General features: G+C 38.0%; 7 protein-coding genes and 1 long non-coding RNA gene across 9 annotated transcripts; 7 read left to right on the top strand and 1 right to left on the bottom strand.

Moving 5' to 3' along the window:
• Positions 1-46,198: 46,198 nt before the first annotated feature.
• LOC141638535 (phragmoplastin DRP1E-like) lies at positions 46,199-54,672 on the top strand. Of its 2 annotated transcripts, XM_074447946.1 has the most exons (18): positions 46,236-46,447; positions 46,751-46,814; positions 47,747-47,854; positions 48,320-48,421; positions 48,704-48,754; positions 48,867-48,928; positions 49,032-49,122; positions 49,198-49,262; positions 49,448-49,642; positions 49,728-49,847; positions 50,089-50,159; positions 50,271-50,496; positions 50,666-50,716; positions 50,868-51,236; positions 51,910-52,016; positions 53,182-53,292; positions 53,802-54,137; positions 54,232-54,672. In XM_074447946.1, the coding sequence occupies exons 1-16, from the start codon at positions 46,313-46,315 to the stop codon at positions 53,183-53,185; spliced, it is 1,821 nt and encodes a 606-aa protein (XP_074304047.1). In that variant the 5' UTR covers positions 46,236-46,312; the 3' UTR covers positions 53,186-53,292; positions 53,802-54,137; positions 54,232-54,672. The 2 variants fall into 2 exon arrangements, with proteins under 2 accessions (XP_074304046.1, XP_074304047.1); XM_074447945.1 differs by lacking the exons at positions 53,182-53,292; positions 53,802-54,137; positions 54,232-54,672 and having other exon boundaries at positions 46,199-46,447; positions 51,910-52,226.
• LOC141638461 (B3 domain-containing protein REM14-like) lies at positions 53,191-54,483 on the top strand. The gene is made up of 3 exons (XM_074447875.1): positions 53,191-53,292; positions 53,802-54,137; positions 54,232-54,483. Exons 1-3 carry the CDS (start codon positions 53,191-53,193, stop codon positions 54,481-54,483), a joined length of 690 nt encoding a protein of 229 aa, XP_074303976.1.
• A 32,782-nt stretch (positions 54,673-87,454) lies between the features above and the next one.
• On the top strand, positions 87,455-91,324 carry LOC141638351 (uncharacterized). Its single transcript, XR_012542067.1, has 3 exons — positions 87,455-87,525; positions 88,597-88,683; positions 91,137-91,324. It is a non-coding gene; the product is annotated as an uncharacterized LOC141638351 (long non-coding RNA).
• Positions 91,325-100,210: 8,886 nt separating this feature from the next.
• On the top strand, positions 100,211-107,932 carry LOC141638460 (uncharacterized). Its single transcript, XM_074447874.1, has 2 exons — positions 100,211-100,643; positions 106,503-107,932. Exons 1-2 carry the CDS (start codon positions 100,211-100,213, stop codon positions 107,930-107,932), a joined length of 1,863 nt encoding a protein of 620 aa, XP_074303975.1.
• A 1,164-nt stretch (positions 107,933-109,096) lies between these two features.
• LOC141638459 (uncharacterized) lies at positions 109,097-110,239 on the top strand. Its single transcript, XM_074447873.1, has one exon. It carries the CDS (start codon positions 109,097-109,099, stop codon positions 110,237-110,239), a length of 1,143 nt encoding a protein of 380 aa, XP_074303974.1.
• Positions 110,240-110,954: 715 nt separating this feature from the next.
• LOC141638467 (haloacid dehalogenase-like hydrolase domain-containing protein Sgpp) lies at positions 110,955-114,040 on the bottom strand. The gene is made up of 5 exons (XM_074447881.1): positions 113,751-114,040; positions 112,485-112,599; positions 111,858-112,009; positions 111,510-111,771; positions 110,955-111,359 (listed from the first exon to the last, which is right to left on the bottom strand). Exons 1-5 carry the CDS (start codon positions 113,786-113,788, stop codon positions 111,171-111,173), a joined length of 756 nt encoding a protein of 251 aa, XP_074303982.1. The 5' UTR covers positions 113,789-114,040; the 3' UTR covers positions 110,955-111,170.
• A 10,588-nt stretch (positions 114,041-124,628) lies between these two features.
• LOC141638254 (transcription factor bHLH18-like) lies at positions 124,629-137,055 on the top strand. The gene is made up of 5 exons (XM_074447661.1): positions 124,629-124,696; positions 125,548-125,610; positions 125,754-126,293; positions 135,493-135,852; positions 136,663-137,055. Exons 2-5 carry the CDS (start codon positions 125,575-125,577, stop codon positions 136,753-136,755), a joined length of 1,029 nt encoding a protein of 342 aa, XP_074303762.1. The 5' UTR covers positions 124,629-124,696; positions 125,548-125,574; the 3' UTR covers positions 136,756-137,055.
• Positions 137,056-138,163: 1,108 nt separating this feature from the next.
• Positions 138,164-138,571, top strand: LOC141638458 (uncharacterized). Its single transcript, XM_074447872.1, has one exon. It carries the CDS (start codon positions 138,164-138,166, stop codon positions 138,569-138,571), a length of 408 nt encoding a protein of 135 aa, XP_074303973.1.
• Positions 138,572-144,179: the final 5,608 nt, after the last annotated feature.

The following is a 144,179-nucleotide window of genomic DNA, read 5'->3' as shown; positions in this document are numbered from 1 at the left end:
CAAAGGGTTCTCATGTCCTTTAAACTTAGGGATATCCGTCATGCTAAAGTTAGTGGGCAATTTGGAATTGACAGCTTCATACTTGCGATTGTTCTCCCTATAAATGTCATCCCCCTTTAGGTACATCAATTGCTCCTCTAGGTATTGGAGTCTTTTCTCAGCTACGGTTGTTCCTAGGACAGGATTCTCATCTTTAGACTCGTCATCGGAAAATTGTAGCACTCCACCTTTAGGGGGGAGGTAGCTTCCCTCTACATCAAAGATACGGCCTTCGATAAGCTCAAGGCGGTCATAGGTTTGTTCTTGAGTGATTTGCATTTGGGTTATCGCGGCCAGGATTCGATCATTACTTTCTTGAATTTGCTGGAGGTTCGTTTCATCACTTGACCCAGGCATCTTGGAAACTGGATAAGAGATCGGCGACGAATCAAAACACGATCGACCATTCTATCACACTAGCTAAAAGAGGAAAGGATTTGACTCGTGAAGTGGGTGTGTGCCACTTATGTTGAGTGAGTTTTGAAGAAAGACAAGGTCTTTTGAAAATGTGTGTCCTAGTCAACTGTAGTGTAGTTGTAGGAGTGGACTCTAAGTGAGGTTTTGAAATGGGCTTGTGGCCCGAATTTTGACTTGACAAACGGACAGAGTTTTGACCGGATTTTGCGCTAATTAAAGGCCTAATTTTTTCGAAATTTTTGTTTGAAAATGAGGATTTTGAATTTTTGAAAATTCGTCATGGTTTTGTTTAGAAATGGTGATCACGTAAGGTTTACATATTTATACAAGCATTACAACGGGATGCTGAGTACATTTAAAAGGGTTTTGGTTTAAAGGGTGGGTTGCCATACCGAACCATCAAACCCGAAGTCTGTGGAGAGGCTCGTGCCAAACAAGAGTAAGGCCGATTCCTAGTCCATTTCCTCAAGTAGTGAAGGCCCTTGATACAAACAAGAGTAAGCATCATGGTATGGATGACGTCAATCGCTATCCATCCTTAGGCCCAAATAAGAATTAGGACCGTTTAGACGGGACGATTGGTCGAATGGGTTGGGTTGGGCCTAGGAAGGCCGAATAAAACGGTCTAGGAAGACCGAGTTATGAAAACCGACAATTGTCTTGTACAAACTTATTCCCTAACCTTGTTCAAGTTTCACCCTTGCTACACGTAAGTGTATTATCCCCAGCGGAGTCGCCAAACTGTGGACAGCGGGCCGCCCACGGGGGCGCTTGGTGAGAAACGAGGGACAAGCGTTTGCATTTTTGTAAGGAGTCGCCACCAATTTTTATGGGAAATTGGAACCGTTCGAGTACCTCGTGTCATGTCAAGAGACAAAGTAGTGACATGAACACTAAGCAATCGTTACCCTTAGCATTCTATGTCTAGAATGACTCTCGTGGATGCCAATGAACACGGGTGCTCACGGAGATCTGGAGTAAGGCGTGAGGGTACGTATTAGGAAGCTCTTTTGATCGAACACCTAATCCCGCCCGCCTCGATAGCGGCCTCTACTAATGATTAGGGAAGTTATTCGTACTCGATATATCGTCGGTTATATGCATGCAATGCAACATCCAAAGATTAATCCTAGCATGTGAGAATTAGGCTAAGTCGGTTGACACGTAATTTAGCATACAATTGAGTCGAAGTAGGATTTAATGTTGATTTACATGTGAAAACATTCAAGCAATAAAAGAAATACAATGACATAAATTACAATAAAGGAAAAAATTACAATAATTACATTGTATTAGGCGATTTGTGTCGAAAATACCTTTAAAACGGATAATTTGGGAAAAAGGAATAAAAGAATAAAAATTAAGAAATTAACGAACAGAAATTAGGGCGATAATACGATTAATAGTAGAGTAATACGTAAACTAAGCAAACTAGGTCAAGGCGAAACGGAGTTCGGGGGATTGAACTCATCCTCGAACAGCAGCAGCAAAATCGCGCCCTCGGAAGAGGCGCAGCAGTTGCTGCGTCTGTTCTAAGGGTGAGTTCTGGCTGTGAAGCCGGAACTGCAAATCGTTAATGTCGATTGGTAATTTTAAGGATTGATTTGATAATTGGACTCGGATGAAAGTGATTTAATGTATTAATTACATGTGAATGGGTCATAAAACAGTAAACATGGATAAGACGGAATTAAAACGGATAAATTATGTGAAGGGACGATGTTAATGAATGATTAATTAGTGACATCGGTGAATGGAACAAACTAAACAATTAATTAGACTAAACATGATGAATGATGACGAACATGGATGCAAATATATCAATGACGAATCTCAGAAACCCAATATGAACAGATTGAACTTCTAAAATCCGGGTTTGAATATTAAAGACGAAAACCCGTAAATATTGATTATTTAGGATTTAAGTCGGAACAATGATGAATTAAACATGTTAATGAGGAATGAATAATATACATATGAAATTATTAATGATGATGTGAACGAATCAACGGAAAACAATTGAAAGCAAATATAAACGAAAAAAGAATTACAGAGGACGAAGAAGAAGAAAAGAAGCAGGAACTGCGGCAGACTCACGAAGAGGCGCAGCAGGAACTGCGCTCCTTCGAAGAGGCGCAGCAGTTGCTGCGTCTTTTCTCGACGTCTGTCTACTGGAAATCCGTAAAAACAGGTTTTTAAAGACGGTTTTAGAAATCGGTTTTAATTGTGTTTTCGACATAAATCTTACAATGGTGATACGATAAATAAAAGTACAATAAATAAAAGAGAATATACACCCTCAGACTTACATGTTGATGGAACGAGATGAACTAAGAAAAATCGACTAGTGAATGCTCGACGCGTATGCAAGGAAAGAGTGCCCTCGTAAGAGGAAAACGATTAATTAATTAAATTGATTGATTGTTGTGTAGTTGGTCAAATTGGTCGGTCATGCAACGGAGAGGCTGGTACCCGGAAAGATCCGAGCTTACGTGGTCGGAAGTCCAAGCACGTAGGCGCCAATTAGTAAGAACGAAGTCTAGAATGCAAAGGGAGAAGAGAAGGGCGGACACTCGCGTGAGAAATATGAGGAACGAAAGCTCCTTTTTATACTAATCACACGGAGGAATAGGGTTTCGGAGACCCTTTGGAAGTGAATCTCGGAAAGATATAAAAAAGATACGTAAATCATGCAAAGAAGGGCTCGGGAAAAGGCGCGGCATCGTCCCTTGGAAGAGGCGCAAAGACTGGCCGTTGTCTGTTCCCAGGAGGTTTCCTCCTGCTGAAGAAAGATTTCCGTGTTTGAGTTATGGTAGGACGGAAATAATTCGGTTATCTTTTGAATATTACGGGATATTATTTGCTAAAAGATAAAATTTGTGAAATATGGAATAGAAATATCCGGAACATTCCAGAACATTCGACTCGGGATTTAACAAATGATCGAAAAAATGGAGACGGTTTTTGACCCGGACTCCGAATATACTCTAATTACTGCCAAAACGACCGTATCAGGACGTAGATGACAACTAAGAGGTTGACATTAATATTTGAGCAAACACTTGACAATAATCTTACGAACTGTCACAAATCGTTCCGCGAATCAAACATGCGGCCCAATCATCACCGGGTGGTTTGCGGGAGGTGCAGAAACGAGGTGTCTACAGTACCAAACCATCCTCAACTACAAAACCAAAAACGAATTCCCTCCCAACTCTGACCCAAGAGGACAAAGAGCCATCCGTTTACTTGCATCACAATTCGTGATAAACCAAAATCAACTATACAAAAGAACACCCTAAGGGATTCTCCTCTTTTGCATTGACCATCACAAAGCCAAAAAAGTCATGGGGGAGGTCCACAACAGAGAATGTGGCCCTCACATGAGCGCAATGATGCTTACCCGAAAAATCATGCGGCTAGGTTACTACTGGAGCACCATGGAAGCTGATTGCCGTAACTACGTCAAACATTGCCACAATTGCCAAATCTTCGCCAACATACAACATATACCACCATCCCTTTTATACACAATGACCTCACCCTGGCCTTTCTCAACCTGGGGCATCGACATCATCGGGAAAGTCAACCCGGTGGGCACCAAGGGGCATTGTTTCGTCCTCGTCACCATTGACTACTTCACCAAATGGGTGGAAGCGCAGTCATATGCAATCTTGACCGCCAAGCAAGCGGCCAAATTCATCCAGAACAACATCATCTGCCGATATGGGGTACCCAATGAAATCATCAGCGATCAAGGCTCTCACTGCCGGGCGGAAACTCAGGCCTTGTTGGACAAGTACAAGATCAAACGACATCGATCATCCCCCTACCGTCCCCAAACCAACGGAGCGGTCGAGGCAAATAACAAAACCCTTGTCACCATTATCAAGAAAATGTAAGGCAGCTACCGCGATTGGCCGAGCAAGCTCCCATTCGCACTCTGGGGATACCGAACCTCCATCCGAACACCGACATGCGCCTCATGCTTCTACCTAGCATATGGCATGGAGGCGGTTCAACCGGTAGAGTTAGAGGTCCCTTTCTCTACGCATTCTACTGGAGAGTCAAGTCTCTAAGGCGGAATGGACCCGTCGAAGGTACGAGCAACTCACTCTTCTAGATGAACAGCGACTCAACGCCTTGCACAACGTCCAGCTATACCAACGACGTATACAACGGGCATTCAACAAGAGCGTCAAACCCAGGAACATCCAAGAAGGCGACTTGGTCCTCAAGTCAGTTCGAGCACCATTACCCGTCGATCCGAGGGGAAAATTCAAACCCAACTGGGCCGGGCCATACCTGGTCAAGAATGTAATCCCCTATAAAATCTAGTGCAAAACAGTGGCGGAAACACTGTCGAACGGGATTAAATACACAAAGATAAATGTTCTAACTGTTATAAATTGAGAATGTATAAAATTCTCAAGGATAAAATTAAATGGTTAAGTCTAAATAAATGCCACTTTTATAAAAGGGTGAAAATAAAGAAAACCTCCAAAAGTGTTCAAGACTAAAACCATAAAAGAAAGCAGAAAGAACAGAGTAGGATCTGAAAACTACTCGCTAGCTCACACAGAAATCCCCAGCAAAGCTAACACCTGTCATGTTATAAACATAACATGACCACAATCGATGGGGAGTAACTCGACGTTCTCCCAGCCATATCACATGATATAAATGTTACAGATGCAAATAATATATCAAAGTAAATTGAAATGTTATAAAACATAAGTAATAAAATATGATTACCAAATCACGTTAACCAACGTGCTGCATGCTTAAAAGCAAAATATTCAAAAGACAGAATGGAAATAATTTAGTTCAGGCTAGATATCAACTTTAGCTATACTTTTGACACCGCAGCATCTTTACTAGTTTCGGGAACCCAGTGTCACGCTAAGATGACCAACTCCAAGCTCACTAACTAGACAACAAACTATAATAGGACATGACTTACCACGCAGTGCGAAGTCCTAGTCTAAGTACATGTACATGACTCTATGACGATCTGTAACGCCCGCAGGATACCCAACCATATAGCTGTTTTAGTAAAACCGTATGCCTTAGTTTATTATTCTTTGCCATTACTTTCATTATTCCAAACTTAAAAGTATTCCAAGTGATATAGTATATTATTCAAATGGTTCGTAAGTGAACTACACTTTTATTTTCCTTGAATTAGAAAACTTAAACTTAAATCCAAAAGTATAAAATTTATTCAAGGACTTTAAAATAGACAAGTTACTGTAAATAAACTTTAAAGACCATCCCTTGACATAAGGTACTTTAGTAAAGACTTATTACTTAGGCTTTAATGAGACGGAGTTCTACACTAGTTTGTAAAACTGAACAGCAGTATTGTAAAATTCATAATTAATTATAGAAAAATCGAAATGACGCAAGGCCAATTTTCATTGTTTCCTGTAGCGTTTATCCACAACTTTCATTTTTTGACAAACTTTAAATTACGAAAGTATCAGGGGTCTAAAAATTCATTTCTAAAAACTGTCAGAAAACGTCACCCATAATGTTTCAGTTCATAAATCCACTTTTAGAAAACATTTTAAGGCAAGGCATAATTTTAAACCTAAGTAAACATTATAAAGCTTCTTTGAGAAAAAGATTAGCTACTGTATCAAAAGCAAAATATCTTTTAAAAATGAGTCTTTGAGAGAAGTCAGAAACGCGTTTTACAGGCGAGCTGTTCACAAATAATTTATTCTGACCAAACCGTAAGTCTAAATATTATAAAAACTTTTATGCAGACTCCACACTTTAAAATAACAGGAGTTTATTCTTTACACTTTTGCAAATTCGAAATAGAAACAGGTGATATGATTTTTACAAACAGACGAACATATTTGATAGATTTAATAACGGTTTTCATCAAACTTGTAAAATACACCATAAATCGAAAATAATGATTGAAGACCTACAAATTTATACACAACCTAATACTCCATGTCTCTGCCATATACAAAAATATTGTAAATTTACAATTTTATTTAGTATTTTTAACATAATTAAAACCGAACAGAAACGCTATAATCGCAGAAACTGCGTCAATACTTTAAATTACGAAATAAATATTAAAACTCCAAATTAATTACCACGAAAATTCATGGTATCTTAAAATCTATCATTTAACCCAGAAAAATAATTTAAACCTCCTGGAAATCATAAAAACGAATTCAACCTATCTTTATATCATAATAATCGATTTGATAATAAAACTTGTAAATCAACCAAAATAAATACCCTATTGACAAAATAAAATTATACCTAGTCAAAATAAATTATGGATATCAAAAGATCAGAAATTAAAGGTTTTCAAAAATCATATGTATCAATAAATCATCATAAAACATTAAAAATCCAATAATACATACAACTACAACAATTAAATCGATGTAATACCGAGTAACGTCGAAGTTACCTTGTTACGAATCCGAATCCACATATGCTAGCCTTTAATATCTCTTCTACAAACCCTTAGAAACATAAATTACATATGTGTAAAACATATGAATCATTAATCTAGATAAAAACTAGGATAAGAAAGATAAGAGTAATCAATTTACCCTTAGAATAGGATGAACGGATGATGAGAGAAGGTCGATCGAAATAAAAAGCAAAAAGGCAAGCACGTACGTAGAATAATTGTGAAACGAAAATAAAGAAGCAAGAAGGCAAGCATGTACGTAAATTTTGTTTTTGGAAGAAGAGAACGGTGCCGTTAGAAGCAGGTTACGTTCCACTTTTTTTTGATAGATATGTGAATGATAAGATATTATGTGACCAATTAAAAATAAAAAGATGTTAAACACCTTTTAAAATATCTTGGAAAAGGCTTGGGTGTTGATCTTAAAATGATCATTTGAATAAAACTCGGTCCATTTGAAAAATTGGACTATAAATCAACTAAGAACGGATTTAATTAAATAAATAAATCAAAACCGTGAATTAAAAGATAAAAAGTTTAAATCTCATAGATAAGAATTAAAATATATGAGATTAGAAATGAATAAGAATAAAAATAGGGTTCAATAGAAATAATTTCCGAAGTCCAACGAATTAACTCGGAGTAGAATTAAAATACGAATTAAATGAATAAATAAGACGAAGCTGAAATAGTTAGAAATAACAATAATTCTTGAAAACAAGGAAATATTCGAGACATAAGAGAACTTAAGAATTCAAAGGAAGGAAAGAAATGGCTCACAGATAAATTCCGAGTCATTCAAATCAAATCGTAATCGTAAATAAAATACGGTTACGAAAATAGATTACAAAAATGGCGGGTGTTACAACCTCCCCCACTAAGAAAATGTTTCGTCCTCGAAACTTAAAAATAGAAAACAAACTTTAAAGAACAAGATTTTTTTTTTGTTTTTTTTTTTTCTAAATCATTTCAGTTGACACTTAAATTCGAGAAATCATCGTTGAGGTCATACAATTTTTAAGCCAGTTTTCAAAATTGAACTATTAAAAATCACTTGTCTCATCTCATGGAACGAGGGAATACTGTCGCGAACCAGGATTCTGTCGTCCAAGATAAGGGTAAGTCAACATTGGAAAAATCAAATCTTACACCCATGCATCAGCAAGTACTAAACCGGTCATTAGACGTCTTTAATGACAAGTCCTAGCATCCACCAATGTCGAAATTCAAAAGTAAATGTGCCAATTTAACATAAAACCTTTGAGCAAATCAATTTTGAAAATACACCACCACGTTTGAAAGTTTCTCAAGGCATCAAAGTATTTGAAAAATAAAATTCGGAAGTATTTTAAACGAATTTCAAGTCGTTTCGAAACCAAACCAATTTAAATGATAGCTCAAAACTAAAAGAGAAGAGAAGTTCAAAACTTTGAAGCTAGTTTATAATTCAAAATTTCCAAGATAATCAAAATATCTTTATAAAAGTCAAAATATTTTGTGTAAGATGAAATTTCTCAAAGAAAAAGGTTCACGAGAAATCAAATTCGTATATACAACATAACATTTGAATGGTTTTTTTTTTATGCATTAAATAACTTTATTTGAAACAATTCCTGTATATTTCCAAACGAGTTTTAAGACATTTTGAAACAAAACCAAGTTTAGACACTAATCCAGAGTAACACTAAATATGAAATGTTTTTAAATCATAACTCAAAATTAAAATTTTCGAGAACCAAACTTGGTAAAAGCCGAAACTCTTGTATAAAATGGAAATATCCGAGGAAAAAGGTCAACGGTAAATCAAGACCAAAGTTTTGAAACTAAAGCAAGGGAGAGAAAGATTTAAGAGTCATATATAACTCTCTCAAGGATTATGAAAGGGGATAAACATCTCGAGATTCAAAAGAAGGAGTGCAAATTTTACTTAAAACCTTTGTACAAATCGAATTTGTAAATACAACATAACTCTTGAAAGTTTTAGAAGCATCCAAACAAAAAAAATTCGAAACAATTCCGAAATATTTTCAAACGAGTTTTAAAAACATTTCAAGACAAGACAAAATTTAGATACTAACCAAGAGTAAAACGAAAATAGAAGTTTAACACTTTGAAATCATAAATTTTCAAGATAATCAAAACTTTGGAGTCAAACCTTGTATAAAACAGAAATATTCGAGGAAAAAGGCTAAAGGTAAAAGTTTTCAAACTTAAGCCAAGGTTAAGGTAGTAACAGATGCTCAGGTGAAGAAGTGAGAATGAGAGATTCAAGAGCTATACAAAGCTCTCTCAAGGATTACAAAAGAGGTTAAAGATCTCAAGATTCTTGATACGACTCCTCCATGGAACCCAAGCTTTTGCTATTTCCATCGAAAACAACACCAAGGTTATAAAACTCAGGCAACTAAGTTGTCAAGTTCAAAGTTTCCAAACTTCATAATCTACATCCTCCAAAATTATCGATTAACACAACTTCCATCTCAAATCCTAACATGACTGATCATCCTCTCAAAACATCATGGTAAAAATCCATCAAGTTCTTCAACATCCAACCGACTAACTAAATTCCTCAAGTTATCAAATCCATAAGACTCCTCGAAACACCAAACAGAAAACAACGTCTAACAAAGCTCTGATGAGAATTCCTTTGAACTGAAAGCAACAATGCCTCTAACATCCACAAGTACAATCTAAAGAAAATAAAGCTCTCATAGAAGTCCATCAAAGTCTTTTAGAAGTTCATTAAATTCCCAATCATATTATAACACTGCAACAGCTAGGGGGTTAAGAACTCAACCAAGCAACAATTTCGATCATATAAGGTCATCAAACAACAATTTCCTTTAAGGTAATTAATACCAAAATATTCCTCCGATAAATACCAGTACTAAGGTTAAGACATTAAGATATGATAGGTATGCATAATTCCCAACTCCGGGTTCATAATTCTTCAAATCAATATAATCAATCCAAACTGCAGTTGGGCTAAGACACTCCTTATTCTCGAGGTTAACACTAAACAACCCAAATAAAGTTAAGTCACACAACCAAAAGTTCCAAGGTTACAACCTTACATCAGAACTCAACAATCTAAATCCATAAGAATAGAAACTGAGATTAATCTAGGTCAACCAAAAATGATACATGGTTACTATAAAAAACCTTAATCACATCTAGACCAAAATATGTAAATTACCTATAATCCGAAACCATTAACTACGCCAAAATTCTAACTCCATAATCCACTACTCACCATTCAAGTTAATCCTCAAGAAATAACAGTTCTTACCAAATAGACATTAAGGGTAAAACTCACTATCCTCAAACCATAAGTAACAGTGCTTCACTAGACCTCAAACCTACTTAACTTCCATCACATTTCTCCAAGAAAGAGTCAGTTTAACCAACGAATCTCAAGAGAATAGATACCAATGCGGAGGAATCACAAAGAAGGATTAATTCATCAGAATAGGAGATGAAAATTTATAATAAGGATATAGGAAGCAGCTAAGACTGAAAAAGATTGAAGGAATAAGAATGATGATCGCAGACTAATAAATTCTGAGACCAGAGAAGGAATCTTCAGGCATCCAGAGTGCGGAATATGGCTCGTTGGATCACTCCATCACCTTGTAGAGAAAACAAACACACCATTCTTGGGTCGCTCCATCTGACGGATCCACAATGTAATTACTCTGGGTCTACTGCACCATTATGGAACTTGAGTCCTCTCTTGGCCAACTGGTCTGTAGCTTGAGCAAAATCAATCTGGGTGGAACAACCATTGTCTCTTCCTTGTGGCATCAAGTTCTCCAAGCGGTTAGCTAGGTTGTTGAGCGAGTTCAATATCACCATAATGATCGCGTTCTGGTCCGGAAAAACACAACATCCATGTCCACCATCGTTCATCTTCTTCATCGGAGAAATAAAACATAGATCAATGCTAGTCATTGATTTTGCAGGAACACATAGTCTAACATCCAAGTCCTTATTGATTTCTACCCATCTCTCACTAAATCATTTATTTAGTCAAATCATTTATTAGGCATTTTCCTAAAGATCAATGTGTGAGCGTCGGGAGCAGTAATGCTATGATACCAACTCTAATCCCCTATAAAATCTAGTGCAAAATAGTGGCGGAAACACTGTCGAACGGGATTAAATACACAAAGATAAATGTTCTAACTGTTATAAATTGAGAATGTATAAAATTCTCAAGGATAAAATTAAATGGTTAAGTCTAAACAAATGCCACTTTTATAAAAGGGCGAAAATAAAGAAAACCTCCAAAAGTGTTCAAGACTAAAACCATAAAAGAAAGCGGAAAGAACAGTAGGATCTCGCAAACTACTCGCTAGCTCACACAAAATCCCAAAAAAGCTAACACCGTCATGTTATAAACATAACAGACCACAATCAGTGGGGAGTAACTCGACGTTCTCCCAGCCATATCACATGATATAAATGTTACAGATGCAAATAATATATCAAAGTAAATTGAAATGTTATAAAACATAAGTAACAAAATATGATTACCAAATCACGTTAACCAACGTGCTGCATGCTTAAAAGCAAAATATTCAAAAGACAGAATGGAAATAATTTAGTTCAGGCTAGATATCAACTTTAGCTATACTTTTGACACCGCAGCATCTTTACTAGTTTCGGGAACCCAGTGTCACGCTAAGATGACCAACTCCAAGCTCACTAACTAGACAACAAACTATAATAAGACACGACTTACCACGCAGTGCGAAGTCCTAGTCTAAGTACATGTACATGACTCTACGACGATCTGTACCGCCCGCAGGATACCCAACCATATAGCTGTTTTAGTAAAACCGTATGCCTTAGTTTATTATTCTTTGCCATTACTTTCATTATTCCAAACTTAAAAGTATTCCAAGTGATATAGTATATTATTCAAATGGTTCGTAAGTGAACTACACTTTTATTTTCCTTGAATTATAAAACTTAAACTTAAATCCAAAAGTATAAAATTTATTCAAGGACTTTAAAATAGATAAGTTACTGTAAATAAACTTTAAAGACCATCCCTTGACATAAGGTACTTTAGTAAAGACTTATTACTTAGACTTTAATGAGACGGAGTTCTACACTAGTTTGTAAAACTGAACAGCAGTATTGTAAAATTCATAATTAATTATAGAAAAATCGAAATGACGCAAGGCCAATTTTCATGGTTTCCTGTAGCGTTTATCCACAACTTTCATTTTTTGACAAACTTTAAATTACGAAGGTATTAGGGGTCTAAAAATTCATTTCTAAAAACTGTCAGAAAACGTCACCCATAATGTTTCAGTTCATAAATCCACTTTTAGAAAACATTTTAAGGCAAGGCATAATTTTAAACCTAAGTAAACATTATAAAGCTTCTTTGAGAAAAATATTAGCTACTGTATCAAAAGAAAAATATCTTTTAAAAATGAGTCTTTAAGAGAAGTCAGAAACGCGTTTTACAGGCGAGCTGTTCACAAATAATTTATTATGACCAAAATGTAAGTCTAAATATTATGAATTTTTTTATGCAGACTCCACACTTTAAAATAACAGGAGTTTATTCTTTACACTTTTGCAAATTCGAAATAGAAACAGGTGATATGATTTTTACAAACAGGCGAACATATTTGACAGATTTAACAACGGTTTTCATCAAACTTGTAAAATACACCATAAATCGAAAATAATGATTGAAGACCTACAAATTTATACACAACCTAATACTCCATGTCTCTGTCATATACTAAAATATTGTAAATTTACAATTTTATTTAGTATTTTTAACATAATTAAAACCGAACAGAAACGCTATAATCGCAGAAACTGCGTCAATACTTTAAATTACGAAGTAAATATTAAAACTCCAAATTAATTACCACGAAAATTCATGGTATCTTAAAATCTATCATTTAACCCAGAAAAATAATTTAAACCTCCTGGAAATCATAAAAACGAATTCAACCTATCTTTATATCATAATAATCGATTTGATAATAAAACTTGTAAATCAACCAAAATAAATACCCTATTGACAAAATAAAATTATACCTAGTCAAAATAAATTATGGATATCAAAAGATCAGAAATTAAAGGTTTTCAAAAATCATATGTATCAATAAATCATCATAAAACATTAAAAATCCAATAATACATACAACTACAACAATTAAATCGATGTAATACCGAGTAACGTTGAAGTTACCTTGTTACGAATCCGAATCCACATATGCTAGCCTTTAATATCTCCTCTACAAACCCTTAGAAACATAAATTACATATGTGTAAAACATATGAATCATTAATCTAGATAAAAACTAGGATAAGAAAGATAAGAGTAATCAATTTACCCTTAGAATAGGATGAACGGATGATGAGAGAAGGTCGATCGAAATAAAAAGCAAGAAGGCAAGCACGTACGTAGAATAATTGTGAAACTAAAATAAAGAAGCAAGAAGGCAAGCATGTACGTAAATTTTGTTTTTGGAAGAAGAGAACGGCGGAGGAAGAAGCAGGCTACGTTCCACTTTTTTTTTTATAGATATGTGAATGATAAGATATTATGTGACCAATTAAAAATAAAAAGATGTTAAACACCTTTTAAAATATCTTGGAAAAGGCTTGGGTTTTGATCTTAAAATGATCACTAGTATTGGTGCCCGACTTCGCCCGGGCTACCTCTACTTACCATTAATTTTTTTTTTCATTAAATAAAATTACTTAAAGTTGCATAACCTATAAATTTATCATTAATATATTTTTCTATGACATATCCTAAAATTACGATAAAATAAATTTTGAGACAAATTTACTACTCCCGCTATTAATATTTGTACTCTTATTAACGAAATAATAGTAATAACATTTCACTACTTGCCCGTAATCATTGTTACTTTCACTACTCCCGCCGTAATTATTGTTACTGTCACTACTGCCGCATTAATATGATAATTTCACTACTCCCTCCGTAATTATTCTTGTTACTACTCATGTTGTTGTTTCTACCACTTTCACTAATCTCGCTGATAATATTGTTACTTTTACTATTCAAATGAGTGATTACTATCATATTACTGACGAAATTACTTTTACTACTTAGGCATGCAATTTTAAGAGGATTATATATTTATATAAATATATTACATATATATATGCATTAAATCAAATCGAAAGAATTATGCAATATTATATATTATGAAATCTAACTTGAATTATTTATAACCGACTTATATTATATACTCTCTCCCATTCACAATAAACCTCCCTATTTCCTTTTTTGGTTATTCACAATAACCTCCCTATTTCCTTTTTTGGTAAGTGTTTGTGTGGTCCAAATTTAATTGTATGGTGGGGTAGTGTGTTTGTGTGGTCCAAATTTAATTATATGGTGGGGTAGTGTGTTTCCTTAATTTTTGTGCCAAAATGAAATGGGAGGTTTATTGTGAATGGGAGGGAGTATTTTTTATGTTAAATAATTAATACATCTGATAAACTATAAAGTTTAATAAAATTGCATAAATTTTAAATTTAATATATAATTTTATGATGATAATAATTAATACCATAAGTGTGCATGTTTATACTAATTAATTATTTTATTTTAAGGAAATTGATCATCTTCTAGTCTTCTATAAATATTTAGGAAAATTACCAAGCATCTTATTTCTTTTAGTCTCCTTGAAATTGACCATCTTAATTAATTATTTTATTTTAAGGAAATTGACCAAATTAATTAATTATTTTATTTTAAGGAAATTGACCATGTTTTAGTCTCTTACAAATGTTTAGGAAAATTACCAAGCTTAAATATAATTTAATTTTAACACAAACTATATAATATTTGCATTGAGATCCCTTAATCGGGTCCATCACACGGTGCTAGTGATTTAAAACTATATAGTATAATTAATTTGTATAACTTTCTTTAATTACATTGAAGTCCATTGGTTTCTGGATTTAATATATAGTATTGATTTGAATTAAACTCGGTCCATTTGAAAAATTGGACTGCAAATCAACTAAGAACGAATTTAATTAAATAAATAAATCAAAACCGTGAATTAAAAGATAAAAAGTTTAAATCTCATAAATAAGAATTAAAATATATGAGATTAGAAATGAATAAGAATAAAAATAGGGTTCAATAGAAATAATTTCCGAAGTCCAACGAATTAACTCGGAGTAGAATTAAAATACGAATTAAATGAATAAATAAGACGAAGCTGAAATAGTTAGAAATAACAATAATTCTCGAAAACAAGGAAATATTCGAGACATAAGAGAACTTAAGAATTCAAAGGAAGGAAAGAAATGGCTCACAGATAAATTCCGAGTCATTCAAATCAAATCGTAATTGTAAATAAAATACGGTTACGAAAATAGATTACAAAAATGGCGGGTGTTACAAAGAAAATACTTTCGGGGGGCTCAGTGAGACTGAGTGACCTAGATGGGGAGGATTTTACAAACCCAACCAACCTAGACCAACTCAAGAAATACTACCCTTGAACCATAGCAACCAACAACCTAGCCTAGTTTTACAACTACCATTCACCTCGACCCTTTTCAAGTCAAGTTCCTCAACACGTTCTGATTTTATATTGCATATTTTATCGAGTCTAAGTTGCGGCACCTTGCCCATTTCGAAGGTCCTTTGATCTGTCAAAGGCAACATCCATTTGCACTAAAACAAAAAAATCTCTGAACTACGAGCATGGTTTGATTTCACCTCTTCAGGTGGATACGTAGGCAGTCCCTCTTATACATGAGGGATACAACCACAAAACCCAATCAAATTTACAAAATATTTCGAACTACGATCATGGTTTGATTTCACCTCTTCAGGTGAATACGTAGGCAGTCCTTTCATACACAAGAAGGATACAACCATCCCCATAATAAAAAAAACATCATCCCCATCAAAAAAAATAAAGGGAAAAGCATTCCCCTTCCCCACAAAAAATACAAAAAGAGCCTTTCTCCCTTCCTACAAAAATCCCACTTTCCCGAGTGCAAATGTTTAGGACGATTCAAATCGAATTGCTTTTACAAAATGGATGGAAGAAACAAGCGTTCACAATTTTTGACACAAGCAATCCTCTTATTTAATTAATAATGGGAGGGATTACAATTTCAACAACAAATAAAGCTCGATGAGTCTACAACTTGTCAAAGCTAAGGTGTCGACTAAAACACCTCACATAATAAAACTAGCACAAAACACACAATAACTAGCTAGTACAACATAATAAAAACTCACAACACTAATACAACATAATAATAAAGTGGGTAATGGAGGTCTTCACTCTTCCATTTTACCCTTGCCTTTCCCCTCGGGGTACATCTTCCCCTTGTTCTTCTTGTTGGGCCGCCTAACATGGATTTCCCCCACGGGACGGATCCTCAACGGATCTAAGATGGCGACGGCCTCCGGTCTAGCACAAGACCCCATGTTCTACCCATAACGAGCCAATGCACGGCCCACCATGTTCTTGGGACCCGAGCTTCTCCTCTTTGGTGGTCTTATCACATCGGGGCTAGCCCCATCAACATACTCCTCAAAGAAGGCACTGTTGGCCTTGCAAACCTCTCGATACTTCAAGTCGACAACCACGTCCTTACGGAATTTGGACCTCTCTTCCAAGGACGGAGCTCGTGACCACTTGACATAAGCGGGAGTCATCCATGACGTGGCAACGGGGTCCAGCACCTCCCAAAGCGGCCGAGTGGCCCACCATCTTTCGAAGACCTCCACAAGCTCGGAGTTCCGGAAAACATTCTCTTGGACGAGGGTATCTTGAGCGGGCACCTTTTGTTGACGCCCCATTTGCCTCATGAGCCTCTCGGGATAGATGATGGAAGCAACCTTCAAACCCACCACCATCAAAGAACGAGGACTAGCACCCGAAGCGGGCAACCCCGTGAAGGACCTCAAGTGCCACCATGTCACCACCCAACGGATGTGAGGACCACCCTCTTCCGCCAATCTTGCGGCCCAATAAGCCTCGGTAGAAGCAAAGCTATCCGGGTACAACTTCTTCCTCATGGTGAGTTGACGGAAGGAATAAGAAGAAGAATCAACCGGAGGCTCTACATACCTTAGCCTCTCCAATAGCCACACTTGGAGGATCCTTGGGGATCCGAACGATGGAGCTTCTCCACAAGAGCCTTCCTTGTCCAAGGCTTGGATGATCTCGCCAAGCACCAACCACGATGGATCTCTACTATGCTTCATTTCGGCCCCTCCTTCTTCAAAAAGGGTCATGCTACCATAACATTTCAGCCCCTCCTTCTTCAAAACATCAACAAAGAGGTACACATGGATAAGGCAAAAGGCAAGAGCCCTTCTCCTAGCCACCTCCGAAACATTGACATCTAATCGGTTTGAAAAGATGTTGATAAGAGCCAACATATCCACACCATGAGGAGCAAGGAGGAAGTTGACTTGACTCGTCGACAAACCCAACATGGAATGGAATTTCTCCTTATTGCACAACCGAGTAGGAGGAAGCACCGGAACACAACCCGGCAACCCACCAATGGCTCCAACTTCTTCGGCAAGAGGACATATTTCACCCTTCGGGAAAACGAAAACATGGTGTTTTGAATCCCAAAACCGAGAACATGCTTCGAGAAATGAGGGTTGCACCTTGACTTGACGGAGCACCAACAATTGACCAACTCTCATGCAAACGAGTTGATACTTTTCGGGAGGCGACAAATCTCGGCACCATTGTCGCAACGCATTCTCAAAGGCATCCATGAAATATTTTTGTGGAAGAAGAAGAAGTTTTATAGAAATGTTTTTGTGTTTCGGATGATGAAACAATGAAGCGCAAACATCACTATTTATACAAAAATGATCAGCGCGTTTTTCAGAAAAAGGGGAGAGCTGGCTTCCATCGCCAGGCAGCTCACGCCTCTTTAGGCCTTCCCCAGGATTCCCGCTTTTGACTTGTCTCTTTCAAGATGTGTTTTCTCCTGACACCTCAAACCTCCCGCCAGGACGCTCGCGCCTCTTCGGGATGATCCAGGACATTTTGTGTTTCCTCACACTCATATTTCCTTGTTTTCGTGTTTTACGAAATCCGACACGGTTTTCATGACGCAGCTTCAAACATACGGATTTTTCTTTCTTTTTTTAAAGGGGGAAGGGCTAGTCGCCCCGATCCGCGACGGATCGTTTCCATGTCAGTCAAAATTCCGAAAATTTTTCGTTTTTTCACGATTTTCCATCAAAATAAAAATCGAAAATTGATAACAAAACATCAGTTTTCCTCCAAAATTCAAGCACTCACAAATTCGAGTCTTGACCTCAAAGATCAAATATGCTCGTAAAAATATTTTATAAAAATTCATCCCTGACGGTTTGAGTTTGAATTTTTCGAGTCACAAATCAATTTCAACATTTCGATGCAATTTAATTCACGACACGAGTTAATTGCTCAACCTTCAGTGACGACTTGTCGCGGAATTTTCAAATTTCATATCATTTCAAATTTCAAATTTTAACTCCAAGTCATCTTGGTTAATTTTTGTTTTTCAATCAGTTGCTTGTTACGTGTTTGCATTTATGTATATGTGCTATCTGTTGCCTGTTTTCTACACTAACGATGCAGGAACTGGTGCAAAGCAAAAGGAGAATCGCCAGCCGACAGCGCTCCTCCGAAACACAAAAGCCAAAATCACAAATGAACCACAATCCAAAAACACATATATACAAACCGCCTCACGCAAAATACATTGACACACGTTTGATACGGACATCTGACCGTACAAACAGGATCCAGTACATACATCTATCATACAGACACTGGCCTAAAACAACCATCTATCATACAGACACTGGCCTAAGACAACGAACTGGGGGCTATCCGCCACCTACCGAACTAAGCACTCTCTATCCTCTCAAACGAAAAAGAAAGGGAGCAACACAAGAAACAGAGGAGCAACAACGGAAGCAGAGGTGGTTACCATGAGGGTAATACCTCGTTCCTGCTCCACAACAAAAATGAAGACAGTGTCTGGCAGACTTCGGATGATAAGGAGGCCAAGGACCATGATGCGACGCACCACCCTGGTGCTGACCCCCAATCATCAGCCATCCTGTCTATGAGCCACAATGAAAAGGACAAGCCGGCCACGTCAGCCGCCTCTCCTCCTCTACGGAAGCATCCTCCACCACCGCCTCAGCTCCGGCAGCCTTCCCGGTCACTGCAGCTTCTCCGGGATCATCTTCCTCCTCCAAGGCCTCCACGACGGACCCCGTAGGTCCGAAATGGTACCCTGCAATCAAAAGAGTAAACAAAAAACGTCAGTCGAAATTTCGGCATTATGACGGCGTAAATCGGACAAACCCGGAACAAACAAACAACCTGCAAAGCAAAGCAAGGGCAACCCCGCCCAAATCCAACCAAACAAAACAAAAACAATTCACAAAAACTCACAAAAAAAACAACAACTCGCCCTTCTTTTCAAGCAAAAGACGAGTCAAAACAACCACAGCAAACAAAAATGGCATCTCAAGACCCACACAAAATCCGCCAACAACCCAAAATACATTCCCAATGCAATGAGGAATTTTTCTACGGCTCAAAATGGCAATTTATACGCCAATTTGAGCACAAACCGGTCGAAAATTCAAAAACGCAAAGAGGCAAACGTGATTTTATCACGCCTCAAGGTGACCTAAACTACAAATAAGGTCCATTTCAAGGCAAACTGACTCAGTTCAAGCTCAAACAGGCGCTTATTTTGTCAGACATAAGACCGTCACAAAAGGCAAAAATTCCAATTTTGCCCACAATACCCAACAAAGGTCCACAATGGCAAATACGATCTTTCCCGACTACAATGCAACCTAGTGGGACCCATTATCCAAGCAAATAAACTTGCCATTTTGAGATGAGACGGTTTCTCACCTCACTCACGTTTTTCGAGCATAGGGAGCGAGAACGGGGACCAAAATGTAAACTAAAAGCACCCCTATACTCCTAAACAGGTTTCTAACCTAATGCAATCATCAATTTCACTTGAAATGGGCTCAATCAAAAACGCCCAAATCAATTTTCTAGGGTAAAACTTTCACCCTAATTCAATCTATCAAATGACCAACAAATTTAAATGGATTCAAGAGGAAATACATACCTTGAGATGACATTGATGATATCGGCACAAATGAAAGCAAGCTAAAGGACCAACAACGGCGTTTTTTTGGGTTTTCTTGTGTCGAAAGGTTGAAGATGAGTGAGGATGATATGCAGCGAAACCTCGCGTCTTTTACAGAAAAATAGGGAAGCCCCCTTGGTTCGCCAGGTGGCTCACGCCTAAACCAGGCCTCCCCTTGCTCTATTCAGCGAATTTTGGGCTTTGGCCCAATTTCCACATAACAAACTTCAAATTTCATCGACGACCTTAACGACCGTCATTTTCCCAAATAACAAAAAACAAATAGTGAAAATATAAATTCACTATTTTCCTTCAAAAATTTCAAACGAACGGTGATCAAAACCGCCATTTTCCTCTAAAAAAACAAAATAATGGTGAAAATTTAAATTCACTATTTTCTTCAAATTTCAACGGCGGCACATAAACCGTCACTTCAAAAATAATAGTGAAAATATAAATTCACTATTTTCTTCAAATTTCAACGGCGGCACATAAACCGTCACTTCAAAAATAATAGTGAAGATTTCAAATTCACTATTTCCTTCAAAAGTCAACGGCGGCACATAAACCGTCACTTCAAAAATAATAGTGAAGATTCCAAATTCACTATTTCCTTCAAAATTCAACGGCGGCACATAAACCGTCACTTCAAAAATAATAGTGAAGATTGCAAATTCACTATTTCCTTCAAAAGTCAACGGCGGCACATAAACCGTCACTTCAAAAATAATAGTGAAGATTCAAAAATCACTATTTCCTTCAAATGTCAACGGCGGCACATAAACCGTCACTCCAAACGCGATAGCAAAATTCAAAATTTGCTATTTCCTTCAAAATTCGAACAAACGGCGATTAAAACCGCCACTTCAAATTCAAACAAACGAGTAGTGGAAGTTCAAATTCACTATTCCTTCAAATGTCAACAGGGGACTTCCTCGCGGAACCCGCTCTTGTCAAAAAACAGTAATAGTGAAAATTCAAATTCACTATTTCCATGGCGGCATCACGAGTTCACTACTTTCAAAACAAGCCCACTTGACGCGGCTGTTCTCACGGTCCATTAACCGACCGCCCCATGGCTGGCGAGCCTTACTACGCATCGCGGCTGGCGAGCCCTCCTCAGATACGCCCCATGGCTGGCGAGCCTTACTACGCGTCGCGGCTGGCGAGCCCTCCTCATATACGCACCATGGCTGGCGAGCCTTACAACGCATCGCGGCTGGCGAGCCCTCCTCACATACGCACCACAGCTGGCGAGCCTTTATCCGTGAACATGCAAGGACGTATCCGAAGATGCCTCAGATATAACTCCTTCTTATGGCTGGCGAGCTTTTGTACGTAGTCTAACGGACTTTAAACGACCCGCACGGATATTCGACAGACTCTAAACTGTTCCCGATGACAGGTCCTTGGCTCGTACCCTCGAGTCGCCTTGGCGTCGCCCTTTCCCGACGGCAAGTCCTTGGCCCGAATCCTTTCTAGCCGCCTCGACGTCACTTGGGTCTCCAGGTTGTAATCTTCGATTGACCTGGGGGCTCTACTTTGACTTTTGCCCTGTCCAAGCCTCCGTCAAAGTGGGGGCTCTGTAGATACCCAGTATCTGCTGAGACTCCAACAAATACCCGATGATTATCAGACTATAACATGCTTTGGAATCGCAGCGTTTGATCGACAGTTTGTGTACAACTTTACGTCGGAAAACTTAAAACGATTTCGAAAATAAAACATTTCAAAACATTTCAAAAATACCTGGAGTGTTTAATGCACGACGACGGGGTCGCAATGACACTAACTAGAGTTAAAACCGACACCGGACCAAAAACCGACTCAAAAATTCAAATTCTGACTCCAACAACGAGTCAAACCGAGTCAACCACAAAAAACAAACATTCAAAGCCTTCTATGCTATGATTTCCCGGATTTATGAATGGTCAAGTACCAAACATATGACTACAAATCCTAGGATAGAAAAAATCATGATTGCTCTTGTGTGAAAGCAACAAGACAACTCGAAGAACCGCGACGTGGCTCGCGCCTCTTTGAGCAGCCCAGGTGGCCACGTCGCTCAAAACTCACACAACCACTCATTTTCCTATAAATACCCCTCAAATGCCCCCATTTGAGAGGTTACGCGAGTGTCCGCCCCCTCTTTTCTCCCTTAAAATTATCGACTCGACTTCTTAAGTCACAATCCGACGCGTATTTACGACCTACCGATCGTAAATACAAGCCTTACACATTGTTTGGTACCGTCATCGTGCATTAAATCACTTGACCGACCACTTCGACCACTACACCGTCACTAATCTTAAAACACTCTTTTTACTTACCAAAACGGTTTTAAACCGAGTCTTTTCCGACCAAACGAGTTGTTACACTTACGTCGGTCACTCGCCATAACCAAGCATGTAAGTATGATGGTGTAAAAACCCTTCTTTTATCATGTTTTTATTTGTTTCATGACTATATATAACATGCTAAAACATGCATAACATGAACCAAAACATGGAATAAACGAGCCAAAACTGATTTTTGGCCTGAGACAGAAGCCCCTTGGTTCGCCGGTTTGCCCGCGCCTCAATGGGGTGTCCAGGTCAGAACTCAACCGTGTTTGTTCTCGTCATTTCCCTTTAATTCATTTTCATATTTGCAATCGACTTTTACCATTTCAAATATTTTCAAACCTTTTTTATTTTATTTCATTTGTTTTTAACCATAAAACATTTTTCACCCTTGGTTCTTTATACCATGACGGTTAAATCTGTGTTTCGGTGATAATATTTGGTTAATAACATTTAAAAGGTATTTTTAAGCCTTTTATTTCATTTTTGGGAGGTATTTTAAAGCCTTTCATCATTTCTTTACATCTTCAAAACAAGCATATTAGTCACCAACACAAAGTCATTATTGGTTCTACATACCATGTCGGATTTTAACCCGGGTACGATGATGAGTATCGACTAATTACATTCAAATGAACTTAAAACAATTAGTTCATAATTATTTTCAAAATTATTCATGTCAAGTTCGTCAAAGTCGAACCCGACACCGAATATCATCAAATAATGATGATTATTCGAGTCTCGTTCCTCAAATCAACAAATGCGGTCTAAACGACCCCCTCAAACCAAATCGGGTCAAATACCAATTTTTCAATACGTTTTACAAACGTTTTTCAAAAGGTCAGAACACGGCATATCACCGTAGGTTGACCCGCGCCTAAAACAGGCCTTTCCTTCTTTTTTTTAAAACCAGGGGAGACCCCCTTGCATCGCCAACAGGCTCGCGCCTAATGTGGCTGCCTGGTGCAGGGTCTGTTCCCCTTCCAGCAATAGTCTAGGACGATCCCGACTCCGGTTAGCCCGGATGTAGGACGGATCAGACGACTATTTGCTGATTCAAAATCATATTTGCAAAATGCTTTACTAAGACAAATGGATCACGTTATGCACCATAAACCTAATACGGTAAATGGATGTTTAATTCCCGTCTTGCATGCAAATCAACCATAAATCCAACTCGACATCTTATACTTGATACTTGGATTAAAATCAACCGACTTAGAAAGCTCTCACATGTTAGGTTTAAATTATTGGATGCGCATTCATGCATTTAAACCGTTTTATCAAATTTTGCATTCAACCAATCAAGATCGATCAATAGAGGCCGCTACCACGGGCGAGATTGGGTGTCTGATTAAAGGGCTTCCCAATACGTACCTTCACCTCTTACTCAGAAACTTTGGATAGTGGACGACCTTATCCAGGGCGTACGAGAGTCATTCTAGAGATAGGATGCTAAAGAGGGACGATTCCTTATCTTTAGTACCTATGTCAAACCCTGCTTTGTGCTTCGTTTGACCGAGTTATAAAGTGGATTCGAACGGGTTCCTAGCATCCCACAAATGATTTGTGGCGACTCCGAACATCTCTAATCATTTCGAGACCCTTACCGAGATGAAACCGACCGATCTAAAACGATCCGGTCGAAAGCATTTTTACGCCGCCGAGCGTGGCTTTCAAAAAGACCGTTGTATGTCCATAGTGTTGGAGCCTGTGTCCTCCACAAATTAGTGTGATAACAATTGTAAATCTCTTACAGGTTCACAAGGGTATACTTCGTATTTTAATCAGTTGATTAACGATTACCTAATAACGGTTGGTTTGTTAGAAAGTTTGACGTTATTATCATACAGATGGCGGTGATCAACTGGTCCCTAAAGGTCACACCTATAGGATGTGTTTGAAAGATGTGGTTATAGAAATATAATCACATTGATGCCTTATATGACTAAACAGTTAGTCAATGTGTTGATGAGACAATTATATAATGAAGATTAAATAATATTAGTTGAGACGCAATTAATCACAATTCGTAAATTGAATATAATAAGTTATATTTAATTAAATGTATGTAATGTTAGCTTGGACGAATTAATCTGTTAATTCATAATTAAATATAATCGGTTATATTTAATATCAACAAGATGAATGTGTCATAGTGGTAATAGTGAGGGTACTCAAACCAAGAGGTCATGGGTTCGATCCTCACTAGATGACAATTTACACATTTTATACATTTTTGGAATAACCGAAAAAAGAGAAATTAACTCTCCTAATTTCGGTAAATGGGCCGACCTCATACACGGTTAAAGGGGAAGGGGAGTGAATTTTTCTTAACCTAATTTTTTCACTGATTCTCTTGCCTCTTATCTCTACGAAAAATACAAAAAAACCTAAAAATTAATTAGTTAATTTTTGGATCGATTCTAGCATAATCAAAGGGCATTTCTCATATCGTCTTGGGTGCAACTGATAGGCGAATGTCTACTTTGATATTGTTCTTAGGCCGTATTTTCTAGGACCGAAGGTTATTTCTTAATCCTTTACAATTTTGTTTATGCAATTTATTTTTATGACTAGTTTCATCATTATAATTCGTTATAGTCCTTAAAATTAAAGGGATGCATACAGATAAATCCCACAAGTGGTATCAGAGCCAAGGCCACGAATTTTAATTTTGATGATTTTCATAAAATTGTTTGTAAACAATAATTAGGGGTTGCGAGAAAAAAAAAAAAGTAATCGGCTGGATTTTTTTTTGAGCCGTGGAATTTTTTTTTTTTCTCGCTTCCGTTACTGTTCACGGATGAACAGTATTATTAAAAACCAAAAAAAAATATTTTCTGTTTTTTCTTTCGGTTTCTCCTGAAAAACCGATTAAAGTTTTTTTACGGCTGTTTTTGTTTATGCCGATTTGAAAAACATCCGAGAAAAGAAAAAAAAAAATTTCCTGTTACTGTTCACAGAGGACAGATTTAAAAAAAAAAATTTGTCTTGTTTCGGTTTTTTCAGATAAAACCGTGTACAATATAAGAAACGGACTGTTTTTATTGTTTTTTGCTGTTTTTGCCGAAAAAAAAAAGCTTGTTTTGTTTTTTTTCTTGGTTTAGCCGAGACTAATAAAAAAAAGATTTTGTTTTTTTTGTTTGTTTTGGCCAATTAGTTATTGTGAAACGGTTCACAATTTAAAGATACCATATTATTTTAAAGCAGTTTAAAATTTGATGGATTAAATTCACATTACAAGTTTAATATGAATTAAGATTAAATTTAATGTGATTAATTGAGGAATTGTCACTTAATTTGATTTAAATAAGTGGTTTGGATAAAATTAATCAACATAATTAAGGAATTGTGTCATGTATGTTTAATTTATTTTTAGTTGATGCATTTTATTTTTGTTGAATGAATCGTTGAATGAATTTATTTACGTATTTTTTGCAATCGGTTGTAATTTGTAATACTTAGTGTGGCCTTAGTCAAATTATGTTTTCGTAATGAAGGAAACATAATTTTTTATGTAATTATGAGATCTCGAATCTCCTTTATTTTTCCTTTAGTTTTGGGTTTTGAAATTAGAATGTAATAAATAGGTTTATTATGTAAATTTATTTATTGTAATTTTCGAAGAAGACTAAAGATGGAGATTGGAGCTCACTCCCGCTACATGGATCAAGATGGAACATCGAGACAAGCTTCTCGGGTCCAAGGATGGATTCCAAACTTGTATTTAATGTTCATTTTGATAGGATAGGCCACACTAGGACTTTATTATTGCTTTTACGTTTTTCATTCCTATTGCTTTTCATTCACATAATAGTTTATGCATCATATTCCGCCTAAAACCAAACCACCTACTACTAAAATGCATGAAAATTGACTCATATAGGTTGTATGTTAGTTTTCATGGACATACAGATGTCACAGACTTATTAAGCCATCACCTTAGTTTATTCATTCTCGCATGCTAGATGATAGTTCACTTAAAATGAATTAAAATAAAGTTGATGGAATCTTCCTCTAAAACGGAAATTGAGACTAGTCTTTATAAGGGCAAACAACTATGAATCCCTTCTTCGTCGGTAGGCATAATATGACCCCTTCTACGTTGGGTAAGTAGTTGTGTTGACTTAGTTTACCTCAACATCATAGTCCAAAGAGTTTCTCGTGATTATGATGGACTAAAGATAGTATTTACAGAAATTTATCGACCAAGAATTCTAACGGTAGAATTAGCTAAAAGGTTAGCTTATCCATTTGCAGATAATTGAGTCTTGGGATCATTTATATAATTCTTGAGGGAGGTCAATTGTATAAATGTTTTGAGTCTTCGCGTTATGACATTAGATCATTAGACTTAAATTAAAATCGATGCACATGCTTATTATTTATTCTTCTTTTCGCAGTGTAGAACAAGTTTATTTTACTGTTACAACAAAAATGTCTGGAAATAACGCAATCCAAATGCCTAGTGCCACACTTGGACGCGAGTCCTGGCTGAAAATATTCATGGACCAAATGAATCAGTTCACACGTCCGAAAACGACGGGTCCAACTTTGCGGATCGGGAGGCAAAGATTACGGAATGCTTTGCATTGCCGACGGTAAGCTCGGTACTTAATCGAGCCAATACCGGTAAACCCAGGCCCCAATGCAGGAGTCAACGAGTCACTCGCTTATAGTGACTTCGTTATGGAAGCGGGTGCGATAAAGAACGTACTCATCTTTGCAATGGAAACCAATTTGCAGAGACGCTTCATTGCTCAAGGTGCAAACAAGATTTTCACCACGCTCACTAACGAGTTCTCAAAGGCACCGAGAATCGTTACTTATGAGCATACCTGTCGCTTCTTTGATGCGAAACTCCAGAAGGGCCAACCGGTTAGCCCACACATTCTTCACATGATTGAGAATGTCGAGAAGCTGGAGGCACTTGATTGCAAAATCAGTGAGAGCATTGTCATTGACCGAATGCTTCATTCTCTTCATGATGGTTTTGCCCTTTTCAGGGCGAACTACTCCATGAATGACTTGAAAAAGAGTCCTCATGAGCTACACTCCCTTCTCGTATAGACCGAGAAGGATATGAAATTGAGTGGGAGCATGAAGCAGGATGTTCTCACGATTTTCAACAAGGGTAAAGGTAAGGGCAAGGCTCATGGCGACCTAGCTGTAGGTAAGCCAAAGTTTAAAAAGCCAGAAAACGGTAAGAGTGGGCCCGGTGAGACTAGTGGCTTACAGGGCAAGGCAAAGAGCAAGGGCGGTGACATTGAGTGCCACCATTGTCACAAGACTGGACATTGGAGGAGGAACTGTCCCGTCTACCGTGAGGACATCAAAGAAGGTCGCGTCGTTCCTGTTGGTATGTCATCTTATATTCATATGATTGAGATTAACCATGCAAGTTTCGGAACTTGGGTACTAGATACTGGTTGTGGTTCTCATCTGTGTAATCATTTGCAGGGCCTAAAGAACATCATACCTCTCGAAAAAGGTGATGTGGACCTGCGAGTCGGGAATGGAGCACGAGTTGCTGTTGTCTCGAAGGGAACATATGTAATCCAACTCCCTAGTTTGTCTAAGAACATTATTTCTGTTTCCGTACTTGCTAAAGACGGTTTTGCATTTTCAATAAAGGATAATAGCTGTATTTTCTCTTTCAATGAAATGATTTATGGCAAAGCAGTTTCCATGAATGGAATTTACATCTTAGATCAAACCACGGAAGTATTACACATGAATAAGAAGAAATTAAAGGTTGGTGACAATGATCAAACCATCTATGGAATTCTCGAATGGGACACATAAATGAGAAACGCGTAAAGAAACTCGTCGATAATGGGACTATTCCCGCATTCGATTTTTCTACATATGGCACGTGTGAATCATGTCTCATTGGCAAAATGACTCGAATTTCCTTCAAAGGTGTTGGAATGCGCGCTAGTGACCTATTAGGACTCATATATACTGATGTTTGTGGACCTATGTCAATTACCGCTAGAGATGGCTATAGATATTTTATCACTTTCACGGACGATTTGAGTAGATACGGATATGTCTACATAATGAAGCATAAAAGTGAGTCCTTTGAGAAATTCAAGGAATACCAGAACAGGGTTGAGAACCAACTGGGTAGAAAGGTTAAAGCACTCCGTTCAGATCGGGGTGGCGAATATCTTTCAAATGAGTTTGATCAACACCTTAAAGACTCGTGGAATCGTTCTACGCTTAACTCCACCGGAACACCTCAATTAAATGGTGTGTCCGAACGGAGAAATCGAACCTTACTTGATATGGTTCGATCCATGATGAGTCACACGGTAGTGCCTGATTCATTATGGGGTTTTGCTCTTTTGTCAGCTGCTCTTATACTTAACCGAAGTCCGACTAAAGCTGTCGACAAGACTCCATATGAAATGTGGAAGGGAACGGTCCCTAACTTGTCCTTTATTCGGGTTTGGGGCTGCGAGGCTTATGTTAAGTGGAGACACGAGGATAAGCTTGGCCCGCGATCGGTCAAGACATACTTTATAGGTTATCCAAAAGGAACATTTGGTCATTACTTCTATTCGCCTACCGAACATCAAGTTTTTGTTGCGGCTAGTGCGACGTTCTTAGAGAAAGAATTTCTCGAGAACAAGACGAGTAATAGAACCTTCGAGCTGTCGGAGATTCCAGAACCAACAACCGAGGAACGGATGGAGGAAGTTGTTCCTCCAACTGATGATACGGTTAATATTCCTGAGGAACCTAGGAGGTCGGGTAGAGTCTCTCATCCTTCGGACAGATACATTGGTATGGTCGAGGAGAATAACGTTTTACTCTTAAAGAGTAATGAACCCGCTACCTATAAAGGTGCTATGGCATGTTCCGACTCAAAGCTATGGCTCGAAGCCATGCAATCCGAGATGGACTCCATGTATGAGAATGACGTATGGGATCTAGTTGATTTACCTAATAAGGTAAAACCTCTACAGTGCAAGTGGCTTTACAAAATAAAGCGTTCTGTAGACGCGCAACCAGATACCTATAAGGCACGACTAGTGGCAAAAGGTTTCACTCAAGTGCACGGATTGCATTATGATGAGATTTTTGCACCTGTAGTCATGTTACGTTCCATTAGGATAATCTTAGCGATTGCCGCTTTTCATGATTATGAAATTTGGCAAATGGATGTGAATACCGCCTTCTTAAACGGTTATTTGGAGGAAGAGTTGTACATGGTGCAACCCGAAGGTTTCATAGATCCTGAACATCCTAAGAAAGTATGCAAGCCTAAGCGCTCCATTTATGGACTTAAGCAAGCTTCTCGGAGTTGGAATCATCGTTTCGACCAGGTGATAAAAGAGTATGGTTTCACTCGATCGGTCGAAGAACCATGCTTATATATCAAGTCGAGTGGGAGCAAGATTGTATTCTTGATATTGTATGTCGATGACATACTCCTGATTGGGAATGACATTCCTCTCCTATCTTCGGTTAAAGAATGGTTGAAGAACCATTTCCAGATGAAAGATCTGGGTGAGGCACAACGCATTTTGGGAATCCGTATCTACCGAGATAGATCACGACGCATGTTATCACTTAGTCAGGAGTCTTATTTGGATAAGATTCTTGAGAAGTTCAGCATGACCAACTCCAAGAAAGGGAACCTTCCAATGACGACTGGGATGCAGTTGAGCAAGTCTCAGTCACCCACGACGCCTGAAGGGATTGAGCGCATGAGTCGTGTTCCTTATGCATCTGCAATAGGATCGATCATGTATGCCATGATATGCACACGTCCAGACGTGGCATATGCATTGAGTATGACGAGTCGGTACCAAAAGACTCCAGGTGAAACACACTGGATAGCTGTTAAAAACATCCTCAAGTACCTACGGAGGACTAAGCCACTAAGGATTGGGTATTGACTTATGGAGGCGATACTAAGCTATGCGCAATCGGTTACGCAGATGCTAGCTTCCAAACGGATCGAGATGACTCAAAATCTCATCCGGGTTCGTCTTCACTCTTAATGGTGCTGCGGTCAGCTGGAAGAGTTCCAAACAGAGTGTTGTAGCAGATTCTACTACTGAATCCGAGTACTATGCCGCTTCGGAGGCAGCAAAGGAAGCGATATGGATGCGTCAATTCTTACAAGGACTTACGGTAGTTCCTAGTTCGAATGACCCGATCACCATCAATTGTGACAATAGAGGTGCCATCTTCCAAGCTAAAGAGCCAAAGTCTAACAACAAATCTAGACATGTACATCGGAAAGCTCACCTGATCCGTGATTACGTGGAGCAAGAGGAGATAGTGATAGACAAGATTGCGACGGATGATAAAATCGCGGATCCTCTCACTAAACCGTTGAATTATGATAAGCATGTAGGGCACGTTATTTCCATGGGAATTAAACGTGTTCCTGAGTTGTAGTACTTGATTATGGATTTGATACATTATCTTTTTCATATACTATTTACAACTTCATCATTCTATTATAATATTTTGTTTTTCATGTGGATTGTACTGACAACATTGAACGCCACAAAGTGAACTGAATTACATTATATTTGTTTGGTCCGTAATCGCCCATGTGAGCTGATAACTCCGGCTATTATATTGTGCAGTCGATTGATGGTGGGTTCAATGAGCCATAAGTCAAACTGTTGACTGATCGATCACAAATGCGAGATTATAACGATACCTCGTAGGACAAATTTTTGTGACAACGTAATGGAGTCCTAAATGTTTAAAACATTCGGTGCCAGGTCGTGGATAGGACATCCATTGTGTTCCTAGAGTCGATTCTTTTGACTATCGACTTTCTCTTGAGATTAAGGCGTTTTTGGGTGACTTTGGTTTCTTTCTCACGATCTCGCCGAATCGGAGACTAAGTAGATTTTTTCTCGGGTCATTTCATACCGTGTTTACATCTCAGGATTCGAGTTGAGAAAATATCCAACCCTTATCGGTATAGTTATTTCTCGGGGTCACTCGAGGAGTTGTAACTCAAATGCATGGCCATGCTCGAATGTTGATTCGTTTATCGGTTAAGTTACTCTCTAGTCGGGGAAACCACTCTTGATGATGATCGCTTGTAAAATACGACCTTTGTGAATACGGATTTGCAAATTGTTTTACATTGAGTGGGAGAAATTTTAGGATATGAGAATCGGATATCGCACATACACTTGTGAGGACAAGTGGGAGTTTGTTGGAGCTTGTGTCCTCCACAAATTAGTGTGATAACAATTGTAAATCTCTTACAGGTTCACAAGGGTATACTTCGTATTTTAATCAGTTGATTAACGATTACCTAATAACGGTTGGCTTGCTAGAAAGTTTGACGTTATTATCATACAGATGGAGGTGATCAACTGGTCCCTAAAGGTCACACCTATAGGATGTGTTTGAGAGATGTGGTTATAGAAATATAATCACATTGATGCCTTATATGACTAAACAGTTAGTCAATGTGTTGATGAGACAATTATTTAATGAAGATTAAATAATATTAGTTGAGACGAATTAATCACAATTCGTAAATTGAATATAATAAGTTATATTTAATTAAATGTATGTAATGTTAGCTTGGACGAATTAATCTGTTAATTCGTAATTAAATGTAATCGGTTATATTTAATATCAATAAGATGAATGTGTCATAGTGGTAATAGTGAGGGTACTCAAACCAAGAGGTCATGGGTTCGATCCTCACTAGATGACAATTTACACATTTTATACATTTTGGGAATAACCGAAAAAAGAGAAATTAACTCTCCTAATTTCGGTAAATGGGCTGAGAATATTAGGAAGAAAAATTCTACCCTAATCTCCTCCTCATACACGGTTAAAGGGGAAGGGGAGTGAATTTTTCTTAACCTAATTTTTTCACTGATTCTCTTGCCTCTCATCTCTACGAAAAACACAAAAAACCTAAAAATTATTTAGTTAATTTTTGGATCGATTTTAGCATAATCAAAGGGCATTTCTCATATCGTCTTGGGTGCAACTGATAGGCGAATATCTACTTTGATATTGTTCTTAGGCCGTATTTGCTAGGACCAAAGGTTATTTCTTAATCCTTTACAATTTTGTTTATGCAATTTAATTTTATGACTAGTTTCATCATTATAATTCGTTATAGTCCTTAAAATTAAAGGGATGCATACAGATAAATCCCACACATAGATCGGCTGGGCTTGCAGGTGGGCCATGTCCACAAAAGGCAAGAAATTTTTGGAAATGGGAGGGTATAGACGGCCAAGCTAGTACCTGAACAGAACCAAATGGATCATATCCATTTCTAATCCATCCAAATTAAGCACAACGCCCATATTTGGCATTCAAACTCACCAAACTGAACCGAACATACTCCTCAATAGATATAAATAAAGTATAGGAGTAAAACCGTCAACAATCAAACATCTTTTTTTTCTTTTTCTTCTTTTCTCGGTTTCTTTTTTTTTTTATTTTGATTCACGTTTTTTTTTCTCATTTTTCAATTCTTTTTCATAATCCTCCTTTTTCTCTTTTATTTTTTCATCATCCTCCTTTTTCTCTTTTCTACCAACTCCAAAACGATATAATATGAACCAAACTTTGATCGATAAAATATATACCGCAAAATACACATTAATTAGCTTGACAAGGCAGGCTAAATTTGGATGTAGTTAAGGGTCAACAGCCAAATTTGGCTAATGTGGAGTTAAATGGGTAAAAATGAAAGAAAAGGGGAATGTAATAAGCGCCTCCCTGCATGTGACACTAACCACAAACCCAAATGTATGTAGACAAGAAAGTAATTGAATTTCATATATGTGCAAATTAATGAAACATGTTATGCAAGGAGTATACTACTCTAAATTCCTACATGAAACTGGTCATGGATGACACCAGTTTATAAGGCTCTAATTCCTTAGAATTTATAAGTAGGTTGCCAAAATTACAGGTCAAGTCTATTTGTTCAGCTGAATTTTAACATTAACTCGTAGATATGCAAAAAGACAAAGCTAAACATATTAATTATTGCAAGGCTTAAGCAAAAGACAAATTATAGAGCAATTTCATCATTGAAATCTACCGTTCCGACTCAACCTATACGCAAAAGTAAACGTGAATATTTTTTGATTTTTTTAGAAATTTTCTAATTTTTATGAGATTTTGATTTTTATGAAAATAAACAATGTATACATAAATTAAACGCGATAACAGAAATGCAATAAAAACAACATGCAGACACAGATATTGGTGCATAACCTCCTCAAACCAAACCGTGCAATGCCCTCATTGTACCCAAAAATAGGGAAAATAAATGAAAACTAAAAAGGAGAGAGTGAAGATGCGGGAAACTCACAAGAATACGCGAAGTAGGGAACTCCCCAAACCAGCCAGCAACATGGGAGGTCACATACAGCTTCAGAACAGCGTCACAGGAAGTAAATCAAGCCAACTTACTCAATGGTACTCGATCGAGAGGAGAGGATTTAGTACTCGATCGAGTACAATTGGTTTCCAAAGTGTTCGATCGAGGAGAACTGGTTACTCGATCGATATATCTGTTTCTGTAGGTTATCGATCGAATGGTTCAAGCATTTGATCGAGTAAAAATAATGCTCGATCGAGTGGTACTTGCAGACAAATGACGACCAAAAACCAATCCTAAATCGTTCACAGTCTATGGTTTAAAAACCAATTATTACACACACAACAAAAACTGAAATGGAAATAAACTAAAAATTTAAACTCCGGGTTGCCTCCCGGAAAGCGCTAGTTTCAGACAGGTCCCAGCTCGACCATCTTTTCTTCATCCAACCATTCCAATTGAGCCCAGTCAAAACAGCTCAAAGCACGCAGCAGCCGATCAAATAACTGCGCATGTGCTACACAAAACTGTAAGTAGCACCATAATATAAGAGGAGCATATAAGATCAGTCTGAAGTACCGTCTTAGCCTAACAAATTTTCGATGACAAATATGGTGAAACATTAATAAATTATTCGTCCAACTGGGGAGGGGGGGGTAGAGTATTGAAATATAAAGCATAAGTCATATGAGGTAATTTACTTTTAGTCATAGCAATAGTCATAAAGTTATCTCTAATTACCTCAGGTCGGTCTCTCCTAACGTCGGAATCATTGATAAAAGAATGTATTACCTCTACCGTGCTAGGAACATTCCCGGACTCAGCTACCTTCTCATTCCCCTCGTCTGTGGGTTCTGTCCCATATATCGCAGCTTCAAGAGCATCCAGCTCCGCTTTCCAAATGGGGGATTCACCATAACCATTGTCTTCATCAAAATCGTCATATGAAAGGAACCCAGATGACATATCAATGCTCTCCGTGGCCAATATGTTCGATCGAGCAAAGAGTGTACTCGATCGAAGACTTTCCTCCTGAATATTACTCAATCAACCAAAAAGATCTGCTCGATCGAACTCCTCCTCATGTAATTCACTCGATCGAACACTGTAGCTAGTTCGATCGAATTTTTGATGCTAAACCGTGGTGAAGTAGTCGAGAAATGCTTCGTCTTCATTAGCATCTTCAATCTCCGAGTCATACATATTTTCATCATCAATAGACAACTCAGTCCTTCATGGGAAAGATCGCTTTCGGTACAAACAACATATACCGTCTCCGAGTGCCTAAAATCCGACTCGGCAGCCAATTGAGCAATTTGAGACTCAAATTTCTTGATACGAGCCTCTCTTAATGTATCAATTTCTTGCGCTCGAAGCGCAAGACCCTTCACCAAAGACTTCAATTCAGCAATCGCCTCTTTCTGTTTATCAGGAGGGGGAACTTGTTGTTGCGATGGCCAGACGAATGAAGGCTTTTGATAGCCTCGTTGTTGAAACGGATGTGGCGGCACATATGCAAAGGGTTGACTAGCTTGTCTACGCTGCCTAAACGCATAGACTTCGTTGTTCCCTGTCAAGCAAATAACAGCATTGTGCCCAGCAGCACCACATCTCTCACACTAAACCACCTGTTGCGCCATAGGATGGAACATAGGTGGAAGATCAAAGGTACTCAAGCCTTCCCTTTGATGATCTTTTACCTAGATCTGTCTAGGTAGGACCTGTAGGGCCTATCAAAACAACACTAGAGAAAAAGATGAGAACTGCCTCAAGGAATAAATCCCTTGAGGCTAGAGACAAACAAAATTTAAACAAGCAAATAAAATAGTTGCCTCCCCGGCAACGGCGCCAAAATTTGATACCGTCGTTCAGTACCAAAAATAAATACCAAAGTACTACTAACAGAAGTTAGTGGTAAGTAGGGTCGATCTCCACAGGGAGGCGGTCACTATCTACTTATCAATTCACTCTGTCTAAGGTCACCATATGGGGGTTTGAGTTGTTTAAACTATACTAAATGAGATTAAAGCAAGAGAAAAGAATAAGAGGGATTTAACAAAAGAGAGAGAGAACTAGGATTGTCGGGTCATCAATGAATGTCAGATAATCGCAGCTAAGGTCACAGATCGGTCGCTTGTATCGGTCTAAGGGGAACGAATATCTCCTTTTGGTCTCAATTCGCCATAAAACACTATTAGCTTAGCTCCCGCTCTCACTAAAGCATCCTAATGTTCACTGCTGGTCTCACCCCTTCCAACCTTCCGGTCTAGGTCAAGGCTTACCAAATCAATTAGCTAAATGCGTCGACTCAAGCAGCTGATTACAGTTAATTGCAGTGATTAACAACAAAGACATGATATTAGCAACAAATCTGCACACCTATTAGCAACTAACATCAACTCATTGAATCCCCTAAATCCTGGCAGGAGAATTAGCTAAACATAATAATGAATAAAGCAAAAGAGAAAGATGAAGCAAGAACAAACATAATGAAAGATATAATCTAAAGAGGGGAAATATTAAATAAAGAGAGAGCAAAAGAAATTACAGAAGTTTAGAATCCGGCAAAAGAAGAGCAAGAGCACCGTTCAACAGAGAAAAAGGGAAAAGGGAGAAAAGAAGAGATTAAGAGAGAAAACAGTGATTTAGAGTAAAACAGTATGATAAGATGTTTTTTAACCTAATCCCGACTTCCTTTATATAGGGAAGTGATTATTAACATAGAATAAACCTAACACGGAATAAAAATCCCGAGTATATAAGCTAGTCACTCGATCGAGCACTTTGGAACTCCTCGATCGAGTAAATCCTAGCAAAACCTCTCGATCGAGTACAAAAAGTACTCGATCGAACACTTATCAAAAATGTATTACTCGATCGAAGACTTAAACTACTTGATCGAACACTATTCTACTCGATCGAGTGGTTTCCAGCGCATAATTCCTACTTCGCGCACCGAACTTCAAACGGCTGCCATTTCTTCGTTACTTTGGAAAACAGAGCGTTTCTGGTGGCGTTGGAAAGCTAAGAGGACAAGCTTTCATCTCCAATTAGAATCACCTGAAAAGATGTTGTATAACTCGAGATATGGCTCTTCAAACTAGACACTAGTAATTTGAAGCTCTTCCTTTGCTCACCTAGCTATCTTACTTCTTTGCGCATCACAATTAGTAGTTTCCAAGCTCCGACTCAACTCATCTCCTAAATGCATGCATAGGGACATGTTTTAAGCTTGATTATGCTCCTCTCTGGTTCATACCTGCAAATAATACAAGAGAAACCAAAGTAGACAATTCGAGGGACATTTGTAGCTAAACACTACTAAATATGCACAGAGATGCGTGCAAATATGGTATAATAAGTCTATATAAAATGCACGTATCAAATAATACTCCCTCCATTTTTATTGTCTAGCATAAATTTTAAGAAATGTTTAGAAATTACTAAGAGTATTAATTATAGGATATTAACTACCTTGAAAATTGTAAAAGTAAAGTGGATATGCTAATAGTTATAGGTACTCTAAATTACTCTCATTAATAGTTATATATAAGACAAGGACCCAAACTTTCACCCATTTTCCAGTTAAAGGATTATACTGCAAAAAAATCCAATTAAGGGACTCATTACATTTTCCGTCAACTTTGTCGTTAACATAATAGATTGACAAGTCAGTGCTATTTGCTGGAAACACTTTTTTAATATTCATGCCATCTATATTAAGTATTTACTACTTCGCTCTGCCTGTACTCCCAATGAACAAAACATCCTCATACAATCTCTTATAACAAACAACCTAAACCTTCATAAAAAAATGAGTAACAAAAATTAAAGTCACACAAAAACAGTATAAAATGGAGAAGAGGCAGGATAGTGGAAAGTGGCACAACTCCAGGTACATCAATAAAACAAGATCAAGAGACTCTATTAATGCAAGAAAAAGAGGTGATGAAGCAATGTTATAATAGCTTTGGATGAAAATGATTTCAATTTTATGCACTCAATAGAGCACTCCGCTATTGTAGATCGATGACGGGTAACACAAATGATACCATTTTTGGCTGTTTTGGTACCGTCGCGACGATGTCGTAAAATGAAGATGCAGTGTTTTGCTATTATCTTGTTGATTATGGTAAAAAAAAAAAAAAAAAAAAAAAAAAAAAAAAAAGAGGAAAGCAAGGGGAGAGAAATTTTGGAGATGCAATTAATAAGCTTTAATGGCTGCTCACCATGGGTAAACATGTTTAGATGCTTGGTGTTCATCAAAATCATCATGCAAGAGTGAGAAGTGAATTGGCGAGAATATAATTAAAGTCGTTAATTTAGATAGCCTGTATATAATTTGGATTGTGAGTTATTGACAGAGAAGTTGACCGAAGGTGTAATGAGTCCCTTAACTGGAATTTTTTGAAGTATAGTCACTTAATTGGAAAAAGGGTGAAAGTTTGAGTCCTTATCTTACCTATAACTCCCCTCATTAATATTCTCATTAAATATTCCCTCTTTTCCCTTTTTTTTGGACGAAAGGAACTTATATAAATTAAAAGTAATCGTAACCAATATTCAAGTACATCACGGGGGAGGATCCGGGGAGAGTGGCGTGATAGCCGATACAAAGTCAATCGTACAAGCACGAATTACAATAGAAGGGGCAAAATCCCAATCAAAGCATCCATTACAAGAACTATTTTCCATCATAGAAAACTTGGCGATAGCGTCCGCAACTCCATTAGCGAACCTCTTCTCAAAAACGATCTTCAAAAGATGAGAGTCCCGCAATTGTTCCCTACACTCAAGGATAATATTAGTATAAGGGCCACATGGGGGGTCATTTTTACAAAGAGCGTTGACAGCATTGAGACAGTCAGAAGCAATCACAACGTTAACAGTGAACAACTTAGCGAGATGGATCCCTTCCCTAATAGCTAAAATTTACAAATGAACGGGGAGTGGACAAACAACCGAGTAGACCACCCTTTAACCCAGGAACCGTCACTATCCCTAAAGACACACCCTATGCCGGCAGGAGAGGAAGAGGAGGAGAAGGTCGCATCGACATTGACTCTAAGCTAAAGTTGCGGGGGAGGGGCCCAGCTATCCAGGTAGCCAAAGGCGGAGGGACGGGTAACATTAGACACATGAGGGTGAGGAGTAGTGAGGTTGGCGGTATTATTGTGGGTGTGGTTGGCGGCAGCCCAAGTAGCTGCCTGGGTGGGGATGGTAATACATAACTGAGACAAGGGGGAGGGGGCAAGGGGAGAAGATGGTATCACATCTTCGGGTCCAAAGACGCCAAAGGATGAAAGTGAAGAGGGTGGACCAGGAGGAGTCATTAGAGGAGGAATTTTCGTAAATCCAAGGTTGGAGACCAAGTGAAAAGAAGGAATATTTCACCTTAAAATGGGACCACACAATATTTGCAATGCTACAATCGCGAAGGATATGGAGGGAGAATTTTCTAATGGAAGGGTTAGCACAAAGAGAACACGTAGGAGAAGGGAGGATGGAGCGATTAAAAAGGGTGAGATTATGTGGGAGCTTATCCCACCAAGTTAACCAAATGAACACCTTAATCCGAGGTTGCGTAGGCAAATCCCATAACCAGAACATATCAATAGAGTAGGATGGGGGATGGTCTGACGGGTCAAAGAAAGACAAGTAGGTAGATCCTAAAGAAAATTTATGTTTAGGAGCAAGAGAGGTCGAAATCAGGTCAGATTTGCTAGAGGATGGGAGGGGAATGCCAAGGATCGTATCACTAATGTAGGTAGGAAGGATGAAGTCGAGGGAATCAAGTTCCCATTTTCCATTGGAAATAATTGAGCTAAAAAAAGCGCCCTCAGACGAATGATTCAAAGGCCCATGGATGATGTTTCGTAATGGTCTCAGGCTTGACTAAGGGTCACTCCATAAACGGATGGAAGACCCATTGCCAATTGACCAAGTCAGGTGGTTCTTTAAAATGTCCCACCCAATTGCGACATTTTTCCAAATGTGAGAGCCCGAACCATGGGGGGAACGAGAAGGGGTTATGTACTTACTTCTAATGGCTATGAATGCAAAGGAGGATTTATTGATGAGAAGTTTCCAACTCAGCTTAGTGGAGAAAGCATTGTTAAGAGGACGAGCAGCCTTAATCCCAAGGCCCCCAAGGGCTAAAGGCTTGGTAACCAAATTCCAATTAGAGAGGCGAAGTTTCTTCGAGGAGCTCCCAGACCACAGGAAATTTCGGGTGAGCTTGTCAATATCATCCAAGATGGATGAGGGGAGACGGATGCATTGCATAACATGAGAAGGAATAGAGTTAAGGTGGACTTAATCAAACAAAGCCTACCAGCTCTAGAGAGAAAGCGGGTTTTCCAGCTAGCAAGTTTGGATTGGATATTGTCAATGATAAAGCGGAGGTCGGATCGCTTTGGTTTCTTCCAACTAAGAGGGAAACCAAGGTAAGTACCGAGCTCCTTAGTGGATTTGCTACCAAGGGAGACCTCAAACATGTTGGCTTCATGGGGTGGAGTGTGTTTAGAGAAAATAATCTTACTTTTAAGACAATTAATTTTTTGCCCAGAAAAAGAGCAAAAGGAGAGAAGAATGTCTTGGAAGGCACAAAGATTTTGCTCCGAAGAGCGACCAAACATGAGAATATCATCAGCAAAAAGGAGATGGGACAAAGTAGCACCTCCTTTCCCAAGAAAAAAAAGGGTCCAATCTTTTTCAGAACAAGATTGATTGATGAGAGAGGAAAGGGCCTACATGCAAATGATGAAGAGGTAAGGAGAGAGTGGGTCGCCTTGTCTAATACCTCTAGACGGGTGGAAGTCGGGTGAAGGGGATCCATTAAAAATGACATGGGTGGAAGTAGTGGAGATACAACTCATTATGAAGGAAATGGTATCAATATCAATTCGGGCATGAGTAAGACACGAATGAATAAAGTCTTATTCCAGGCAGTCAAAAGCCTTTTCCAAATCAAGTTTAAGGGTAAACCATCCAATTTTTTTATTAGAGGAATGCATGGAGTGAAGGATTTCGGATGCAATGATGAAACTGGTATCCATCCCCCTTCCGGGGATAGAGCTACCTTGATTAGGGGAAATGATCTTGTGCATGAGAGGTTTAAGGCGATTGACAATGGTTTTTGGTAACAATCTTATAGGTGGTATATTACACAGGCTTATGGGTCGGAAATTGGTAATTGATTGAGGAAATGGGATTTTTGGGATAAGGGAAATGGATGTTTTATTAATGATATGAGGGACACATCTTGTATGAAATATGTCTTGAATGGACGGGACAATATCAAATCTGACAATGTGCCAGCATCTCTTAAAAAACCCTGGATGGTACCCATCTGGTCCGGGGGCCTTATTAGATCCAAGGGAAAAGAGGTAAAGGCGGATCTCATCCTCAAGAGGTATAGAATAGATGGTAATGGGTGATTGGGAATTAGGGACTAAACGATTGACATAAAATTTCTCAGAAGTGTAGAGGTTGTTAAAGAATTTTGTGACCAGGGAAATCAGGTCGTCTTGACCCGAAATGGTAAGACCAACGTCATTCACGAGGGTAATAACACGGTTAAAACTGCGACGAAGTGTGACGGATTTTTGGAAGAAGGTCGTGTTTTTATCCCCGTCAACAAGCCAGCTCATACGGGATCTATCTTTCCAGTAAAGGTGCTCAAGCTCAAGGACCTGGTTGAGATCATACGTAAGAGAATCATTAAGGTTACTAAGGAATTCGGAATTGGCAACGGCGCCAAAATTGATAAGGTTATTTTCACTGAAACAGATTCTCCATCTTTTTCATCCTCTAGCTCATGGCTTGGAGTGTAATCGTACCCATTACCAAAAAGAGCCGCTTCGATAACATCCACTTGAGCTTCCCAAGAATCACCTGCAAAAACCTCTAAACATGGTACGCAATCCAAATGGCTTAAAGCAAGGAGCTCAGAAGAAAACTCCTTCAATAAATCTTCCATTAAATCCTCGTCTGTAAGAACAAGAACTGTGTCAGAAATAAGCGTGTCCTCTTTGTAGGACGGTTCTCCTGACTCAAATATGTACTCTGTATCAATGTCAAGTATACTCAAGTCTTCTACTTGACCTATTTCTCTTTGAAATTTTCGTCTGTAGCGAAAAGTCCTCTTTGACTCGAGATCAGAAGTACAATCTCCGACCTATTAGACCTGAGCACACACGAAAATAACAAGAAAAATATCAAACTGTCTCAAGGAACTAAAGTTCCCTGAAATAAAAGACAAAAATAAACAGAAACAAACAGAACAATTATTGCCTCCCCGGCAACGGCGCCAAAATTGATAAGGTTATTTTCAGTCGTTTGCCTTAATCAAAATAAATCCTAGCTTAGTACTAACAAAATAGCTAGCGGTAAGTCAGGGTCGAATCCACAGGGAGGCGGTGATTATCTAGTTTGTTTATATTTAAATCTGTCTTAAAGTAACCAGTTGTGGGGGTTTTGATTGTTTGTTATCTAATCAACTAATAACGAGTAAATAAAGACGAATAACAATAATATTAAAGAGTCTAGGGATCAGGTTCACTAGGCCATCATCAAAGGGTAGAATTTAATTCATTGATTGAGCAATTTATATTGTTGAAAGTCATATGATCGGTCGATTCTAATATTTCTTTTAAATCTAATTTAACATGCGGTCGCTATCATTAAATTATCTCTATTCAATTATCGTGGCCTATACTAGTCTTAACCCGGTCGGTGATAATCCTAGTTTATGCAAGACTAATTAATCAATTCGATCAGAATTAACTAATTAGAAGTAATACGATAATCAAACAACAATTAAGAGCAATTTAACAATCAATTCATAATAACCCCTTTTCTAACAACCTAGATCCCCTTTCACCCTAGATGAATAAATTAGCTACTCATAAATCGAAATAAGCAAGTACAAATAATAATTGACTGCATAATTAAAATAAAGATTAGGGAAGAAAAACTTAGTCTTGAATTAAATTTGAAAGGCAAGAATATGAAACTTCAAGAACAAATATCCACCGAAACCGTAGCAAAACAACGTGCAAATTAACAAGAATTAAACCCTAAGCTAATACTAATCTACGTACATAAAACTAATGTAGGAAGTGCTATTAATAGTCCCGTTAACGTACGTCCGTAACCAATAACCTAAGATCACAAAATCAACTTGTAAATGTCCACAAGTCCACAACAAAGCCCATCGCTCAATCCGTATTAGGCGCTAATTAAGGGCAATTAATATCAACGTGGGCTTTGACAAATCAACACATATGGCAATGGCATCTTTGGACTTCGTTTATTTTGCCTAAACGTCTACTCGTCTCGAATGTTTCGTTCTCCTAATTGATCCATATCTTGATTCATCTTGGTCGTCGGCATTTTTTAGCGTAAAAGACTCCTTCCTGCAAATAATTAAATAAACTCGTAGTAAACCGCAAAGGAAGTAAATATAATATAAAAACATACTAAAAATGCCGAAGACAGTATAAAATTACGGGGAATTATTATATAAAATATAGGTAAAATAATGAGTTATCACTGGCATTGAGATAATTTTTGTTTTTTGCTAGGTTGGTGTCACAGGCCCATCTAGAGAGGACAAGACTCAGGGAGAAAAGTTTGGTAGCAACACAATCTTCCGAGCCAGACCAAAAGGAGGAGACAAGGGGGAGAAAAGACGGGTCATAAGCCCAAAAGGTCTCAAATTTAAAGGACTTAAGTTGACGTGTGATAGTGAGACACGACTTAAGAAGGATATATAGGGCAGTGGTCAGAAGAGAGACGAGTGAGGTGGTAATTATAGGAATTGGGATACTGGTCAAGCCACATCTGGTTTACCCACACCCTGTCCAAACGCTCATGAATAGGGTTAGACTGTCTCTTATTTGTCCACGTGAAACGAGGGCAACTAAAACCAATATCAATCAGGTTACACATGTCCATAGTCGAACGAAAAAGGTTCACTCTATTCCATCTCACACCATGCCCCCCCCTTTGTCGTCGATGCACAAGTGACTTCGTTGAAATCACCAACACACACCCACAGAGTACTAAGGTTCAGGGAAAGGGTGGTAAGAGCATTCCAAAGGTTTACACGATATCTAGACTTGGGGCTAGCATACACAGCGGATAACAAAAAGGTGAAGTTATTAGAGACTACCTGAGCCACCATATTAATAAGTTGGCTCCCTTTGTTGACCAGAGTAAGCATGACGTCCCTTGCATTCCATAAAATAATTATCCCACCGGTGAAGCCAACCGGATCCATAACCTCAAAAGAGTCAAAAGGAAGCCGACGCACGATGGTCAGTGAGTTTGGAGAAGAGACACGAGTTTTAGAAAGTATCACAATTCCTGGCTTGTGGATATTAATCAGGTATGAGAGATGGGTAGTGAAGGAAGGCCTAGCAATGCCTCTACAATTCCAATATAGGATATTCATATTCGGTGGTAGAAGAAAGGAGTCAATTAGCTCAGCCTAAGCTTCCGGGCTGTCCACGTCCTCCACCACGTCTAGCTCTCGTCCTAGACGGGCGCTGTAAACCTTGCGATTGCACCCGCAAAGAGTCAGAACCCAATCTCTGTGTCCCATATTCACAACATTTGTCCAACTCAGCAAGAGGTCTAGTTGTCTCATCCCATTGCAGTTCGGAAAATCGTCACAGTGTTTGTGTAACTTGCCACCGACAATGCCTTCAAAGTTAAGTTCAACAGATAAACCCTCCTCAATCGAGGTAAGATGGGAGAGGGATCTAGTAGGAACTCCAGCGCTTCTTTTCCCTTTAACTCACCCAATTACATGCTTCTTAAATAAAAATAATTATAGAAAAAGTATTCTCAATAAATGAGTTGCGGGAAATTAAGGTGCTGTTTGTCCTAGTTTATGTGAAGGGTTATGCTCTTTCATGGACATGATTTACTTAATCATGGACATGAATGACCATTATACCCTTGTCATTTCTACACAAATTCTCATTATAGACGGACTCTATCCGTCTATAATGAAAGACGGGCCAAATACAATACCACTTTTCTAATAAGATAAACAACAAGTGGGGTGGTGGGAGCAAAAAAATGTCAACACTTTCATTGTATTTGACCCGTCTATAGCAATAGACAGATATACTCGTCTATAGCAAGACTAACACATTTCGCATTGTTTGATGTCAAATCAGTTCATATCAGGTTTTTTTTGCATGAAATTTCCTCGGTTTTGGTGGTTATGCAGCCAAAGTGATTAGTGCCCCTTAATGTCAAATCAATCCACGACCAAATCAAGAAAATTGGAGACACGAGTCGATTAGAGTCTACTATACTCCAGGAATCACAGTAGATGATAATGGGTTTTAATTTATTGCACATAACACGCACATTGCTTACCGGAATATCCCTTAATTTGATAATAGTAATTTCTACAAACCCTAATTTTATTAAACGAAATTGATTAAATCTCCACAATTTGACAAAGTATAGATAATAAAGATAATAAATTAGAATTATACTTAATTGACATGAGAACAAATGTTTATAATTGAGTAATTTGAATTGACGGATTTGATTAATTGTGTAAGGAAGAAAACTGAGAGAGTTTGGGAGAAGGGCAAGGTATGGAAAAGTAATGGCAAAAAGTCCATGAATGAGTAATTCTTGTCCATGAATGAGCAACTACGTATGTGAAATAACTTTTACTTTGTAGAATGAGTTTTTTCATAAACTACTTTTTGAAAAAGTTGTGGTTATTTGGCCTAACTTTTGTAAAAATAGTTTCTTAACAAATTGATGTGTTTGGCCTACTACTGCTTTTTAGTTTTTTTTTCCCATAATCCTAAGAGTTTTTAGGAGAAGTAGAAGCAGAAGCATCAATTTGGTGCTTCTGTTTCTAGTAGCTTTTTATTAACTTCTGACTTTTCAAAAGTAGTTTTTTATCACCCTAAATTATAGTGTTTGACCCTGCTTCTACTTTTACAATTAGAAAAGCACTTAGAAAGCTTGACCAAACACCCCTAAGTATAGTTATTGCCTAGAAACTTGTAAAACGTCAAATAAAGTAAAAAAAATAACAATTGCTAAAACGTCAAATATACAATTATGGAGAGAGTAGAACATAATCTTAATAGAATAAAGACTAAGACATCTCATTGGCTAGGACGTACAAGATTCTTGTACGCCCGACGGACCTTAGAATTTTACATAAAAGTGATACATACCCAAAAATAAATCTAACCGGAAACTAATTGTGAATTTGTGATACCCGACTCGATTGATCAAGATAAGAGTCCCAATGATAGTATGATAACCATCTTACTAAAATTGTGGTGCTTCTCCAAAACAAAAAAAACACGGGAAACGACCCCTTAAAACTACAATAAACCCCTCCAACGAATAAATCGGCATTGCAAGATATTATACTCCAAAACGGCTTTCAGTTACGGACTCTTGACTCTTTTAACTTGAAAACTCAATCTTCTTCCTCAACAAAATCCTTTCTTAGTGTTTTAAACCTCAACAACAATGGCGACCATGAAAGGTTTGATCCAAGCAGTAAACACATTACAACAAGTCTTCACTAAATTACGAGACTTCGTCGATGACGCATCCTTTCCTGTTTTCGACGTTCTTCCCTCTATCGCCGTCGTCGGGGGCCAGGTTTCCATCTCTCCGCTTCTTCTTCTTCTTCTTCTTCTTTTTGCCTTCATTTTACGATCAATTTATATAACGTATTCTGTATAATTTAATTCTTCCGATCAGAAATACCTTTCACTATCTTATTTCTATAAGAATTCTAGTTACGATTAGAATTCTCAGATTTTTCGTCATTGTTTACGCCTTTACTACAGATTATACGAATATACGGAGAATATATTCTTCCTTGAATTGTAGAACAATTATCATGTATATAGTGCCAATTTATTTTTTCTGTAATACTGATGAACTGGAGTCAAATGACAGAGCTCCGGCAAGTCATCGGTGCTTGAGAGTATTGTTGGACGTGATTTCCTCCCTCGCGGCTCAGGTTTCTTGTATACGCCATCTCTTTAGCTACGATTATTTATTTATTTATTTTCATCAGATTATGATGTTATTCTATTGATGTACGTTGTGTGTATATATATGGTCATCATTTCATATGATGAATTTAGGTTAACTTTCCTCACTGTACGATTGTACCGGTCAATAACTATGTTTTCTATTTTTAAGGTGCATGCAGTTTCCGGCCACCTTAGGTTAGTTTTTGGCTCGTGAATTAGCCTATGTAAATTACTAGTAGGCATGGTGAAATTGTCTCCGCTCTCACCACCACAAGTCGATGACCAACTGATCACCTCCCAAAACCCTGGCAGGTTGCTGCCAAGATGTCCGACTAATTAAACACCGCCCACCCACACCATACACACTTTTGAAACAATGCCTCAGAACATCATAAAATTTGTGCAATCGATGACTAGAAGATAGGCTGTCTAATTAGTAATTATGCATTAGCGAATATTTTAGCATTTAAACCTTAAAAATGCAAAATATAGAATAAACTCGAATGTGATTTCATAAAGGTAAAAACGATCTCGTGACTACACACAAGAATGTATCACCGATTTACTTGATGTGGTGATTCAACATTTCTACTTGTTAATTTTATTTGTCGACTAATATATATGACTGTAGATTCCGAATAATTTCACAATCCTTGTGCCTTGTCGGGAACTACAAGTCCAATTTATCTAGTTATAGAAACATAACATTCTTCAAGGACAATCTAGACTACATCATCTCTTCTTAGGAGCTTTGACACTACTAATGAAGTAATCTATGCATGAGGTTTTTAGTTTTTTGAGCAGTCTGGATGTAGGAATGAGTGCATTCTACTTGAATTTAACAACCTTTACTCTGTGAGACTGTAACTTGTTTTTTTAATTAATGTTTGGCATAACGGCCGTGTAAATGATTCAGGTATTATAACTAGAAGGCCTTTGGTATTGCAACTGTGCAAGATAGAGCAAGGAACACAAGAGTATGCAGAGTTTCTTCACTTGCCAAAAGCGCGATTCACCGATTTTTGTATGTTTTTTTTTATAAAAGAAATTCGGAATTCGATTTTAAAACCCCTTAGTTTACCTTGACTTTTCATTACATTTTCGTTTTTCCTTTTTGTTTTTCATTTTCCCTTTTTTTATTCGCATTTTGAGGCGTGCGTTCACCCATAGACGGTTCGAAAGGATGATTCATGTCAGCCGACCCCAAATCATTTTGGGATTAAGGCTCTGATGTTGTTGTTGTTGTACTGTCAGGATGATGACAGTGAATTTGATAACACGCTTTTGTTTAATGCTTTGCTAAGGTGTATCTTAATTGAGTGATCTATATTAAGATTTACCTTTCCCTTACATCAAGCCAATAAGGGCTGATAGGTATGGGAACTAAAGCAAGAATAGAGAACAGGAATTAGATGGGAACTATTTTCACTCTATATGTATCATTTAACATCTCTACTTTTCTCTGCGTCTGAATGATTCCCGTTTGCAGCGCTGGTACGTAATGAAATCCAAGAAGAAACCGATAGGATGACTGGCAGGTTGAAGAAAATATCACAAGTCCCCATCCAATTAACCATCTATTCACCCAATGGTATTTTTCTAAAATAAGCGCTTTTCTGGGAATGCTAACGTGATTGATCATATGATCTGAAGATAAATTCAGTCCTGAGTGTTATGTTGTAGTTTTACTCTGGGACATATTGGTGTTATATGAACTGGAATGTAAAATAGTTTCCCTTGTTGGCAAAATATCTTCCCTTTGAGATTCTCACCACATTTTTGTATCTTCCCAAATTATATTTTGAGTGGCATTTTTCGTTTGCAGTCTAGTTTTACAGATTCTCACCGACATCTTCTGATTGTGATTTGGCAGTTGTTAATCTGACATTGATTGATTTACCTGGCTTAACAAAAGTTGCTGTAGGTATGTCTGTAAGCCCATTTGATTGCTCATATAAAGTAAAAAATTCTTTACTTGCTCCCTCCATCACCTCTATTGTTTCTCTGTTACCTGAACAATGACTTCTAATTAACAGAAGGGCAGCCGGAGACAATTGTAAACGATATTGAGAACTTGGTCCGATCATATGTGCAGAAGGTAATTGTTTGGGGGGATTATATCAATGTTAACTTTGGTCTTTTGGCCACTGATGTTGTAAATGGCTGAATATCTTACTTATGCTTCTCTTTCGGCATTTTAGCCCAACTGCATTATCCTTGCAATAACTCCAGCTAACCAAGATGTAGCAACATCTGATTCCATCAGGCTTGCACGTGAAGTTGACCCTGCAGGTATATTAGTCAACATTTTTTATTCTTGGTGCGATTTTATTTGTTGCTAAAAATTTAATAATTGAATTGTGTCAGGGGAACGAACGTTTGGTGTCTTGACTAAACTGGACTTGATGGACAGGGGAACAAATGCTTTAGAGGTAATATAATTCCACTGTCTGAGATGGTTTTTTTCCCTATATAGCTTATACATTTTATTCAATTATGAAGCCAAAAGGCACATTGTCTTTTATATGTTGTGTGCAGTTTGATATTCTTCTTTTTAAAGCATTCTGTACGGCTATTTTACCTCAGTCTCAGTTGATCTTTAATTTGTCTTTATAAGGTTCTTGAAGGAAAAGCCTATCGTCTGCAGCATCCGTGGGTAGGTGTTGTGAATCGTTCCCAAGCAGACATCAACAGAAATGTTGATATGCTTGCTGCAAGATGTAGAGAACGTGAATATTTTGCCACAAGTCCTGATTATGCGCACTTGGCTAGCAAGATGGGCTCCGAGCATCTAGCAAACCTTCTTTCAAGAGTATGAGCACTTGCTATTGTATGCATGCCATAAGTTATTCTCTAATATATGTGCTGGCTATTTAATGAAGATATATACTCTGCAGCAACTGGAGTCGGTAATCAGGGCACGTATCCCAGATGTTGCATCTCTAATTAGCAGAAACATTGATGACATTGAATCTGAGTTAAATATCCTTGGTAGTCCGATTCCCATTGATGGAGGGGTAATGAACTTCGGTTTGGATCCACTACATTTTTTGCCTCTTTTTTCTTGTCTCTCTTTTGTATTCCCTTCAAAATGCTGTTTCGCGAAATGAAATATTGCTTCTTGTAGGCACAGTTGTATACTATTCTAGAACTTTGCCGTGCATTTGAGCAGACATTTAAAGAGCATCTTTTTTCTTGTCTCTCTTTTGTACTCCCTTCAAAATGCTGTTTCGCGTAATGAAGTATTGCTTCTTGTAGGCACAGTTGTATACTATTCTAGAACTTTGCCGTGCATTTGAGCAGACATTTAAAGAGCATCTGGTGGGAGGGTAAGTGTTTTATATGGTCATCTAATACTATCCTCTTCCATACTTCTTGCAAAACTTTTTCAGTAGACCATCTATGTAATTTCCTTGTGCTTCAAATATAACATTTTTCAGGCGACCAGGTGGTGATCGTATACACATAGTATTTGAACATCAGCTTCCAGCTGCTCTACGGAAAATCCCTATGGATCGCCACCTTTCAGTAAAGAACGTTAAAAGAATTGTCTTTGAAGCCGATGGTTATCAACCTCATCTTGTTGCACCTGAGCTAGGGTATAGACGGCTTATTGAAGGCGCACTTACATTTTTCCGAGGTCCAGCTGAAGCTTCAGTTGATGCTGTATGTTTTTTTATTTTGCTATTTTTGGGTCTTCTATAGATAGGGAACAAAGACAACGTCATTTAGCTATAAAGTTTTTCAGAAATTCTCTGATGAATATTCTGTAATCTGCCTAGATGACTTAATATCCCTTAATTTCTAAGCTTGTGTTTATTTTTACATGTTTTAGGTTCACATCATTCTAAAAGAACTTGTGAGGAAAACCATTGCAGGAACTCAGGTTTGATAGTTTTCTGTTGCTTATCTTGTACTTCCTCCATCCCATTTATATCGTCATGATAAACAATCTCAACAGTATAAATGTGACGGAGTGAGTCATTGCGAGCTAGTATAGAAGAGAGAAGCTTTACATTTTAACTTTCCAATGTCAGGAATTAAGACGGTTGCCAGCTCTTCAATCTGAGATAGCAGCGGCTGCATATGAGGCACTAGAGAAGTTCCGGGAGGAGAGCAAGAAGACAACTCTACGACTCGTTGACATGGAATCCTCATATATTACTGTTGATTTCTTCCGCAAACTTCCTCAGGAGGATCTGACAGGAGGAATCCCATCTATGAGCCCTAGTGGCCGATTCTCAGAGGCTCACTTCCAAAGAATTGGTTCCACTATTTCCTCTTACATTGATATGGTATCTCACACACTGAAGAACTCCATTCCTAAGGCTGTGGTGTACTGCCAGGTTAGGGAAGCAAAGCAGGGTTTACTTAATCACTTTTACGCACAATTGGGAAGCAAAGAGGTAATAATCTAACCATCAACATCACCAGATTCTTGAGCTCATCTTTATCTTATTTCCACTTTGTCTTAATGTCGCTACAAATGTTCATGGCTAAAGTCATCGAGTTGTGCTGATCATGATCTTGGTTTGCAACCCGTCAATATAAATAATTGTGCACATGGGCTACCTTTTAGACATGGAGAAACTGATCTGACCAAAATTATTAAACCAGTCAGAGATGGGCTGTCCAAATATGACCAAAGCCTATTATTATCTAGACATCCAACTTGAGCCTACCCAAGGTTTGCTGGTCCCAAAATGACCTTACTTGTAATGACCGACCTGAGAATGACCTGGGGTGACCTAAATCTAACCCATAACAACATGCTAAAGACGTGTTTGAGATAATTACATTGAAACAATAAAGACAGGCATAGCCTTGAAATGCAATGTCAAATCTGATTGACTAGCCCAGGAGCCATTGGCACGATAAGAACCCGACGTGAATTGGCACGCACCCAAAATTGAATAGCATCATATCCAAAATTACCCGAGACCACTCAAGAATGATCTGTTTGGCATTGCAAAGGTTTGCACCAAAAGAAAACCTTTGTTTTGTTGAGCTGCAACATTTTGAAATCATACACTTGCGTTAGAAGAATGTTTGACAATATTTTTTTGATTGTTGGCATAGGTCAATCAGTTGACTGAATTGCTGGCTGAACATCCGGAGTTGATGGTAAAAAGAGAGAAATGTTCAAAGCGGCTGGCGTTGTGCAGATCTGCTCGAGATGAGATTGAGTCAGTCTTATGGACAAGCTAATATTATTTCCTAGTTGGTCTAGAACTTTTCCAAGTACATATTGGGTGTTCTTGTTATTCGTTAACTGGTGTTTGTTGCTTATGCTATAATGGATTTGCGTCTGCATATATGAAGCTAATTTGGATTCGCGGATAGCTAACAAAGTAACAAGTAACAATCGAGCGATATGGATTGATTTAAGAGCTCAAGCATATCAAGGATCTTAGGTGTAAATGTATGAAATAAAAATAACTTTTTTCCGATATATACTCATTAGTCATTAGGCATCATCTAGGGTGCCAGCTTGAGTATAGTTTAAAAATTACTTTTTTCCGATATATACTCGCTTCGTCTCAATTATTTGCTTAACAATTTACCACGGAAAACTTGTAACGGATATTAAAATCAAAGGTAAACAAATAATCGGGATTGGGGACATAGGGAGTACAGTGTACACCTACTATTCAAGAGAGAATTAATATTGAAAGCAGTACAGTTATTTTCCTAGAACAGCAAAGTTTGTCCTCTGTTTCTTCCTTGTCTTAACTTCAGAAATCAGAACCTTTAAAATCATATCAAATTTGCAGAGAAGATCAACTCAGACAGACCAAAAACAGCTTTTCTGCAATTTCTTTTCCTACTTACTCCACCCCTTTCACTAAAATGGTAACAATTTCAATCCTAAAAAAATACAAAACAAAAACAAAACTTTAAATATTATAAACTACACAAAATCTTGTTCAAGACGGGAAATATCCGTCTTAAACTTAAATGAGTCTAGTATACTAAATCAGACAAAAGTAAAACGCCAAGGGAGAGTGACTAAATATTTGTCTCATCCACATGGGACGTTCTTTCACCCGTCTTAATTTTAAGACGGATTATTGCATTTTAAGATAGACAAAAAAGTACTGCAATAAACTCATGGATAACTTGCTCAGTGCCTGTGTGTTTAGTACATTACCCTGAAACTTGAACTGTTGAACACATAAATTTACTCTCTTTTCCTCTCATATTCCATACGTTTATTTCTAAGCTAAGGTTTGTATTTTATTTTCTTCTTCTACTTTTTTTTTTTGTTGTTGTTTAATGGGTATAAGCACAAGTTGTTAGTGAATAATCTGTTTATATAAATTTCAAAGGAAGTTTGTGTTTGATGAATAGGTAAGGAAGATGGTGAATCCAAATGCGGCCGAGTCGTCCCACAGTAGTGTCTCCAAGGAACATTCGAGTTTCTTTCAGCCTTTTGTTCAACATAAGAACTCCATCAATCTGGTATGTTGTTCTTCTCTTCATGGTCAAATTAATTGTTTTTTTTTTTTGTTTTATGATTTTATATATGTTCCTATGTTGGATTTAGTTAATTTTATAAGAACTAGTTTCAAAATAATAAACTGCATATAAGTTGAGGATCTTTCTTAAGCTCAATCTTGCTAAATTCAGCTAGTTTCGACTAAAATTCGAGTAATGCATTTGGACTCAATTCGGTTCAAATCTGAACAGGACCAAAAAAGATGTAGGCCGTTTTCTAAGAAAGTACTCCCTACGTCTCAATCATTTGTTTACCTTTGATTAAAATGTTTATCACAAAGAATAAGAAAGGTAAATAAATGAATGGAATAGAGGGAGTACGTATTAGATAAGTGTATTTTAGAGTTTTCGCCTTGCAGTAGGTTTGACAGTAGTACAGTAGCACTGCATCATCAGAACATTACTGAATTTCTTAATCAAACTGGATTTTCTTGCAAACTGGAGTATAATTGTTGTTTGGGTATTTTCTCTAGCGGATACCTCCACCATTCGTCAAGAACTTCCGAAACATTCCATCTGAGATATCCTTGAGAAACATCAATGGGTTGGTTTGGCCTGCAAAACTGAGTTACATCGGCGATCACTTGCACATATCGTCAGGCTGGAAAGAGTTCGTTAAGGAACATTCTCTGAAAAGCGGAGATTTTGTGGTGTTCCACTATGTACCAGATACCACGTTTTTTGTTATGGCCTTCGACTCTGATGGCTGCAACAAGGTCGCGCCTCTAGTCAAGAAAAGACGCAGAACAATTGCTCCCCCAACTTTGCTATTTGAGAGGACTATCCGGAACACACACAAGAATTTTTTGGTAAGCATACTTGTTAGTTTAAGAGATAGTCCGTCCTTTGAAAATAAACACTGTTATTAGTTATACGTACTAACACGATGTCGGGAACCTTCAGACATTTCCCAGTTGGGTGATAAAGAAATGTGGTGTCGAGCTACCTCAGAAGGTGGAGCTTTGTTTCGAGGAAGGGGTATCAACGATTACATGGTTGCGCGGAGCAAAAGACAGGACAATTCTGGGATATACTGGGATAGATCGATTCTTGGAGATGAACAATGTTCAAAAGGGAGATAAGCTTCAGTTTCAGATTATTCGCGGAGAAGGGAAGGCCATCAAAAACATTATTGCTAGGAGGCTTCCGCAATAAGAGGTGTTAACTCATAATGCTTATGCTTTTGCTGTAATAGAACTTTTAACAAAACTCTCATTTTCTAGGAGAGATTAGAACTTCGTCTTCGAGAGGCCATGAATTAGTAGTGTGCCTTTTCAAGGCCGATGATTTAAGTTGTGAACAAAACTCTTGCTTTCTGAAATTTAAGAATTAACTTTAAACCTCCTTTCACTTTTTTTTTTTTTTTTTTCTCGCACTTTTGTGATCGCTGTATTTTTACTGATAATTCGTAGAAGTGAATGGTGATTCAGTGGTTGTATTGCATTGAACTGTTTGCTGGTGTTTAGTTTCTGCTAGATTGAATTCTACATTTCAGTCAGTGTGTTGAATTCTGGTAATACAGGAGCTTTAAGGACAGTAAATTATTACGACTGATACGATAGTAGGAATCTGTCGTCACTGTTAACAAGTTAATCCTCTTCAGGAACCGACAATGCTGCTGCGTTCAGCTAGCATTAGTTTAGAAGTATAATATGTCGAATATATGATTTCCACAGGATCTATATCCTTGCCATGTTTTAGATTTCCGTCAATTGTACAAAGGTGTTGAACCTTGACAATCACGGAGCTTACGGATTAAATTTCTTGTTTTCTGTCTTTCCGAAATACAGCTTTGTTCAGCTCGAAGGCAATATTTCAGGATGTTCTGAGAAAAACTTGATAAAGGCTTCTAAAATCACCATAGTTTCTCTCAAAGAAGTATTTCCGGACTTCGTAGAAGCAAATAATAACCCATTTCTAATAGCCATCACTGCTTCACTTAAAAAAGGCGAGATGGCCGAGCTAGAGGTGGATAGTGGGCCGGATTGGTTCGGGCCGTGTTGGTGGGGAGGGAGCCCAGTCCATACCACAGGCTGAGGGTGAGCGGGCTGCGGATTAGAGGGCCCGGTGGAGGCGGGGGCGGGTCAGTACGGGACAGGCCAACTAGCTGCATTGTTGTCCAGCTCTACCTTCAGCAAGATTACTTTTTCTGAGTAGATTTTATCTGGAGTAAAACTTGAGTATATATACGTATTTTTATCCTAAAAATATAGTCTCTCCTCTTCTTAACATCTCCCAGAACCCTACTTATTTATGATAAGGGAGGAGCATTTTCTCGCAGATTATTTATGATATTTTTGAGTTATGTACTGAGTTTGTTTCTGTGTTATGGTCTCATACGCCTAGAGTCAATAATTGCGTCGCGCATACTTTAGCACATATTACTCCTCGTGTAGTTGGTAGTTCGTTTTGGTTGGATGTTTTACCTCCAATCGCTAACAGTGCTGTAATTTATAATTTATTGTTATTAAGGTAACGCCCTTGTGGGTGTTTTTCTCAAAAAAAAAAAAAATAGAGTCTTGTTTCCTTATTTAGATAGATTTCTTTTGAATGGAAAACTATTGAGAAGTTTTATTCTTTTAGTAGTAATAAGGGAGATTGAAGGAAAATAATCGGATTACCACGTCCATGATCGGGGTTGGGTGTCCCCGTTCGGGGGTCACCTTCATTTATGTTATTTACGTTTAATCCCTTAAATCTTATATAAGGGGTGTTGAGTCCGTCGTTTTAGACAAAACTTTCATACGCTTTATTTCAGTTTTCAGAATAAAATGTAGATTTAATTTAGATTTCTTTGTTGTTCTAAAACAATTTCCATTTAGCATTTCCAAGTTATAATTCAAGTTTCTTTGCAAGTTATTATTCAAGTTTCATTTCCATTTGTTACGGTAATTTAATTTCTAGTATTGTTTCGTTAATTCATTTGCTATTTTCATTATTAGTTAGTTCGTTAATTTATCATTTGTTAATCGTTACTCTGCCTATTTCATTATTTCGTTATTGTCATTATCATCATGTTTTCTATATCATATGTTATTAGCTTAGTTTTCAATATGTGTGAGTAGTTCATTAGTCTAGGGATTGAGGGAGCCATGCATAAATAGTATTTGTAATTGTTGAGATAGGATGCTATAATATCGATTAAACGTTTCTATCACATGCTTGTTTTGTTTTGTTAGTCTTTGATTATTGATCACAATCTTAGATTAAATTTGTTAATTCACTTTTAAAAGTTAAGAGGCATGAAATTGAATTAGAGTAAGCATGTTTTAGTAGACCGATCTAGTAATACCGAGAGCTCGCTAGAACCCGTTCTATGGTTGACAATAAGGCCGAGAGGTGGTTGTCAATAGACCTAAACAATTATCGTTATATTATCAATTCCTAATCGTCATTGCTCTTTCATGTACACGTTTTACTCTTTTATGGACTTTTTTTCATAATTTTTCCATTGCATACCCTTCTATCAGAAAACAAGCAAAAAGTTTCTCTCTTATTTTTTCTCTCTTCCTCCAACAAATTAATCAAAATCTAACCAAATTCATCAATTATGCACTTTATTCATACATTAAACAAATAATTAATCTAATTTTATCAACAATACATCAAATTTGATACCAAAATTAATTAACTAATTTCATATCCAATTAACCTAAATTTTATAATTAGGGTTTCATTCTAGAAGTGGTTGGGGTGAGTATGGTGGACGATTGGGGTCGGCGACGGTGGTAGTAGGGGCGGGGGTGGGCGACGATGGTGGTAGGGACGACAATAGCAGATGCGGAGGGAGAAGTTATGGTGGGCGGAGGGTGGTTGTTTGTGAGGGTAGAGGGAATTGTTTGTGGGGAAGGTGGTCGGCGATGGGTAGGTGGCCGGCGACGATGGTGTGGCCGGAGGGAAGGTGACAGGCGGTCGGGTGACTGACAGTGGGGTGGGTGACTGTGTTGAAAAATGAAAAGAATTGGAGGAAATCAACGAAAAATGGAAAGTTTTGATTGAGTAATGTAAATGGTACAATGGTAAATGTTGTCAATGAATGAGTAAATGTTGTACATGAATGAGCATAACCCTTCCTAATTTGACATGAGTATTACGGAATTACTTTTTCACAAACGAACTTTACTCTCTTTCACATACACTTTGTCATTATTTTTCCATCTAATACCCTTCTAACCCCAAACCTAATCAAATTTACTCTTACTTCTACTGTTTACCTAATACCTAGTTTAATTGTTCAAAAATCTTCAACAATGTATTTTAATCCACTAATCAATGTAATTTATTTGTTTATCAAATATTGTTAATATTATTCGTTGCAATCTTTTTAATTACCAAAAACTTTTTTATTTGTTAATCTTAATTGTTGAAATTAGGGTTTATAGGATAATTGCTTTTGGGGTAGTGGTGGTGGTGCGACCGAGAAAAGGGTGCGTGGTGATGCATGGTGGCTATGCGCGAGATCTATGCGTCGTAGTGCGGTGGTGGAGCTCAAGTGGTCTTGTCGATTGGTCAATATGAGAGAATTCGCAGTGATGACAACGATGACAATAATAGCGCTCTAAAAGTTAAACATTCGGTATTCATTTGGCACAAATGAACAACATTTAATAAGGGCTTTTGCTGTTAGTTGGCGACTCCAATGGCGGTTGTCAACGAATCTCCTTGCAATTGAGTTGATAATTGCATTGAAATAAAAAAGTTGATAGTAGATGTGGATAATGACCACCTCATGTCATTAAGTTTCAATTCTTTATTTAAAGGGCGTTGATTTACGTAGTACACATTTTACTCATTACAGTACACTTTTGACTATACTACCCCTCTCATAATTTCTTCTCTCAGTTTCACATCTCTCTAGTTTTCTCTGTTATTGTACTACATTGATTAAACTTTTTAAATTAATAACAAAGTTAAAAGGAAATTAGTGTACTGCATAAATTACCCACCCCTTCCCACCACCATCACCACCGTGGACCACCGTACCCATGCCGGCCACCGTTCTGCCACCGTGGACCGCTGTCGGCAACTTTCCATTCGTTGTCTCTGGCAAGCGCCATCCCCTCAATCGAAACAATACCGACACCAAGCACACCTTCCCACTCCCTTGCCGCCTATGACGCCCCACCACTCGCCGGCATCACCTTGCTCTCCCTTTTTTCCCGCTGGCAGCAACTTCTTTCCCCCACCAGCAAACCTTCCCCACCCTTTCCTCTAACTCATGACATAACCCTTTTCGCCGGAACACCATGCATCGCCCCCTCTCTCACCGCCATCTTCCCTTGTCGTTCTCCACTCACGCCGCCATCCCGCCGCCACCCAACACCCAATGTCATAGAACAATAGTTTATAGATAACCAAAACCTTAAATTAAATAAGATGATCTATAAAACATGAAAGAAAGACCTTAATTTAATTCATAATTGTAGAATATACAAACTAAATCACTATTCTACAATTAAATTATATCTATAATTGAAAACTGAATAGTTAAAATTGCTGCGGGACTTTTGTAATTGAGAGAATTGGATTTGAAGGGGGTTTTTACTTAGGGGTATGAAATGGAAAAAAATATGACAAAATGTACTGAGTTGAGTAAAATACGTACTGCGAAAATAAATTACGTTAAAGTATGGCACTTCTTAATTTCTTACACTTTTTTTTGTATGCAAATTTTCGTATAAAAGTATGAAATACTCACTTCTCATGAATGTATTTGTGTGATAATAGTGTGATTGAATTAGATTAATAGCTAATTGCTTTAAGAAAAGGGGAGGGAGTGGGTGATTGCTTCATTGGTTGAGTTGTATCGGGTTTTAAGTGTGGGATATGAGAAAAAAAAAATGACAAGGGTAATATCGTAAAAATCGTTTGTGAAAGAGTCAATTTCGTATGTGAAAAAGCACAATCCGTTACATAATTGCATAGGTGAACCGACTCCCTTAGAGTCTTTTGTTATAATTGATCTCTTTCATTATTTTACTAATTAAACCAAACATCAATCGTAACCGACTTTGATAAAATTCGCTCCATGACAACTTGTTTAGCAACTTCCGTCTCCTTGTGTTCGACCCCTATTACTTTACTACATTCATTTTTTAGCCAAGTCTATCTGTCTATGATATTTTTGTTAGGTATTCGATAGCCTATCAAATTCAAGCTAAAACGATAATAAAATAGACGAAGGAGATGAAGGATAAATAGAAGTGATAGCGAGAGGCTTTGTCATTCGATAATTTCTTGATGTTAGTTGGGTTTCAAGTGGTTTTGGGGTTCCTAATACCCCTTTGTTTGTACTTGAGGAGTCTATTAATCGAATACGAAAGAGGTGGGGGGGGTGAATGGAGTATTAAAAACGATGCCCACTTTTTCGAAATATATGATGTAAAATTAATTATTTGATTTTATTGATTAAAATCAACTAATTAATTCACTAATAAGCGCAAAAATGAAATAACGAAAATAAAGAAAGAGAGAAAGAGAGACACACCGGATTTTTGAAGTGGTTCAGTTTCACAAGTCGAAACCTACGTCCACTATTCTCGATTAATAATTTTTAGTACCTTTCTACGGATTACAAATATTATCAATCCACTCGTATAATCAACTATATGATTATAACTCAGATTGAGTATCGCTAAATACTCTAGATTGCTCTTACGTTAATAAGAAAAGTACAACGATAAATACTAATCTCACGTTATGCGAGTGAGTATAATATCTTTGTGTACTTAGTATCCTATAACGATTTCTCTTTGAGTGATTGACAAATATGATGCGCAACTTTTGTATAAGAAATTTGTAAAATAAGAATTAAAGCTCAAATAATTTTTGCTTAAATAATTTTTCTCTTTGAAAGTGTAGATGTGTGTCACATTTAATTGTTGAATGAAGAGAGGTATTTATAGTTGTAGAAAATTAGGGTTTTAGAATATTCTGGAAGGTGTGAAACCCTAAATGACTTGACGAACAAGTAGGAGGCTAGGGTTGGAGATTTCGGCCTCTAGGGTTTTCGGCCTCTAGGGTTTCGGTCCATTCGGCCTCCATAGCCCACAACAAATCGAGATAGAATTTAGTTGAAACCCTAGGTTGCATGACGACATAAATATCGTGTTACAAACCAATAGTTTATTCAACTTAAATTCTCATTAAATAATTCCAATTATATAAATACTCTCTTATTCTTATAAAACATTAAAAATATATTTTCCAAAAATTAATGCATCATTTTTGTCTAGCAATGAAGTTATGGCTATGAGGTCATAACTTCACTAACCTTTAAATCAAACAAAGTAAAACCATTACCGGATGACGACCTATACTATCTAATCTTCAGTAGACCTTCAGTAAACGAATCGTCTCTTCACAAGTCTCTCATCTTGAGTCTCGTGGTTGATTTCCGATCTTGATCTTGCTTGAATACAACGATCAAGTGTCTTCGAAGTTGTACCTCCTTGGTCCAAACTTCAAGCTTGCGTCATTGTAATTGTTCCTTTCTATATTAAGACTTGAGCACACAATTACACACATATGTTTATAACATTAAGTCCACATACAAATCATTACTATCATTATCAAAACAACTAATTAGGACTAAAGGTCCAACAAATTCCCCCTTTTTGATGATGACAAGTCTCCTATGATTTGTGTCTAAGTCTAGTTCCCCCTCAACATAATACTTTCTAAATTATAGAACAGTTGAGCGCAGAAACTAATAATCTTTTCAAAGTTATAACTATTGAACGCCTAGAGAGAATTAACTTGAGACGGTCGCAAATCATAAAAACAATTCCCCCTCTTGGCATCATTGAAAAGATGAGAACAAACATAAAACAACTAGAATAATATATTATGAGACAAGAATTAATCATGAAAAACATATTATATTAAACGCAATCTAGTTCTTAATTAGCATAATAATATTATAAACCTGCAATCACACAAGGAATAAAATGCGGAATTGAACAAGCTAATATCCATAAGAATGGACTTTTATTGTGAGCAAAGAAATTAAAAAGATAAGGCTAGATTGGAAATGTGGATGGGTAGGGCGAGATGATCACGGGTAGTGGGGGCTCGGTGGTCGTGACCTAGGACGGGTCCGAAATTCCAAATCCTCGAGTCGCGCGTGACAATGGTCTAGGAGTGCAGCTTGAGCAGTCAATCGAGTGTCGAAATTACCAATCCTCAAAGTCATAGCTTTAACTGCTTCATATATCGTATGCATCTCATACCTCATCTCCTTTCCAGATTGTAAAAGCTCATCACCAAACTTAACCAAACTATCCATACCTTCCTTCATATGAGTAGATTCGGAGTGTGTTCGCACGGCGGCCTTAAGAGCATTGTTGATTTTCGTGTCAAATCGTGACAACACGGTGTTTAGACGCGCCGGGCTAATACTACTCGGTCCACTAGTATCAACTCTCTTTTCCTTTGTAATAAGATCAAACAACTCACATAATTTCTTGTCTTGCTCATTAATCCTTCCAAGAATAGAAGTAAAATTAGATTCTATCTTAGAATCCAACATTTCAAGACTCATATTGCTTTTTCCTCCTTTTTCTCCTTTTTCTCCTTTTATTTCAAAACACAATTCCGGGCCATTAATAACGAGCTTCATATAAGATAAGTAAAGATCGCTCATCTCGTCATTTGTTATAACTCCATAACTAATGCATCCCAATAACTCCTTTCTTCTCTAAAATTCGAGAGATCCAATTTCCATAAGGCAAACTTAAAGTAGAAGCTAAATCGTCCATCTTAGCCGTTACACTAGCTTGTATAATTTTATGAAACACAAGCATAGGTAGACTAACATTTTCTCCTTCAAGCCAAGCCTTCATAATAATCATCTCAAGAACCCCGAATTTATCTCTACCTTCTTTGCGAGGAACAATAGTAGTCCACAGAAAGTTCAAAAAGAACCTCAAAGATGGCGACAACTTAGTTGTTAAAATAGTTTCAGACGAAGTCGCATCTTGTTTGAAATACCGTTTCACTACTAACTTCTCATCAGGCGACATACTTTCCCATTCTACGCTTGGATTAATTTCGATTCCTCCTCTAGGAACTCGAGCCAAGTCACAGAAATCACCAGTGGAGACACGTATAGATGTCTCATTAACCACATCAAGTAAATTTCCTTCCTTAAATTGAACGGTAGCATAAAATTGATATACCTCAATAGGAAAGACTGGACCACTTACAGCAACAATATTTTCCCAACCTTGATCTTTGAGAAAATTCCTGAAGAACCCAAGTGCTTTATATTGCTTTAACCAATCAACCGAATATACTCGTCCTGCGTGAATGCGGTATTGAGCAACTTGATTGATATTCCTTCGTTATACTTGAGTTAATCGAAGATTATTCAGTCTATTGTTAGTGTAATCATCCATATGCTGTGCGTAAAGAACACGTGAAGAACCATCTTGAAGTATATAGTTCTCTGTTTTCAAACTTACCTCAATTTCCGAAACCAATCTTCCCTTACCCTTAACCAATTTTCGTCTCTTCTTGTGGTTGTCGGGTAGGTCGGCGAACCGGGGGGACCGAGGGGTCTAGGGCGGCGTGATGGAGCGGGTGGTTCTCGGCGGTGATTGGGTTACCTTCTTTCTAACAACAACAGGTTTCTTGGATTGAAAACGGGTTGTAGGTTGATTTGCCATTATTAATCTTGAAGGTTTTTGAAAAAGTATTAAGGAAGAAGATGATTAAATTGATGAGAATTATGGAGAGATTAAAAGGGTTTAAATAGCATAAGGAGTTTGTGTTTTGGTAACCATAGAATTCTTAAGGAAAGAAAATAATACCAATTTCCTTATTATTTTTTTCGGTGCCTTCCTTTTTTTTTCTTTTTCTTTTTTTTCGTGCTTTTCCTTTTTTTTTCGCACTTTTTTTTTTCTTTTTTCGGCACACTTTCCTTTTTTTTCTCGTGCTTTTTTTTTCGGCACTTTCCCTTTTTTTTTTTTTTTTTTTATTTATTTTTGGTATTATCTCCTATTTCTTATATGATAAGAATAAGAAAACAATCCTCTAGTTTGTGTTTAGGTAGGATTGTGAAGGAATATAATAATATAGAAATATCTTTATTATATTTAGGCATTTTATTGTAGATTTTGTCGAATTTTTGTAAGAATGTGTGATTATACAGAATATTAAATATTACCATACATATAAGCAAGATATAACACGTAAAATAAACATTATCTAACATAATTAAACTTGCAACAAAAATATACGAACACAATCGTACAATCTCATCTTCCTAGCCAGTCATTCAGGTTCCCAGACATAATTATGACGGATTTAATTATCGCTAATTAAACCAATCTCTAGTCTCAATAACTCAAAGCGTTTTCTAGCTAACGGCTTAGTCAAGATATCAGCCCATTGCCTTTCGGTACTACAAAACTCAAGTGAAATGTTGCCTTTCTCTACATGATCTCGTAGAAAATGGTGTCGAATATCTATATGTTTGGTCCTCGAGTCTTTGAAAGGGGTTCTTAGAAATTACTATAGCACTCGTATTGTCACACATAATAGGCATACGACCTACATTTATACCATAATCACATAGTTGTTGCTTTAACCAAAGTAATTGAGAACATACCATCCAAAGAGATACATACTCGGCCCAGAGAGACATTGCAATCGAATTTTTTTCTTTGATCCCCATGTGATGATACAAGGTCCAACAAACGTTGTATACCCAGAAGTGCTTTTCCTATCTAAAGAGCATCCTGCATAGTCTGCATCTGAATACCCTACTAGATCGAAATTACACTCAAGTGGATACCATAAGTACAAATTTGATGTACCAATTAAATATCTCAAGATACGTTTAACTGCAATCATATGACTCTTTAGGACACGATTGATATCGCGCACAGACACATACACTATACATTATATCAGGACGACTTGCAGTTAAATATAAAAGTGAACCAATCATACCTCGATATGTGGTCTCATCGACACACTTACCATGTTCATCTACAGTTATCTTCTTTTCAGGTACCATAGGTGTATCGTAAGATTTTGCATTTTCCATACCGAATTTTCGAATCAGTTCCTTGATATATTTATGTTGGTGAATCTTTATACCATCCTTTGTTTGTTGAATTTGTAAACCTAGAAAGTACTTCAATTCTCCCATCATGCTCATTTCAAACTCAGAAGTCATTAGATCTGAAAAATACTTGCACAATTTTTCATTAGTAGAACCGAATATAATATCGTCTACATAAATTTACACAACAAGTAAATTAGAACCCTCGGATCTTAGGAACAAGGTTTTATCGACAGACCCTCTTTTAAAATTATTTTGTAAAAAACTTGGATAATCTGTCATACCATGCCCTTGGAGCTTGTTTCAAACCATATAAAGCTTTGTCTAATTTATAAACGTGGTTTTGAAACTTGCTATCTAAAAATACGGGAGGTTGTTCTACATAAACTTCTTCTTCCAAATAGCCATTAAGAAATGCAGTCTTAACGTCCATTTGGAATAATTTCATTCCTTTATGAGCAGCGAAGGCAATAATGAGACGAATAGCCTCAAGTCTTGCTACGGGTGCAAAGGTCTCGTCATAATCGATCCCTTCTTGTTGATTGTAGCCTTGGACAATTAGTCGTGCCTTGTTTCTTGTAATAATTCCTGCATCGTCCAATTTATTTCTGAACACCCATCTTGTACCAATAACAGTTCGATCACTAGGTCGTGGAACTAAGTGCCATACCTTATTGCGTTCGAATTGTTGAAGCTCATCTTGCATAGCAGTTATCCAATCAGGTTCAGCAAGAGCTTCTTTAATATTGGTAGGTTCAATGGTTGATAGAAAAGAGAAGAACGAGCAAAAATTATTCAAGGACCTTCTAGTTTTAATGCCTTGTTTTAGATCCCCTAGGATTTTGTCCAAAGGGTGGGAGCTTTGATGTTTCCTCTTTTTGAGAACTCTAGGATCATTATGATTTGATGAACTCGCACCATCTGCAGACGAGGAATCATGATTTGTTCCCCCTGAGTTAGACTCGGGATTTTCTTCAGAAGTATCACTAACTTCATTAGAATTAACATGATTTAGATCGGAAGTTACAACATCATTAGGTATAACTTCAAGATCTTTTTCCTTATCTAAGGAAGGGTCAATAGTATCATTAACTACGGACTCATCACTTCTCTTAGGATCGTTTGCAGAATTATCTAGTTCATCATTGATACCTTGAATATCTTCATCTTCATTTAAGGGCTCAATTCTTGCTAAGAAGAAATTGGGCTCATCTGGATCATCTTCTTCCTGTTCAACTTTATCAAAGACATTATCTTCGTCAAAGCGAACATGAACACTTTATTCTATGCGCAAGGTTCTTTTATTGAACACTTTGTAAGCTTTACTATGATCCGAATATCCCAGAAAGACAGCTTCGTCACTTCGGGGGTCAAATTTTCCTAAATTGTCTTTTCCATTATTGTGAACAAAGCATTTGCTCCCGAAGCAACGGAGATGTGATATATTGGGTTTTCTCCCTCTTAAGAGTTCACAGGGAGTCTTTTTCAAAATAGGTCGGATCATAGCTCTATTATGCACATAGCATGCGGTACTAACAGCTTCTGCCCAAAAACGTCTAGGGAGGCCACTACACAACAACATAGTACGGGCCATATCCTCTAGGGTTCGATTCATACGTTCCACGACACCATTTTGTTGTGGGGTTCGTGGTGCGGAGAAGTTATGTCCCACACCATTTTTCCTACAAAATTCTATAAACAACTGATTATCAAATTCCGTGCCGTGATCCGTCCGAATCGAAATAAGCTTTTTATCATGTTTATTTTGGGTAAGCTTCATTAATGCCACAAATTCATCGAAAGTTTCATCTTTAGAGGAAAGAAAAATTGGCCAGACATACCTCGAGTAATCGTCGACTAGAACAAATATATACTTTGATCCACCACGACTTCTAACTTTCATAGGTCCATATAAATCCATGTGTACCATCTCAAGTGGTCGTTTAGTGCTAACTACTCTTTTAGGTTTAAATGAGAATCTAACATGCTTGCAGCGGGCACATGAGTCACACATTTTCTCTTGCTCGAATTTAATTGAGGGCAAGCCTTCAACTAAATCCATAGACTTAAGTTTCTTTAAAATAATTGGACTAATGTGTGCAAACTTCTTGTGCCACAAGCTTGAATCATCTGAGGTTGCTTTCATACACAAGAAGGAATTTGTATTGACAATATTTAAGTCAATCATATACACATTCCTCATACGGTGACCCTTAAGTAAAACATTACTTGTACCTTCAATTATGATACGACAAACATTGACATGAAAAACAACTTTGTTACCTTTGTCACATAATTGAGAAATACTAAGTAAGTTATGTTTAAGACCACTTACCAGATATACGTTATCGATTGAATGAGAGGTTGAAATTCCAATTTTTCCTACTCCAATAATCCTACTCTTCTTGTTATCTCCAAAAGTAACCATGCCACCAAAGAAGGGCTCTAGTGAAAGAAAAAGATTTCTGTCTCCTGTCATGTGTCTCGAGCATCCACTGTCGAGATACCATAGATTATTTTCTTTCACTACTACCTGCAAATGAATCAAATACAACTTTTAGGTACCCAAGCTAAGTTGGGTCCTTTATGGTTAGTGACTCTGTATATTTGATCCTTTCTAACCCATACTTGTCTTATTATTCTTTTGGCTTTCACATTGGGTTGTCTTGGTCTTTGTCTAACAATCGGAACATAAGGTACTCTAGGTTTTGTTCTAAAAAAAGTAGCTCTAGGTCTAGTACCTTTATGAGACCCTCTAGGTTTAGTGTTATGAACTTTAGGCTTGAATGTATGCTTTCGATTCTCATTTATTTTGTTTGATTTTGAAGGAACAGATGAGTAATCAAAAGCCATATCATAAGTCCATCTAAACTCATTGTTACGTTCTTCGTTGTCGTTAGATTCATCTATAGTTGAGACATCATCTTCCACTATGAATTCACAAGTCTTAACAGATTCGACATTCTTTTGCTTATCTGAAGCACGTTTGACACAATTGACTTGAATATGTCCAGTAGAGCCACAGTAATTGCAAATCAAGTATTCTGGAAGATTAACATATTTTCTTTTTCTGAAATCGTGATCAGAAGGATTAGATTTGCATTTATCATGGTCTCTACGGCTATAGCATTCATGACCAAGTCCCATCTTCGTGTTATTATCAGATTGTTCAGTAAGGAAGTTTAAAACCTTTGTGCTTCCTTCCCATTTATCATGAACTTTTCATGCATGTAAGAGTAATTCTTTCAAGGACTCAATTTCTTTTTCACATTTCGAATGATCTACACTTGAATCCTTGGAAGAGTTACCTTTCTCAAAATCTTCATGAAATTTATCAAAACGTTCATTCAAGACACGTTTCTCATTTTCATGTTGTTCCTTAAGTTCAGACATACTATCACTAGCTTCTTTCAATTGCTTAGAAAGAAATGTAATTTCTCTCTTGTGTTCGGAAACCACACTATCTTTGCCATTAAGTTCATATTTTAAAATCTCATTGACTTTCTTCAACTCAGAAGTTATAGCATCACTAGCTGTAACTTTAGCTTGAAGATGCTTAATGTTGAGCTTGAGCTCTGAAGTTATGGCATCACTAGCCTTAACTTTTGATTCAAGAGCGTTTTTCTCAAAGATTTGTCATGTCCGGGTTATAGCTCAGGGTTGCCATAACTTTAGATTTGAGCTTTTTGGCTTTGGCTTTTAGAAGTTGGTTTTCCTCAGCAATGTCTAGAATTTGTTCCTTAAGGTCTTTTAACTCTAGACTTTGTTCATGACAATGATCAAGGGATTGTTCAAAATACTTAATTAAAGCACTCTTAGACAGTTTCTTAACTTGCTTTTTGAGTTCAAGAAAACTTACCTCTTCATCATCATCTGAGTCTGAATCTCCAACAAGACACATCTCAGCATTTGAAGCATTACTTTCATTGTCGCTGTCGGAGAATAGGTCAAGACTGACGCTGCTTAGGCAAAGATTTGCAGTTTCTTCTTCATCTTCGGATTCGCCATCTTCAGAGTCCAAGTCTCCCCAACAATATGCCATCATAACTTGCTTGAATTCCTTCTTTGTTTTGTCACGTTGATTTTTGTCTTTAATTTTCTTCCATGTAGGGCAATCTTTGATCATGTGATCATTATCACCACACTTGAAGCATCCACGGTTAGAGAAAGACCATTTTGACTCAGAAGTTTTCTTGGGAGTTTGTTTTGATTTGTTATTAGTTTTATTTTTATTTTGATTGAAGGACTTTTTCTTAAATCGTTTAACAAACAATACAGTTTCATCTTCAATATCTGAAGAATCATTAATCTTGCTAGACTCAGCTTGTAAGGCCATCTTCTTGCTTGTACCAGCTTCCTCCTCATCCTGATTCAGAGTAATCTCGTGAGCCATTAAGGTTCCGAGTAGCTCCTGATAGGATAACGAAGTTAGGTCCTTACATTCCTCTATAACAGACACTTTATGTCTCCATCTGCGAGACATACTTTTAAGAATTTTTCTAGCAATTTCCTCGGAGTCAAATGTTCTTCCTAAATTCTTTAGCTCATTAATGATACTAGAAAAGTGAGAGGACATGCTGTCAACTGACTCGTTTTGCTCCATGGGAAACAGCTTGTATTTTCGCATTAGTAATGCCATACGTTGCTTTTTGACAACAGTGGTTCCCTCATAAGCTAATTCTAGACCATCTCATATTTCCTTGGCAGATGAACTGGTTGAGAAACGATCGAATTCAGTTGCAATCATACCGTTTTGCAATAAGCTTATTGCTTTTGAATTCTTCTCAGCCTTTTTATAATCCGCCTCAATATAATCCTCTTCATTCTTTTCGACGGTAGTGCCATTAGTGGTTGCAAGCAAGATCTTATTCGAACCATTCTTGATAATCAACCAGCACTCCCAATCGTTACCTTTAATGAAATGGGTCATCATATTCTTCCATAAACCATAGTTCTTCCCATTGAATATTGGACACTTAAGGTATTTGGAATCCATTTGATAAAAAATAAGTGCAGCGGAAAAACGATAAATAGACTCAAAAAAAAGATCAGACTCTAGCTGTTAGGCTATCAAGAGCACGAGGCTCTGATACCAATTGACGAGTCTATTGATCGAATACGAAAGAGGGGGGGCGGGGAGGTGAATTGAGTATTAAAAACGATGCCCACTTTTTCGAAGTATATGATGTAAAATTAATTATTTGATTTTATTGATTAAAATCAACTAATTAATTCACTAATAAGCGCAAAAACGAAATAACGAAAATAAAGAAAGAGAGAAAGAGAGACACACAATATTTTTGAATTGGTTCAGTTTCACAAGTCGAAACCTACGTCCACTATTCTCGATTAATAATTTTTAGTACCTTTCTACGGATTACAAAAATTATCAATCCACTCGTATAATCAACTATATGATTATAACTCAGATTGAGTATCGCTAAATACTCTAGATTGCTCTTACGTTAATAAGAAAAGTACAACGATAAATACTAATCTCACGTTATGCGAGTGAGTATAATATCTTTGTGTACTTAGTATCCTATAACGATTTCTCTTTGAGTGATTGACAAATATGATGCGCAACTTTTGTATAAGCAATTTTTAAAATAAGAATTAAAGCTCAAATAATTTTTGCTTAAATAATTTTTCTCTTTGAAAGTGTAGATGTGTGTCATATTTAATTGTTGAATGAAGAAAGGTATTTATAGTTGTAGGAAATTAGGGTTTTAGAATATTCTGGAAGGTGTGAAACCCTAAATGACTTGACGAACAAGTAGGAGGCTAGGGTTGGAGATTTCGGCCTCTAGGGTTTTCGGCCTCTAGGGTTTCGGTCCATTCGGCCTCCATAGCCCACAACAAATCGAGATAGAATTTAGTTGAAACCCTAGGTTGCATGACGACATAAATATCGTGTTACAAACCAATAGTTTATTCAACTTAAATTCTCATTAAATAATTCCAATTATATAAATTAAATATTCTCTTATTCTTATAAAACATTAAAAATATATTTTCCAAAAATTAATGCATCATTTTTGTCTAGCAATGAAGTTATGACTATGAGGTCATAACTTCACTAACCTTTAAATCAAACAAAGTAAAACCATTACTGGATGACGACCTATACTATCTAATCTTCGAGAGATCTTCAAGAACGAATCGTCTCTTCACAAGTCTCTCATCTTGAGTCTTGTGGTTGATTTCTGATCTTGATCTTGCTTGAATACAACGATCAAGTGTCTTCGAAGTTGTACCTCCTTGGTCCAAACTTCAAGCTTGCGTCATTGTAATTGTTCCTTTCTATATTAAGACTTGAGCACACAATTACACGCATATGTTTATAACATTAAGTCCACATACAAATCATTACTGTCATTATCAAAACAACTAATTAGGACTAAAGGTCCAACAGTACTTTAATTGTTCCCTATAGACCGGTTTTTATTTCTATAAAAGTTCATTGTTGTCAAAAAAAAAATAGGGAAATGGGCTTATATATAGCTAATAGAAGATGAAAATAAAGACAATAAATTAGCAAAGTTACTAAACTACCCTTGTTGATACTAAACTACCTCTTGAAATAATCCTTGTTTTCAAGGATCAAAGACAGGTTATATTTGAAGAATAGTTCCAGCCGAAATAAAAACCCTCCACTTATTTGTGCATTTATAACTTGTATCCTCAATAACCCTCCTGGATGAAAGACATAGTTGATTGTCTTCGTAAGTCTGTTGTGCAAGATTGTTGCCTTCATATTGATATGCTAGCAGGTCCTTCATCTCTATCTGACTAATTCAAATAATAGTGTTTTTTTAGGTAAAACACTAAGCCCGTTGTAGATACCTCATTTCTGCACCTCTCGCAAACCACCCGGTGATGATTGGGCCGCATGTTTGGTACGCGGAACGATTTGTGACAGTTTGTAAGTTTATCGTCAAGTGATTGCTCAAATATTAATGTCTACCTCTTAGTTGTCATCTACGTGCCGATACGGTCGTTTTGGCAGTAATTAGAGTACATTTGGAGTCCGGCCTAAAACCGTCTTCATTTTCTCGATAACCGTTAAATCCCGAGTCGAATGTTCGAATGTTCCGGATATTTCTATTCCATATTTCATAATTTTCATCCTTTGGTAAACAATTTCCCGAAATATTCACGTAAAATATTAAGGAAAACCAAATTATTCCGTCCTACCATAACTCAAACACGGAAATCTTTCTTCCGCAGGAGGAAACCACTTGGGAACAGACGCAGCAGGTGCTGCGCCTCTTCCAAGAGACGCAGTGGGCGCGCGCCTCTTCCCAGTCCTATTCTGCGTAGTTTTCGTATCTTTTTCATATCTTTCCGAGATTCACTTCCAAAGAGTCTCCGAAACCCTAATTCCTTCACGTGATTAGTATAAATAGGAGCCTTCGCTCCTCATATTTCTCACGCGAGTGTCCGCCCTTCTCTTCTCTCTTTGCATTCTAGACCTTTGTTCTTACTTTTTGGCGTCTACGTGCTTGAACTTTCGACCACGTAAGCTCGGATCTTTCTGAGTACCAGCCTCGTTTGCACGACCGACCAATTTGACCAACTCCACATCAATCAATTTAATTAATCTAATCGTTTTTCCTCTTACGAGGGCACTTTCTTTGCATTCGCGTCGAGCATCACTAATCGATATCTTAGTCCTTCTCGTTTCGTCAACATGTAAGTCTGAGGGTGTACAATCCTTATTTATTTATTGTTTTTTATCTTTTTTGTAATCATCAATGTAAGGTTTATACCGAAAATACCTCTTAAAACCGATTTCTAAACCGTGCTTCAAAACCCTTTTTACGGATTTCCAGAAGACAAACCGTCGAGAAAGGACGCAGCAACTGCTGCGCCTCTTCGAAGGAGCGCAGCACCTGCTGCGCCTCTTCGTGAGGCTGCCGCAGTTCCTGCTTCCTTTCTTCTTCCTTCGTCCTCTGTAATTCGTCTTGTGTATTTGTTTTCGTTCGTGTTCTTTAATTCTTCGTCACAATAGCATAATAAACACATGTATATTATTATTCACCGTTAACATGTTTAATTCATCATTAAATTCGGCTTGAATCCCTTATAATCTGATATTTGCGGGTTTTCGTCATTAAATTCAATCCGGGTTGTAGAAATTCAATTTGTTCATATTGAGTTTCTGTAATTCGACCTTTGATATATTTTCATCTGTCTATTGTCATATTTGTCATTAATTTGTCGTTAATTCATCATGTTTTGTCTATTTCATTCACTCATGTCACTAATCAGTCATTCATCCATGTAAATAATTCGTTTAACTCCGTCTCATCCATGTTTATTGCTTTCATGACCCATTAATCACATGTAAATAACATATTAATCACTTTCATCCGAGTAAATAATTTAATCAATCATTAAATTTACCGACGAGTATTAACAACACGCAATTCCGGCTTCACAGCCAGAATTCAGGTCAGGAACAGACGCAGCAACTGCTGCGCCTATTCTAAAGGACGCAGCTCTGCTGCGCATGTTCCGGGTTGAATTTTGTCCCTGAACTCCGTTGTTGTTTGACCTAGTTTAATTAGCTTACGTATAATTGACTATTATCCGTATTATCACCTTCTGATTTGTTCGTTAATTCTTTCTTTTAGTCATTTTCTCAAATTATCCGTTTTAAAGGTATTTTCGACATAAATCAATTATCCCATTGTAATTATTGTAATTTTTCATTATTCTAATTTTCTTTTATTGCATTTATCATATTTCTTGTATCCATTTGTATGTTTTCACATGTAATTGAACATTAACTCCTACTTCGACCTTAATTGTATGTTAAACTAATTGTCAACCGACTTAGTATTAATTTTCACATGTTAGGATTAAAACTTGGATGTTGCATTGCATGCATATAATCGACGATATATCAAGTACGAATAACTTCCCTAATCATTAGTAGAGGCCGTTATCGAGGCGGGTGGGATTAGGTGTTCGATCAAAAGAGCTTCCTAATACGTACCCTCACCCCTTACTCCAGATCTCCGTGACCACCCATGTTCATTGGCATCCACGAGAGTCATTCTAGACATAGAATGCTAAGGGTAACGATTGCTTAGTGTTCATGTCTTTACTTTGTGTCTTGACATGACACGAGGTATTCGAACGGTTCCAATTTCCCATAAAAATTGGTGGCGACTCCAACAAAAATGCAAACGCTTGTTCCTCTTTCCTCCCAAGTGCCCCCGTGGGCACCCCCGCTGTCCACAGTTTGGCGACTCCGCTAGGGATAACACACTTACGTGTAGCAAGGTTGAAACTTGAACAAGGTTAGGGAATAGTTTGTACAAGACAATTGTCGGTTTTCATAACTCGGTCTTCCTAGATCGTTTTATTCGGCCTTCCTAGGCCCAACCCAACCCATTCGACCAATCGTCCCGTCTAAACGGTCCTAATTCTTATTTGGGCCTAAGGATGGATAGCGATTGACGTCATCCATACCATGATGCTTACTCTTGTTTGTATCAAGGGCCTTCACTACTTGAGGAAATGGACTAGGAATCGGCCTTACTCTTGTTTGGTACGAGCCTCTCCACAGACTTCGGGTTTGATGGTTCGGTATGGCAACCCACCCTTTTAACCAAAACCCTTTTAAATGCACTCAGCATCCCGTTATAATGCTTGTATAAATGTTTGTACCTTACGTGATCACCATTTCTAAACAAAACCATGACGATTTTTCAAAAATCAAAAACCCTTTTTCTTAATCAAAATTTCGAAATAGGCCTTCAATTAGCGCAAAACCGAGTCAAAACTCTGTCCATTTGTCGTGTCAAAATTCGGGTCACAAGCCCATTTAAAAATCTCACTTTGAGTCTACTCCTACAACTACACTACAGTTGACTAGGACACACACTTTCAAAAACCTTGTCTTTCTTCAAAGTTCACTCAACACAAGTGGCACACACCCACTTCACGAGTCAAAACATTTCTTCTTTTAGCGAGTGTGTTAGAATGGTCGATCGTGTTTTGATTCGTCGTCGATCTCTTATCCAGTTTTCAAGATGCCTGGATCCAGTGAAACAAACCTCCACCAACTTCAAGATGGTAATGATCGAATCCTAGCCGCGCTAGCCCAAATGCAAGTTACCCAAGACCAAGTCTATGACCGCCTTGAGACCATCGAGGGCCGGATCTATGCCGTAGAGGGGAGACTGCCCCCTCAGGAAAGTGAAGTAATAGGTGACTCCGAGAATGAATCCAAGGATGAAAATCCTCTCATGGGGATGACTGTAGCTGAGAAAAGACTCCAATACTTAGAGGAGCAATTGATGTACCTTAAGGGGGATGACATTTATAGGGAGAACAATCGCAAGTATGAGGCCGTCAATTCCAAATTGCCAACCAACTTCAATATGACGGATATCCCTAAATTCAAGGGGCACGAGAACCCTTTGAACCACATCCGTGCCTTCAAGGATTATATGTCTATCAAAGGCATCAAACCCGAGATGTTCTTAAGGATCTTTCCTTCATCTCTTGACACCATCCCGAAGCAATGGTTCTACCCCTTAGATCATAAGAAGGTCGCTACTTGGGAAGATGCCGCAATCGAGTTTTCTAAACAATATGCGGATAATGCCGAGATCCAAGTTAACATGCGCACTCTAGAGGTTCTTACCCAAAATGACAAAGAAGGATTCACCGACTTCCTAAGTAGGTGGAGGAAGACTAGTACCCAACTAGTTGAACGCCCGGATGAGGCTACCCTAGTGGAGAAGTTTGTGGACAATCTCAAACCCATCTATGCCAATCATTTGAGATACCAAAATATCAAAACTTTCAAGGATTTAACCGTACTAGGGACAAGGATCGAAGATGACATCCGTAAAGGACTCTTGTCCAAAACGGTAGGTCGAGGATATCAAGGCTCAACAAGTCGTTCATACGGCTCCACTAGCAAGACCGATGAAGTTAACCTTCTCGAGCCATCCAAGAGAAGTACCCCACCAAGGAAATTCACAAATCTTGGGGACACTTACTCCAACGCTCTAAAAAGGTTAATGAAGCAAGGTAAACTCCAACCCATTGGGCCTACTCCCGAACCCGAAAGGAAATCCAAATTCTGGGACGAGAACTCGTACTGTGAATACCATAGGGGCAAGGGGCACGACACAGAAAAATGCTACAAGTTGAAAAATGTGCTTCAAGACATGATTGAAGATGGTCGATTGCCAATACCGCCGGGAGGTAAACCCAACAACACTCAGAATCCTCTTGGAGTTCTAGTGATTACAAGTGACGAATCTACCTTAGATTGCTCACACCTCATTTCTCCAATCGAAAATGATATCCATGCCATCGAGAATGAAGGGTTCTACTCTACTATTTCCCCTACCATTTCCGACTTCATCACATGGGCAAGGAGTGTAGATAGGCAAGTGTGGGAATTAGAAAATGTGGTGATAACTCTGCGCGATCCCAACACAACACCCAAAGAACATGTGCCACTAATCTTCTCTCAAGACACTAATATGCAAAAGGTAGTCACCGTGGTTGATAAACTAGTCGACCAAATCATACGACTAGAGGATGAAATCATGAGAATGAGGAAACTAGCTACAATCAATGGGGTTTGGGCCGACGATGACGAGGATGAATACCTCATTGAGAACTCCCTAGTCAAATAAATAGTCTAAAATGGTGAAGACCAAGACGTGGACCACTTAACTCGCTCGGGTCGTCCATATCAAAGCATTGCTCAAAGCGGTCCAACCTACGTGGTCACACCAAATGATAACGAAGAGGACTCTACCGACCATTTGCTCAAGCAATTACAGAAGACGAAGGCTGATCTTTCAGTCTGGCAATTAGTGGCAAGCTCATTCCCACATCGCCAAGCTTTACTGCAAGCTTTGGCCAAACTAAATGTAGCACATAACTCGACACCTGAAGATGTAGTCAACTTGGTCTTCCAAGAACCACCAAAGCTAAGTAATCCTATTACTTTCTCAGACGAAGATTTGCCACCTTTTGGCGCAAGTTACAATTTAGCTCTTTACATCACTGTAATTTTTCTAAAGAAGAACGTGCCAATGACCTTGGTAGATGATGGCTCCGCGGTCAACGTCATACCCCTCATAACGGCATACAAGCTAGGCATGAAAGAGTCGGATTGGACCCCTACCAATCAAGGTGTGCGTGCATATGATAGTACACGACGAAAGATGGTAGGACTGGTTAACCTAAGCATAGCCACAGGGCCAATTGAGCGAAAGGTTAACTTCCAAATAGTGGACATCGAAGCTTCCTTCAACATACTTCTGGGAAGGCCTTGGATTCACGCCTCCAAAGCAGTAACATCCACTCTTTATCAAAAGATCAAAATCCCACTAAATGGTAAAGTAGTGACGATCACTTCGTCACCCATCAAGGCAATAATCGAAAAACAGTCGAACAATCAAGTCCTTGCAGATCCCGTATACGAACTTGGGGGCTTCCAAAGCATAAGCGTCATAGAAAGTGAGTTGGCACCCTTATACTATGATCCTTACTCCAACTTGGTGGTCAACCACATAATCAAAACCCAGGGATACTTCCCTGGAATGCCTTTAAACCCTACCCGAAGAAACACCTTCGCACCATATAAGGAAGGCAACTCAAAGAGGATACCACTTGGACTAGGGTACAAACCCACTAAAAAAGAGGTTCTCGAAATGCTTGCTCAAGTCCAAAACCGCAAGCACGTAGGAGTCCAAATGCGACCCTATCTGCCTACTCTAAATGGGTACTTTGTTCAAGAAGGAAGCCTAGAACTCTTTCACGGATTTCCCGATCCTTGGCATTATCTCGAGAGGAAGCTAGCCGGAATCGAGATCTTTCACGATTGCTACTTTATCCCTCCAGAAACGGTTCCTACCGTCAAAACCCGTCAAGCACCTTGCTTAGACGAACAAGCTGTTAGCCTATTGTTCGGAGAAGATCGATTTGTTAGGGCCGCGCAGGATGAAATCATTACCATGATACTTCAAGACGATCGCTTCAACCCCACCGCGTTAATCACAGAAACCAACGCAAGTCAACAGAAAGGATGGAGAAAATCAATCAAGTGGACCAACAATCAAGGAAGACTCTTCAAGCTCACCACTAGAGAAGGAGAGATGTTCAAAGGAGAACCAGAAGACGATGAGTTCGAGTCGGAGTCGGAGTCGGAGTCAGAGTCGGAGTCTAGAGAAGTCATTAGAGAGTCTCCTCCTGTAGTCACCCTCACTCCCTTTGTTTCTCCTAGCTTAGCCTCGAGTAGTCACAGTAGTTCGGGGAATGTCCAAACCACTGTCCCTTTGCCGCCACTGACCATGGATCAGTTGGATTCTTTGTTTCAACTCTACTCAAATTTTAATATGAATAAATCAGGTTCTGCTTACTCTTTATGTTATCTTGAGTGCAATTCTGTTTACGATGATACTGAGGATGACCAAGACCCAGACTCGATCGAAATACCTCCCTACGTAGCCAAAGAAATACTGCAGGAAGGGGAAGGGGGACCAGTAATAGAGGACACCGAACCCATCAATGTAGGAACCGAACTAGAACCCCAAGAACTTAGAATAGGGACTACCTTGAGCTCTACCGAAAGGGCCGATTTCATAGACCTCTTAAATGAATTCAAAGACGTTTTCGGTTGGTCCTACAAAGACATGCCAGGGATCGACATGAATATCGCCGAACATAGGATTCCGATTAAGCCAGGTTTCAAACCTGTGAAACAGAAGCTTCGACGAATGAGGACAGAATGGGCTCTAAAGATTAAGGAAGAAGTTGACAAGCAATTCAAAGCCGGGTTCATCAAAGTTTCCGAGTATTCTGATTGGGTAGCCAACATAGTACCCGTACCCAAAAAGGATGGGAGAATCCGTGTTTGTGTTGATTTTAGGGACTTAAACAAAGCAAGCCCTAAGGATGACTTCCCTCTACCTCACATCGACATATTGGTGGACAATACTGCAGACCACGCGTTACTATCCTTCATGGATGGATATGCGGGTTATAATCAAATCAAAATGGCCATGGAAGACATGCATAAGACCGCCTTCGTCACTCAATGGGGAACCTATTGCTATACGGTCATGCCGTTTGGATTGATCAACGCTGGAGCTACATATCAATGCACCGCAACTACACTCTTACATGACATGATGCACAAAGAAGTTGAGGTATACGTAGATGACATGATCGTCAAATCCAAGGAAAGAGAGGGGCATATTGCGAACCTTCGCAAATTTTTCACAAGACTACGAAAGTACAACATGAGGCTCAATCCTCAGAAATGCACATTCGGAGTAACATCTGGCAAACTCCTAGGATACGTCGTTAGCCAACGAGGTATAGAAATAGACCCTTCAAAGATCAAAGCTCTGATCGAAATGCCACAACCTCAAACAGAAAAAGAAATCAGAGGATTCATGGGAAAAGTGCAGTATATAAGTCGATTCATATCGAAACTTACAATGATCTGTGAGCCTATCTTCAAGAAACTCAAGAAAACGGACCACACCATGTGGGATGATGATTGCCAAAAGGCATTTGACCGAATCAAAGAGATATTGGCTAAACCACCAGTGCTCATGCCACCACAACGAGATCAACCTCTTGGTTTATATCTCACAAGAATCGACACAAAATGGGGTGCCATGCTGGCTCAAACTGTAGGAAATGAAGAAAGAGCTATCTACTACCTTAGTAAGAAGTTCTTGGAATACGAGTTTAAATACTCACAACTCGAAAAGACATGCCTCGCTCTTGTGTGGGCAACAAAGAAGCTACGCCATTACATGCTTAGCTACTCCGTCAAAATATACTCCAAAATGGATCCAGTCAAATACCTCTTCGAGAAACCCGTCCTCAACGGACGCCTAGCAAGATGGACTCTGATGCTCTCAGAATTCGACCTCAAATATGTACCGCTGAAAGTTATAAAAGGTCGCGCCGTCGCCGAATTCTTTGCAGAAAATCCCATCAATGACGCACAAACGATAGACACTTGGTCAATTCCAGACGAGGATATACTCCAAACTGATGTAGATTCCTGGGACCTTTATTTTGATGGAGCATCAAACTTAAGAGGATTCGGAATAGGAGTGTTGCTCATTTCTCCTGAAGGCGAGCATACACCAATTGCTGTCAAACTCGACTTCGAGGTGACAAACAACGCTGCAGAATACGAAGCTTGTCTCATCGGACTACAAGCGGCAGTAAGCTTAGGCATTAAAAACCTCCGAGTACATGGAGATTCATCCTTGATCATCAACCAAATTACGGGATCTTGGAAAATTCGAAGCGAAAGCCTCGCACCTTATCAAGCCAGAATAGACCAAGTTGCCCAATTCTTTGATCACGTGACATACCTACACCTACCTCGGGAGGAAAATCAATTTGCAGACGCTCTTGCGAAACTTGCATCTTTGATTAATATGCTAGATCACATGGTGGAAATGCCTTTGTGCATCGAACGACGATCAGAACCGACTTATGTCCACCAAATCACCGATGAAGAGGAGATCGCGCAGGAACCCTGGTTCCAAGCAATCCTGAATTTCAAACTCAATGGTACCTATCCACCGGATATGGACAAGAGGGGACAACGCGCTATACGCCTACTAGCTTCCCAATACGTTCTCATGAAAGGAGAGTTATACAAAAGGACACCTCTTGGTGTAATCCTACGCTGCCTTGATCATTCGCAGGCACGAAAGGTGATGGAAGAAGTCCACGACGGAGAATGCGGTCCTCACATGAGTGGGCCCATGATGGCAAAGAAAATCACACGTTTGGAGTATTATTGGACCACAATGGAATCCGATTGCATCAAATATGTAAGACATTGCCATAATCGCCAAATCTTCGGGAATGTACAACATGTCCCTCCTTCATTGCTCTACACGATGACATCTCCTTGGCCATTTTCTGCGTGGGGAATTGACATAATCGGGAAGATAACCCCAGCCGGAGCAGGAGGTCACTGTTTCATCCTAGTGGCAATCGACTATTTCACCAAATGGGTAGAAGCGGCTTCCTACACCAGTCTCACTAAAAATGTGGCAAAGTTCATACAAAACAACATCATCTGTCGATACGGTTGCCCACGTGAGATCATTAGTGATAATGGATCACATTTCCAAGCTGAGACCTAGCAATTGCTAGCCAAATACAAGATTAAGCATCACCACTCTTCGCCCTATAGACCACAGACTAACGGCGCGGTAGAGGCGGCAAACAAGAATGTTGTCACGATTCTCAAGAAAATGATTGACAACTATAGAGATTGGCCAAGCAAAATACCCTTTGCTTTTTGGGGGTATCGTACATCTGTTAGGACCGCCCACTGGGGCTACTCCTTTCTATTTGACCTACGGCATGGAAGTTGTACAACCAGTCGAGCTAGAGATACCATCCTTGCGTATTTTACTCGAAAGTCAAATCCCGGAAGCCGATTGGAAGAGGGATAGATATGAAGAACTCATCCTCCTGGATGAACGTAGGCTACGCGCCTTGCATAATGTCCAAACATATCAAGCACGTATCAAACGAGCTTTCAACAAAAGGGTTAGGCCAAGGAACATCAAAGAAGGAGACTTAGTACTTAAATCGGTTAGAGCTCTTCTACCTGTTGACCCACGGGGAAAATTCAAACCTAATTGGGCCGGACCATTTCTAGTCAAATCCATACTCCCAGGGGGTGTGGTTAGAATCACTGACCTAGATAGGAATGAGTTTTCAAACCCAAAAAACCTTGACCAACTAAAACGGTACTATGCCTAGAATAGGAACAAAAACGCGCCTCGCGTAACCCCACGTGTCGCTCTTGTGGCACTAAATAAACGGCCCCTGGCCAAGCTGAAATAAGCTAATGTCACCATGCTCTTGCATTTTGACAAATTTGTCATCCTCGTATCATCAAATAAACTAAATTTTCACCTTCAGAGTAAGCAAAAAGCTCATGCTTATTTTCTAAGTTCATTACAAGCTCTTGGTTAGAACAATTATTCTTTTACATTTATTCGAACTACGCGCAAGGGTTTGATTTCATTTTTTTAAGTGAATACGTAGGCAATCCTTCACAGGATACAACCCATTTATTTTAAAATGTAAATAGAAGGACATTTGCATTGCATTTGGAATTCGACAAGAATAATAAATAGAAAATCACAACGGTTTCATAACCATTTAACCTTTTTATTTCATTCATTCTCTAATAATAATAGTACGCTACATAATAAAAATAGAAGAGGCTAGGATTCTAAAAACCCCACTTTTTTATAAATAATAATAATAATAATCAAATAATAAATAAAGACTCGGGCTATTCCTCCATTTTTCCCTTGCCCTTGTCATTCTTGTCATATTTCTTGTCACGACTTCGAGCCGGACGCTCTTGCGCCACCTCAGACCTAATCACCAAAGGTCTTTCTCGAGGTCTAGACTTTCCATTCTTGCCAATCACCATTTCCACGACAAGAGAGATCTTCGGTTTCTTCGAAGGATGAATAACTCGAAGCCCGGCTTCTTCTTCTCCTTCTGTCAGATGCTTCTCTTTTTCTTTCTCTACCTCGCGCACCTTGTAGTCAACGGGCTCACGCTTCCTCAATCTCTCGCGCTCTTCCAGAGTAGTAGACTTTCTCCATCGCAGATAAGAATCCGACACCCACAAGGCATTTGCAGAAGAGTTCAAGAACCATAGATTTCTTTGAGCCCATTTAATGGCCCACTCCCTTCGGCTCTCTGTAGTAAGCGCCATAGCGATCATGGGGACGGTATCAAGCTTCGAGATCGTCTGCTTCAGCCCAACTTGTCTCATCGCCTCTTTCCGGAAGATGCACACCATAAACTCCAATCCAGAATGCGCACGGACCGAGTAGGATCCAAAGAAGACACTCCAAAGGATGATTTGAGGTGCCACCACGGACAATCCACCTAATCAAAGGACCATCATCGCTCTTCGCTTGTTCTCCCAATAATTGCACTCGGTGAAATCCACCATGTAAAGCCTAGTCCTCATTGCAATTGAACGAGCATGATAGGAAGGAACATGAACTGGGGGCTCGATCAATCGGAGCCGTTCCATAAGCCAAACCTACCAAAAGCGGGTATTAGACATCAAAAAAAAAAAACAAAAAAAAACAAAAAAAAACGAAAACAAAAAACGAAAACAAAAAACGAAAACAAAAAAAACGAAAACAAAAAAAAGAAGAGGAAAAATGCCTCTTACCTGCAGAATGACGGGACTTCCCAAATACGGTAGGTCACGGTTGGCTTTCCTATTATCCAAGCCCAAAAGGATCTCTCCGAAGCACAAACAAGCTGGGCTCCTACGCAGCTCCATTTGCTCAACAAGGCCCAGAAGACGGGGATCACCTCTCAAGTCTTCATCAACATGCCCTTGGAAAACATACACATGTAACAAGCAAAAGCCAAATGCCCTCTGCCTAGCAACATGAGAAACGGCGGGGTCGGCCATGTTGATGAATCGATCTATGAAGTCCAACATTCGCACTCCCTTCGAGGTCACTAGACGGTCCACCTCAAGTCTAGTCAACCCAAGCAAGTCTCTAAATTTGCTCTTGTACCCTTGCGAAGTAGAAGGAATGGCAGGCAAATGTTCGGGATCCCACCCACCAATAGCAGCAATTTTTTCGGGAAATGGGCAAATATCGCCCCCAGGGAACGCAAAAACATGGTAATTCGGGTCCCAATAGTCAAGACAAGCATCCAAGAACGGTTTAACAACCTTGATGAGTTTTAAACTCAACAAAGACCCAAAATTATAAGCACCCATATCATGTTTCTCCATGTTCGAAAATTCGTTGGTCCATTCCTTCAAGCGAATCTCCAAAGTATTCATGATGGAAGATTATTTTGAGAATTTTGTGTAATTAGACGAAGAAGAGACGGAAGAATTGTGTGAATGAAAGCTCCATCGACGTTTCTATTTATACTAATTTCTGTTTCCAAAAATCTGCCAGAATAGAGCAACTTGGGAACAGGCGCAGCACCTGCTGCGCCTCTTCAAAGGGACGCAACTCATGCTGCGCCTCTTCCTCAGCTTCACTTCTGTGATTTTCCGCGTTAGATCTTTCCTAATTCCATGACGAATAATTTCCTATTCCTACGGGTTGTTATTTTGGTAAATACGTGTAGATTACTATGTTTCAGGTTTCCTAATTCCACGGGCACGCATTTCGAGGCGACATCGACATTTTCGCCATTTTACCGCACTTGCACATCTTTTCCTTTTTCATTTTAGGAAATAATTTTCATTTTTCATAATTTTCATTTTCATTTTAGGAAATAATTTTCATTTTTATTAATTCATTTCAGGAAATAAACCTCATTTCGATTTCATTTCATTTATTTCATCCTCTTACCTCTAACTTATAGATTTTTTTTTTCTCTTTTTAGGGGGTAACCTTCCCTACCGTCCGGTCATTTTCGGCAGATTTTTTTGCAAGAATTTTTTGCATTCTTTTGCGTCAGTCGTTTTGCGCTAATTAAGGCCATATGTATATACAAATAAATGTTTTGCGTGATTTTCTATGTAAATTTCGGCGGCATGACGGTGTAAACGTCATCCACCAAACCTGTCCAAAGCTAACCTGCAGGTACAAGCAACGCAACCCAGGTGCAAAAGGCACTCAGGCCGTCGTATATACAACCAAAAAAAGAGAAATGTACAACAAACTGGGGGCTCAAGCCCCAAACAAAGTCCAAAAATGTCCAAATGTGCAAGTCTACAAAAGCTACACAAAACTACTGCTGGTCGCCCTCCAGCTCTGCAACTCTTGCCGCAAGAGCGGCAATCTCGGCGTCTCGAACCTCGAGCTCCCTCAACAAGCGAGTTGTCTCCTCCCGAGACTGGGTCAACTCTCGCTCCAGCTCGCGATCCTCCTGTAAACAACAAATGGCTCATGTCAATCGTTTCAAGCAAAATTGGAAAATCAAAATTCAAAAATGAAACAGGCACAAGGTTCATACCTGACGACCTCGACCGTCGACAAGTGCCTCGACGGCAGTTGTGACACCCTCACTTATACCAACCAATAATCCCACATTTAACATTTCTCACATGGGGACACAAACATTAAACCCTCATATCCAAGGCAACTACCAAAGTTAATCCCAAACTTGACTTAGTCGATCCTATATCCTCAATTTCACCATTCAATTTTATCCACCTTAGGTCAAGTACTAAGCACTAGTATCCCAAACATAAACAACAAAGCCAAGTTCTATAACTTTAATCACCTAGGCAACTCATTCCTAACACAAAGAATCTACCAATCAATTATACTCACTTTGTCAAGGAACTAGGTATAAGAATCACTAAGTATGTCTCATCACCTTACCTAAGTCTTTCTAACATCACATCCTCTCAAAACCAGGGTTAAGGGTCAGACACAAACAATCTCCTCAAAAGTCGAATTTTCCAACCAAGGTCAACATTCCTCAAAAGAAAGAGTATTATCTAATGGCGTTAAGGGAGGATAAGCAAAGAACAAAGGACAAGTTAGGAGGATACAAATGTAACTTCCTAGGAAGAAGAATAGAGAGTTTAAAAGAAGGATAGGCACCAAGAGATTAAGAATAAGGCGAGATACAAAAAGAACGAGAAATATCTTCAAGGAAGTAGAAGCATTCTTCAAAGGTTGAACAAATCTTCAATCCTCAGCAAAAGGCACTAAATCTTGATCTTCTTAAAATATAAGTGTCCTTTCAATGGAACGGAGATACTCTTGGCGATCACTCAAGAACATCAATATTCCAATTCAAAGACATAAAAATACATTTTTACACCAACAAATGATAAAACTAATTATCAGATGTCTCCAATAACAAGCTTTAACACTAATTGACGTTAAAACCAGTGAAAAACATTAAAATATTTTCAAAACCTTTAGTTCAAATTTTTTTTTTTTATAATTAGGGTAATAACTCCATTAGCTATAGATAAGCTCACGGTCATTGATCCAAGAACGCAACAACTATAAAATGACAATCAACAAACAGGTTAGTACCTAACAAAGAGCAAACACAAAGAGACTACAACATAAGATCCTAAATCTACCCATCTTACCCATCTCTCCAGTTTATTATTTTAAGGTCAAGTTATTTATTTTGGGGTGCACAAACGTGCGTCGGGAGCAAATATGCTCTGATACCAACTGTGACACCCTCACTTATTGCGGAAAAGCAAACACGTAATTCTACGGAAAAACTGACAGGATATGTTTGTAATTGGTTCAACTAATTAAAACCTGTCATTTTTAAAACTTTTCTAAACCATTCACAAACATTTCCAGAAGGAGGATGCCAACACCTGCAAATGCTAACAGACTAATTTACATAACTATACTAAAGCTGCGAGAATAAAGTGATACAAACCAAAGAAAAAGAGGGAGACATATGTCCCTAAAATGTATGTGACACAAAAAGGGTTTAAGGGTCACAATGAAATAAAACCAGTCTAGGTCCCAAGGTTACTTTGCTCGCTAGCTCGTCCATGTACCCCATATATGCATCACCTACCTGTCATTCGCATTTTATACAAATACGAAAGCCACAGTCAGTGGGGAGTAACTCCGAGTTCTCCCAGCCACGAAATGTCATAATTAATATAACATGTAAACATAAGAATATGAATACGAATCACACACTGCCTTAGCATATAGATGCTAGACAATCGTGCTTATCATGTGAACAACAATATAACAACACATAGTCCTAGCATGTGAATACTAGACCGACTCATACTACACTATCATGTGAATCACATAACATCCAGGAATCCAAACTCTATCAACCATAGCCGGCTTGCATCTCACCTTCTATGATTCATAGAATCACCAAACAAGAAAGGGCAATATATCAAAGACAGGCATAAGTTCTTAGTCCCGTCAATAGTCACTTTGTAACTCAAGTCTATACCACGAGGTAGGGAAGGTAATCGAACCGTATCTTGGCTCAATGATTACTATTAAGAAAACATGGCCAAGAGACAACACAACCCTAGCCTAAAATCTGCGCAGACCTAGACATGCGGATACACACCACCGCACCCAAGACTCACAACTTTTTTTAAAACAAAGTGAAGTGAGTACCCTAAGGACACGCTGTAACACCCCGTATTTTATTAAGTTGGATAAAATTCTTTTAATTGCTATTTTGAATTTAATTACATCATTTAACGATTTATATATATATGCTTAGCTAATTAATTAATTTCATCATAATTCGATACGTTAATTTTAATAATCATTAATAAGTTTATTTAAAATTAGTCCGAGTTTATTTATTTAATAATTTCCGTTTCTTTACGAGTCCTTATGAAAGTTGTTTTAAGTAAACCCGAGATGGATTTTGGGAACAAAACCGTCCAATTAGCTATTTTGAGCTTATTTCACTAAATTAGCAATTTTTATTAATATCCGTTAGTTTTGTAAAAATCGCTAATAATTCCGATTCAAGCTGATATCGTATTATTTCCGTTAACTAGCTGAGTTTATTTTATTTTCACTCATTAAATTTATTTATTATTAATTTCGTTTTATTACTGAAACTTTTATTAAAAACCGATTTTATTAACTTGAAACGGTTTTAAAAACGAACGAAATTACTTAACGATGAAGAAACGTACGTATAATTAGAAGCTAGCAAGCTAGCTGGTGTCTCATTATTATTATTATTATTATTATTATTATTATTATTATTATTATTATTATTATTATTATTATCTTTGTTGTCCCCGTCACTTTCCCCTTCCATTTTTATTTTTTTTTTGGTCATTCGCTCAACCGCAGCAACAACAATCAACAGCTCCATCACCTTTTTTCCGATCATTCAAACCCCAGATCCCGCCTCCATTCTCAACCAAATTCGGTAATTTTTGTACCATTCTCTTCCCCTTTCCTTCCTCCTCCTTTTAAGGTAAGAAAGTCTCCTTTTTGTAGTGGTTTCGTCTTTCGCCGTCTTATAAAAGTGTCGTCTTTTAGCTTCTTTATTCCGTTTTCTTGCCCTTTTATGAAGGATTAGAAGACCCGGGGTGAGGCTCGTGCCTTGTGGACCATTTATTCGAAGAATAAGGGGCGTTTAAGGTAATACGATTCTACTGATCCTAATACTCTTATTATTGTTCGGGGTTGTATGTTATATTTGATTCTCCATTGTAATTTGTGGTGATTATTACTACTACCGTTTTTATATATAGTAGTTAATGAATTTCCTATCTTGAAATTGAATTGCTGTGAAAGGTATTGTGAAGGGTACAAGGTTTAAGGGCGAAAATAAGGTAAACAGCGAGTAAACAATAGTTTGAGATTAATAAGTGTAGTTTGAGACAGGGTATCTTTAGGTTGATTAGTTTCAACGTACATGATGGATGGTGGCCATGGTAATTTGAATTATTGGATTTATTTAATGGTGGTACATCTTTGTCGAGTCAATGATTTACGGAGTATAAGTTTGGATTTCTAGTATTGTGTTTAAATTGTCGATTTCTTTGACTAAAACTCGTATGGTCATAATTTTGGGGAAATTTTCATAATTGAATGTTCATGTGGTGTTCGTTTGAGACGGTTTTATACAAGTTTTATTTATCCATTTTGAGAAAAGTTGGTACCTTTGGATTCATGGTGAAGTGGGTGATTATGTTGGGTAATTTAATTGGGTGAATACTATCATTTTAATGCTTAAAATTTCGTCTTAAGACGGTCACAAATGAGCTTCTTTAATAGTGAAAATGGGTTTTGTCGAGCAGTTTTAGCGGGCTGTTTTGACGGGTTTCTTTATGTTAATTTGAACCAACCTCTTTGCTAACGTCTCAAGTACATGTACATGTTGGGTTTGGGTCTTTTGTTTGGGTGGTATCCGTCGTGGTTTGGCCTAGGAAACCGTCCTAAGACGGCTGGACAGTAGGGTGTAGCCTGGCCGTGGCCTCATCGCGGCTGGTCGTGGCCTCGTCAGAGCCGGCAAAGCCTTTAGCAAGAGCTAGGCCGTGGCCTGGCTGTGGCCTGGACGTGGCCTAGGCAGTGGCCTGGCCGTGGCCTAGGCAGTGGCCTGGCTAAGACGCTAGTTTGGTTTATTTAAAATATAATTAAATTAATTTACGTCTCATATTTTATATAAAGATAATTCGTTAATATCGTCCTTTCACATAATTATTTTAGGTGGCTCATATGGGGTTGAAGATGAAGAGTAATTTTGGGGTTTTAGAAGCTTTCTCAAGTTTTTACTTGTCTCTTTGCTAGCATAAGGTAACTATTCCGAGTTACTCGACGAATTAATGTCACATTAGTAGTTAATGTGTGCCTGTTGTTTGATAAGTGTTTAGGTGAATGAATAATGTTAGTAGTAAAGATAATAAGGATGGTAAAATTGTGCTCATATTAATAGTTATCACATGTTAGGATAGTTTACAAAATGAAATTGTAATTAATAGGCTCAAATGAATTTTATAGCGATAATTGTAATGTTTTGTTGATTGTGCCGAAAACTGAGCCTTAGTCCCTTTGACTGATGCGATGTCGTTAATTGAGTGATTGGTCACCGCAATTTGACCCGTGCACTGCCGCAGGGTCTGGGGTTGCGGGTAAAAATTCGGTTGGATGAAATTTTGAATGAATTAGATAGTCGACCTTTTTCTTGTTTTAGGCCATTCATTATATTTTTATCTCACATGTGTAATTAGTTGATTTAAGTAGCTTCTTATATTGTAGAAATGGCCTTAGTTTCCCCTGAAGCCTTTAATATGGTTACTATTGTTAGAATTAGAAATTAGTATTGAATACTTATTGAGGATTCTGTTGGGATTGTATGCTGTAAATAGACATTTATATAGCTTTCACATGATAGAATGTTAGAATTTATGTTGGTAAGTAGGACTTTTTGCCCTCTTAAGGTTAAGTGGGTGTCTTACTTGACTTATGTGGTGAGTTTTGGGTGGTGTGGGCTAAAATATTCAAGCTGGGACTAGCTGTGACTAGGTCCTAGGTGAGTATTTCGGCCTTCATCATAGATAGGTCTTTATAGTCTCTGAAGAGTATATGTTCACTGCTTGATAGCCTTTGTGTTCCTGACTAGTGGATGTTTATCCAAGTTGGGGCATGACCTCAGGTACTAATTTTGATAGTATGGGGTCAGCTTAAGTACTAGCCGACACTTTTATAAAAGGGCAAGAAAACGGAATAAAGAAGCTAAAAGACGACACTTTTATAAGACGGCGAAAGACGAAACCACTACAAAAAGGAGACTTTCTTACCTTAAAAGGAGGAGGAAGGAAAGGGGAAGAGAATGGTACAAAAATTACCGAATTTGGTTGAGAATGGAGGCGGGATCTGGGGTTTGAATGATCGGAAAAAAGGTGATGGAGCTGTTGATTGTTGTTGCTGCGGTTGAGCGAATGACAGAAAAAAAAATAAAAATGGAAGGGGAAAGTGACGGGGACAACAAAGATAATAATAATAATAATAATAATAATAATAATAATAATAATAATAATAATAATAATAATAATAATAATAATAATAATAATAATAATAATAATAATAATAATAATAATAATAATGAGACACCAGCTAGCTTGCTAGCTTCTAATTATACGTACGTTTCTTCATCGTTAAGTAATTTCGTTCGTTTTTAAAACCGTTTCAAGTTAATAAAATCGGTTTTTAATAAAAGTTTCAGTAATAAAACGAAATTAATAATAAATAAATTTAATGAGTGAAAATAAAATAAACTCACTAGTTAACGGAAATAATACGATATCGGCTTGAATCGAATTATTAGCGATTTTTACAAAACTAACGGATATTAATAAAAATTGCTAATTTAGTGAAATAAGCTCAAAATAGCTAATTGGACGGTTTTGTTCCCAAAATCCATCTCGGGTTTACTTAAAACAACTTTCATAAGGACTCGTAAAGAAACGGAAATTATTAAATAAATAAACTCGGACTAATTTTAAATAAACTTATTAATGATTATTAAAATTAACGTATCGAATTATGATGAAATTAATTAATTAGCTAAGCATATATATAAAATCGTTAAATGATGTAATTAAATTCAAAATAGCAATTAAAAGAATTTTATCCAACTTAATAAAATACGGGTGTTACAAATAAGTGTCCTTAGGGTACTCACTTCACTTTGTTTTAAAAAAAGTTGTGAGTCTTGGGTGCGGTGGTGTGTATCCGCATGTCTAGGTCTCAGAGATTTTAGGCTAGGGTTGTGTTGTCTCTTGGCCATGTTTTCTTAATAGTAACCGCTGAGCCAAGATACCAGTTCGATTACCTTCCCTACCTCGTGGTATAGACTTGAGTTACAAAGTGACTATTGACGGGACTAAGAACTTATGCCTGTCTTTGATATATTGCCCTTTCTTGTTTGGTGATTCTATGAATCATAGAAGGTGAGATGCAAGCCGGCTATGGTTGATAGAGTTTGGATTCCTGGATGTTATGTGATTCACATGATAGTGTAGTATGAGTCGGTCTAGTATTCACATGCTAGGACTATGTGTTGTTATATTGTTGTTCACATGATAAGCACGATTGTCTAGCATCTATATGCTAAGGCAAAGGTGTGATTCGTATTCATATTCTTATGTTTACATGTTATATTAATTATGACATTTCGTGGCTGGGAGAACTCGGAGTTACTCCCCACTGACTGTGGCTTTCGTATTTGTATAAAATGCGAATGACAGGTAGGTGATGCATATATGGGGTACATGGACGAGCTAGCGAGCAAAGTAACCTTGGGACCTAGACTGGTTTTATTTCATTGTGACCCTTAAACCCTTTTTGTGTCACATACATTTTAGGGACATATGTCTCCCTCTTTTTCTTTGGTTTGTATCACTTTATTCTCGCAGCTTTAGTATAGTTATGTAAATTAGTCTCATTAGCATTTGCAGTGTTGGCATCCTCCTTCTCGAAATGTTTGTGAATGGTTTAGAAAAGTTTTAAAAATGACAGGTTTTAATTAGTTGAACCAATTACAAACATATCCTGTCAGTTTTTCCATAGAATTACGTGTTTGCTTTTCCGCAATAAGTGAGGGTGTCACAGCAGTAGCTCGCAGCCGGTTGGCCACCCTCCACAACGCAACGAACCGAGACGGCGCAACCTGCATTTTCAAAAAGAAGTTCTCAACAATTGAACAAACTCAATCAAATGTGTTCTTACACAAAAGTTATGCAAAGTTAGAGGATTTACCCTCCGAATCAGATGCTGCCAATCGTCTAGGCCAGCATCCGTCACAGCTACGTCAAAGTCACGCAGCTCGGAGATCGTCGTCCTCCCGGTCGCGTCAGTGTACTCGAGGGTCTCGGGGTACTCTGGGGGCTCGATGTCCGCCGCCTCAACCTCCTGCAAAACCAAATATTTCTCATTAACCGGTGATCTTTCATCGTAGTTTTGAAAATCAAAAATAAAGGAGAGAAAATATACTCACCACTACCGGCCAGTACGCCAACCTCCCGTAGAGGAACGCCGAGTAGTCCTCGCCAGGAAGAAGGAGGGCGTCACCACTAGCGCCAGCCAAGTCCGCCTCCTCTCTCGCCTCGGGAGAAGGCTCCTGAACATCGTCCTAGGAGGGTCGATGGGAACCGTCAACACGTCCCGAGAGCACCGACGAGCCAAGCGCTCGCCTGTACCACACCGACCCATCGACGTCCTCAACAGCCATGGCTCGAGCTCCTAGGTCGAAGGACCTCAGCCACAAAAGGAGGCGCTCCAGCGTACTCCGCCCAAGGCCTGGGCACCCACTGGGACAAGATAAACAAGGAATCATTCTTACGATCAAAGCAATATAGAAGCAAATGAATATAAGCAAGATACTTACACTGTCTAGCTGAAGAGCGTTCACATCCCGCCGGTAGACACCGTGAGAAGAACGTTTGCTCTTCGTCCTGCACATCACCCAATCCCTCACCACGGGATAGGCTTTCTCCAGCGGCTCCGTCCTCTTGGGCGCGAGGCTCGGGAAGTAGGAGTACACCCACGCCTATAAAGCAAGATAATCAATAATGATCTTTCAGGATTTGATAAAGAGAGGAATTAACTTTGGTCTAAATAAAGGTTCATACCTCCAACAGTAGTCCAGGTCCGACAGCGCCAGGAGAAGTCCCCTTCTCCATCAACTCCGGACGAACCATGGCCCTCATGAAGCGGATGAGGACCGCAAAGCCGCAGGACCCGGTCCCCAACGCCCTAGGGAGCTCGGGTCGAAAGGAAGGGAAGAAGCTTCGTCGACACCTCTCGCCCTTGTCTCCGAGGTAAATCGAAGACGAAACCACCAGAGCCACAAACGAGCCCTCTCGCTCACCAGACAGGAGGAGGAGCCGTCTCCCTCCCGTCAATCGTCACCGGCCAGATCTTTCCCGCAAAGTAGTCTCGAACGTAGAGCTGGGCACCAAGCCCGGCAAGATCGTGACGGCCTTCGGCGACAGGTTCCACCCGATCAATCTCCGCCTCGGCCGAGTCCACCCTCATGGCGCCTCTCCGCCACTCCACCTCCTCGGTCCCACACCTGCACCGTAAATCATGCCGTAATCCTCCAAAGTGACTCCCACCTCACCAAAAGGATGTGAAACATGGAAGTCGTATCCCAGAATCGGTCCAAGAAAGCGCGGACCAGGCTAAGGTTAGCCCGCAGCTTCCTCTTCGCGATATCCCTCCAGGCCTGGACCAAAGGACCGAACGCTCCACGCTCGATCATGGCCCGCTTCTCCGCCGACAGCCGCTCATAGTGGTCCATCGCTGTCGTATAGCCCGAAAACGACCTGATGTTCCCGGCCTCCTATTGTGATTTGAAACAAAAAGCTATCTTTAGTTTTGAATGAGAATCGAAAGAGATATAAATAAATGAAAGAGGATGCGTAATGAGTAGTGAATTCCTATTTACCAAGCTCTTCACCGTCTCAGGACAGTGACCCTCTGCAGACCCCACAAAGAGTGCCTACTCTCCCAAGTCTCACCACGCAGAGCTCCTCTCGGTGACGACCTCCTCATCCAACGTTGGCCCGTCTCGGGGCCTCCTCCTCCTCAACAGACTCCTCCTCATGGACCTCGTCCCCAGCAGCCATCACCGCGGCGGTGAAGGCCTGCTCTAAAGCCTACTCGACAGTAGCAACGTCTATCTCCATGGGAGTCCTTCCAGAAGTAGAAGCCACATCACCTGCAACATTAAAGCAAATTTAGGCCGCGTCGTGTGACGACAAGCCTTGGTTAAAGGATTTCCGAGCCTTCGGAAGCCCTGAAATCGCTCTTTTCTCGCCATCTTTGGCCATATTCTCACCAACCCGATCACTCATGTGGTAACTTGGGTCAAGTCAAGCCTAATTTGTAGCCTAGTTCCAGGTTCGAGTCGAAATTTCGGCAGCATTTCGCTATAACAGCGATTATGCCCTAGAAAAGTGTCCTGAAAAAGTTGTCACAAACCAAAATTTCGAGATGGTAGAAAGTTTACCCATCATTCAAGGATCCCAAATATCAAGTTTCATCGCAAATGGGCACCCCTAAGGCTATTTTCGAAGCGATTTACGGTTTAGCTGTGAAACCGTCTCAAATTTCACTCAAAGGCTCAAAACTCGACGAAAATCCGAGGCAAATACATGGTTGTGTTCCTTATACTACCAATTATCCATTTCTAATGTCAATTTCACAAGGCAAATGCATTTGGGGGAAAAGCCCCAAATTTTCGATCAAATGGGTCATAAACCCTAATTTTTTCGACTCAAAATTGAGCAAATACGGAAGATTAATGCAAGAATGAGACACATACCTCGATTAGTCATGATTAATGCAAGCTTTTGAATCAAACCTTGGCGGAAATGGTGAAGATTTGAGAGAGGAATGTGTGAAATTGTGTTTCGAACAAATGAACATAAGCCTCCTGATTATCGCGTTTTTACGCAGAAAAGACACTTTGGGGAATAGACGCAGCAGGCGCTGCGCCTCTTCCAAGAGACACAGCTCTTGCTGCGCCTCTTGTTTGTGTTCCCTCCATACGAATTTTCAAAAATTCGTTATGGGTTCGTTATTTGTGGGCCCATCTTTGGTGCGCCTCTTCCCCGATGCTATATTATCTTTTGGTCCGTTTGACAATTCTCTTTCGTTCCGGCCCGCATTTTCTCAAGCCAGCAGCAGACTGTTGCATATTATTTATTCCTTTCAAGACCTTTGTTTGTCACAATGAGCATTTATTCCTTCACAGAATTCGACACGCCTTCATTATAACGAGAGTAAGCGGATACACTTTCCCTCTCACGACATGGAGATTAATTCCCAATCATGTCCCCGGCGAGAGTAAGCGGACGTACTGTCCCTCTCAATACATGAAGATTAACATCTACCTAAGCGATTTCTCCTCGCAGCTTCCCGCTTTGTGTCCTCGCTATTTATAATGCTTCTCGAAGACTACCTAAGGTCTTCTCCTCGCAGCCTCCACTTTGTGTCCTGCTATTCGCAATTGTTTCTCGAAGACTACCCAAGCAGTCTTTCTTCAGCAGTTCCCGTCTGCGTCCTGCTACTCACCTTATTTAGTCCTTACGCTTGACCTTCGCTCCTTAGCTCCCATGTACCTCCGGAAGCATCTCGAGAAGAAGTCTCAGGTATGGTCTCTTCTTATGGCTGGCGAGCCTCCTTACATAGTCTAATGGACTTTAAACGACCCTCACCGATAGTCGACAGACTCTAAAATGTTCCCGACGATAGGTCCTTGGCTCAGACCCCTTGAGCCGCCTCGCGTCGCCATAGTCGTCAGGTTGTAATCTTCGATTGACCTGATGGCTATACTTTGACTTTCGCCTTGTCCAAGCCTCAGTCAAAGTGGGGGCTCTATAGATACCTCATTTCTGCACCTCTCGCAAACCACCCGGTGATGATTGGGCCGCATGTTTGGTACGCGGAACGATTTGTGACAGTTCGTAAGTTTATCGTCAAGTGATTGCTCAAATATTAATGTCTACCTCTTAGTTGTCATCTACGTGCCGATACGGTCGTTTTGGCAGTAATTAGAGTACATTTGGGTCCGGGCCTAAAACCGTCTTCATTTTCTGATAACCGTTAAATCCCGAGTCAGAATTACACGCATATGTTTATAACATTAAGTCCACATACAAATCATTACTGTCATTATCAAAATAACTAATTAGGACTAAAGGTCCAACAGTACTTTAATTGTACCCTATAGACCGGTTTTTATTTCTATAAAAGTTCATTGTTGTCAAAAAAAAAAAAAAAAGGGAAATGGGCTTATATATAGCTAATAGAAGATGAAAATAAAGACAATAAATTAGCAAAGTTACTAAACTACCCTTGTTGATACTAAACTACCTCTTGAAATAATCCTTGTTTTCAAGGATCAAAGACAAGTTATATTTGAAGAATAGTTCCAGCCGAAATAAAAACCCTCCACTTATGTGTGCATTTATAACTTGTATCCTCAATAACCCTCCTGGATGAAAGACATAGTTGATTGTCTTCGTAAGTCTGTTGTGCAAGATTGTTGCCTTCATATTGATATGCTAGCTGGTCCTTCATCTCTATCTGACTAATTCAAATAATAGTGGTTTTTTAGGTAAAACACTAAGCCCGTTGTAGATACCTCATTTCTGCACCTCTCGCAAACCACCCGGTGATGATTGGGCCGCATGTTTGGTACGCGGAACGATTTGTGACAGTTTGTAAGTTTATCGTCAAGTGATTGCTCAAATATTAATGTCTACCTCTTAGTTGTCATCTACGTGCCGATACGGTCGTTTTGGCAGTAATTAGAGTACATTTGGAGTCCGGGCCTAAAACCGTCTTCATTTTCTGATAACCGTTAAATCCCGAGTCAGAATGTTCTGGAATGTTCCGGATATTTCTATTCCATATTTCATAATTTTCATCCTTTGGTAAACAATTTCCCGAAATATTCACGTAAAATATTAAGGAAAACCAAATTATTCCGTCCTACCATAACTTAAACACGGAAATCTTTCTTCCGCAGGAGGAAACCACTTGGGAACAGACGCGCAGCAGTGTCGCGCCTCTTCCAAGAGACGCAGGCTCGCTGCGCCTCTTCCCAGTCCCTATCTTGCGTAGTTTTCGTATCTTTTTCATATCTTTCCGAGATTCACTTCCAAAGAGTCTCCGAAACCCTAATTCCTTCACGTGATTAGTATAAATAGGAGCCTTCGCTCCTCATATTTCTCACGCGAGTGTCCGCCCTTCTCTTCTCTCTTTGCATTCTAGACCTTTGTTCTTACTTTTTGGCGTCTACGTGCTTGAACTTTCGACCACGTAAGCTCGGATCTTTCTGAGTACCAGCCTCGTTTGCACGACCGACCAATTTGACCAACTCCACATCAATCAATTTAATTAATCTAATCGTTTTTCCTCTTACGAGGGCACTTTCTTTGCATTCGCGTCGAGCATCACTAATCGATATCTTAGTCCTTCTCGTTTCGTCAACATGTAAGTCTGAGGGTGTACAATCCTTATTTATTTATTGTTTTTTATCTTTTTTGTAATCATCAATGTAAGGTTTATGTCGAAAATACCTCTTAAAACCGATTTCTAAACCGTGCTTCAAAACCCTTTTTACGGATTTCCAGAAGACAAACCGTCGAGAAAGGACGCAGAATCGCTGCTGCGCCTCTTCGAAGGAGCGCAGCACTGCCGCGCCTCTTCGTGAGGCCGCCAGCCTCTGCTTCCTTTTCTTCTTCCTTCGTCCTCTGTAATTCGTCTTGTGTATTTGTTTTCGTTCGTGTTCTTTAATTCTTCGTCACAATAGCATAATAAACACATGTATATTATTATTCACCGTTAACATGTTTAATTCATCATTAAATTCGGCTTGAATCCCTTATAATTCGATATTTGCGGGTTTTCGTCATTAAATTCAATCCGGGTTGTAGAAATTCAATTTGTTCATATTGAGTTTACGTAATTCGACCTTTGATATATTTTCATCTGTCTATTGTCATATTTGTCATTAATTTGTCGTTAATTCATCATGTTTTGTCTATTTCATTCACTCATGTCACTAATCAGTCATTCATCCATGTAAATAATTCGTTTAACTCCGTCTCATCCATGTTTATTGCTTTCATGACCCATTAATCACATGTAAATAACATATTAATCACTTTCATCCGAGTAAATAATTTAATCAATCATTAAATTTACCGACGAGTATTAACAACACGCAATTAAAACTTCACGACCAGAATTCAAAGTCAGAACAGACGCAAAGAATCGCCGCGCCTATTCTAAAGGACGCAGCTACTTCGCGCGCATGTTCCGGTTGAATTTTGTCCCTGAACTCCGTTGTTGTTTGACCTAGTTTAATTAGCTTACGTATAATTGACTATTATCCGTATTATCACCTTCTGATTTGTTCGTTAATTCTTTCTTTTAGTCGTTTTCTCAAATTATCCGTTTTAAAGGTATTTTCGACATAAATCAATTATCCCATTGTAATTATTGTAATTTTTCATTATTCTAATTTTCTTTTATTGCATTTATCATATTTCTTGTATCCATTTGTATGTTTTCACATGTAATTGAACATTAACTCCTACTTCGACCTTAATTGTATGTTAAACTAATTGTCAACCGACTTAGTATTAATTTTCACATGTTAGGATTAAAACTTGGATGTTGCATTGCATGCATATAATCGACGATATATCAAGTACGAATAACTTCCCTAATCATTAGTAGAGGCCGCTATCGAGGCGGGCGGGATTAGGTGTTTGATCAAAAGAGCTTCCTAATACGTACCCTCACCCCTTACTCCAGATCTCCTTGAGCACCCGTGTTCATTGGCATCCACGAGAGTCATTCTAGACATAGAATACTAAGGGTAACGATTGCTTAGTGTTCATGTCTTTACTTTGTGTCTTGACATGACACGAGGTATTCGAACGGTTCCAATTTCCCATAAAAATTGGTGGCGACTCCAACAAAAATGCAAACGCTTGTTCCTCTTTCCTCCCAAGCGCCCCCGTAGGCACCCCCGCTGTCCACACCCGTAGAGAGAGAAAAGTGATACGTGCATTTTATATAGTCTTTTTAGACCTTTTTATACACGTATTTCTATGCTATTATCGTAGTTTATGCTACGAAATGCCCCGAATATGCTACTTTGGTTTGTTTTTTTCTATTTGCAGGAATGGACCAGAAAATAGTGAAATCGAGCCTTTTATCGTCCTTTTAGCATGCATTTGGAGGAAGAGTGAATTTGGAGCGGGAATGTAGCTATTTTGAGATGCGCAAAGAAGAAAGATAGCTAGGCGAGCAAAGGAAGAACTTCAAATTGCTAGTGCCTACTTTGAAGAGCCATATCTCGAGTTATACAACAGATATTCAAGTTATTCTAATTGAAGATGAAAGCTTGTCCTCTTAGATTTCCAACGCCACCGGAATCGCCCTGTTTGCCCAAGTAACGAAGAAATGGCAGCCGTTTGAAGTTCCGTGCGCAAAGCAGGAAATTGTGCGCTGGAAAGTACTCGATCGAGTACAATTATGTTCGATCGAGTCCTTTTTTCTACTCGATCGAGTAGTGTCATTTTATGATTTACTCGATCGAGTAGATTTTCTATTCGATCGAGTGGTTTAAGCTTTATTTTACTCGATCGAGTAGTTTTAAACCACTCGATCGAGTAGTTTTAAACCACTCGATCGAGTGGTTTCTCTTATGGGCTCGGTCTTTTAGCTTTAATCCGTCATTAGGTTAAATAAAATCCTATTTTTCTTATAAATAGGAAGGGGGGACGTCATTTGTAACTCTCCACACACATCACACGTTACTCTTCTCTCTCGTCAACTGTTTTACTGCTGGATATTATTTTCTCTATATTTTCTGGATCTCTTCCACTGTAACATTCTCTTTTCCCTTTTCCCTCATTTTATTTAATGTTTATTTCTCTCCCTTTTATTTTTGTTCTTTCTTTTATTATGTTTAGCTAATTATCTCTGCTAGGATTAGGTGATTCAATGATTGAATGTTAATTGCTAATTAAGTTCATAGATTGTCGTTGTTGTTTTAGTCTATGTTGTTAATCACCGCTTTAATTGTATCGTGCTAGTTGAATCGATGCAATTAGCCTTTTAATTTTGGTAAGCCTTGACCTAGACCGAAAGGTTGGAAGGGGTGAGACCCGCAGTGAACAATGGGATGCTTTAGTGAGGGCGAAAGTTAAGCTAATAGCATTTTAGGGCGAATTGAGACCGAAAGGAGATATTCGTTGCCCCTTAGACCTACACATCGACTAATCTGTGACCTTAGCTGCAATTTATTGACGTTCATTGATGACCCTAAGTCCTAGTCCTCTCTCTCCCTTGTTAATTTCTCTTATTCCCTTTCCTCTTACTTAATCTTTTTAGTTTAGTTAAAATATTTCAAAACCCCCAATAGTGACATCAGACAGACCGAGTAGACAAGTGAATAGTGACCGCCTCCCTGTGGAGATCGACCCTACTTACCGCTGTCTTCTGTTAGTAGTACTTAGGTATTTATTTTTGGTACATAACGACCGTATCAAATTTTGGCGCCGTTGCCGGGGAGGCAACTATTTATTTACTTGTTTCTTTTTGTCTGTCTTTAGCCTCAAGGGATTTATTCCTTGAGGCAGTTCTTATCTTTTTCCTTGAGTGTTGTTTTGATAGGCCCTACAGGTCCTACCTAGACAGTTCTAGGTGAAAGATCGTCAAAGGGAAGGCTTGAGTACCTTTGACCCGTCACCTATGTTCCATTATATGGCGCAAAGAGTGATTTACTACGGAGATGTGGTGTCTTTGTGAGCACAATGCAGCCTTTTGCATGGCAGAAAATGACGAGGTCTACGCGTTCAGGCTCCGTGGACGAGCTAGCCATTCCTCTGTAGTTGTGCCGCCACATCTACCCTATCAACGAGGCTATCACAAGCCTCCTTTTGTCTGGCCACCGCAACAACAAACCCTTCCTCCCGTTGAAGAGAATGAAGGGGCTGCCGAGCTGAAGTCTATGCTAAAAGCACTTACGCTTCAAATGCAAGAAAGCGATAAATCTAGGGAAGCTCACCTCAAGCTACTTGAATCTCAAGTAGCTCAATTAGCTGCCGAGTTGGATTATAGCGACTCAGAGATGGAATATGCTGTTTTTCCTGTCAGTAGTCTTTCCCATGAAAGGCTCGAGTTGTCTAGTGATGATGAAGACATTTATGACTCGAAAATTGAAGGTGATAATGAAGACGAAGCTTTTCTCAAGCACTTCACCACGGTCCAGCCTAACCCACTCGATCGAACAGTCCACATTGCTCGATCGAGTAAATTCTATGATGAGGAAGTCGGTCGAGTAGATTTAACCACTCGATCGAATGGTTTGTGTGAAGAAAGCTCTCGATCAAGTAACAATTCCACTCGATCGACTGATTTGGCTAGAGAGAGCAATGCAACGTCACTTGGGTTAGTTTTAGACGACGATTTTTATGAAGATAATGGATACGGTGAATCTTCCCTATTCAAAGCCGAGCTGGATGCGCTAGAGGCTGCGATTTACGGGACGCATTCCACAGAGGAGGGTGACGAGAAGGAAATTGAGTTAGTGATTGCTCCCAGCACGGAAGAGGTAATATCTTCCTTTATCAGTGATTCCGACATTGAGAGCAACCAACCCGAGGTAGTTAACGATAATTTTATTATTGTTGGTTCTAATAGTACATCGCCTCATTTGACTCATGCTTCGTATTTTAATGCTATACCCCCTCCTAGTTGGTCAATTAATTTAACAGTTTTTCACCGTTCATGTCATCTTAAATCTGTTAAACTAAAACGATACCCTAATTTATTGTTAATTGCTCCTGAGCTCTTATACTTCGTGGATAAATTTAGGAACTCTCATAGGAAATTTGTTAGACTTAAATGTTTATATATTTTTATTTCCTATGCTTCTATTCTACTGTGGTGCTACTTACATTTTGTGTAGCACATGCGCAGCTGTTTGATCGGTTGCTGCGCGCTTTGAGCTGTTTTGACCAGGTTTAATCAGAGAGGCTCGAAGAAAATAAGGTCGAGCTAGGACCTGTCTGAAACTAGCGCTACCCGGGAGGCAACCCGGAGATTTTATTTTTAGTTGTTTTTCAAACATTTCAGTTTTTATTTTGTTTAATAATCGGTTCTCTCGATCGAGTTTTCTTGCTTTGATTCGCTTCCTATGACGCCACTATGAAGCTGTTTGCGACCTCCCATGTTGCTGGCTGGTTTGGGGAGGTCCCTTCTTCTCGTTATCTTATATGTTTTCCGCATCTCCACTCTCTCCTTTTTAGTTTGCATTTCCTTTCCGTATTTTTGGGTACAATGAGGGCATTGTAAGGTTTGGTTTGGGGAGGTTATGCATCCATATCTGTGTCTGCATTCAGCTTTTATTGCATTCCTGTTATCACGTTTAATTTTCATATTTCATATGCATTGTTCTTAAAAAAAAACGAAAATTAATAAAATATTCACGTTTATTTTTGCATATAGGTTGAGTCGGAACGGTAGATTTCCGTGATGAAATTGCACTTTAACTTGTCATTTTTTTACTTGAGCCTTGCATCTAATTGACAGTTATTAGTTTAGTCCTGCGCATATCTACGAGTTAATGTCAAAAATTTAGCTGACTGTTTAGACTTGACCTGATAAATTGGCAACGTACTCTATAAATTCTGAGTTTTAGAGCCTTATAACTGGTGACATTCATGACCGGTTTACATAGGAATTGAGAGTAGTACTCCTTGCATAACATGTTTATTACTTTTGCACATTTATGAAATTCGATTTCTTGTCAATTGCATACGTTCGGGTTTGTGGTCGGTGTCATATGCAGGGAGGTGCTTGCAAATTTCCTTTTTCCTATATTTTTCACCCATTTAGCTCCACTTAAGCCAAATATTGCCTTTTTGACCCATTAGCTACATCTAAAACTGAGCCTGCCTAGTCAAGCTAGTTTAGTTTGTCTTTTGTGGTACATTTTATCGTCTGCAGTTTGGCCGTGTGTATTTTATTGCAGTTGGTGGAAATAAAGGAAGGAGAAAGAAAAAAAAAAGAAAAAAAAAAGAATTGAAAAGAAAAAAAAAAAGAGATTTACGTGAAAAAAAAATCACGTACTCAGTAAGAAACCAGGAGAAGAAAAAAATAGAAAATCTTAGCTGGCTTGATTTTGAGTCCGTATGTGCTTATTTCTATTTTGTGACGTTCTCCCTCCTCCATTTATTCATATCATTTTGAGGAGATTGTGTATTGGGTAGTGAGTTTTGTGCCAAAGAAGGGCACTTGTGTTTATTTTACAGTCAGTTGAGATTCGGATGGTCTTATATGGCCTTGTTTAGGAACTAGCTTGGAGCTTTTACCTTCACATTTTCATAATCTGTTTTGCCTTTTCTCACCTGAACCTCACTTTCCCATATCATTTGTAAGCCCTCGGCTGTGACGGATATTGTTGGTTGGAATGTATGTATGGTACTTGAATCGTCTATCATTTTTGTTGCATGCATGTTATGTAGGTCGCAGTCTAGGTGAGTGACTGTTTTCTCTTTCTCTCTTATACATATACTTTCACCCTTTGCTTCATGAGAGAAGAGTGACCACGTGAGAGTCCGATTTTGTTGGTCTTGCAGGGTCGATAGGCCAGCTTTCTTTATGGACATCTTATAATTCGTTTGCGTAATGATCATTGTAGCTGTAACTGTTGATTTTAGTTTGCATTAAACTGGTTTAAGTAGACAAGTAATAGCTAGCTCTGAGTTATCTTTTCCATTCCATTAGTTTGTATTTAGTTTACTCGAGGATGAGTAAAGGTTTGGTTTGGGGAGATATGATACGTGCATTTTATATAGCTATTTTGAGATGCGCAAAGAAGAAAGATAGCTAGGCGAGCAAAGGAAGAACTTTAAATTGCTAGTGCCTAATTTGAAGAGCCATATCTCGAGTTTTACAATTGATATTCAGGTTATTCTAATTGGAGATTAAAGCTTGTCCTCTTATATTTCCAACGCCACCAGAATCGCCCTGTTTGCCCAAGTAACGAAGAAATGGCAAATTGTTTGAAGTTCGGTCAAGCAAAGCAGAAATTGTGCGTGGAAAGTACTCGATCGAGTACAATTATGTTCGATCGAGTCCTTTTTCTACTCGATCGAGTAGTTGCATTTTAGGATTTACTCGATCGAGTAGATTTTCTATTCGATCGAGTGGTTTAAGCTTTATTTTACTCGATCGAGTAGTTTTAAACCACTCGATCGAGTGGTTTCTCTTATGGGCTCGGGCTTTTAGCTTTAATCCGTCATTAGGTTAAATAAAATCCTATTTTTCTTATAAATAGGAAGGGGAGACGTCATTTGTAACTCTCCACACACATCACACGTTACTCTTCTCTCTCTTGTCAACTGTTTTACTGCTGGATATTATTTTCTCTATATTTTCTGGATCTCTTCCACTGTAACATTCTCTTTTCCCTTTTCTCTCATTTTATTTAATGTTTATTTCTCTCCCTTTTATTTCTGTTCTTTCTTTTATTATGTTTAACTAATTATCTTTGCTAGGATTAGGTGATTCAATGATTGAATGTTAATTGCTAATTAGGTTCATAGATTGTCGTTGTTGTTTTAGTCTATGTTGTTAATCACCGCTTTAATTGTATCCTGCTAGTTGAATCGATGCAATTAGCCTTTTAATTTTGGTAAGCCTTGACCTAGACCGAAAGGTTGGAAGGGGTGAGACCCGCAGTGAACAATGGGATGCTTTAGTGAGGGCGAAAGTTAAGCTAATAGCATTTTAGGGCGAATTGAGACCGAAAGGAGATATTCGTTGCCCCTTAGACCTACACATCGACTAATCTGTGACCTTAGCTGCAATTGATTGACGTTCATTGATGACCCGAAGTCCTAGTCCTCTCTCTCTCTCTTGTTAATTTCTCTTATTCCCTTTCCTCTTACTTAATCTTATTAGTTTAGTTAAAATATTTCAAAACCCCCAATAGTGACATCAGACAGACCGAGTAGACAAGTGAATAGTGACCGCCTCCCTGTGGAGCTCGACCCTACTTACCGCTGACTTCTGTTAGTAGTACTTAGGTATTTATTTTTTGTACATAACGACCGTATCAAAAAGCTACAAATTACCCCCAAATTAAAAACCCCCAAATCAATACCCTAACCTAATCCGCCACATTCAGCCACCACCCGACACCCTCGCTCCTCTACCGACCGGCTGTCCGCCGGAGATGAGGCGGTGTCTTTGCTCATCTCCGGCGGATCGATTTCGCCTGCCGTCGTTATTCCTTCTCCCCGTCTGCGGTTCACCTTGGAGTGCGAAGTGCGGTACATCATCGTCTCAACTCGTCTGTCGCTAATGTGGGTAAGCAAGGTCTTTATGAACCAGTGGCGATATCAGAGTGTCACTAGCTTGTATTTCGCATTTGCTGATACTGGCGCCCTTGATTCTTTTGATTGATTTTTGAAGAAATCTCTTAAAAATCAATTTGTCGCATTTGGAATGCTACAAGTTTGATTTTGCAGGTTAATTGGGGATGCTACGTTGTTTACGGTTGTAGAAGAAGATTGGTGAGACCGAGTGAGGTGAATAACCCGTCAACAACAATGGAGTTTTTTTGGTTTGGGTCGTCACTCACTAGATTTGTTAAACCACGACGTTTGTATGCGGTCAACCAATCGGTCGAAATTGCTTTTCTTTTAATGGTTCGAGCTTGTTGCTGCCGAGCTTGATGTTTATCGTGTTTGTTGCCGTCGCTCATGCTGCCGGCTTCGCTGTTGTGGCCTTCCTTCTTTGTCTTCGGTGACCCTGTGATGGTGTTTGGTGCGTGCGGGAAGGATTGGTGTACGGGCCTGGTGGTTTGAGTTGTGCTCTTCCGAGGGGTTTCGTCTTCCATGCCCTTTGCTGTTCATGGAAGGCGTGTAGAGCTTTTGGTTGTTCCATTTTTAGTTTAATGAGATGTTTCTAGACCGTTTGTTAGGTCTAACTTTTGCCCCATCTGTGTCGGACTCCCGTCCCTCCGTACCCTTGTACTATCACCGAAAACCATATTTGCATCCCAGGGGTGATCCCCCCATTCCCCCCACCCCTGGTTTGGCCTGTTTATCCTGTTTATTGTGTTTTGTGTCTCTTGTGTTTTGTGTCTCTTGTGTTTTGTCTTTGTCGTCCCTTTGTCCGGCCTTTTTGCTTGTATGGCGGTGGTCTCGGGAGGTGTCGTTTGGTGAAATTGGGTGTCTTTTGCGGGGTTTCTGTTAAGTGCTCCTCTCCTTGTTTTCATGTCTTTTATGGTTAGGGTCTGGGTTGACCCTTGGCTTGGTGGCTTGCGTCATGTTGGTGTTATTTCGACTTTTAGGGTGGCTGTGGTCTTGTGGTTTGTTACTTATTGTTCCTGGGTTTGTTGCGGGTTTTAATTGGTTTCCTCTAGTGCTGGTTGGATGAGTTGTGCGTGGTTGAGATTGTTTTGGTAAGGGTTTGTAGTGGCCTTTTCGCTCCGGTTTTCAACTGGGTTTTTGTGAGACTTTTGGATGGCTACTGTTTTCTTCTGACAGCCTCTGGTGAGCCTTTATGGGTTGGTTTCGTGGTGGGGGAATCGTTGGGTTGTGTCGTTATGAGCCTGGTGTGGAGTTGGTTGGTATTGCTGTGGTGGTTGTTCTCTTTATGAAAGGATTTTGTTGGAATGTTAGGGGATTTAATAATCCCCTTGCCCCTACAATCGCTAAGACTAGGGCGCTTCTTTCGAGTACGTATTTTGATTTTATTTTCTTAGCTGAGACAAAATGTAAAGTAGCTTTAGTTGATCCTATGTTTCGTTCTTTTGGGTTTTCTCGGAGTTTTGGTGTCGATGCTGATGAAACCAAAGGAGGTCTCTGGTTTGGTTTTAGACATGATGCCAATTTTGAATGTCTTCTAGCATGTCAAAACTTCATTATTATCAAAGTCACGCAATGTAACGGTAGTTTGTGGTACTTATGTCTTATTTATGGAGAACCGGTCACCCATAAACGCGAAGCTGTTTGGAATGATCTTAGTGAATGGATTCAATCTTTTGATAACCCTTTCCTCCTTTTAAGGGGACTTTAACCAAGTTGATTATCAAGAAGATAAATGGGGAGGTAGTAAGGGTCGGATTCCGGGGGCTGCTCTTTTTAATAAATGGAAAGCTGAGCATCTTCTGATGGATATTCCGTATAAGGGGCCAAGATTTACTTGGTGTAATAAGAGAGAAGATCATAGTGTAGTGTTGGAACGTCTTGATAAGGGTTATGGATCGTGGGATTGGAATGATATTTTTCCGAATTCTCATATTACTCATCTTCCTATTCAAATTTCAGATCATGCGCCTATTATCTTTGAAACAGATTTAATTACTTGTAATGGTAGAAGACCCTATCGTATGGAGGCTTGGAACCTGGATTATGAGGAATGTATTCGCCTGGTACATAACCAATGGACTGAGCCTGTCTCAGGCTCTGCCACCGTCAGAATGATACGTAAGTTATCAAGAGCTAGAAATTGTATGCGTCTTTGGTCTATTTCCAAGAGGAAAGAATGGAATAAGAAATGGAGTGATTTTGATGACAATTTGGTTGAAGGGCTCCACGAAATTGAGACGAAGGGAGTGACTCGAACTTTGACCACTGCATATGCTAGTCAAGTGGAGTATGCTAAAGTCTCGGCTAAATATTGGAAACAGAGGGCCAAGATGAAATGGAACACCGAGGGAGATACGTGCTCTAAGTACTTCTTTAATTGGGTTAAGGGTAGGGCAGGCAGGAATTACATTGCTGGGATTAAAATGGATAATGGGAAGTGGAATTTTGATAGTGAGGGAATTAAGGGATTATTTGTCCAATTCTACTTTAGACTCTTTCAGGAAGGTGCGAATCAGATCACTTTTGATGAGTACCGCCCTACTGTGAAAAATTTGTTCAGTATTAATAAGGAGTTCCTTTCTCCTGATGACAGAGATGCACTTTGCATTCGTTTTACACCTAAGGAGGTTCGTACGGCTGTGTTTCAACTTGGTCCGTTAAAATCTCCGGGACATGATGGTATTCCTGCTATCTTCTTCCATAAGTGTTGGCATTTTATTAAGCATGATGTTATTGGGACTGCCTTGGCTATCCTCAATGGTAATAGCTCACCAGATTTTCTGAATAAGACTTTCTTAGTTCTTATCCCGAAATCTAGTGCCCCTGAAACAGTTGATAACTTCCGACCGATTATCTTATGCAATGTTATAATGAAAGTCATTACTAGATATATCACTAACCGATTGAAAAAGTACATGGGAAAACTAGTGGGTGACTTTCAAAATGCTTTTGTTCCGGGGAGGAATATTGGTGATAATATTTTAATTACAAATGAAATATTACACAAAATTTCCTCTTCTAGAAGTGGTAGGATGGGTAGGATGGCCTTTAAAGCTGACATGAGTAAAGCCTATGATCGGTTGGTCGAACTTTATCGAGGCACGCTTCTCTTGATGGGTTTCCCCTAATTTCATTCAGCTGATTATGAAGTGTATCACGACGGTGTCTTATGAAATTCTGGTAAATGGAGTTCCTTCAAGACGTATCCACCCGAGTTGCGGCCTTCGTCAGGGCGATCCTCTTTCCCCTTATATCTTTGTTATGTGCACGGAAATTCTCTCGTTAAACATTCTACGTATGGAGAGGGAGGGGATCATACGAGGAATAAAGATCAGCAGAAATAGTATCCCTATCTCCCATATGCTCTTTGCGGATGATTCTATGTTCTTTATTGAAGGTAATTCTAAGAGTTGCGAAAACCTTGACAAAGTTATTAAGGATTATTGTCATGCCTCCGGACAGGTTATTAATGATAATAAGTCATCTATGATGTTAAGTTCGAGCTCTAGTCTGTCCTTTGCTCGAAAATTCTTGAAAACCTTCAACATACCGTGTGGCACTAATTTGGGATCTTACTTGGGTATCCCTACGGACGTGGGACTCTCAGGTGGGAATAAAAGTAAAAGGGAAATTTTTGAGTTTATCATTGATAAGGTTAGGAAGCGATTATCTTCATGGAATTGCATTCTTCTATCGCCGGCGGGTAGATTGGCTTTGATTTCTTCTGTCTTGTCCTCCCTTTCGGTTTACTTTCTATCGGTGTTCAAAATACCGGTAAGTGTGACAAAAAGATTAGATGCTATTTTGTCACATTTTTGGTTGACGGGTCATAAGAAATCCCCCTCTATTAGCTGGTGTAGTAGGCTTTTCCTAAGTCAACCCAAAAGGAAGGGTGGTCTGGGTATTAGACGTATGAAGGAGTTCAATCAAGCACTTCTTGCAAATATTGGATGGAGAATGATCACTCACCCAGATTCTATTCTCTATAAGTCTATTGGTGCTAAATATGGTCTAAAGTGGCGTGATGGTGATATGCTTTTTAACGATGGCAAGAGTAATTCTTCGTGGGGATAGAAAGGTATTGTTTGGGGCCTTCAACTCATCAAACCTCATTTAGCGTGGAACTTCTCCCCATTTTCTGACCTTGGTGTTTGGAATACTAAATGGGTTCATGGAACGGTGCCGAGACCACGATGTGTTGAGCTTCTTACTGATTCACCCAACTTGTGTAATTTGAGAATCAAAGATCTTATTTGAATAAAGAATAAGCTTGGGACCATAGACTTGTGTCTATGTCTTTTGATGAAACTTCCATGAAGGACATTCTTGCTATTCCAATTCGATGCTCTGAAGGCAACGACATCTTCTATTGGTCTGCCTCGTCATCTGGGAATTACTCAGTTAAGATTGGCTATCACATTGCTCTTCAAAATTACTGGAACACTTCAGCTTCCCCAAAGGACCGATCAAGAGTTCCTGCTGCATGTATGGGTGTCTTTCAAAAAATTCTTTGGAATCTGCCAGGGCCGAAAAGCTGGATCATTCTCTTATGGAAACTTCTCACGGAATCGTTACCTACTGAGGAAGGATTCCTAAGGAGGGGCTTTGATGGTCCTTTTGCTTGCGTGCTTTGTGATTCACAAGAAACGGAATCACCGGAACACCTGTTTCGGGACTGTTCATTTGCTAACAGATGGGCTGGAAGTCTCCTGGGGATTAGGGCACATTCAGGGGATAATTTGAGTCTCCGGTCTTGGGTTTTCAATTGGCTCTCTGTTCTTGTTAAGGCTGATAATAAGCATGAGGCTTGTCTCTCCTTTTTGTGTACCATCTGGACTATTTGGGTGGTAAGGTGCAGGAAAATTTTTGATAGTACCGAGTGCTCCCCTATTGGTGCTATCTTTCTTTATCAAGACTCTCTTAATTTAGCCCTTTCTGCTGATGATGGGAAACCGGGGTCCATAGCTTTCCAAACACCGATGGAGGAGGACTTGACTGACCTTAGGAATGGAGTACCCTTCCCTCTGATTCAGAGTTCTGTGAGTTGCTCTCGGTCTCATATTTATGTGGATGCGGCATGGTCTAAGGAGTTTGCTGCTGGGTTTGGCGGATGCATCCTTTTTTATAATGATATTGTTTTTGCATTTTGTATCAAAGGAATGGCGGAGAATGCTGAACAAGCGGAAGCTTTGGCAATTAGGGAAGCCTTGAAGTGGGCGCTCTCGCGCAACATCCTCCATATTATCATTTTCTCTGATTGTCTACAGGTTCTTGCCCAAGTCCTACGGTTCTCTCAACTCAAACATTGGACAAGGAACACTATTGACGATATAACCGATCTAGCGGCAAATTTTCATTGTATTTCTTTTGCTTATGTTCCTAGAGTTTGTAATAAAGCCGCTCATAGGATAGTTAAGCGTGCTATTAATATGTAGGTCTCGTTAACCCGATTGTCAAAAAAAAAAAAAAAAATCTCTCTCTGACTGAAAGTTGCTGCAATAGTGAGCAAACATCCATTCACTATAATTTACTTGATTTTGCATTTTGCAATCTGACATTTAGTTGGCTGTAGCATTATATTCCACGGAATGCTGCTCTTCCAGTAGTTTGTTCCGTCTTCAATCATTAGGCTAAAACCCAACATTTCATTATTATAACATTCTCGTTTGAAAATTCAGTTTCTACATCAAGACTAACTATAACCAAGGAATCATTTGACATGTATAATTTTGTTACCAGCTCATACGCAATTACAATATGGTCACCTCAAAACAAGGATAGTCAGTGTTCATTTTCCCTTGATTGTGCTTGTCGATTTGGTGAGGCGTCTTGTCTGAATGTTGGCAAAGACAAAAGAGGCGGCTAGAATTGTGGAAAAACGCATTCTATTCGAACAAATGATAGACTAAATCCCGCAAGTACAGGTTGTCTAATGCAATTAGTCGATGGCCGTGAATGAAATGATCATCCTGGATTTCATTAACATCCGGCAAAGGCTCATAATCATCTTGAAGTGAGGTAAGTTGAGCAGTTTTCGCAGCTTGAGCAATTTCTTTGATGAAGACTGGAAATTCAAATTCTCATATACACTCGGATTATAGTAGCCAAAGAATAAGAATCCGACATCATTCTATAAATTCAAGATTTGCATTTTCTTGTGGGACTTGATCAGGGTATCCTTCTTATTTAACACCAAAAATGTGCAGATGTATCTGCTACAAAATATTGTGCTTTCGACATATTCAAATTTAAGTTTCTGAATTAAATGAGTGGATTAATTGGTCTCACATTGTTTAAATGTTATACAGTGACAAATCTTCCAAATCTGACGAATCATAGATTGAGCATATCGCCGTATCATCTCAGCTACACCTGTGTTTTAATCCCACCTTGCCTTTCAAGCTCCTCCAAAGCATCCCATAGTTTCGGATCCTCGTAGTTCTTTATAAGGAATGTTGGTTTCGCTTCCATCAAGAAGTCCTCAGGATTTCTGGTACTTAATCCAATAACTGGCATTCCGGCTGCCACTCCCGCTTTAATCCCAGAAGGAGAATCCTACAAATCAAGAACAAAATTATCTGTAAGATATAGGAGTATTAGACAACACAAATGATGATTAAAACTAATGTTTATTTACAAATGTCCTTTCATGAGTAGTTGATTATCAGATAGATAGTGAATGATTAACGACGTTAGTTGACCAACCTCGAAGATGAAGGTATGCTCTTTTGATGCCCCAATTGCTTCCAGACCCTTCAAATAAGGTTCAGGGTGTGGCTTAGCATGTTCACACTCACTTCCAATGATAATAGCCTGGAAGAACTCGGTGAGTCCGAGCATTGAAATCATGAGTTCGGCATTAGCTCTCGGCGCGTTTGTAACAGCCGCCCTTTTTAAGCCATGATCTTTAACCCATTTCACTAATTTGTGGAGACCGTCCACGGGCTTAAGCTCTTCTTTGACCAATCTATGATTTAGTACGTTGCATAACAAGGGTCAGCCATTGAATTTTCTGAATTTCAAGAGATAAGAATGGAGAAGATATAGACTTGCCTCCTGAAATAGGCTTCTTTATCATCTGTGAACTTCAAACCTCTCTCGAAATCATCCGGGAAAAGTGCCCTAGCAATATCATCATTATGTTTTCCAGCTATGTTCTTAATGAAGAATTCCTCGTCGATTGGGACACCACCATTGAAGCCTATCTGATCAGGGGAAGACGATCTAATTTTTTATATTACCAAACAACTAAAGGTGTTGCATATTCTATGCATTCTCAGAATTATGGCAAAATCAAGATAAAAAAACGGCATCACCCAAGTGCCTGAGAAGCTCCCACCAGCTGTGAGGTAAGTGGTCTGATGCACGCAACATTACCCATGTGTTTAAAACATAAAGAGTCGTTTTTGAGAGACCCATATACAAATTCGTTTATGATTTGCATCGACAGACTGCCAAGTTGTTTCATCATAATCCAAAAATCAAGTCTTTGGATCCACTGGGAATGGAGTCAATCAAAAGGACATGAGTGGACGACCATATGTACTACTCTCTCCGTCACACTCATATGTTTACCTTTGATTAAAATTTCACACACACAGAATAAAAAAGGTAAACAAATGAATGAAACAATATGAGTAAGGTAATAAAGTAGATGATCAAGTACAAACGCGGGTGTACCTCTAGAAGCATTTCCCGGAAAGCATAATGATGGAGAGGATCTGAATCACACAAGGTCCCATCTACATCAAATAAGATAGCTTCAACTGGAGCAAGTTTGAGCAGAGCATTTTTGCTGCTTGCACAAAACCAACAAAATCAACTTAAAATTTCACATATTTATAAGGACAGGCAACTTGACAAGGGTTGAATACTTCTCAATTATCATCATAGTGAAAGCATTCAACTATCTCTACGATCATAGTATAACTGATTTCACTGGATGGTGAAGAGTAAAGACTACAAGAGGGAAGCCATATGAACATATAGATCACCAAGACGATAAATGAAGAGCCATCTCATATGTATACCAAGTTACAGACTCTTGCAGCAATTAACATACCAGATGTGCCAATGAATGGCCAATATGGCTGATTATTTTGAGACTGAGTGTAAGAGACATCGGTTTTGCTGAATTAGTAGGAAAAATAGGAAAAGAAAGAAAATAAGATGACATTACAATGAATAATAACAAATGGCGGAAGTAAAGAGCTACTGCGCCTACAAAATTGTTACCCCCCATGATTAACTGTGATAAAGCCTCAGCACATATGTTCTACAGCATTGACAAACTACATAACTACATTGTCATAAATTATCCTTCCTTACTCAGTGTGTGTTTGGTTGTTTTCCTTATTCACTAGATGGTGAAGAGTAAAGACTACAAGAAAGAAGTCATAAATTCATCATCAAGACTGATAAATCAAAGACGCTCATATGCAGAGACGTCTTTTTTTCCGAATGTATTCATGTACACCACAAAGTTACAGACTTTTGCAACAGTTAACATAGCAGAGCTGCCAATGAATTGCCAAATTACCGTAGGCTACATCTCTCACACACTCTACAACAAACATTATGATTTCACTACAATAGCTCACCTTACAGATGAGTCAAACATTAAATATATACATTTTTCCGAATGAGGTTCCATCCCAAAACTAATTCACGACGAGTTGCCCACTAGACTACATAGGACAACTAGCTTACTCATAACAAATGAGCCTAGTTCAAGCAAAGGTCAAATGAACCAATACCCAAATTACAAGATACCATAATCTATAAATAGTTGATGCCAGATCATTAACTTAACAAAATAAGGAAAGAAAATACATAGAAACCAACTATAATTGAGAAATTGGGCGATGATTAAGACAAAACCAGATGCAAAATATAAAACCAAAGATGCATCAAAACAACAGAAAAAGAAAGAGGAAGAAATTATACGAATCAGATGAACAAGTATCAACGGAGGACGTTGTCATGGTGATTAACCCAATAACCAAAACAATACTGAATTCTTGATCCGATTAGCTGATTGAAAATGTATTATGGGAGATGGAATCTCTGGATTGAAGAAAATGTATTCAAAGAAGGGAAAATATTGGCGTTTGAATGTTTGATGGTGTGTTGTTGGGTATATTCTCAAGACATCAAATGATTTGTTCTCTTTTTTTCTCGATGAATAACCAACGCTTTTAAGCCAGGTGCCTACCGCTGCCTTACTAATACAGTGTATGGCTGCCCTTAATCACGAATTCTGCATAAGACGGACATATTCATTTTAAATAAGGCTATGTCAGGTGCCTACAGATAAATGAGACAAGACTATATATCTAATTATTGACCTGAAGTCAATTGAAGTTATGAATATTGGACAAGAAAATTGTACAGTTTGCATTTTGAGTCATCATCATGTGCATATAGAGAGTAAGTTCATCATTGCATATTAGTTAGGATATGTTATTTAGAACTTAGAGTTCATATCATATGCATGCACATGTTTTATAATATAATTTGGAATGGATACATCAAGTTATGTAATCATCAGGGGGAGTAAACACGTGTTATACTCTTTTTCCTTATCTATGGTTTTGTCCCACTGGGTTTTCCACGGAAAGGTTTTAACGAGGCAGCTATTATCACGTGTGTTTGAAGATTATTGTACTCTTTTCCTTTCTAGCATTTTTCCCATATGGTTTTTCTAGTAAAGTTTTTAACGAGACATCTTTTTCAGTGATGGACATCCAAAGGGGAGTGTTATGAAATATTATTATATGGATATTATATAGATGTCCATATCTTAGAATACTCTATAATATATTATCTTATAGAAACTTTTTCTCACTGTATTGTATACATATACCCTTCATAATGGAATAAGAATACAGTTTTGTCTCTCTAATATCTTCTCTAACTTTTCTCTACAACCCTCTCATCTCTTTATTTCACAACAACTCCAACATTTAGGGAATGACGAAAAACATAACGCACTAGTTAGGAGGCTAGAGACCTAGGAAACAGAAAAGGTTGCTAGGGATAGAGGGTGCCCAAAACAGACATGCCTGAGAGTGATACATCACGATATGAGATTTCTCGGGTTTGATGAGGGAATGGTGACGGAGAGGGCACAATGGAGGGCAGTGATACATGTGCATTTTTAGTCTCTCACGTTATTTGAAATATTTAATGTTTTTAGTTAATTTTTAAAAAATTATTTATTCTTTTCCGATTTATTACACTTTTTATCAATAACTTTCTTATATATTAATACTTGGTTCACTTTTAAGGTATTCCGGGCCCTTAACTTTTACTTCGGTTTTCAAAATCGTTTGAATCTTTATTCTCGATGTAAATTCTAAGTTTTTATAAAAAAACTCAGGATTTCGATTTTAAAACCTATATGTTTACCTGACTTTTATATTATGTTTCACTCCCCTTTTGTTTTTCAGTATTTCTTTTCTTCTTTTTTTCGCATTTTGAGGTATGCGTTCACCCATGGACGGTTCTAAATGATGAATTCATGCCAGCCGACTCCAAATCATTTTGGGATTAAGGCTCTATTGTTGTTGTTGTTGTTGTTGTTGTTGTTAGGGAATGACGAACTTTCACTACGCCAAATAAGACCTTCAATAACGGTCAGATAATTCAATTACCGTTTTTAAATAGAAACACGAGACCGTTATTGCAACGACGGTTGTTAAATATATACCACGGTTGTACAATTAACACGCGACCTTTATATAAGAGCAATAACAGATCTATAATACCGTTATGACAACTCAAAAACCGTTATAAAATCTTTTAAGAAACCGTTATTAAATCTTAATAACGGCTTCAAATCCGTTGTCGTAGTTTACTATTGACAACATTTTATCGTTCCAAACCGTTGTTAAATATTATATATAATAACGGTTCATTCCGTTATCTTATTTAATTGAATGTCAAAATTTAACAACGACTTTTTTGCATGCAAAACCGATGTTATATTTATCTGTTGACAACGGTATGTAACCGTTATCTATTTGTATTGATGAAACTTTGACAACGGTTCTTCTTAAATAAACGTTGTAAAAGTTTTGAACTCAACAACGTTTATCGCTCGTTATCTTATATTTTTGGCGGTTTGAATGGGAGGGAAAATATGTCAAGGTTATTTATCTAAATAAAACCGTTGTCAAATGATTGTTTACAACGGGTTGTTTTTAACCGTTATCGTTTTTAATTATTTTTAAAAAAAAAAAATGATTTTAGCTTGTTCTAGCAGCTGCTGAAATGCTATTTTTTCAGCAGCGTTTGTAGCAACTGCTGAAATGCTATTTTTTCAGCTACTGATGAAAAATAGCATTACAGCAGCTGTGCACTGCAAAAATTCAATCCTGCATCAAAATATTACATCCCGTGATCAATTAAACCCAGTTTAAAAACAATACAAACAGGATGATCAAAAGCCAAAACACAACTTCCTCAAAAAAACAAAAGAAGCCAATACACAATGGCTCTATATATACACACACGTACATAAAGCATGAGCAAACTATTGAGACACTACTAATGAAACAACATAACTGGCCCACATATTTCTCAACTGGGTGATGTCCTCTGGCGAATATTCTGGGGCTTTGTTGAGTATTAGTGTAATACTACGGTTTTATGAATCTCTGGGTACTCTATCGAGTGGGCCTTACTCTGTCGAGTAAGGGTGTTTTGATTTTAGAAACAGTATTCTACATGTAGAGTACTCGATCGAGTAGCCTGGGTACTCGATCGAGTAAGTGGCACTCGATCGAGTACGTTAGTTACTCGATCGAGTATGTCGGTTAATGGGTGTAGTTTTGACGGGTTTTGTTAATAACACGGATTAGTATATAATTTATATCGTCATCTTTATTAAACACTTTTACAAACCTAATAAGCTTAAAAAGGAGATTGAAACTACGTTGTTCGCATCATCCGTGTTATTGACAAATCTCGGAGCTTGAGAGGTCGGATTTCATTGTTCTTTGCATCTTAGTGATCCTTACGTCAAGGGTAAGATCTACATACCAATTTTATAGCATTTAATGAACTTTGTTTAAACCCTAGTTTTGGGAATTGGGGGTTTTGAAGGTGATTTGTGATTGTTAGTAATTATATAATTATGTGTTAGGAGGAAGATTCGTAGAGGAGAGGTTTTGATACAGCCGTTGAGGCCGTCTGCTTGTGTTGCATTCGGGTAGGGTTTCCTACTCGCATTAGTCACATAATGTGGTTTGTTGTTGATTGTGGTTGTTGTAAAGTATTATATTCATGTTGTGACGATTGCTGGATTTGGTTGTTGGTGATTGTTGTGATTGTATCTGTCTGTGTTCTTTGGGGTGCGTCCCTGGCTGAGTGGAGTCACTTTCGGGAGTGGCTTCACGCCCATGATTCGCCTTCTGTGGAACCCGCCACAGAAGGGATGTGCACATTAATGGATTTGAGTTTATCGCTCAACGGAGATGAGTGGGGCTTAGGTGGGAACGGGCCGGTCCCCACCGGCGGCGAGGAGTAACTGTTGCGATGGGTACTCAAGCGGACTACACACTTTAGTGTGTAGTCGATCTTGAAGAGTTGGTGATGGAGTTCGGGTCATTGTGTGTGACGATTGAGTTGTCTTATTTTCTGTCTTATTGTGATTATATAATTGTGTGATTAGTACTGACCTCGTCTTTGTTTTGAAAAAATGTGGTGATCCATTCGGGGATGGTGAGCAGTTATTGAGCAGGTATGATTAGAGGCATATGGGCTAGCTGGGATGTGTCACCACGAGCTGATTAGAGTCTTCCGCTGTAGTACTTGAGTAGTTTTAGATTTTTGGTTTTGAGGATATGTGTTATACATTTTATCAGTTTGGATTTGGATTGTAATCGCTTTAAACTTCATTACTATTTAAATGTTGTTTCGTTATTGTCTTTTGATTATTATTGTCTCGGGAAACCGAGATGGTGACATCTTTATACCTGAGTGGTCCTGGTAAGGCACTTGCAGTATGGGGGTGTCACAAAGTGGTATCAGAGCGACGATCCTGAAACATGTAACCAATGAATCTAATGAATATAGGGAGTCAATTAAAATGAACCCGGGGTAAAAGTTGTAGGAGCTAATGCAAAGGCTTGGGAGACGTCCTAAAGTTGCGAACTCGCCCTATAAATTTTGAACCGGTCACATGGGGATGCGTGTCATGGTCGTATGTGTTGTCTTTTGGTTTGTATGTGTACATAACGATATGTGTTGTGAATTGTTGGATGTTGGATGTGGAGAATTGAAAGTATGGTTAAGAGTTGAAGAGATATGTTTTATACATGAATTGAGTGAGAAGTATGTTGGGTGTTTATAATGTGGCATTTTAATAACATGAAGTAGATTGTTTTGTTGATTATATGAGGAGTTGCGTAGATTTGCATGCGTAGTATTAATTATAATGTTGGAGTTATAAAGGTTGCATAGTAAGTTTGAGAAAGTGAGCTAACATGCGGGCAGTATACACGAATCTGCATGACTCGATCGAGTGGGGGGCACTCGATCGAGTAGGTGAGGTACTCGATCGAGTGGGTCTAACTCGATCGAGTGGATAGTTTGATGTTTTTCTCGTCAGAACCGTGTTTTTGGGTACTCGATCGAGTACATAGGGGCACTCGATCGAGTAGGGGTCACTCGATCGAGTGGCATGTCAGCTCGGTCGAGTATGTTTATGATCAGGAGGCCTGATTGGGTTCTGGAGTCGGGGCACTCGATCGAGTATGTTGGGCACTCGATCGAGTAGCCTCCACTCGATCGAGTGGGGTCTCAGTGCGAGCTATATTCGTGTTTTGGGTTATAGTATGTATGTTTATGTCTACCTTTTCTTATATAGTTTCAAGATGTCGCCTAAGAGAAACACCATGTACGCTAGAGCTGAGAGCATGACCACAGATGACATAGTTAAGATGTTGGAGCACCAAGATGCTCTTACGGAAGCTTTAAAGAGAGTGGGGAAAGATAAGGAGGTTGATCACTCAAAGATCAGTCTCTACATAGCGAGGTTTAACCCGAAAGAGTATAAGGGAACCGGAGAGCCAATGCTTCTAGATAATTGGCACAGAGAGATGGAGAACATCCTAGATTTGGTGCATTGTCCGGATGAGATGAGGGTAGAACAAGCTGCATTCTACTTGAGGGAAGCAGCAGGTGAGTGGTGGGACAAGGTAAAGGTGAATGCTAGGGATATGTAAGCGAAGCAGGGGCTGCCTGCTATACCTTGGGAAGAGTTCCGGAGGGCTATGAGGAGAGAGTTTGTACCTGAGCATGTGAGGAGTAAGCTGAGAGAGGAGTTCAATGGATTTAAGATGACATCTGACATGTCGGTAGCATGCGAAGACAGGTAAAAACTAGAGCAGAATCAGCTTTGCAGGCAGAAGCGATGGGTGTACGGGATGTGCTTGTTTGGGCGAACTCCGTGGGTTGGCTACATTTAGATATTTCGTCGGATTGCCTACAACTTATAAATGAGATTGCTGGAGTCGACAAAGTAGATCATCTGATTGCCGGCATAATGGAAGACATGCATGGGCCCGCGAATTCTTTTCATTGTTTATGTTTTAGTTTATTCCGAGGCATATTAATAGTGTTGCGCATAGCTTGGCTAGACAAGCGCTAAAAATGTAACACCTTTATTTACAGCTGTCAAAAAAAAAAAAAAAAAAAAAAAGATTATGTATATTCCAACTAAAACTATTCTTTCACTATGATAATTTAAAACTTATTATCTCCTATATACTAAAAGAATATGTGAAACTCTAAGTTTTCCCGCCTAAATATATTTCCTAAAATAACGTTATATTTTTTAGCATATTCTATAAAGTATGGTAGGCTATAATACACATAATCTTTTAGATTAATATATTTATGTCATTTAGTATTTTGCATTCTACACAAATTTATCTCCAGTCTTTCTATGATATAAAAAAGAATTCTTTTTTTTTTTTAACGAACCATACGATAAAAATTCATTGATTTTTTATGGAAAAAAGTTGCGGTTAAAAATATATTATCACTAAAATTTTGTAAAATAACACCACTAATCTATTGGTAAAAAAAACTTTCATTAAAATACTCATTTCAAGATTAATACGATTTTGATTTTGATTTTTCAAATCAAAATATAACGATGAGAATGTCAAAAAACTATTAGTTAATTTAAATTTCCTAAATAATACACTAAAAAAGTAAAAATCTATATGTACCGTGCATACATTGCACGGATCATTTAGTAAATAGGAGATAATAAGTTTTAAATGTATACATTATCTATACATGTCCGTTTAACTTTGCACGGGTCCTAAACTAATATATAACTATTTAAAAATGGTCACATTTTTAGGTAAAAATATGATCATTTTAAATGGTCATATATCCCTTCTAAAAATTTCAGATAAAAATGACCGTCTTCATAATATCCTGGATAATGTGGGATATATAGGTTGGTCACAAATAGGAAAGACAACTTGCCCTAATGATAAGGTCGATTAATTTTAAATTAAGAATTATTGCATAGAAATATCTACAATTATATGATATAGTAGTTGGGTGTTTATTTATTTATATTTATTTATTGATTGTAGTTACGTACAAATGAGAAATATATGCAGCTCTTGGGTAAGACTTTCCTAATTGGATGGATTGATTTGAGCGATCAGAAAATCCCGTTTGTTTATACCCGTAAAATATGTACTCCCTCGCATCCAGAGCAAAGGTTACAGTAGCTTTTTGACACTATTTATGGTCGTAGGGAACCTTTAATATTATTCTTAATATATAAAACAAAATATAGTCATGTGAGATCTTGTTTGATTTATCGTCATGAATGCTATAAGAATATCAAATTTTTATAATTTTTAATAATGTGTAACTAAAGATATACACGTTACAAAACGTGTCTCGACAAGTGTGATAAAGCAACTGTAACCTTTGGTCTGGATGGAAGGGAGTATTATATACTCCCACCATTCGATTCCACATTACAACTTTCTTAGTGAGTAAAACACGGGTTGACAAACGTGAAAAAGCAAAGTGGTATGGTGTAGTTGAATGGAGGGAGTATGTACAATACTTTTATGTGATTTTTTTTTTGGTGACGAGGAAATCCACGGCCACTACCTTCAGTACACACTGAATAAACTCTCGGATATATCATATATGTGATAGTCTGCAAACCACAAATATACTTTTATATAAATTTTTAGGAACTTGCTAAATCCCGCGCACCATTTTACTTAATCCCGCGCAATTTCCCCCAATATTCCGAGTATACCCCTCTCATTTCATACACTCAAAACAACAAGAGAACACACCATCCCATTTTCCCCACAAATACTATCTTACAACCAGTTGTATATTAGCATTGTACAACCGCCTCAAAGTTGTTGAGTTCTTTACACAAAGTTGTCGAGCTATTTTATAAGTTATTGAGCTAATTTAAAAAGTTATTGAGTTTAATAATTATTCCTCTTAAGCTCAATAACTTTGTATTGTAACTCGACAATTTTGTTAGTAAAGCTCGACAACTTTATAACAAAACTCAACAACATTGAAAAGGTTGTACATAAACTACATACAACCAGTTGTATAATCTACTAATTGCATTTTCCCTTCGTCCCATCCCAATCATCAGCCGCAATTGCCCACCGCGCCAATAGACGAACACTGTACTACGGCGATAAATTTGATTAAATGTTAATTGAAATTTGGGAATGACCTCGTTTCTTAATAAATCTCAATGATGAAGTAATTGTGATTTACGAAGTGGGTATTTTGACTTTAGAAGGAAGATGCAGGTTCATGATGATGATGATAATGATGATGATGATGATGATGATTAGTGTATGTCTTTTTCCGATTTATTATCCCGTTTCCAGAAATGGCTGCACTCATAACCATTATCCGCACGTTGTATAACAACTCCAACAACAACTGATGACCGCTTATACCGCACCACGCATCTTTACCAAACACCAACGATCAAACTATCCTCCGCCAACCCTACTGCCACCAATACATCGAACTTCTTGAACGACAAAAAAAAATCGAAACCCTAGTTGTAAATTTCCCTTTCTTTAAATACTTATTAAATCATATTAAGATGTTTGTTAATAAAATTAATTCTTGATAAAATAGCAAAAAAATTCAAATACTACGAATTAAGATCCAAAATTTACGACTTACCGATGAATTGGTTTTGTTTTGGGAGGGGGAGAAGGATGAGAAATTTTTGCATCAGAATTTTTGTGTTTAAAAGGAAGGGCGTAATTGAAAAATCAGAGGTAAATTACGCGGGATTGAGTAAAATGGTGCACGGAACTTAGCAAATACAATTTTTATATAACCAAACCATTAAAATCTAGTCGCTCTACAATGATCATGTGATTAAAATATTGTAGGCTTAAATCGTCTTTTCTCTACATCATATCGGTTTTATGTTGTATTTCTTACTAAAAGTAAACAAGAGATTCATTTAGGTGATTTACCAAATCAGTTAAGGTCCTTATCTTACCCTTAACTCAATGTATAGCCTTTTCTAAATAAAATATAAAAATTTTATCATAAATTTAGGCGAGAGAGGTTTTTGTCTAGTGCTGATTTTTTAAATTGGTCATAAATAGAGTTAGGCTCGTTTGGTTGCCAGTTGGAATACAATTCCACAGAAATATCAGATTCGTGTGAATTAAATTCCCCCATGAAATTCATGGGATTTTTGCAAATCCGTTTGATTGCCTATATAGGAATTTAACTCCACATTAGTTTGCAATTAACTAGAGGGGTTACGTAGTTCAACTCCTCCATTATGAAGAAATTGGAGACTCCTTGAAATATTAAATTCCTATACTTTGCTAAAAAATGAGCAACTAAACAAGTTTCTATTTTGTAATTCATGAGATTTTTCAACTCCCATGATTTACAAGGGGCAATCAAACAAGTCCTAATAATCAATATCAACAAATAAAGACAGTGACAAATCCAAGTTTTTGACGATCGGAATTCAATTTTGAACATAGAATTTTTAAGGCTTAAAGTGTAACTTAGCATAAACGTAATACGAAGTATGTAGTAATACTTTTTTTTTTTTGGTCTAAAGGGAGCTACAATAAAACTTTACTTATTAAGTTCGTTGACATCTGCTATATAAATGTAATATTGTAATGGAACATGTAATTAACTTTTGACATTATGAGTATTATAGAATCAATGAATCATCATTTTTTCAAATTCGTAAGTCTTGTTTAAAGAAGAGTATCCGTTTTAAATCTTAAAACAGGTTAAATACTTAATAATTATTTATTCTTTAATTCACACGACAGAGATTGCCTTAATACTCCCCCGTCTTAGGCATTGATTTATTTTTGATTAAAATATTACAAAAGCACGTCCAATCAGGGGCGAACCCACCTAGTGGCAAGAGGTGGCGGCCCCTATTCCAAACACTGGAAAATCGGTTTAGAAGATGGATTTTCGCTACGCCAAATATTGTTGAATACTCCCTCCGACCCAGACGAAAGGTAACATGGTGAAAAATGGGTTATTTAAGAAAAGAGGTAAAAAGGAGGGGCAAAGATGGAAAGATAAGTGAGTGGGCCACATAGGTAGTGGGTATAATTAAATGGGTTTAGGTGAGTTAAATAAGGAGTTAGTGGGTGGGCCACATGATGACATTTGTGTAAATATGAGGAGGGTATAAGGATTATATTGTCCAAAAATATGCCATTTATAGTTTGTTACCTTTGGTATGGTTCGTCCATTTTAGGTAACTGTTACCTTTGGTCTGGGTCGGAGGGAGTAATAGATAAGTAAATGTTATCTCATTAAATGTATAACAAACATCTTGTGGTTTAGTGGCAAATGCTTTGATTTTTTACCTATTGTCCCAGGTTCGAGTCCCATTACATACATATTTCCTCTCGTTTTTTGACTGAATATTTGAAGTTATTAACTTATGTATTGAATTACATTTAATAAATTATGTATATTTTTTTTTATTTCAAAATTTATTAGTATTTATAGGCTAAATTTTTGTTTTAGTAGCTTAAACATTAAATCATAAGCTCACCTCTACATACAATCATCCACATATTTTGATTTTTTGAACTTTCTTCCCGAAAACGATGTGAAATATGACAAAGAAATAGAGGGAGACTTTGTAAAATGAAGAACATAAAAGGGTAGCAATTATGGAAACACAAAATCTCATTTGTGACGGCACGTATCCGTCACTTTAGAGTAACGGATACCATTTTCCCTAACAAATGACCCAAATCAAAAATTCTAAGGTCCACCGGGTGTCAAGAATCTCGTACACCCTAGCCAATGAGATGCATTTGTTTTTATTTTATTAAGATTATGTTCAATTATTTATGGAGAGTTTATTTAATTCTAATATTCTCATTGGGTAGGGTGTACGATGACATGGTACACCCGGTATACCCAAGAATTTCTCTGACCCAAATAGGGGAGAGAGGGAATTACATGGGGTGCGCTTTTTCACCTTGTCCCTCCTATTCGCTTTGTAAGTGGCATTATCCGTCACTTACTCCGACCCGTCTTCCCGCAAAGACTAATTGTTATGAAAAGGTGTGAAATGATTGAGTAAAAAGTCGTTTGAATGGTCAAGCAGTATGACGAATTGACGACTTTGTTACAACGTGTCAAGATTAATATTTTAATCCTTAACCGGCCAAATAGGCACATGTTAGTTTATGCAAGTGGATGACATGCATGATTCAGGGTTAGACCGTATTATATAAAGGCTTAGACATAATCCTTGATTTTGATTAACCAACATAATTAAGGCCCTCAATATCAATATTCAACCACCCACTAAACTACTACTCAACTCTCCCCAGGTATGCTTCATATTCAACATCTTTTTTCTTCTTGGTTCTTATTTTTCCATAATCTCCTATTAATCCATTAATTCAACGTTTTATTCTTTTGAGGTTATTTTATGGGCATTTTGAGCTTGGAGGTATTCAAATTTTATCAATCTCATCATTATGATATTTTAAAAAAAAATCAACAAAATTATTAGATTGTCATTTTGGACGATTTCTCCCTTTAGAAAATTAAATTTAACCTTAAGGCCAAGAAAGAACGTATGTGAATCGTGTTAAGAGTTCAACAAATTCATATTCGTCAATTCAGATCATTTATTTACCTTTTATATTTTTTTTAGGGTAGTCAAAGGCAAAACGAATAATTTAGACAAACGGAATACAAAATTAATTAACGTGAAAATACGGAATATAAACTCTCTAATAAAAGTTTTAGTTAAATTTTAGAATATCTAAATTATCTTATTTCATACTCCATTGTTTAATTTGGCTCTCCAAAATTTTCAGCTTTTTGTTTTCACAAATTCGCATTCAAGAGTTAAGACGGGTATATCTGTTTTAAGCCTAAACTTATCAAATAGTTAGCATAAAACAAAAGCAGAATGGGTAGGAAAAACATAATAAATTGTCTTACTTGCATAAATAAGATGATACTTAACCCGTTTTAATGTTATGACAGATATATCCATCTGAACTCTTAAGAGAGACTTGCTGTGTGTTTTAAGCTCTAGATCTCGAATCTAGCTCTAAATTCCACATTTAACAATTGCCCATCTAAGTGCTAGATTTACCTTCTACAACATGTGAATATTGGTACAAGTGTTTTCAGAAACCTAATTTATTTATTTCCTCGAATTTTGCAGTTTCGGAAACAAACATTTAGCAAATCCATGGACATGTCTTCCGGAGAATGGTTAACTGACTTGGTAATAACTAATAACCATGCTAATTATTAACCTAAATTAAACAATCCCTAAACACCCATTAATTATCCTCTTATCCTCATAAAATATTCAATAATATAGTCAACGAATCAGTAACTAACTGTTTAATTAATTAATTTTTTCAGGGAAATGAAGATGCAGCTAATATAATCCGCCATTGTCAAATGATGCTCAACTCTAATGCAAACTTGGATGAATTTGACAACTTATTATTATCACAACAACAACAACCCACAGATTTGTTCTTCAATAATGAATCTAATGATATCGCACTAATCACATCATTAGAAACTAATAAACCTCTAAAACACGGTGTTGTTAAGGAGATGAAGAGCGAAAACGATATTAATTGGAGTTCTTACACTTCATCTAACAATTCTTGTGAAAGAATCATATCATTTGGGAGTTCGGAGATTGATAGTAAGAAGAGTATAAAGGGTGAGGATGATTTGGGTAATTTTGAAAGTGGTATTACAAGCAATAATGCCCTAATTAAGAGTACTCATAATAATAATATTCATATTCATAATAAGTGGAACAACAATGGTAAAGTTGGATCAACTTCCTTGTGTTCTCAAGAACATGTCCTTGCGGAGAGGAGGAGACGAGAGAAGATGACGGAGAGATTTGTCGCTCTTTCTGCCCTAATTCCCGGATTGAAGAAGGTACTTACTTTTCTATTTGAATCTTCCATTGTTATTGTTAAGGTAAAGGCAGACATAATAGTAGTTCATACTGATAGATTTCGATTATGAATAGTACATGATCGGAATAATTTTACCAGTTAAGTTAACTGGCATCTTCGTATGTTTACTAGCCCTGCAATTTGAAATGGAGCTTCTTAGCGCAGCATTCAATTAATCAAACGGAAGTTTTCACAAGATTTAACATCAGTTTAGGATGTCAAAGTTTACCCTTCAAATCGCTTTCTAGGAATTTTGGAATGCAAGATTGGATTTTCTATAGAAGATACGAGTATCAAATTTAGCATAATAATTTGAACAAATCAATTCTCACAAAAGAAAAGAATCGATTCAAATCACTAAATTAGTAAAACTTGGATATTTCTTCATTAAATTCCACTCCTACACAACTGTCAAGCTAAGTGATTTCAGAAATTTGGGGATCCTAAAAAGTTGTCTACTGTTATTTAATAGCAGGGACGGACCCACTTAGTAGCGGATGACGGCCGCTACCCCAAACATAAAAAAACAAAAAAAAAAATTGTTTAGAAGACCGATTTTTGCTACCCAGTTATTGTTGAATAGTAGATAAATAAATATTGCGGAGTGTTCCATTAAATCTTCAAGAAATAGCTTATGGTTCAATGGTAAAGACTTTGGTTTTCCACCAATTGCCCCAGGTTTGAATCCCTCCACATGCATATATAGACTATTTTTTTTCCCTTAGTAATTACTTCCTCCGTCCAACCTATATGGTTAAACATGCTTTAATTTTCCCTCACAAAATAACGGAAGTGTAAACATATTACCGAAACAGAGGATATTAGAGAAAAATATTATATATAATAATATTATATCTTACGATTATAATATTATTATCTATAATAGAGGGAGTACAATACTACATTAACGGAAAAACCATTAGAAGAGTTCAGGGGTCATATCGGTGATGTAAAGCTGAAAGAGCATGGTCATAAGTGTCCACTAATTATAATAGTACGAGGTAGCAACGTTGTTTTGGAGAAAGAAGAGATGGTGCATTCTTCAAGTGGGGTGATTGTATACCACACAATAAGTGCATTTTTTTCCTGGAAGCCCATAATAAAAACTCTAAAATTAATCGTGTTTGATGGGGAGTAGTTTTAGGATGAGTGACCTTTTGGGAAAGTTTCTGGGATGCGCATGAGTGAGTCCAAAATGCGCTAAAAGACCTGTGTTGATCTGTGGGGCAGGTATACAGCCTGACGAGCTACTACAAATAACCGCTCCCAACCATTGGTTTGGGTCGAGGGGTTACAAGAGAGATAAATCTATTTGGAGGTGTGGAGGAGGAGGAAAATCATAGATAAAAGTTGTCTTAAGCATGTTATTTTTGATCAATATTGAAAAATTGATCAAAACTCACCAAACTTTAAGCATAGGTAGTTTTCGAGCAAATATAAATAAAACAAAAGGTAGTGGAAAATAAAAAGAAATTAGAATAAGGTAGTCTGATCTTTTTACAAGTACTTAGAAATATTAGATAGTTTTTGGAAGAAAAAAAACACCAATAGTAATAATATTTTTCTTTTTCTTTTTTCTTTTGGGCGAATGACCTTAAATTAAAACACACAAAGTTCGGTTGGTGGATCGGGGTTAGCGGCTATTAGCAATTACAAAGTCAATCGTACAAGTCTCAATTACAAAAGGGGGAGCATAATCTCAATCAAAGCAACCATTATGCAAGCTAGTGTCTTTAATGGCAAAACGAACAATGACATCCGCTACACGATTTGTCGATCTCCTCTCAAAGATGATCTTCAAATGAGGTAAGCCCTTTAATAGTTCCATACACTCAAGAATGATGTTAGTAAATGGCCACAAGGAGCGTCCAGTTTCACAATAGTATTCACAACATTAATACAATTCGAAACAATCAAGACATAGTTCCCAAAAAGACTAGCACAACGTAACCCTTCTCTAATGGCAAACACCTCGCAAATGAAAGGTTAGGGGTAAACAAACGGGTAGACAATCCCCAAACCCAAGAACCAACACTATTTCTCACAACACACTCAACACTAGCGGAAAAAGAAGAAGAGGAGAAAGTCGCATCTACATTGATTTTAAGCCAATCATGCGGGCAGGGTCCAGCTACTCGGGTTGGAAGAGGCAAAGGAGGGGAGGAAGGGGTGGTGGGAATACGTTGGTTAATTAGCATACACCTAAGCTAAGGCTTGAGCGGAAATGGTGTTATGGAGATACTGGGGAGATAGGATAGAAGGAGAGGAGAAGACAAGATCACAACGACGAAGCCAAAGGCGCCAAATAATGAAGGAGAAAAGGGTGCTCCAAGAAGGACAAGTAAAAGTACAATTGTCATGGATCCAAGGTTGGAGGTCAAGGGAGAAGAAGGAGTCCTTTACATTGAAAGTAGCTCACAAGCTTCTAGCCAAGCTACAATCTCACAGGATGTGGAAGGAGGATTCGGGAAGGGAAGGGCTAAGACAAAGGGTAGAGCGAGAGGAGGCAGGGAGGGTTAGAGAAAGGATTTGGGTAAGGAGATGATCGGGGTGGACGAAGTCAAGGGAGTCATATATAGGACCACAACCCATTGGATATGATAAGAGCTTAGTTTAGCATCAGCAGATTGTAATTAAGAGGACCAGAAATGGCATTTCTAAGGGGTCTTATACTACACCACGAATTATTCCGTAAGTAGATAGAAGATCCATCGCCAACGGACCAGGTAATGTGGTTCTTAAGGATAGGCCATCCAGTTCCAACATTTTTCCAAATGTGGGACTAGATCTAGAGGAGGGGATTGAAAGGGGGGAGGTATTTGCTTTTAATAACCCGGGAGGCAAGGGACGATTTATCAAACAAAAGCTTGCAGCTCAATTTGGTGAAGAATGCGTCATTTAAAGGGCGAGCAGCTTTGATCCCAAATCTCCCAAAGGACAAGGGATGAGTAACTAAATCTCAGCTAGCAAGATGGAGCTTGTTTGAAGACTTGTCAGACCAAAGGAAGGATCTAGTGATCTTGTCAATGTCAATAAGGATAGAAGAAGGGAGGCGGATACACTGCATGATTATTTTTTTCTTCTGCATAATATTTTTCTTCTCCTTCATATGTCTCTTTTCACACTTACTATCTCCTATCTCATTTAATAAGTATTATTGTTATTGTTTTCTTTTTTTTTTAAAACAAACCACACTTACTCCAAAAATCGTGTAATAATGCACTTCATATGTTGTAGTATCATTTATTCACCTTTGTATAATTTGTGAAGGGTATTTCAATCAAAGGTAAATAAATGATTACGACTAAATAAATGATTACGACTAAGAGAGTATCATAATGTGCAACTTATTATTGCAAAATCGAGGACTAGTAATGACCGATAATCAGTACGACTAAACCGTCGCCACGTTAACATGCAGAACGGAACTCATTGTTCTCGCTAACTTCACTTATGGCACAACACAATTTTTTTTTTTGGCTATAAAGATGCGTTATATAAAGAAACCGAAAAAGTTCAAAGAGAATATCAAGGAGGGGGGTTGGGAGAGGGAGGGGTTTGAAAACCCAAATCTCGATTACAAATTAGGTTTACAAATTCGGAGCAGTGTCCCAAGGGAATGATCCATTAGCTAAGCTTCAGTATTTGAGGCAGCGTCGAGCAAGAGTATCATCAACTATATTTGAATAGCGTCTATTGAAGATGATCTTAAAAGATGGAGACACTCTTAAAGGATTCATACACTTGAAGATGACATTAACAAGAGGACAAAACAAAAAAAAGGACATTAATAAGACTAACAGTCAGAGCTAACCACAAAAGGACGGGGTAAGGAGCTACCGAAGGCAAGACCTTCCCTGATGACAAAGACTTCAGACGCTAAAAGGTTAGGAGTAGGTCGTTTACAAGTCTAATAATCTAAAACCCAATCTCCATTCTAGTCACGGAGCACTCTCACCTAATACCACATAAAAAGAAGAAAGAGATAAGGATGCATCCACATTGATTTTAAATCTCGGTCTATTAGGCAGGGACAATGGGGTACGGACAATAGAAATGGACTTGGAAGGAGGGGATAAGGAGGAAGGGGTAAGACGGACGGTGCATGGTAAGGTGTTAGCTTGAGTAGAAACCCGGACCCAAGAATTAGTCGAAAGAAAGATGATGTCTAACCACTGAGAAAGGTGAGGGGTTTGTGTCATATTTAAAAACCCGAGAATTTCTTCGACCACAAATACAAAAAAAAAAGGAAAGAGAAAAGAGTGCAGCAGAAGGGACAAGAAATGTATGTTGATATTTTTAAGATCCAAAACTAGAGGTTACACAAGTAGAACCAGGGAAGAGGGGGGGGGGGGGGGGGGGGTTGAAGAAGTTCCAAACGCTTCGAGAAAAAGAACACTCATGGGGAATATGAAGAGAATTATTAGGGGTGTTATTGGATGTTATTACACAGGTCACACAATAGGGGTGAACAGATATGTTTCTAGAAAGTAGAGTGACACGGCGAGGAAGACGATCCACTAAACAAGACAAAAGATCTTGATTTTAGGTTGAGTAGGGTTCTCCAAAGCCAATCGATGACAGATAAAAGGAAGGGAGGAAGTAGCGGGGTTGATGATAGAAAGAGCAAGGCTAAGGGAAAATGAGTTATATATTTAAGAGGAGAGAGGAAGTGACCAGGTTGGATTGTGAAGAGGAAGTTAAAGGGGTAGACAAAATGATGAGGGATAAATTAGCTGGAATCGGATAGTGAAGAGAGTCCAGGTCCCAAGCACTATATTTAATAATGGAAGTGACTAGCAATTGAATCAAATTAGTTCGGGTCGAGTGGGTGGTGGTGGTGGTAGTGGTGGTGGTGGGGTGGTGGTGGTGGTGGTGTGGGGGAATAAAGAACATTCCTCAAAATTCCCTTAAAATTCCAAGAAGGGACCACACATCAAACCAAAAGCTAATATTCGAGCCATCCCCAATGGCCCAAGTGCGAAAACTATGAAGAATATGCCAACCTTTCCCAATGGTTTTCCAAATGTGAGAACCAGAAGAGAAGGAGAGAGAGTAATGCCTATTTAAAGTATACTCAACCTTAACATCGAAAGCATGGTTAATAGAAAGACAACTTCTAATACCAAGCCCACCTTTGGCCTACGACTTATATATTAGTAACTTGACTATAATTAACCATGTGGATATTATTAAAGGGGAAAGTCTTATCATACCAAATGAATCCACGAATAATTTTATTCATTATACAAAGGGATGAAGTATGAAGGATAAGACATTGCATGATATGACAAGGTATGCTACTAAGAGTGTTATTAATAAGGCATAGTCCACTAACATTTGAAAGAGTTTTGCATTTCTAGTTGGCAAGTTTGAACAAGATTTTATCTAGAGGGTTTATTAGTCAAAAGAGGAAAACCAAGATAATAGTCCACTAACTTTTGAAAGAGTTTTGCATTTCTAGTTGGCAAGTTTGAACAAGATTTTATCTAGAGGGTTTATTAGTCAAAAGAGGGAAACCAAGATAAGTGCCAAGAGAAGACGAATGTTTCATGTTAAAGGCGGTTTCAAATGGAGTATGGGCATATTCAGGGGTGGTGGGGGAGAATTGGATTTTGTTTTCTGAAAATTGATCTTTTGCCTCCAAGTCTAGGCAAAATTGGAAAAGAATATTTTGAATAGCAAAAAGATTGGTCTCAATGGTACTACCAAAGAGGAGAATATCATCAGCGAAGAGAAGATGAGAAAAAAAGCCCCTCCTTTAAAAAGAGGGAAGTGGATCCAATCATTACCGATACACGCTTGTTGGATGAGAAAGGAAAGGGTCTCCGTGCAAATTTTAAAGAGGTAAGGGGGAGGGGATCGCCTTGATGAATATATCTAGTGGGGGTGAAGAAGTGATAGGGGCTCCATTGATGATGACTTGGGTAGAGGTAGAAGAAACACAACTCATAATAAGATCAATGCTATCCTTATCAGCAATGCAACTTTTGGCTAGACACAATTGGATAAAATCTCATTTTAATCTATCAAAAACTTTCTCAAGATCAAACTTGATGGCCAACCACCTAATATGGTTCTTTAAGGACTTCATAGAATAAAGGATCTTCATAATCCAACACATGTCAGTTCGAGCATTTCTAGCATCATTCATTTGCATCTTGGAACCTTTTTTAAGAGGACACTTATACGAAGATTACTCTCAAAGAACACGTTTAACTGTCGATTTTTTAGCACATTCGAAACAAGAAAATAAAACAACTTTGTTGATTCCAAACCAAAAAAGAAAGTGAACTTTTGGATAATATTATCAATCTCTTTAAACACTTAGAGTAATTGCAATGGGAGGTTTTTGTATTGGGTTTGTAAACAAAAACTTTTAGAAAAAATTTATCCCGTTGCAAAATAAAGTTTGTTTTTAAAGAACTTTATTTAAAGTTCTTCCATTGCGACAAAAAATTTTTAGTTATTGGAATTGTCAAAATCTAACGTGACAAATCGTTATTTTGGGGTGTCTCGGTCAAAGTCCTTTCTATTTTAAGAATGAACTTTTGATCATTCTTATTCAATTTGTTCCAAAATTTTTAGTTTTCCTCATTCCTTGGAATTGTCAAAATCTAAAGGACAAATCGATAACCAATTAATAATATACTTCCCGCTTGAAGAATTTTAGGTGGAAGTCTCACACAACAATCATAACTTTGTGTCTACACCCACCCCTCTCACATAATACACTTGTTGGGATTACATCTCTCCCAATCTCCCATACCAACAGCAAGCTACATAACCCTTCATGAATGAGGCTGCTACTATACAATACGAGTTACATGCATCTGTATAATCCATTATTTATTTATTTATTAATATAAATATAAATACATGCAATTAGTTCATCTCTACCATACAAAACATATTCATGCGCGCGTATTAAATTTTAGTAAACTTGAGTTAGAAGACCTAATATTAATTTTACTAGGTTAGACCCCGTGCATTAAATGCACGGCTTATAAAGTTTTTTTTTTATTTCTACTAAATTAGATATATAATAATGTTATTTCATTAGTTATTCATTTTTCTCATCATTGCATTTTAATTTGAGAAATAAAAAGTTGAAATTGAAAATTAATTAAAAGAATTGAGTAGCATGTTGAAATGTATTTTTGTAAATAATATTTTTTTATAACGCAAAGCTAATAATTCCAATTTATAAATTTTCTCAATTTTTTGTCTCGGAAGTAATTAAAACGGTTTATAATTTTGTTTCATACATAGTATCAGTCAAGTCATTCTCAAATAATAGAATTAGTAAAATATTTAGTAAATCATAGTTTGATACAATTTTTTTATTAAAATATTTTAATTAAAAGATTATAGATTAGAGTTTAGTTAAAAAAATATAATTTGTTGAAAAGATTAAATTTAATGAAAAGATAATAAGTTAATGAAATAAATTATTATAATTATTAGTTACCTTACTTAGTTAATGTATACATAATTTGTTATTACCTACCTTATTTAGAAAGATGTTTTTTGGAGAAATATTTGTGAGAATGCCTATTTATTTAGTAAATAAGAGATTGGTCTAAATGATTAATTACTTTGGCTTTTATGCATCGTTCTCAACTCTTTCCCCTTTCATACAACATAGCTAATCAAATCATTTCTTTCTAAAAATAAGATAATTAACTAATGAAATCAGCCAAGTCTAGTTATTTCTCATCTCGATTCAATTTGGCCGTAAGATTAATAAGCACGGATGTAGACATGTAGTCCAACTAAGCTCAGCTATTTTTGTTAAAAGGTTTTTTCTCACGTATGTTCTAAGAGCGCATATAAGTAACCTAAAAGTGAAATATTCACCATATATTCTCATCAAGTATTCCAATATACACATTTTTAACATAATTAGTAAGAATATCTCGTAAATCTTACCATATTAGGTTATTAATGTATGCCCTTAGAGCACACATTAGAAAAAACCGTTAATGAGAATTTAGTTCACCCTCTTTCAATATATTCCTCTTAAACTCATCCCCCCTACCACTAAGAGAATAAAAATTCTCAAAAGTTTTCCCTCCAAACTCCACCTACTTAAGGAAAGAAATAAAATTTTCCCATTAAACTATATTCTTTTTCTTAAAGCATGATTTCTTTATATTAAATTCTAAATTATAATTATATAATGTTTTAATCAAAATAAAATTAAAGGGGTATAAAATTATAAAATACAAAATCGTTAATTTTTCTTCGATTTGACTTGATGCATATACTTAAATTGTATAAACCAATAAAATAATATTACTAGCTACGTGAAAAAAACTCATTAAGATAATTTAAGAAAAGATAAAATAAAATCATTAATTTTATGTTAAAAAAAAAATATTTCATGACATACTACGTAGTTTTATTTTTTTTCTCATATTAAAATACAATTAGGTGAAATATAAAAAATTGAAGGTATAAAATTTGGAATAAGTAATAAACTAAAAAGTAAAAACTCTATAAATACCACGCAATTGCGCGGGACTTATACTAGTTAACTTCAACTTGATAAGGCTTGGTTAAACTTAATCCAATTTAGTTTAGGCTCATTTAATAAATCCTAATTATACAATATTGAATAGGGTACAATTTAACTATGGTGATTTTGACACATATTCTCATTATTACTACATCTTTTACATGTGATACTGTGATAGTATTAAAGTTACTGTTTTGATAAATCAAACATTGCAAATCATACATTAATATTCATTATGTATTTCGAAATAATGATTTATGACAGAAAAGGATCAATCAGAGCCAATGTGGGAATATTTGGTTGTCAAAATAGTGACTTAAAAACATTTCACATATTTAAGAGACGATTTTTCATTCAAATATCACTGTTTTTGTATCCCTTTATATACTTTCTCGTAATCTTTTGATCATTGATCGTGACTTAAAGTGTCTTCTTCATTTGGTAGGTATTTTCATAATGAGCATACCCATCTATGGTAAAAATGTGATCAATTTTATTAGAAAACTATTTTATATTTTACCATTTTTACTTTTGTTTTCATACATACGTACCTATAATGTTATTTTTGTTTTTATACGTATGTACCTATAACTTAGTAGGAGACGGTTTCTGAAAAAACTTATCTTATTTTCTTATCTAGTTAATTTACATGTTGTAGATGGACAAGGCATCAATACTTGGGGATGCAGCCAAATATGTAAAACAACTAGAAGAACAAATAAGAAAACAAGAGGAACAAGTAGCAAAAAGAAGAGTTGAGTCAGTTGTATTGGTTAAGAAAAGTCATGGAGAAGTTGACTGTACATCTTCATCTTCAGATGAAACTCTAACTCCTGGACTAGTTGACATTGAAGCAAGAATTTCTAACAAAAATGTGTTAATTAGAGTCCACTCCCAAAAAAAGGATGGGCTTCTTGAATTTGTTCTTAAAGAGATTGGTAATCTTCACATGACTATATTAAATTGCACCACTATGCCCTTTGGAAGATATGCTGTCGACATTACTTTGATTGCTGAGGTACGTTGTTTTCAATTTTTAATTATCACAAATTCTCCTTGTCACGCGCTTTTTTCGTCACAAATTGTGACGGTTCTATATGTGATCATTTTTATGAGAAAATGTGACCATTATTTAATACTCCATAGATAACATTTTATGTGTGCTTACTTTGTATATATCATAAAGTGATCACATTTGGGGCCGTCACAAAAGAGACAAACTGATTAATTATCTATATATATGGTGAAGTTTGTTAATTAAGATGAAAATAATTTGAGAAAATTTTATATAAGAGAATTTTTCAAGGGATCGGGGAAGACGACATATCTAGAAGTTGCGTTTCTATTAACTTTATATAACAAAAAAAAAAAAAAAAAGATTGACTTTAATGCGTCGGGGCTTATGAACTAAATTAGAAAGACTAATCTTTAGTTATGTAAAAACTAAACAAGTCCTAATTAGAACATTCGCATAGGGCGGTTATTGAGTTGAGTTGCCTCAGCTCGTTAATTAAGCCCTCGAAATCAGATTGATTGGTCAAGGTTATGCTTGAGATCGGTCAAATTAAGCTCGAGTTAGTTGAGTCCCAATTGAGCTGAGCTGAGCTGAGCTGAGCTGAGCACGAGCACACTAAAGCTCAAGTCGAAAGTCAACAAGGGCTTCATGTTGGAAGTTGGAAAACTGATTACTCAAACCCTTATTTTGATAAATAAGTTGCTTGTCAAGATTTCACATAAGATTTATGATGTATACTTAATTCTAAAGAAGATATTATCCGAGTATATCTTAATAATAATAATTTTTGTTTGCATAATAATAATAATGCAGATAATTGATGATAATAACCTAAGCATGACGTCGAATGAGATAGTGAAGCATTTAGGGTTGGCTCTTCAACAATTCACATCTCTGGGAAAATAACACTGGGACCCACTTCCATCAAGTTGTGAAACAGTGGTGGGTTGCACTCCGATTATCTCCTCCGTTCATTTGTCTAATGTTGTTAATCGGACGGTCCATTTTCTTTTGTCGTCTTTTGACTAATTGCAGTTGGCTTGCATGTGTTATGTATATTTTCTTCCTGAGGAGAGACAAGGCCTGATTTTTTAATCATATTATATTCGGTTTTTCTATCCTATGCCCACTAGGCATAGGATAAGAAGCTAAAATAGGAAAGTATTAAATGTATTTTTTGTGAAGAAAATTAAAAGTGATTAGATATTACAATTTCCCATGAAAATATCATTTAATACTTTCGATTTTTGGTTTATTATCCTATACCTAGTGGGCATAGGATAGAAAACCCTATTATATTATTATCCTGATTATTTTAATTAATTATCCTCGTGCTTAATTTTTAATGTAAAGAATCTATAGTGGAATCTAGTGGTGGTTTTTGTATTTTTTCAAGGAAAATGTATCTTTCACCCTCTTCTGCTTGGTTTTTAGCTCATTTGTCTAGTTACTGTTGATTCTACTTTCATGGGTTTCTTGATGGATTTATCATTTGTTTAATCTTGGAGTGTAACCCTTGTTTTCGTAAAAAATAGAGGTTTTTATATTAAAAGAAAATCATAATTCATTTGATCCGTAACTAGTTATTTATGAGTTTGTGACTTCTTAAGCATTATTTTGATTTTTGTCTTATCTATCTATGTGAGTGGTATTTAAACCGCTATAAGTTTCTAGCGGATATATCCGTCATAGGGAGACTTATTGACTAGGCTAGTTGTTTATACAATCATTTCATTGTAAATCAAGTTTGCATAGCTAAACTTTCCGTTTCAACCCGTATTGCTCGCTATACGAAAAGTATATAATTTTCGCCAACTCTACCCTTCACCCAATTAAAGAAACATTTTGAGTATGTTTCATTGTTTATAGTCAATAGCCGAGTTAAGAGCACAAAGAGGCGCTGAACTTTCAGTTTGTTTTGTAATAAGGATATATACTTTCCCAGTTTAGCACCGAGGACTTTCACTAATGGAGGTTACAGAAGTCGTTAGAAGTAAACCTGGTAAACGGGTCAATCAGGTCTGTTAGAATAAGTGTACATATCATGCCTTATTTGTAGCTTATTTGCTTCCTAGTTTGTATATGATTTAGTCAACTAGAATCTCATGTGATTAGGAAATAATATTGAATCCCCATGTATTTATACATGCTCATAATTCGATGAAAGGAACGATTAACTTTCAGACATAGTATCAGCTTCTAGGGTTTAATCGATCCATCGCTTCCGCTCTCCTCTTTCGTTTCAATCACGGCGGATCCACTTCTCCCTCCCGATCTCACGTCACAAAACTTGACCTCAAGTCACCATACCGTCATGCCTGAAACAAAAGCTTCCTCTTTTCACCCGGCACTTGCCGTATCTAATATCAAGAATCACGTTACCGTCGTTCTCGGGATGGATAACGACCAATATCCTTTGTGGGTCTCACTCTATACGAATCATGCTAAATCGAATCGAGTGTTGCATCACATCGTCAAACCTAAATCTGGTGGATCAAAGGCGCCAGTCACAGATGACGAAAAGGAGATGTGGGACGTTCTTGATGCAACGATCCTTCAATGGATCTATGCTACGGTTTCCGGTGACCTCCTCGAGACAATTGTTGAAGAAGATTCCACTGCCATGGCTTCTTGGCAGCGAATTCGAGATATCTTTAATTTCTCGACAATCAACATTCCTGGGCAGTTACTCTCGAACAAGAGTTCTCCCACACCGCTATGACGGATATTCACAACGCCTCCTCCTATTGTCAACGTCTTAAAACGCTAGCAGACCAACTGAAAAACGTCGATTCCCCTGTCTCTGACACAAGGCTCGTTCTTTAATTGGTCTCTGGCTTGTGTAGATACCTTATTACAGGCTTTCAGCACCTCTCGCAAACCACCCGGTGATGATTGAGCCGCATGTTTGGTACACGGAACGATTTATGACACTTCGTAAGTTTATCGTCAAGTGATAGCTCAAATACTTGTGTCTACCTCTTGGTCGTCATCTACGCGCCATTACGGTCGTTTTGACAGTAATTAGAGTACATTTGGAGTCCGGGTCAAAAACCATCTTCATTTTCTAATAAACCATTTAAAATGCTGAGTCGGAATGTTCTGGAATATTCCGGATATTTCTATTCCATAATTTTAATCTTTTCATCTTTGGCAAAATATATCCCGAAATCATAAGGAAGTTGAGATCTACCGCAATTCCATAACAGAAACGCGGAAAATCTTTCTTCCGCAGGAGGAAACTTTTGGGGAAAGGACGCAGCACCTGCTGCGCCTCTTGCAAGGGTCGTAGTGGTTGCTGCGCCTCTTCCCAAGCTCTTTTCTGCGTATTTTCAAATCTTTTCGAGATTTGTTTCCAAAGTTTTACCGTAACCCTAATTCCTCCGTGTGATTAGTATAAGTATAAATAGGGACCTTCGTTCCTCATATTTCTCACGCGAGTGTCCGCCCTTCTCTTCTCCCTTAGCATTCTAAGACCGCGCTCTTTGCTTATTGACGTTTACGTGCTTGATAAATCAACCACGTAAACTCAGATCTTTCTGAGTACCAGTCTCGTTTGCATGACCGACCAATTTGACCAACTCCACTTCAATTAATCAAATCAATTTAATCTAAATCCTCTTACGAGGGCACTTTCATCATACATTCGAGTCGAGCAATCACTATCGTTAACTTAGTCAATCTCGTTTTGTCAAACATGTAAGTCTGAGGGTGTAAATCCCATATTTTATTATTGTATTTTATTATTGTATAAATTAATGTAAGGTTTACGCCGAAAACATTTTAAAAACCGATTTATAAAACCCTTTTATCAAACCTATTTTCACGGACTAACAGAGGACATGCGTCAAGAAGAAACGCAGCAACTGCTACGCCCCTTCGAAGAGTCGCAGCAACTGCTGCGCCTCTTCTTGAGGCTGCCGCAGTTTCTGCCTTTCTTCTTCTTCCTTTGTTCTTTGTTGATTCGTCTCTTTTTCCGTCTTTTCCTATTTTCTTCATATTTCCACTCGCATAATTGTAATACATAATTCATAATTATTTATCACCCATAATTTCCGACTTAAATCCCTAGTAATCAATATTTGCGGATTTTCGTCATTAAAATCAAACTCGGATTTTAGAGATTCGATTTGTTCATATCAAGTCTCTGGAATTCGTCTTTTGTATATTTCATCTGTTTATCATCATCTAACCTCATTAATTTGCATAAATAAATCTAATTAATTTGTACTTAGTTTATAATTCACCTTAGTTAACTATGATTAATTTTCATTCGTTTAAACTTGTTTCTTTATTGCTTTTATGACCGATTCACATGTAAATAATCTGCTAAATCACTTTTACTTGAGTCGAATATCAATAATCGATCATTAAAATTACCAATGAACACTAACAATATGCAGTTTCGGCTTTACAGCCAGAACTCCCCTCAGGAACAGACGCAGTGACCACTGCGCCTCTTCCAAGGGACGCAGCATTGCTGCGGCTTTTGCGGGGTGATTTCTGTCTTTGAACTTCCGTTCTTGCGTTGACCTAGTATATTAGTTTTACGTATTAATCGACTATTAATCGTAATATTACCACTAATTTGTCCGTTTTCTAACCTGAATTATTTTCCTTTTCTTTTCTAGAATTATCCGTTTTAAACGTATTTTCGACGTAAATCATTGAACCAATGTAATTATTGTAATTTTAGTTACCGTATTTTATTTATTGTACTCTTTATTATCATTTGTTTGTTTTCACATGTAATCAACCTTAAATCCCTACTTCGACCAAATAAGTGCTAAATTACATGTTCACCGACTTAGTTAATCTTTACATGCTAGGTTTAAAATGATGGATGTTGCATTGCATGCATATAATCGACAACATATCAAGTAGGGATAATTTCCCTAATCATTAGTAGATGCCGCTATCGAGGCGGGCGAGATTAGGTGTTTGATCAAAAGAGTTTCCTAATACGTACCCTCACCCCTTACTCCAGATCTCTGTGAACATCCGTGTTCATTGGCATCCGCAAGAGTCATTCTAGACATAGAATGCTTAGGGTAACGAGTTCTTAGCGTCTATGTCATTACTTTGTGTCTTGACATGACGCGAAGTATTCGAACGGTTTCCAATTTTCCACAATAAATTGGTGGCGACTCCACAAATGCAAACGCTTGTTTTCCCTTGCGCCCCCGTGGGCCCTCTTGTCCACAGTTTGGTGACTTCGCTGGGGAGTACTACACTTACGTGTTGTCAAGGGTGAAACTTGAACAAGGTTAGGGAATAGTTTATATGAGACAGTTGTCGATTTTCATTACTCGATCTTCTTAGATCGTTTTTATTCGGCCTTCCTAGGCCCAACCCATTCGACCAATCGTCCCGTATGGACGGTCCAAATTCTTATCTGGGCCTAAGGATGGATAGCGATTGACGTCAACCATACCATGATGCTTACTCATGTTTGTATCAAGGGCTTTCATTACTCGAGAGAATGGACTACGAACCGGCCTTACTCATGTTTGGCACGGACCTCTCTACAGACCCAGGTTTGATTGCTCGGTATGGCTACCCACCCTTTTAAGCCAAAACTCTTTAAATGCACTCAGCATACCGCTATAATGCCTGTTTGAATGCTTGTATCATATGTGATCACCATTTTCTAAACCAAACCATGACGAATTTTGTAAAATCAAAAACCTTTTTCAAAATGTAAATATTTTCGAAAATGGCCCAAATTAGCGCAAAATGAGTCGAACCCCTGTCCAAATATCGAGTCAAAATTCGGGCCTCAAAATCCATTTCAAAACCTCACTTCAAGTCAACACTCCAACAACTACACTACAGTTGACTAGGACAAACATTTCAAAACTTTGTCATTTTCAAACCTCACTTGACACAAGTGGCACACTCCCACTCCACACTCCCACTCCACAATTTTAGTCTTTTCTTTGAGTAAGTGTGCTAGAGTGGTCGATCGTGTTTTGATTCGTCGTCGATCTCATATCCAGTTTCCAAGATGCCTGAAGCTAGTACCACAAGCGCCAACAGTCAACCCGAAAATAGTAATGATGAAATCCTAGCTGCGCTCGCTCGTCTCCAAACAAGCCAAGACCAAGTTTAAAATCGCCTCAATACAATCGAGGGCCGAATTGTTGCTGTAGAAACTAGGCTACCTCCTGCAGAAGATGAAGTTCCTAGTGAATTTGTGAATGACAACCTTCCACCCTATGTTGGACAAGCAAAAATCAACCCTCTAGTAGGTCTTACTAAAGCTGAAAAGCGACTCCAATACTTGGAGGAGCAACTAATGTACCTCAAAGGAGATGATATCTATAGAGAAAACAATCGCAAGTAGGAGGCCGTGAGCGCCAAATTACCAACCAACTTCAACATGACTGATATCCCAAAGTTCAAGGGACATGAAAACCCTTTGAACCACATTCGTGCTTTCAAGGACTACATTTCTATCAAAGGCATCAAGCCCGAGATGTTCTTAAGGATCTTTCCTTCATCTCTCGACACCATTCCTAAGCAATGGTTCTATTCTCTAGAGCACAAGAAGATTGCCACCTGGGATGACGCCGCAATCGAGTTCGCTAAGCAATACGTGGATAATGCTGAAATCCAAGTCAATATGCGCACTCTAGAGGTTCTTACCCAAAATGAGAAATAAGGCTTCACCGGCTTCCTAAGTAGGTGGAGGAAGACTAGTACACAACTTGTCGAGCGTGCGGATGAAGCTACTCTCGTGGAAAAATTAAGTGGATAACTTAAGACCCATTTATGCAAATCACTTGAGGTACTAAAACATTAAGACCTTCAAGGACTTAACTGTGCCAGGGACAAGAATTGAAGATGACATCCGTAAAGGACTCTTGTCCAACATGGTAGGTCGTGGATATCAAGGCTCAACAAGTCGTTCTTATGGCTCTACTAGCAAGACTGATGAGGTTAACCTTCTTGAATCATCAAAGAAGAATAACCCCAAAGGAAGTTCACCAACATTGGCGACACATATTCCAATGCTTTGAAGAGGTTGATGAAACAAGGTAAGCTCCAACCCATAGGGCCTACACCTGATCCAGAAAAGAAGTCCAAGTTCCGGGATGAAAATTCATACTGCGAATATCATAGAGGTAGGGGACACGATACAGAGAAGTGTTACAAGCTAAAGCATGTCCTTCAAGATATGATTGAAGACGGTCGCCTACCCATACCTCCGGGAGGTAAGCCTAACAATACCCAGAATCCTCTTGGAGTTCTGATAATTACAAATGAAGAATCTAACTTAGATTGTTCGCACCTCATTTCTCCAATCGAAGATGAGATCCATGCATTAGAAGATGAGGGGAGTTATTCCACCATTTCTCCTACCATCGCCGACTTTGTTACATGGGCACAGAGTGTGAATAGACAAGTCTCAGAGCTAGAAAATGTAGTAGCATCCCTCCGCAATCCAAACACCATACCTAAGGAGAGCATGCCACTAAATATCTCTCAAAATTCTACAATGCAAGAAGTGGTAATCGTGGTCGATAGCCTAATCGATCAAATAATCCACTTAGAAGCTGAAATCATCAGGTTGAGAGAACTTGCTACAGTCAACGACGTATGAGTCGATGATGATGAAGACGAATACCTCATCGAGCACTACCTAGTCAAGATTAGTGAGGACATAGTCAAAAATAGTGAAGACCAAGATATAGACCACCTTACTCGTTCAGGGCGTTCATATCAAAAAATTTCTCAAAATGGTCCCATGGCCAATGGTCCAGTTACTAATACCAACGTCGTCACACCAAATGATGGCGAAGATACATCTACCGACCACTTGCTGAAGCAACTACAGAAGACAAAGGCTGATCTTTCAGTCTGGCAACATGTTGCAAGCTCATTCCCTCATCGCAAACCTCTACTGCAAGCCTTGGCTAAATTAAACGTGGCACATAACTCTACACCTGATGACGTAGTCAACATGGTCTTCCAAGATTCAACTAAGCTAAGTAACCCGGTTACTTTCTCAGATGAGGATTTACCACCTTTCGACGTTATTCACAATTTGGCTCTATACATTACTGTCATTTTCTTAAAGAAGAATGTACCAATGACTTTGGTAGATGATGGCTCTGCAGTCAACATCATACCATTAAAAACGGCATATAAGTTGGGCATGAAAAAGTCGGATTGGACCCCTACTAACCAAGGCGTTCGTGCATATGACGGTACATGACGTAAAGTAGTAGAACTAGTCAACCTCACCATAGACACAAGGCCGATTGAGCGAAAGGTTAACTTTCAGATAGTGGATATCGAAGCATCATTCAACATACTTCTAGAAA

Source organism: Silene latifolia, unplaced genomic scaffold (assembly GCF_048544455.1).
Source record: "Silene latifolia isolate original U9 population unplaced genomic scaffold, ASM4854445v1 scaffold_20.1, whole genome shotgun sequence".
NCBI classification, from domain to species: Eukaryota; Viridiplantae; Streptophyta; class Magnoliopsida; order Caryophyllales; family Caryophyllaceae; genus Silene; species Silene latifolia.
The sequence above is the reverse complement of the archived record's forward strand: the minus strand, read 5'-3'. Positions and strand labels throughout refer to the sequence as shown.

What these genes read in the sequence shown, in the direction of transcription:
- LOC141638535 (XM_074447945.1), top strand. Translation starts at nt 46,313, where the DNA reads ATGGCGACCATGAAAGGTTTGATCCAAGCAGTAAACACATTACAACAA. An exon ending in CTTAACAAAAGTTGCTGTAG is followed by an intron (nt 48,755 to 48,866) that starts GTATGTCTGTAA and finishes TCTAATTAACAG; the next exon opens with AAGGGCAGCCGGAGACAATT. An exon ending in AAAGAGCATCTGGTGGGAGG is followed by an intron (nt 50,160 to 50,270) that starts GTAAGTGTTTTA and finishes AACATTTTTCAG; the next exon opens with GCGACCAGGTGGTGATCGTA.
- LOC141638461 (XM_074447875.1), top strand. Translation starts at nt 53,191, where the DNA reads ATGGTGAATCCAAATGCGGCCGAGTCGTCCCACAGTAGTGTCTCCAAG. An exon ending in ATAAGAACTCCATCAATCTG is followed by an intron (nt 53,293 to 53,801) that starts GTATGTTGTTCT and finishes TATTTTCTCTAG; the next exon opens with CGGATACCTCCACCATTCGT. An exon ending in ACACACACAAGAATTTTTTG is followed by an intron (nt 54,138 to 54,231) that starts GTAAGCATACTT and finishes GGGAACCTTCAG; the next exon opens with ACATTTCCCAGTTGGGTGAT.
- LOC141638460 (XM_074447874.1), top strand. Translation starts at nt 100,211, where the DNA reads ATGTGGTGTCTTTGTGAGCACAATGCAGCCTTTTGCATGGCAGAAAAT. An exon ending in TTATGACTCGAAAATTGAAG is followed by an intron (nt 100,644 to 106,502) that starts GTGATAATGAAG and finishes CCTCCTTTTAAG; the next exon opens with GGGACTTTAACCAAGTTGAT.
- LOC141638459 (XM_074447873.1), top strand. Translation starts at nt 109,097, where the DNA reads ATGTCTTTTGATGAAACTTCCATGAAGGACATTCTTGCTATTCCAATT.
- LOC141638467 (XM_074447881.1), bottom strand. Translation starts at nt 113,788, where the DNA reads ATGACAACGTCCTCCGTTGATACTTGTTCATCTGATTC. An exon ending in GATACTTGTTCATCTGATTC is followed by an intron (nt 112,600 to 113,750) that starts GTATAATTTCTT and finishes TTGTGCAAGCAG; the next exon opens with CAAAAATGCTCTGCTCAAAC. An exon ending in TCCGGGAAATGCTTCTAGAG is followed by an intron (nt 112,010 to 112,484) that starts GTACACCCGCGT and finishes TCCCCTGATCAG; the next exon opens with ATAGGCTTCAATGGTGGTGT.
- LOC141638254 (XM_074447661.1), top strand. Translation starts at nt 125,575, where the DNA reads ATGGACATGTCTTCCGGAGAATGGTTAACTGACTTG. An exon ending in TAATTCCCGGATTGAAGAAG is followed by an intron (nt 126,294 to 135,492) that starts GTACTTACTTTT and finishes TACATGTTGTAG; the next exon opens with ATGGACAAGGCATCAATACT. An exon ending in ACATTACTTTGATTGCTGAG is followed by an intron (nt 135,853 to 136,662) that starts GTACGTTGTTTT and finishes ATAATAATGCAG; the next exon opens with ATAATTGATGATAATAACCT.
- LOC141638458 (XM_074447872.1), top strand. Translation starts at nt 138,164, where the DNA reads ATGCCTGAAACAAAAGCTTCCTCTTTTCACCCGGCACTTGCCGTATCT.